A 126,942-nucleotide genomic window follows, 5' to 3' on the forward strand; every position below is an offset into this window, starting at 1 on the left:
GTACGCAAAATATTTTACTGATTTAAGTCAGTCATTTGTAGCTTTAGTCATTCTACATGAGAAGCAACAAATAATAAGACTTGAAAATTTTCAATTCAGCAAATGACAAATGAGAATTTGAATTCAAAAGTTTTGATGCTGTCTTAACTCAATTCATGTTTATAATACTTAACTTGTGATAATTTTTCCACAGGAGCTCCATTGTATATTAGGACTATTTATCATATTAAACTACTAGACATTAGACTAGTGTTCATATTAGAGTATTTGTCACAGGAACTCCATTAGAGTACTAAGTGATTAGAGTATGTGAATTTCTCGCAAAATACGTGGATTTGAATCCATTTCATGTCTTTAAAATAATAATTTCGTTAATTTCTATCTATACAAGTTGTATGCATATAATTTTACGCTTCGGTAATTTTGCGCAGTTTTACAACTAAGCTTTAAGTACTCCTACGTTTCTAGAATGATCTAAAATATGTATAGTTTTCTACATGAAGCTAGGAAACAATTAATCTGGATGATTCTATGCGAAATTAACTTACAGCAGCGTTAACTTACAGCTTCAACATCAACGCGCCTTAGGTGGCTCGTTTTATTTCATTATTTGTGGAGCTACAATTACGAACTACGATTATTAAACATCAATACGCTAGTATATAAGAGATGTTAACTCGATACAACCTTGGGGTACTTTTAGATAAACGAGGGTTGACGTCGTCTTAAAACTTTTGATTTCAATCTTTTAAATTTCCGTTTGGAATGTGACAAATTAAGAATTTCATCTCCATCATTAGTTGCTCCCAGTGTAAGATGACTGAAACTACAAATTACTAATTTAAAACATTAAGAAATTTTTATTACCGTAAATACTGGAACAGAAAAACAAATCGTATCAAAACCTTTACTGTATAACATCTTTTAATTATTCCATTCGTAATGAAAAGTTAATTTTTCTTTCAAAAGAGTTGAACTGTAATTGATCAGGCTTTTATTGAAGTATAATCGTATTTTTGATTTGTAATATTATGCATATTACACAAATTTGAATTGTAATACTGTGCAAGTAGAATATAATCATATTTAGTCAATGTTTCAACAATCGGATACCTGCAAGTGACGTAATGTGTGTATCTCTATTCTGATTGGTTGTTGAAACGTGGCATTTGTTTACGTTAGCAGCAGTTTTTTCTTTTCTATTTCGAGTAAGCCAAGCCCGTCAAGTATAAATTCTCTTAAGTGACTCATTCTAAATTCTTTCACAAAGATTCTTTCTCAAAGATTTTAACTCTTTCACTATATATTTACACAGAGACTTAACACAAAGACAGGCATGAAGCCATGTAGAACAAAAGGAAACTGATTATGCATCGAAGTTTACCTGGTACACAAAAGAGAAATATCACGGCTGCAATAAAATATACAAACAAATAATAAATCAAAGTTAAGTAAAATAAGTAAACGAGAAGAAATTATATTTCATTTAATTCGATGTGTGATACGGCTCTGTAGTAGCTAACTTATGTAGAGAAACTTAGCTCAACTTTAATACGAAATTTTGCTGATAAAGATTATCTGGCGCTGTCATCATAGGTCACATGTGTGAGTATGGGAGGTCTTCGTCCTTAAGTGCAAGTACCCTATATATATATATATATATATATATATATATATATATATATATATATATATATATATATATATATATATATATATATATATATATATATATATATATATATATATATATATATATATATATATATATATATATATATATATATATATAACGTCGTTGCCGAGTGGAAGGATTAAAACAGGTCATAGGTCGGGAAGGAGGGTACAAAATTTATTTATTAATTATTAGACAAGAGCAGTCATGAGAATGAGTAAAAGTGCACACGAAAAGTTGCGCTCCTTGGTTATATGTTAGGGAAAATCTTGCAAAGTAAAATCCGTAAAATGTCTTAATTTAGGGAAAGAGGGAAATCTTAGTAGTTGCAATTGGTTTATGAGATAGATCGAACGTTTCCCACACAAGCAGAGGCGTATCTATGGAAAGAAGCGCCTATGGCAAACCTCTTACTGGCGCCCTTACTAAAATATTAAAATTCTTTTTTTTTTTTTTTTTATCCAATACAAAATAAAAGCTTTGTTTGAAGTATTTAATTCTTTTGACAATATCACAAAAAGATTGAATTGAATTTTAAAAAAAAATTGATAAATAAATAAATATTAAATATAACAATAAAATTATCTCTTTTTAATTGTTATGCATTCACGTGTATTCGAAATCCTCATCGGTAAGAAATTAAAATACCTTTTTTATCATATTTATAGAAGATTCTATTGCGTTTTTTCAATTGTCAATAAAAATTCTAAGAAGTTGTTTAATTAAGCACAATTATATTTTGAAGTTTCACAAATATAATTTGGTAACAGAATTACGTACACACAACAAATGTAGCTCTGAGTTAAAGAAGAACTATAACATAACCGGATGATTACTCAACATTTTCAAAATTAAAACTGAAGGAAATTGATTTTTTTTTAAATAATCACGCTTTGCTAACATCAAAATAAAATCATCGCGATATAATAAATTCATTAAAGATTACAGTGCAAATAATTACGATTTGTTATGATAATTACGAATAAAATAGCAACAATAAAAAAAAAAAAAGATATATTTTGATTAGTTTATTTACTGTTCAATAAAATAAAAAAACCGATGCTCTTAATATAATTACGTTTTACAATCCTTATATAAAAACAGATAATAAGAAAAAATATACACACAATTACATACAAAACAAGACTTAATAACGACAATAATACATTTTTTATTGAGAAATAAATCAGGGGAAGCTGACGATTAGTTTTAAGAATATCTAGAAATAATTCTTTTGCTAACAGTAAAAAAAAGGCAAAAAGTTAAAAAAATAGACCAGAATACATTCTAGCATATTTAATTAAAAAAAAAATTATGAAAAATTCTCTTCGCATCACAATGGAACAAATTAAAAATAAAGCAAAATATTAAACAAATTTGAATTATGAATTTTTAGACGTTCAGTGCGCAAAAAAATAAATAAACGAACCATCCTGATAACTTTTGATCTATTGATCAGATCTTCACTTTCTTCTCATCTCAATGGTTCAAGGGGTGACTTAAAATGTGATAATTAATAGGTGCAGGTATGATATTTTAAGTTACGAAATCAGATACTAAAACGTACTTTCTCTGAAGTTTTCTGTTTATACATGCCATTTTTTCGACGGATTTGGATTTCTGAATCCCAAAATTTAGTGGGTAATCGCAATCTGAGAAGTACCTAGAGAGATTTTCAAGCAAAGTGAAAAAAAAATTCTGCGCAATTATAAGGGTCGTTTATAATTGTGTAAATTAAGTTGTTTTTAAGGAAAAAGAAAAAAATATAAATCATTGAAATATTCGAGAAGATGACTTTTTGCATCTTTATGGAAATACATTTCTAAATATATTCTTAAAATAAAGATAATTATTTAATGAATAAATATTATTGTGATTATCACTTTATTGATAACTTTTTCTTTCAAGTTACTAAACTGTTGTAATGATTGGGTTATAAACTACACATTATAACATTAATATTATTTTGCTACCATTTTACTTTGATTATAAGAAATAAATATAATATATAAATGGAGGACACTTAATAAAGCCATTTGAAAATAGTATACCAAATTTTTTCAAGCAATGTGATATGGGATGATATAAATGTAATGTAAGTAACATATATTGTAAAACACTTGAAAATTAAAAGAATAGTATTTATATAAAATTAAAAAAGTAGTATTTATTTTATCTATTTTTTATTTTAAAGAAAGGGAAGAAAATGGCAATCTGAAAAAAAGAAAAAATATAGGAGAAAGATTTGCGAAATTTTGTGGCCGAGAAATAAGGAAGAAGTTGATTCAATTTCAAAGTCAAAGACAGTTTGATAAATATTAACTGAATATAATTTAAAAATTCAGAACAAACATGTCTTTAAAAATTAGAAGAAAAAATTTCAATTTGTAAGTAGAAGGATTATTGCAATTCACATTTAAAGCATTAAAATATAATTAAAATTTTGAGTGAATATACTTCTGTAACTTAGAGTACAAAAAAAAAAAATGCCAACAATTGACGATATGCTTCACCATTCAAAGGAAAAAAAAGATCAAACTTTTACAAGTGGTTAAATTCAAAATTTATCTATTAATAAATAAAAAGAAAAGCATGTTACTTCATGAATGTTACTTACTTGTAAACAAAAAATTATTTACCTATCGCAATAAATTTTCAGGAAATTTAAAAAATTATGTCCCCAATAACATTTGAAATTTTAACATTTATCTTTTTTTTACTACATATTAATTTTAATAATAAAGCATTAACGAATATTTAATTAATACAATGTTTAATTATTACTACAAAAAATTCCTTGTGCATGTTAAATGTTTTTTCATATAAAACAGCAATAATAGAAACTAAAAAATATTATAAATTCTAATTTATAAAATTAAAAGGGGGGAGAGCCAAATGTCCCTCTCGATCTATATGTATATAGAGATGCCAACTTGCTCTGTTTAATGGGAAACTTTTTTCTAGTGGTAGCAAAATTTATGTTTTGTTTCTTGGTTTATGCAGATATACAATTATTTAATTATTAAATTTGATATAAAACTATTTTTTAAGCCACTACGTATGTATAATTCGAAATTTCGTGTTAAACACAATTTCATTCCAGTTATCTAGTTGTAAGCATTTTAAATTTAACCAAAATTATCCAAACGTTTGCAAGCTTTGGTCTTTAACTTTCTACCACTTAATAAAATATTTCTGAGAAATCTTAGCAGTTGGCATCCCTTCACATAGACATCATTTCTAAAAAATATAACGAACGCCTATAACGCTAATTAATAATTTATGCGTAATACATTTATTTAAATATTTAGGAAATGATTACTTACAATCAAGGAAAAAAATCTTACCAAATGAATTAAAACCTATCTGAAAAAGCTGTAACCTATCAAATTAGATTATAAAATTCCAAAATAGACTATAAATATTTATTTTCTTGAATTAAATTTTGAAATAACAACTAGAACGAGCAGAATTTTTCATAGGAGCGTGAACACCTAACAACTTACAATTACATCTGTCTTTATTTTTCAAAATAGAGGGGTGTACTACCAGACAGAGGCACCTCCCATTTTTAGTATTTCACACTTTTGTGGAGGTGATTCCCACCATGGATGATAAATATTTCCTGTTTTGGAAGGATTTACACTAATTTACAGCAGGGGTTCTTTTTGAAATCTATTCAACAGATCCCGAAAGCGTTTTTCAAAGAGATTTTAACCCCTGATGAAACTGAAGATTTACAAGCATGAGACACCCTATGGATTTAACATTTCTCTGTCCTCTGGTCATCACCAAAGATCTATCTCTGCCTGAAGGGGTTCCCCGATTAATTGCCTTTTTAGAACGACTAAAATCTTGTAATGTGATACGAAGAGGAGGAACAAATTCTTTTCTCTTTGCTTGTGGTAGTGAAAAAATAAAGAAAATAAAAATTTATTCAGGGATCATGGATTCTCTGCATTCTGGTCTTTCTCTTATCTTTTCTTGTTTAAGAATGGGGGACTTCTTCAAAAGAAAGAGTAAAGTTACAGTGGGATGCACTATGGGAGGTCTCACTTTCCTTTAGATAAGGAGAAAAAGTTTCTTTACATTTCTCACCCACTTTTGAGCATCCTAAAATTCGTTCGTTCGTCTTTCATTTTCTTTTAGTCTCTTATATTTTTACTCAATTTTTTCATATAGATAAATATTTTAAATTTAAGGATTCAGCTTCTTTATTGTAGTTTAATTTTAACGTATGGTATTTTCAAATATACATAAATAATATCAAATAATCTAAGTCGAAAGCATTTTTTTAAGTAAATTATTTTAAACTGAAATGAATATCAAAGTAAACTATTCTAAATAAAAATCAATAAATATTTTTAGGATTTGTATTCTTTTTTTATTATTGAAAAGTACATGATTTTAAATAAATACGTTATGCATTGCCGAGGAAGAAGAAATTTGATATATCGATATATTTACTACTCAAAAGCTATAACATCATACATAGCACAGGCTATATAAACTATATTAATATTAATTAGTTAATTATTATATTAATTAGTAAATTATTTTATTTTTATATATAACCATGATTGTGCGTTCTAAAATAATCACACTATCACTTATATACAAAACTCACTTTCGGTTGTTAATTTTCACAAACATGAAATTAAAGTGAAGCAGCATGTGACGGTTTAATTATAAATTAAGTTTATTATTAATTCAGAACTTTAAATTGTTTTACATTAAACACATTAAATGTATAGAATATTTTTGATTGATTATTATGAATAAAATAATAATGTAAAATAAACTAAACACTACGTTTTTCAAAGGAGTGGAAGCTAACCGATTTTGACACAAAAAGCGAAATAGTTGAATTAATAATAATAATAAATGCGGTAGATAATAAGAAATCTTTTATTAATTCATGGAGAACTGTCTCAGGTTTCTCAACATTCTAGGAGATAGAAAAAAAAGAGTTGTTTATTATTTTTATTAATTACTAATTTCGTTTATATACTGAATTAACCTTTTGTATTCTCCATAAAAATTGGTTAAAGTTCGATATTTTTTTTTTTTTTTTTTTACGTGAATATTAACTTGACACCCGCAGTGAAAATATTTTTATTAAAAATTTAAAAAGCATATTCGAAAACATTACGTAACACCCGGAAAGTTTGAAAATAAAATTAGGTTACATTTTATAGATTTGAAAGGCAATTTTTAAAATGAATTTTTAAAAATGAAATACCAGGAATTATTTTAATTTTCCTCTAAAATCGAAGAATACTTGATTAGTCTTAAAAAACATTCACAGAGTTAATTGAAAAATTTTGATTTCCACCAGATTCTCTGCAAAAAGTGTTAAATTTTGCAGTTATATACATTTATTTATTTTTGTAAACTTTAGTTTTCCTTAAGAAAAATATTTTATTTATTTATATTGATCTTCTTAATTATATTTAAGGAGCATCCAAAAATATAAGTACTTAGGGCCTCTGAGGTTCTTAATCCGGCCCTGGCGATAACTTAAATTCTTTCTATTACAGCTTTGACTTGTTGTGAAGCAATGATAAGCTACATTTTCGAAAATTTTAAAGGCATTTGAAATTATATATGTGGTTAAAAGACTTTTAGTAAAAGGATTTTGATGAAAATTAAATGGGAATTATTTAGGAAATTTTCTAAAATTAAAAATATTTTAATTGGAATGTATCAAAAAGTTAGCAACGAGAGTAATAATTATTAAAAATTAAGCATTATTCTTTAAATTATGATTTTATAATTAAAATTTTGTTTTTGCCGAAATCGTCGTAAATATAACAGCAGAAAGGACAAAGATATTTTTTTCAGTTACTTATTTTAGTATTTAACGTGAATGTATTCATGAACATTAACAAATTATATTTAACCTGAATTGTTTGACGCTTGTCACCTACTTTGTTTTACGATTAGCGGTTCCCTTTCATACTTCACTCTCCCAGTGACAAAAAGAGTCCCTCAAAAGACGATGTCTTCTTTTCGAGCCCGCATGAAATGGTTAAATGTTGTATACTTGATTTTAATTCGCCCTCTAACTAACTCTCTCTCTCTCTCTCTCTCTCTGTATATATATATATATATATATATATATATATATATATATATATATATATATATATATATATATATATATATATATATATATATATATATAAATTTAAAAAAACACTTAATAAAATTTTTAAGTAAAAAAATCGTTGATGTTGATCGATTTTGCGCCTTTTTGAAATAATGCGCCCATGGCATTCGCCATACTTGCCATACCCTAGATACGCCACTGCACACAAGAGCAAAGGGAAAAATGTCCTGCTCTTAATTAAATGCATACTTGAGCCAAAAATAGATTTAAGAACAGGATGTGGCTTTTAAAAGTGTGAGAAAGTATTTCTTTTAGAATAATTAATTAGGATGAAGTTTTATAAAAGAAACTAACATAAAAAGATTAATTGAAGCTTTTTATGTTACATATCCTGCCGGCTTGAAAGGGTAGCAGTCATGGTGAGTGATGTTAGGCCACGCAGATAGCAGTTGGAAGGCAAAACATATTTTATTAACTTCACATAGTATATTTAAGACATTTTCTAGCAAAGGCGGAGCTCAAAATCGCACTCAAAAACTGTGTGCTTAAGTTTTTATCTTAGGGAAAGTAGCAAAGGAATTTCCCTCTATTTTGTTATATTTGAGGGGAAAAGGGAAGTGATAAGGATTACTATTGGTTTATGAAAGAAATCTAGCTTTTCCCACACAGAGCAAAGGGAAAAATGTCCTACTCTTAATTAAATGCATACTTGAGCCAAAAATAGATTTAAGAACAGGATGTGGCTTTTAAAAGTGTGAGAAAGTATTTCGTTTAGAATAATTAATTAGGATGAAGTTTTATAAAAGAAACTAACATAAAAAGATTAATTGAAGCTTTTTATGTTATGTTACATATATATATATATATATATATATATATATATATATATATATATATATATATATATATATATATATATATATATATATATATATATAGATAGATTTTAACATTTTAGAAAATTATACAAAATCTTGTCTGAATTAAATAAGTCAGCTTTATTCACTTTACTTTTTGCATAATAAATTTGTTTAGCTTACAAAAATAGCAGTTGTTAGTTTAATTTTGGCTAGAAACACACGATCAAACTTTTAGAACTATAATGGCATGTTTAATAATTTTGAAATAATCGGAAAATACGACGTTTGATTTAAGCATGCTTACTTCCGTAAATCGAAACTAAGTAGAAGGATTGTATACAATTTAAGATTCATTATTTTTTTTTATTCCTAAATTTTGATACAAAGTGATGCGATGGTCCTTATTTCCATCTATTTTACCAATAGCTTTCTCAAAATTAATAGCATAGTATTATGGTCATTTATTTCCTTAATAACAACTCTCCAGCTGATATTTTTTGACTATCATTTACTCAAAATATAAAATACCTTCATTGACTAATTAACATGTTTTAATAAAATATAATATTTGCTTCTGTAAATGAAACCTACTCATGATACATATCAAGTGACTTAATGATGTCAGCTAATATGTTGTCAAATGACTAGTTTCGAATATAATTACACATTTCGTAAAATAACAGAAAATATCGTTTGCGCTCTGAGCTAAATTCGAAAACGGCAGCCATTTTGAATTTGCAGCGTGAATTTATTGATTCGCTTTTGATATTGTTTGTTAGTATTGTTGTATTGAACTTGTTCTTTATTCTATTCAAGTTTATTATTAGTGCAATTGTATTTATATCTAGATAAAATGCTAACATAGGCCTTTGGAGCCTGCAAACAAATTTTTAAAGTTAATCATATCATTATAAACAACTTAAAAATTATTAAAAAATACGATTTTCGAATTAAAACTGGTATTTCTTCCAAGTCGAAATTAAATATAACTAATAAGGTTTTTATTTCCGGAGATATGATAAAAAACTAGACAGTGCAAGAATATAACAAAAGATGACTGTAAATTATTTCCGAATTACAACTTTATGACTGATATTTTTTACTATCAGTTGCTCACAGTATTAAATAACTAAATTGACTAATTAAGATGTTTTGATAAAACGCAATGTTTGTTTTCGTTAGTGAAACCTACTTAAGATAGATATTAAATAAGCTAATGATGTCAGCTTTGTATGTAGTCAAATGACTAGTTTCGAATATAATTACACATTTCGTGAAATAGCAGAAAATATCGTCTGCGCTCCGAGCTAAACTCGAAAACGGCAGCCATTTTGCTTTTGTAGCGTGAATTTATTGTCTCGTTTTCGATAACAGCATGTTGTTAGTCCAATTATTTATAATACGACGTCTAGATGAAATGCTAACATTGACTCATGAGTTATTTTTTGAAGGGATTAATTATGTTTCTCACGCGAAAATCTGCGAGCAAATTTGTTCTGGGATGAAAAGTGCGTGACATTGTTCAATCGTTTTTATGCTAATTTTATCCACAACGGCGTTAGTATTTCTTCCTCTTATGACAGTGAGTAAAGGTCGTCAAGACAGATTCACCCGTGTCATGTTTGTTGATCTTGTACCTTGTTTTTTCCCCTTTATTTTCGATTCGAATTGATGTAATCGCATGTTAGCTATAATTTGCACGTTCTTCAGCAGTCTCTGTTTATAAAGCGACAAAACGGGGTGTGTTTGCACGGGCAGCTTTCATCAATGCTTTCGGCTGATGCCTATACAGGTTAGATCATGTAAACATGAAAAGAATCAGCCCACTTGTTGACTTTGGCGTCTGATAGAGTTTATCTTAGCCTCGCTCGAAAACTTTGGACAAACATCACTTTCTACTCACACGGTTTGACTTGCTCTTTTTTGAAAGTCTGGAACTTTAATCGCTTCCTGCAAAAAATGAGAAAAAAATATTTACCTTCTCAAATCATAGGGCTCTTTATGTTTAAAATAATCTGATTGTTGGTGTTGTTGACAGTTTCTTTAGAGGTTTATGCATTTTCAAAAGGAATGTTAAAAGTAGTTTTAGATTTATTTGCTGATTAGATTACAGGTAAACGAGGGAAAAAAGTGACAAATGCATGTTTTTGATATTTCAAAACTCAATAGCAAAGAAAAAATTGCATATTTCTTATTACTGCATATTTTATATATCTTTAATCACGATTTGCAAGCAATAAAAGAAATAATGATAAATAAAAAATGAGGAATGCCATTTTTAAAACGGTGTACTCTTTTCTTTTCTTCAAATTCTTATAATTTTTTCTTATTAAATAATTCCTATAATTTAATTATAAGAATTATTTGAATGAATGATTAAAAAAATACGTACTTCTTAATTATTGAAAAGAGAAATTGTTTTTCCTTTTTTAATTTATAAATAAATGTTTATTATAATTTTAAACTGATTTGTAGAGTTGGCCTTTTTTTCTATACTTCTGTTGTTAAATGAATCTTATAATTATGCTAAGAGTGGGTAACAAAAACGATTTTAAAATTCTTAAGTAAATAAAGTAAGTTTAAGAAGTTTTGATATCATTTCGAGTTACTTTAAACTGTGTGTTAGGGATATCATTTAGAGTTACGTTTGATATCATTTAAAGTTTCGAAAATGTAAATAATTTGCATATTAAATTTGATTCTATGTACTTCAAGCATTGTGACTATAATTTGAACACGAAAAATTTTCAGATATTGTTTGTTCATTTAATTTGATCTTAAATCAAATATAAATAAATAAACTCAAAACTTTTGTTCCTATCAAGTTTGAAAAAGAAAAAAAACTGCTTTTGATTTTAGAATTCATAATATAAAAGGAGCATGAAATTTCAATTCGTGTTCTTAAAAACTTAAATTTCACACGAACCAAGTATAATAAAAAAAGGAATTAAAATTTTTTTTTGCATTGATTTGAATATTATCAAAGTTAAAAAAACATCCATTTTATGTAAGAAAGTAACTGATACAGCCGAATTGATGCATATAAATTTATAATGCGAAGTAACAACCGACACAACTGATACTATTTTTGTATGTATCTGATATATCCGATTTTATAAAGGATAGTAAACGACGAAAGTGGCACCATTTTAGTAAGTATGAGATGCTATGATTTATTATTTCAATGTTTAATTTTATATTGAATGAATTTAATATTCGTGGAATAATTATTTTGTGCTCGTTTTAGTAATTGTTTTGCGTGAATCTTATTTTATCAAAATGAATTTCTATCGTTTTCTGTTATTTTCTATCGTTTTCTATTATTTTCTATTTTTTCCATCGTTTTCTGAAGTGATTGAATCTCGAAAAGTGAAAATTCTGACAGCGAAAGCTGGTTTCGTTATTTCAATATTTAATTTTATATTGAATATATTTAATGTTGTAGGAATAATTTTGTATGCGATATAGTATTTTTGTGTGAACCTCATTTCATCAAAATGAATTTGATCTAAACTGATATGAAGTGATTGAATCTCGAAAAGTGAAAATTCTGACAGCGAAAGCTGGTTTCGTTATTTCAATATTTAATTTTATATTGAATATATTTAATGTTGTAGGAATAATTTTGTATGCGATATAGTATTTTTGCGTGAACCTCATTTCATCAAAATGAATTTGATCTAAACTGAAATGAAGTGATTGAATCTCGAAAAGTGAAAATTCTGACAGCGAAAGCTGGTTTCGTTATTTCAATATTTAATTTTATATTGAATATATTTAATGTTGTAGGAATAATTTTGTATGCGATATAGTATTTTTACGTGAACCTCATTTCATCAAAATGAATTTGATCTAAACTGAAATGAAGTGATTGAATCTCGAAAAGTGAAAATTCTGACAGCGAAAGCTGGTTTCGTTATTTCAATATTTAATTTTATATTGAATATATTTAATGTTGTAGGAATAATTTTGTATGCGATATAGTATTTTTGCGTGAACCTCATTTCATCAAAATGAATTTGATCTAAACTGAAATGAAGTGATTGAATCTCGAAAAGTGAAAATTCTGACAGCGAAAGCTGGTTTCGTTATTTCAATATTTAATTTTATATTGAATATATTTAATGTTGTAGGAATAATTTTGTATGCGATATAGTATTTTTGCGTGAACCTCATTTCATCAAAATGAATTTGATCTAAACTGAAATGAAGTGATTGAATCTCGAAAAGTGAAAATTTTGACAGCGAAAGCTGGTTTCGTTATTTCAATATTTAATTTTATATTAAATATATTTAATGTTGTAGGAATAATTTTGTATGCGATATAGTATTTTTGCGTGAACCTCATTTCATCAAAATTAATTTGATCTAAATTGAAATGAAGTGATTGAATCTCGAAAAGTGAAAGATCTGACAGCGAAAGTGGGCGAATTGACTCAGAGGGTGAGCAACATGTAAGACAATGGTGCCCGCATCTTAAATGGGGTTGAAAAGGTGCGTCAAAAACACTCGTTAGCCCTTCCTACTTTGTATTCTTCGAAAAGAAAGAGAAAAGAATGCTTTTGACATTAATTTAATGATAAATTTCTGTCAATAAATAATATCTTTCACATAGATTGTTAAAATCTCTTAACTTATTATTATATGAAAAAAAAATTCTTACATGCCCAAGTCAAAATTTTTGATGGTTCTCCATTAATGGACCAACATAATCTTGATGGTAACCATCAATAATTCCATCATGAACCATTATATTTTTTTGATGGTAGCCAACATAAGTAGCTATCACCCCAATGTAGGAATTCGGACTGATTTATGATGCTCCAACATAAGAATTTCAACTTGTTGTGATGGTTTGTTCATGTTGAACCATCACGAATTTCCATCATAGTATCATAGAAATCAAACGTTGGAGCGATTATGAACAACCATCATTCCAATGTAGGAATTCAGACTGATTTATGTTGATCCAACATAAAAAGAATCAAATTGTCTTGTTGATACTTATATTCCTGGGAAACAACAAGAATTTCCATTAAACCATGATGGAAATGTATAGTAGGAGGAACCATCGTAAACCATAACGGATCATCATTGGTTGTTGGTCCATAAGAGCCAAACTTCTCTTGATGGTTAACTTTCATAAGTATTAAAATAGCATTTGATACTGGAAGCTTGTTGGCATATCAAAAACCATGAACACGTAATGAAAAATATTACATGATGGTGACCATCAAATGATGCTGAACCACCATGAATCGCACTGAAACCAGCATAGACCATCAAAAATTTTTGATGGGACCATCAAGAATATTGACTTGGGTAAGGCAAGCTACGCATGGAATAGATATAGGTAGATGTATGTATAGATAAATAGAAGCGTGCATAAATAGATAAACATTTGCATGCATAGATAGACATTTGTGTGAATGAACAGACACTTGCGTGCATAGATAGACAGACGCATGCATAGATACACACTCACATGCATAGATCGATACATTATACCTTGAATGAATTTTAACCTCATGGTCATGCAAAGTAACTTCATTCATCGTTTAAAAAGGTCATTCTGTAGACAGGACACTGATTTAATTTACGTAGTCTGATACAAAAACCTAGTTATCGGAATATATATGTTTACTGTGAGTGACCGAAATAGGTGGTTCTTGACCTCCACCGGTGAATGTTGACAATCACATAGTCGCTTTGGCAAATGTCCGTAATATATACTAGGTCCAGTTAAGTGCCACTGCCCGGTATAAATTTGCCCGATATGCCCTACGTAAATGTTTTTTAAGGTTCAGTGCCACTGCCCGGCTTACATTTGCCTGGGATGCCCTACATCAACGTTTCTTTAATGTCAAGTGCCACTGCCATTTAACCGGTACTCCGAACACTGATTCTTCTCCTTATCTATACTCAGCAGATATTTAATAATCGAATAAATATAATAATATCAATTAATATCAAATCGGATATAGGAAATATTTCGGATATTCACCAAAGCGTTTATGTGATTGTTGACATTCACCGGAGAAAGTCGACATTCTCTTGATACCGGCCATTCACGGTAACTATATATTTTTCTTTTTTTGTAATGTCTGATTTGAATTTTTAATTTTTACATCATGTGCTGGTGGTGCGTGGGGGGCAGTCTGTAAGATGTGGTTTCAATAGTTTAGTGAACTGGTGTTTAGAAAATTGGTTTTCAATAATGCGATTTTCATTTGTTGAGACCTAACATTGCTTTTGGAACTCATCAAAATAACTTTAGGCCCATTCATAAAACTTGTACATTCATGGATAATTTCTTACTATATATAAAAGTCTAATGATGGTGTCGAAGTTTTCCATTGTTGATGGTGCATTTTTATTAGCCGGAAAATCACGTGGTAGGATCCAGTTTTTCCTCATCCATTTCAATATTGTTTTGGTTGTCATCAGCATAAAATTAATAAAAGTCATAAAGATATTGTTCTTCTATAAATATTTTTGTATCCCTAATTTAAAGTTATTTTCCTGTACTGCTATTATTATGCTTTTAATTCAAGAGACTAAAACTAAGAGAATTGTCTTTATTATTATTATAATGTAATTCTGCTCTACTTTTTAAGATACAGTTATTTAGAGAGGTGGTCTAATCTAATTAATCGTTTTACAATTATTATTTTTGTGCATATAACATTGATATACTGTTATAAGTTACACTTAAACAGCTCTGTTAAATGATTTAGAACTTAGCGATCAGCTTCATACACAATGAGATGCAAGCAAAAATAGGATTTAATATATCCGCCAGTTTGGTAAGCGAAAATATTAAATTACTGTTGTGACCTCATCAAATTTGTTTGCACTATATAATGTTATAATAACATAAATGTTATTTTGAAAAATGATTACTTAGAAAAATTACTTCTGTTCATCAATAGATCTAAATATTTATAATACTAATAGTTTATATTAGTATATTTGGAAGAGGGAAGTGGAGACATAAGCGTAAGCAAACAGAATTCCTTTAAGTACATATATGTTACGTGAATAATTTTAACTTTCGTAGAAAAACTGTTTTCTGTCAAGAAACAACAGTTAATGCGAAGCAATCATCAGAGTTGGTGAGCTGTAGCGAACAGGGGCTTATCCCCCTAGCAATGATAAATATGTATAAAATTACTTTAGTTATGCTATTAACTTAATACAAAAACAGTAAAACTTTAAAATTGTAAGCTATAAAAATTGTATACTATTTTATGTTATATAATTTTTTACTAAATCGATTGACTTGTTTCTGTGATACGAAAGCCAGTCTTATTTATTAGGTTTTTAAATTTTAAAATTCTCTAATTGGGTATAATATGAAAAAAAACAACTACTTCCACTTCGAAAATTTTACTAGGAATAACATTTACCTTTTAGTGTAATTAATAAACTGAGTTTTAAATATGTTTACTAAATTCATAAACTTAGATAAAACAACAACAAAAATAAATTATTTCAAAAAGAACTATACTAATACAATTTCAACCTGCCGAGTAGCGACTTATAACAAGACACTTCATTTAATGTTTACTTGTTGCTAGAAATCAGGTTCGCAGAAAATGCTGTTTACTAGTTAAATTTAGTAGGAATAACACGACCTGTGATGTAGGCTATAGTATACCCAATTCTAAAATTCTATAATTCTTTGATTCAATTATGCAAGGGAATTCAACGCAAGAAAACCATATAGTGGAAGTTTCAACAACAACTGAATTGAGTCAGTTTCAAAACGATGCTTCGAATTCACGAATCAATATCCAACTCTAGTGCCAAGCATTTAAAGTGTATTAAGTGCTAAGAATATAATACTTAAAATGCAATTTTATACTTCCTATTTCATCAAAGGAAAGATAAAAAAAAAATACTAATAATAAAAATCCATCATTTTTCATTATTTTTTTAAATTTTCTTAAAGTTTTCCATATTTTCTATTAGAATTATCCAACCTATACAATTATGCAGCAGAATTCAACACAAGAAAACCATATAGTGGAAGTTCCGAATTTTTTTTATTTTTAGATCTATTGTTAGATTAATAATTCATTGAGTCAACTGAATCGCAACAGTTTCAAAGCGATGTTTCGAATTCACCAATCAGCATCCAACTCTAGTGCCAAGCATTCGAAGTATATTAAATACTAAGCTGAATAATGCTTAAAATAAAATTTCGTACTTCCTATTTCATGTAAAGAAAGATAAAAAAGAAATTAAAATAAAAATCCATCGTTTTCTATTATTTTCTATATCGTTTTCTATTATTTTCTATGTCGTTTTCTATTATTTTCTATATTTTCTACATCGTTTTATATTATTTTCTTTATTTTCTATATCGTTTTCTATATTTTCGATTAGAATTATCAACCCGTTTCAATTGTGCAGGAGAATTCAACACGAGAAAAATATATAGTGAAAATTTCTAATTTATTTCTTAGATCTATTGTTAGTTTAATAATTCATTGAATCAACTGAATCGAGTCAGTTTCAAAACGATGTTTCGAATTCACCAATCAACATCCAACTCTAGTGCCAAACATTCGAAGTATATTAAGTACTAAGCATATAATACTTAAAATACAATTTTAGAGTTCTTTTTCTTCTCAGGAACGATTCAAAAATTTTTTTTTTAAGAAATCCATCGTTTTCTCTTATTTTCTATATCATTTTCTATATCTTCTATTGGAATTATTCGCCCGATACAATTATGCAGGTGAATTTAACACGGGAAAAACACATAGTGAAAGTTTCTGATATATTTTTTTAGCTCTAATGTTAGTTTAATAATTCATTGAATCAACTGAATCGAATCAGTTTCAGAATGATGTTTCAAATTTACGAATCAGCATCCAACTCTAGTGCCAAGCATTCGAAGTATATTAAATACTAAGCTTAATAATGCTTAAAATAAAATTTCGTACTTCCTATTTCATGTAAAGAAAGATAAAAAAGAAATTAAAATAAAAATCCATCGTTTTCTATTATTTTCTATATCGTTTTCTATTATTTTCTATGTCGTTTTCTATTATTTTCTATATTTTCTACATCGTTTTATATTATTTTCTTTATTTTCTATATCGTTTTCTATATTTTCGATTAGAATTATCAACCCGTTTCAATTGTGCAGGAGAATTCAACACGAGAAAAATATATAGTGAAAATTTCTAATTTATTTCTTAGATCTATTGTTAGTTTAATAATTCATTGAATCAACTGAATCGAGTCAGTTTCAAAACGATGTTTCGAATTCACCAATCAACATCCAACTCTAGTGCCAAGCATTCGAAGTATATTAAGTACTAAGCATATAATACTTAAAATACAATTTTAGAGTTCTTTTTCTTCTCAGGAACGATTCAAAAAATTTTTTTTTAAGAAATCCATCGTTTTCTCTTATTTTCTACATCATTTTCTATATCTTCTATTGGAATTATTCGCCCGATACAATTATGCAGGTGAATTTAACACGGGAAAAACACATAGTGAAAGTTTCTGATATATTTTTTTAGCTCTAATGTTAGTTTAATAATTCATTGAATCAACTGAATCTAATCAGTTTCAGAATGATGTTTCAAATTTACGAATCAATATCCAACTCTAGTGTCAAGCATTCGAAGTATATTAAATGCTAAGCTTAATAATGCTTAAAATAAAATTTATATTCCTATTTCATGTAAGGAAAGATAAAAAAAAATTAAAATGAAAATCCATCGTTTTCTATTATTTTCTATATCGTTTTCTATTATTTTCTATATTTTCTGTGTCATTTTCTATTCTTTTCTATACTTTCTATATCGTTTTCTATTTTTTTCTATATTTTCTATATCGTTTTCTATTATTTTCCATATTTTCCTTATTTTCTACATAGTTTCTAATTTTTGTTTTAAGATCTTTAGTTAGAATAATAATTTATTGAATTAACCGAATCGAATCAGTTGCAAAACGATGTTTCGAATTCATCAATCAATACCAAGCATTCGAAGTATATTAAATACTAAGCATATAATACTCAAAATGCAATTTTATACTTCCTATTTCATCTAAGGAAAGATAAAAAAATATAAAAATGAAAATCCATCGCTTTCTATTACTTTTTATATCGTTTTCTATATTTTCTATTGGAATTATCAACCCGATAGAATTGTGCAGGAGAATTCAACGCGAGAAAAATATATAGTGGAAGTTTCAAATAAATTTTTTTAGATCTATTGTTAGTTTAATAATTCATTGAATCAGCTGAATCGAATCAGTTCCAAAACGATGTTTCGAATTCACTAGTCAATACCATGCATTCGAAGTATATTAAGTACTAAGCATATAATACTTAAAATACAATTTTATACTTCCTATTTCATGTGAAGAAAAAAAAAATTTAAAAAATCTATCGTTTTCTATTATTATAAGAAATACAATTTCATCAGTTTTGGAAAGTTCAGAGATTCCGCAATTATTATATACACTGCTCAATCTGAACTATCTATATTATATAAAACGCTAATACGTACGTATGTATGTATGTATGTATCAATAAAACCAATGATATTTCTTTTCTCGCGCTGGCAACAGCTTTCATTTTTAATTGATTGGATTCGGCGCGCAAGAGCACGTAGTGAGCAACCAGATAACAATAACCAGAGTGAGCATTATCAGGTTGTTCAATTCAGATTCATGCACTAAAAACATGACAATATTTAATTTAAACTCAATTAGCGAGCCATGGTTCACGGCGTGAACCACATAGGATTGCGTAGCAATTCTCGGGGGTTGGCGAGCGTTAGCGAGCAGGGGGCGGAGCCTCCTAGTATTTTATAATAAACTATAGAAAAAAAAACTAAGTTTTTTTTATCACTCCCATTATTAAGCACTTAAACTGTTTACGACATCTAATAGTTCACTTTTTCATTACTTGTACGTAAAGGCTAGAAGATAAAGAATTAAGAACGAAAATAAAGTTAACGAACTATTCAAAAAGTACAAAAATGCGGCAAATGATGAAATCATGTATGTTGAACCATTGTGGAAAAGAAACTTATTATGTTTGGCATTAATAACGAAAATAACATTTTATTCAGAGAATTTCTTTTGTTGTTAAATATTAGAAATGTTTCATCTTAAATGTTCTTATTTAAAAGAGTAACACTTTTTGAAATAAGCTTTTTATCACGTTTACTTCATTTGAGAAAGATTTGTTCATGAAGTTGTTGTTTAGATTTTTTTGCATTTACAAAAGTTTCAATAAAATCTGCTGCTTCGTCGACTAAACGTGAGGGTTGCTCTGTTTCTATAAAAAAGAACGAGAAAGAAAAGTTTGCGATAAATTCCAAGAAACTAAAAGTTCTCACACTACATATTTTTAATTTTTAGTATGCAGGTTTTTGCCCGAGTGTTCTTTAAGCTTTGAAGACTTTTGTTGTTGTTGTTGTTGTTATTGTAATAACCATTTCCTCCTATTTTAACAATATATCTAAACATTATATCTAAAGATATGAGAGATATACGTAAAATTAAGATCATATTTATTATATATTACTTCATTTCAGAAAACTTAGAAATATATTTTAAATTTTGATACAGAATCTTTTAAAAATAAAAAAAAGACTTTAATTTGCAATTCTAATTTTAGTCGTCATTATTTTTTTTAGAAGCTGATGGCATATAATGCTGGTATGAATGCTTTTTTTTCCTTCAAATATATTGAAACTAGTTATTCAAAGTTCTAGTTACTTAATCAGAGTTCTAGTTATTCAGAGTTCTATTACTTTCAAATATATCAAAAATTGTATGTATAGAAATTAATTGCAAAAATTAAATTTATACAGTGATTTATTATATTTATTATAGATATAACAAAAACAGTGAAACCTGTCAAGTTGACCACACTTGCATATTGATCACTCTAAGTTGACCTCTGTTATGAAAAATCGAATTTTTTATATATATATATATATATATATATATATATATATATATATATATATATATATATATATATATATATATATATATATATATATATATATATATATATATATATATATATATATATATATATATATATATATATATATATATATATATATATATATATATATATATATATATATATATATATATATATATATATATATATATATATATATATATATATATATATATATATATATATATATATATATATATATATATATATATATATATATATATATATATATATATATATATATATATATATATATATATATATATATATATATATGCCGGCCAGGTGGCCGAGTGGTTAGCGTGTCTGACTGCGGAGCCAATGGCCGCGGGTTCGAATCCCGCTCTGGGCATGGATGTTTCTCTCTCTGTGTTGTCTTCTGTTGTGTGAATGAGTTGTGTCTATGGCGAAGAACGAAAAGTTCAGTGCCTGCCATTATTAAAAAAAAAAAAATATTTATATATATATGTGTGTGTGTGTATATATATATCCTAGTATAATTTGAGCACTGTCCATTTTATATGTAGACCACGGGAATAAGTTGATATTTTTTGAAGGTATTATTGAATGCTATTATGTTGAGCGAAAAAAAACTTTCAAAACACATATTCTACGCCATTGTGCTACATATTGCATTTCACTAAATAAGTAAAAAAGTGTGTGATAGGTAAGGTACTTCGAAATAGATTCTAGTTATGCCTTATATACTAGTGAATACTAGTGAATTGATGTTTAATAATAGTAGTGGTTGATGCATCACAATGCTACTCTGCCAAAATTTTATCAGTGATAGCATTCGATTAAAGGATACCACTGTTTACCGTATTTACGAAAGACCCGGAGAGCTGTATTAAGTCAACAGGATTTTGATCGCTTGTGGTGAGGGCTGTATTAAGTTCTCCGAGTTTTGAGTGTTTGCCGTGAGAGCTGTGTTAAGTTAACTGTTGCGTGTGTGGTCTCTCATGTGCTGCAGGATCCGGTTGTGTTTAAATGAGATTGAGAAGCAACAGCGCAATGACTCAGTCACAAATAGCAAGCCAACTGTTCATGTGGATCATCCATCGAAATAAACGTCAATTCGAAGTTGGCGTTTCTGTCGAGGTTGGCGTTACTCCGAACACTCATGTTTCTCCTAATCTATCCTCAGCAGATATCGAATAAATATAATAATATCAACGAATGAATTAAAATCATATCGGATATAACAAATATTTCGGACATTCATCAAAGCGACTACGTGATTGTTGACATTCAACGGTGAAAGTCGACATTCTTCTGATTTCGGTCATTCACGGTAACATTTACATTTCTTTCACGTTTTATTCCGTTGCATTTTGTACTTTTTTTAACATCCTTTTCTCTTAATACGATTGAGAGATAAGTGAGAGTTCTTATATTGGGTGGGATTTGTACATTACGTCAATTTTACTTGTTAATTGCTGTCTATTTCTTTTTTAAAATTCTAATAAAATATTACATTTGTAAAATAGCAAGCAACAATGGCTTGTATTTTAACATAATTTTTTTTTCTATTCTTATCTAAGTGACCTCAATAATTTCTCACACCTACGAGTATCTTAAAATCAAATCTTCCATACATTTATAAAAACCAAAGGATTAAAAAATTTTTACAGTTTAAATGAAACTTTTTTTAAGCTTTTTCATTGTAGTGAAAAAGGCGAAGTAAAAAAAAAAAATCCAATCCTTTTTAGTTTGGGGGTCATTCATAAAGAAAACTCGTTCTACAAGACAGAGTTTACAAATTATTGTGATTAAGTGTACTTTTTTTTATAACCGTCACTGAATAGCCGACCCAATTTTTGGCTTTACGTCTACAAATGTTCAATGCCGTAGCCTTGTCATTTTGAACCCGATTCAGAAGACAAAGGAACTCCTGTATCAAGTATTGGGAAAAATTAGCCTTCGTGGAGGACTTTCTGATGGAACTAACCCGCATTTTCGTTACATGGAGAGGAAGACCACGAGAGCCTCCCACGGTTAGCCTGACTGCAAGGGGACTCTAACCCAAGATCCGTCCCCCACATAGATGAGGATATTTCACGTCAGCAATGTGGTCGGTGCAAGCCGGACGCGGAATTCGTATCAACCAGCCATCGCCGGGAACCCCGGTTCACCTCACTGGAAGGCGAGCGCTCTGTCCTCTGAGTCATTGCGGCTCTAAAGTGCAATTTAGACAGATTTTCTTTCTTTCTTTTTACCATTATTTTTAATATGAACGTTTGTTGTTCTTTAAAGTGCAATAGAGAGATTTTGCACTTTTACGTTAGCTTCCGCACGCTCCCGTATGCAAGATTTGAAGCAACTGCGCATGCTCGCGTTTATTTTAGATGCTACGTATCTTTACGTTACGTTGGCGAGATAGTTGATAAATGTTTTTTTCTGTTTAAGCCTACCTTCGAACTTAAAACATGGACATAGAATGCGAATTTGGATTAAATTTAGAAACAAATCGTGTAATATTACGACCATTGTTTGAAAAAAGAGATCGTCTACGTCCATAGTAAATGTTTGTTTTGATTTTTCAGTCTAAGTTAAAACGATATTCAACTACTTCAGTGCTTTTAACTTACTGAGTTTCGCGAAACCTCTAATTTTCACTTATGTAAGTTTGATATTTTTTCACGGGCGCATGTGCATTTCGCTAGAATTGACGCATGCGCACTTACTTAAAATCTTACAAGCTAACGTAAATTTGCTTAATATATTTCATTTGAAAGTTACAATAGGAATTGAACAATAAACGAAAGTGACTTACGGTGAAAATAAAACGCAATGATTTTAAACTATTAATCAGATTTTCACGTAGAATAATTTAAAAATACAATTTATGTTAAAAAAAAAAGAACAATTCATAACACTGAAACTATTTTGTCTTATTTCATCCAAGTTTTACACTTCATTATTTTAAATTATATATTTTAGAATGAAGTAAAATTTGCATATTTCAAAATGAGAGAAAATTAAATATTTTAAAAGGAAGTAAAAATTACATAATTAAGAAAGGAGGTAAAAACTTATAACCTCACAATTTAAAGTTTTTCAACCATTCTCAAACTGAATTAAGTTACCTTTGTTAAATTTCATATTTTTGATATCAATATATACTAAAAAGGTTACTGACGGTTTACATCAAAATCACCTGAGTTTCAGTAAGTTTCCGCAAGCGTGGAGGTAGCGGGTTCGAATCCCACCGTTACCCTGGATGTATCTTCGTGCTGTCCTTCTCTGTATTGAGCTATCTATCCTTCTATTTGACAAAGGTTTTTTAAGCCTAAATTGAGCACACAAGCCTGCAATTGTATGTAAACCAATAAATAAATAAGTTTCCACGCATGCGCACTAAACTGAAGTATTTTTGGGCCTCGAAATTCAATTTAGCGATTTCTATTAGTCGTGAAATTACGATTTTTTCTTCTGCTATGCGTCTGAAGATGCGTCTCCTTTTTCTTTGACGTTCAAATTAAAGTCTCTTTCTTGACTTCGTTAGATGAAATTCATTTATAAGAAATCCAAAAGATTTTTTAAAAAAATTAGTATGTTTTCATAATTCTTGTGGAAATGTATTCGTAAAATAAAGTAAAAATAAAAAATTTTGATCGCTTTATTACGATCACTGGTTACCCATTGGTCAAATGCTTTTTCTTTCTGGATGGACTCCGTTAAACATTTCAAATCATGGGTTGCAAAAACCGTCTCCAATTGATGTTTGTCGTCTGTTGGATTGGTTTTCAAATCCTGCCTATTGTACGTGTTTCGAGACGTCACAGAATACTTTTCCTTCTTCAACATTTATATTTATATTAAAATCACCGTCGAGTCAGTAATTATAAGTCAATATTGAAAAGAATATGAAAGTACTTTAAATTATTATTACGTAAATACCTTAAAAATGCCTGCTAGTGAAAATAAAAAGCTAGTAAGCAGAAGAGGAGACCCATAGTTTCCATCTAAAGGACAATTTTATTTTATAACAGTCATTGAACATCAGATCCAATTTTTGGGGTTTACGACTACTAAAATTCAACTCCGCAGACTTGTCATTTTGAACCCAATCCAGAAGACAAGGGAACTCCTGAATCAGGTATATGACGAAATTTTGCCTTCGTGGAGAACTTTTTGATGGAACTAACCGGCATTTGCCTTGCATGGAGAGGAAAACCACGAAAAGCTCCCATGCTTAGCCTGAAGGCAAGGGGACTTTAACCCATGATCCATCTACCACTGAGGATATTTTACATCAGTACTGTGGTCGGCGCAAACTGGATGCGGAATTCGTATCGTAGCTATAGCTCGGATTCAAAGACGGCTCACCTCATTGGAGGGCAAACACTCTATCCCTGAGCCATCGTGGCTTTCTAAGGGGCAATTGAAATATATCGTTAACACCCAAGGAGGGAATGGGATTTATGAAATAATTTTTTATGACAAGAGGGGAAGTTCAAAATAGCCGAAAAAATATACATGGTAATGTTAGAACGCTCGGGATAATAAGGAGGAGTAAAAGAAAGAGCGTTCTGTTTTTCGAAATAAATAAAAGGGTTGTAGTCTACTATTTTTGCGAATGTATTTTATATACAAACCCTTAACCTACTCACTATTTCTTAAGAAAGAGGGAGGGGGGAGGAGCTCGCAATACAAACAAAAAGCCGGCACAATTTTTTGATCAAACGCCAGAACATGGATTTATAAACATCATTGAATAAGAACAAATTTGTTTTCATTTCTTCCACCGCTGAGAGATTCAGATAACTGATTAGTTATGAGTTGTACGCCATCGAACTTATTTGGCGAGATCTCAGATCGCCATCTACGATTAGGTTCTGTTATTCTAACAGGTGATAATGAGCAAACGCGGTCTTGACCGGTTTTTTCTTTCTTTTTTAAATCCTCGCTATCTTCATTCGCATCTTTGTGGAGTTTTAAAAACAAGGGATTTTTTTTTTCTCCCTTCCCTTTGAGGTTAACATGATTTCTGAAAGAGTTTTTGTTTTGTTTATTTCATATATCTGAATGTAACTGAATAGAGTTTCATCAGATTTGGATGTTTTTTGTTATACTAAGTATTGTCTCGGGTTCTAAATTTCTCAAGACAATTGTTCCATTCGGATTATTTGATTTGGGAAATGAACACTTCGAGAGCTGTCAGATGGAAAAAGTTTCAATTCTGAATGTATTCGGGTGATCGCCTTTTCGATATTTTCGGTCGAAGTTCAATTATACGAACGAGTACTGCAGAACTCTTTTAATCTCGTTAATTTTTCGAACGCTCAAAATATGAATGTTGCCGCTAAGGTGCAGCGATAAGTTATTCCGCAGATTTTTTTGGTAAGCGCAGATTAACTAAAATGCAGGAATAAGTTATTCCGCAAATTATCTTGGTAATGTGCAGATTAACCAATCACTTAAGTCAAAGTGCTGATTTTTTATTTATTTCCATTTCTCAAACTACGTAGGAATTCTTTAAACTATAAAGATAGTCTGCACGCTCATAATATGCATGTTATCGCTAAGGTGCAGCAATAAGTTATTCCGTAAATTATCCTGGTAATATGTAGATTAACTAGAGTGATCGCTTTTAAGTACCGATTTTTTTTTTTACCTAGGAATTCTGCAAACTATATAGATGGTCTGCACATTACCTTGGAGGGCTTGTTAAAGTGAAAACAAGATCTTTGCTAAAACAGCAGCAACGTTTCTGTATGCTTAAATCCACATAATGTTATTTGTTTCTCACTATCTAAAATAATCGAGTGACTGTAATCAAAATATTAGATGATAGAATTAATCATTAATAAATTAAATAGCTTTAATACACAGAATCAGATGGTTTAAAATATTATTATAAATGGTTTAAAACATTGTTCTTTATAAAATAGTATATATTTCTGAACATGTATAATTCGGAAAACAACTGTAAAAGATCATCAGATTTACTTGTAATATTATATTTGTGTTGATTATTAATGCATTTTTAATGTTTTCTCGGTAAGTATTTTTTAATTTGGAATGATGAACTTCAACTAGAATTCGGCTATTTTGTATTTAAGTTACAAATATAAATTCAAGTCGAGACCTTACAATTGTAAAATTTTATAGTAAGGTATGTCAGGTATATATTATTTGAGAATAAAATTTTTAAATCAAGGAACATTTTATTTCAGGATTCTCCGGACTTGAGAAGCAGGTAAGTGTTATGATTTTATAATAAAAAATTTACTTATAAATTTTTTTTTTTTTCTAATTTGGTGATTGTTCTATCAGAATGGTTTTCTACATATGATATGGAGCGGTAAGATTAAAGGGAAGAAAAAAAATCAACTCAATATGAAAATGTTTCATTTCAATACGAGGAATTTTTAGGGTTAATTTTTTTTATCAAAAACATTCTTTATTTTACGTTTTTTGTTTATAGATAATGATTTTTTTATTGAAAATTCAAACTTTTCGATAAAAATTTTTGTGAAAAAACTTGTTTTTCAAAACTAAATTGCATACGATTATATGATTCTGTATACTTTAATGTTTGAAGTTATTTGATTCAAAAAACTATGGGATGTATATTTCAAATAGACTATTTATATTATCGATCATTAAATTTAGAAGAGCAATTTCTCGAAAATTAGGATTTCTCTTTAATGAGAAAATAGTTAGATAATATGTTTTTTGTTTATTTGCCAAAATTCTTTCGATGTGTTTAATGTTGTGTTCCAAAGTGATAATTTTGTTTTAAATAAAAGAAAGAAATTATGTAATTTCTGAGCTCAAATCAGCTGTATTTCATAAATAATTCTGGTGAGTTTGAAGTAAAAAATTTGTTTCAGTTGTATATAGACGTATTGCTGAAAAGGTGACATGATTGCTAGATTTAGAAAGAACTCGCTTTTTTGATTTAGCCTCTTTTTACTTGCTTATTACTGTTCTTGTTGTAACCGTGCACCATCTACTTCCGGTTGTGTTAGCATATTGTTCGATCATCGAGATTAAGTTCACTTTAGAAATTATCATTTAGGTTTAAATTTCGAAGGTAAGAAATGTTTTATAGCGATTCGTTTTTTTTTTTTTTTTTTTTTTTTTAAATGACGATTCTTGCGTTTTGAAAAGGCAGGTCTTCAAATGACGATTCTTTTTTTTAAATGACGATTCTTGCATCTTGAAAAGACAGGTCTTCAGATGAAGATTCTTTTTTTAAAAAGACGATTCTTGCGTCTTGAAAAGAGAGGTCTTCAGATGACGATTCTTGTTTTTTTTTTTTAAAGGATGATTCTTGCGTCTTGAAAGACAGGTCTTCAAATGACGAATCTTTTTTTTTAAAAGACGATTCTTGCGTCTTGAAAAGAGAGGTCTTCAAATGACGAATCTTTTTTTTTAAAAAAACGATTATTGCGTCTTGAAAAGAGAGGTCTTTAAATGACGATTCTTGTTTTTTTTTAAATGACGATTCTTGCGTCTTGAAAAGACAGATCTTCAAATGACGATTCCTTTTTAAACACGAATAATAAATCAGGAAATAAATACAGGCGTTTACAGGAAATACTACTCAAGAGAGTCTCAAAATACAATGATCTCATTGTGAGCAAAATAGCTTCAAAATACTCGAGCAAAAGTAACCCGGAAGTATAAGCTTTAAAGAGCTTTGCAGCGCTCCCTAGTGTAGAAAACACCATCCATTACAACTTAAACATTAAAAAAAAATTGAATTCATAATTGGATATTAAATTTTATTTCAGCTTATTCCCTATACATTTTTGACACAAATTCCTGATTTACAAATCTTGCAGTTTTTGCGCATCATATTAAAATATTACGTAAAGTTAAGCACCCAAAGCACCGATGGCGGAGCCCTTTTAATACAGAGAGAAAATGATACACGCATGGATCAATATGCAGGTACATGGTTAAATATGTATAATCTTTACAATTTATGATGTTTTAACACACACGAGCACTTAAAATGAATGTTTGAATCTATATTTGTATGTATCCCTTTAAAAAGACGGATAAAACTGTATTAATAGAAACCGTTTGCAAAATGTTAACTAGGGTGGAATTACTCTTTTAGAATCCTTTAATAGGAGCTATTTTCTAAATGATAGGGTGTTTGAGTTTGAACAGCTGAATGCTCCTCATTTATTCAAGAGGAATCCTCTTGTTCAAAGAAGAATTAATGAAGAATTATGACTCTTCGAAAAGAGTATAAATTCCACTCTCATCCATTTTAGTTGTTAATGAGAGAGAAACGGCTGTCACGATAACTTTTCCATTTTTATATTTTTATCATTTTCAATTGTGACCTTTTCACGCGAGATAATACTAGTTACCATAGGCATTGTTTGGTTAGGTCACTTTGATATGGGCTTTTATCGAAAGGAACAGTTACTTTTTGGAGATATTCCGTAAGTAACGTGTTCCGAGGGTGTTGTTACATAGTTATTAAACGTAATAGTTACTTTTCCGCGAGATAATACTAGTTACTATGGGCATTGTTTGGTTAGGTCACTTAAGATATAGGCTGTTATCAAAAGGAACAGTTACTTTTTGAGATGTTCCGTAAGTAACGTGTTCCGAGGGTGTTGTTACACAATTATTAAACGAAACAGTTACTTTTCTGAAAGTAAATGTTATACGTTTCTGCTGAAAAAGTATATTAGTTACTAGGTTTTGTTTGTGTGGTTATTTTAATTAGATATAACTGATATTGAAAGTAAGTTATTTTTTGGAGTTGTTCTGTAAGTAACGTTAATTAAAAGGCATTGTTTAGTTATGTCAGTTAGATAAACCTGTCTACATAATAGTAATTTAATTATAAATTTTTTTAAAAAAACTATTCCGAATATAACGAGTTTCTGCTGAAAAAGTATATTAGTAATTAGGTTTTTGTTTGTGCGGCTTTTTTAATTAGATATAACTGTTATTGAACATAAGTTATTTTTTGGAGCTTTTCCATAAGTAAGGTTGGTAACTAGGCATTGATTGGTTACGTTTGTTAGACGTAAGTATCTAATATTGAGCATAACAGTTATTTATTTATTATTATTTTGAGCTGTTTCATATGTAGTTAGTTTCAGCAGAAAAGCTAAGATATATTAGCAACTAGACATATTTTTAATGTCATGTCACTTAAATATATTTATAAACATAAACACGTATGTTATCTTTAAACTGTTCCGTAAGTAGGATGCTTTTGATGAGAAGTAAAGCATATTATCAACCAGGCATTGTTTGCTTATGCTAGTTTGTTGTTATCAAACGTTGCAAACATCTTTCGCTCTGCTCCGTTTGCAACTAATTTCTGTTAAAAAAAGAAAGACAAACAAAGTGACCGGAATGTTTCATTAGCTTTAATATCATGCAGTCCCTGGCCAAATTATTTGACGCACTATAACATTCCATGTAAAATCTTAATTACCAGGTGATACTATACAACTTTATTGTTTTTATGTGACTGAAACCGGTTTGCACTCGCTTACGTTCGTGTATCGTATTGGTTAAATTAGACGATATATAATATAAATTCGACGATCGGATAAAATAAACGATATATTATATAAATATAAGAATATTTATTATATCAGGTATTATATTAGTATATTATAATAATTAGATCAAATTATTAAACGCACTGTATTTTATTAATAATGACGTGTTTTGCACGAGTTCACATGCAATACTTTTATATTTAAACATACATGTAATGGATTTTTAATCAGGAGATTTTTCATATACTTAATATTTGTATTTATTTTCAACGTATTCCATTACAAATGTTAACCAGTTGATACACAAATGTAAACCAGTGCAAACCGGTTTCAGTCGCGTGAAAACAATAAAACTGTATAATATCACCTGATAATTAAGATTTTACATAGAATCTTAAAGTGCGTCTCGTAATTTGGCCAGGTACTGAATATTTTATCTTAGTTTAGAACCACTTTATAACTCAAAATGTACAATTCAATCAAAGATATTGTATACTTTGTCTTTGCCATCATCCTGCTATCTGAGAAAAGGTGCAAATAAATTCCTCCCCGCAATTCGAATTCATTCCGAATGTTGCCGGCAACCCCGTTTGATTGCACATGTTCTATCTCTTTTGCAATCGTACCTTTCGACGCTTCAGGGGTTTCTAATCGTTAGTGGATGATTTCTTGTCGTTTAAATATGGAGCCTGTCATTATAACGCGCCGGGTGTGCAAAGTATGCCATCTGAATCATTTTAGAATTGCTCTCCTTTCTCATTTTCTTTCCGATGCCGCATTTCATTAACATTCTCCTTTATTTATAAGATTTTGATTGGCGAAAAAATCTTCATCTGACACGCTTAATTCTCGACTATTATCTAACATCGATGGGGACAATTTAGGCGACAACAACTTTTAAATAGTTTTTTTTTTTTTTTTTTTAAGCATTCATTAAAATTCGCATCTCTTTTTTCTTTTTATTGGCTATTGTCACCTTATGTACATTTAACTTCTTCTGATTTAGTTTGGATATTTGAAAAGCTATTGTCTCCAACTATGCTTTAAAATTCCGTCGTTTTGGTTTGGATACATCAAAAGCTATTGCCACCTAATGCGCATTAAAATTCTTTCGATTTAGTTTGGATATTTGAAAAGCTATTGTCTCCAACTGTGCTTTAAAATTCCGTCGTTTTGGTTTGGATACATCAAAAGCTATTGCCATCTAATGCGCATTAAAATTCTTTTGATTTAGTTTGGATATTTGAAACGCTACTGTCTCCAACTGTGCTTTAAAATTCCGTCGTTTTGGTTTGGATAGATCAAAAGCTATTGTCATCTAATGCGCATTAAAATTCTTTTGATTTAGTTTGGATATTTGAAAAGCTATTGTCTCTAACGATGCTTTAAAATTCTCTTGTTTCGGGTCCTTCAAAATATATTGCCTCCGGTATTCATTAAAGCTCTTTTATTTTAGCATGGTAATATAAAAGCCAGTACAGCTGTCTACCACTAATGGTATTTTACGTCAACACTGAGGTCGTAAAGCGTCCGCTTTCCAATGATGTGAACCGAGACCGAATCCCGGCGATGACTGGTTGAAACCGAATCCGCATTCAGCTTGCACCGACCACAGTGCTGACGTGAAATATCCTCAGTGGTAGACGGATCACGGCTAGAATCATCTTGCCGTCAGGCTAACCGTGGAAAGTTCCGGTGGTCTTCCTCTTTATGTAACGCAAATGCTAGTTAGTTCCATCAGAAAGTTCTCTACGAACGCAAATTTCTCATACTACTTGATCCAGGAATTCCCTTGTCTTCTGGATTGGGTTCAAAATTACAAGGCTACGGAGTTGAACATTAGTAGTCGTAAGTCCAAAAATTGGGTCGGCTGTTCAACGGCGTTCATAAAATAAAATTAAATAAAATTAAAAAAAACATTGCGGTCGGTGCTAGCTGGGAGCAGAATTATTATCGACTGACCCCTGCTGGGATTCTGACCAGGTTCACCACATTGTGAGGCTTTTACCTCTTTCTAAAATATATATGAAGTACGGTGATTATGGATCATCTTGAATATTTTGAAAAATATTATCATTTTGCTTTTAGCCCAACGTAGATTTAGTTGAGTAATTTATTGAATGGAAGAAAAAGAAGTATTTTAAAGGAGAAAAAGAAAGAAAAATTATTTTATTTGCTGAAGCTGTAGTCAGGATTTAAATAATTTGAATAATTTTTTTTCTTAAAAAAATTGCAAGCCTGGTGACGAGAAACTTTCTAGTTTCACGGCGTGCTCTGCAGTTAATATTTCATTTCAGATTGAGGAAGGAAAATGGGAGCAACGTTTTATCCATGATCCCATAACAAATCACACCACTGGGGGTACTGATCCAGGAGTTTCCTTGTCTTCTGGGTTCAAAATTACAAGGCTATGGAGTTGAACATAAGTAGTCGTAGACCCAAAATCAGGTCGGCTATTCAACGACGGTTATAATAAAATAAAATAAAAATAACATATCCCTGAATTCGTATATCAAAGAGTTTTAAATCACATCTCTATAAAATTAAATAATAGAAATAAAGTGAAATCTAATAAATTCGGAATATTATTGGTAATACGTTATTCTTTCGTTTGGTGAATGTAATTTCTAATTAATGTTGAACTTAATAGTATGAAGCCGCAACAGAATATACAACAAATAATAAAAAATTAAAAAAATAATAGCGGCTAGATATGTAAGTGTAGTATAGTTACGCGAGGGTACTGTATGATTTCAGAGGGAGGTAAAAATCCTATTAGCACTGTACCTATAATTAGGAAAAATTTGCGCACTTGTCTTTGCGAAAAAACATGCATAAAAAAATTGAATTCGACTTTTTTCTCTTAGTCTGTAGTTTAAAACGTGTGTGATATAATCATAAACACAAATTGTGAACAATTATTTCGAAAACTATAAGAGATATAGTGTTTATGGTAGTGTAAATTGTGAAAAAATCTGATTTTGAGATAAAGGCTTTTAAAGACTTAAAATCTCTAGTCCATCCACTGTTATCACCTTGCAAAAAAACTGCTACAACTTATAGAGTCCAGACAAAAGTAAAGTACTTTTAGAAAGCCAAGAGTACAGGGATTCTAAATTTATAATAAACTCAATTTCCAAAATTTTGTCCAAAATCATATGTTTGCACTGGTCCTTTAAAAGTAGCTCTAAATCGATCGCAAGCCACAATTAATTAAAAAAATGTACCGAAAGCCAATTTGGCGAAATATGATACGTGTGCTCACATGCGAATCAAATATTATTATTACGCGAATAAAAAACCGTCTTTTTATTGAAATGTGCCGCCACGCAGAGAGAATATCTCGGTGGCATTATATAAAAAGATAAATTAATATTTTATGTCATCCCGCTCTGCTCATTAAAATGAATCACAGTTGGCGAGGACACTATACAGATTTGGCGATCAATAACTTCACGGAAACATAAGTTTGGAAGATTTAAAATGCGGTTAATATTCAATAATTAATAGCTTAGTGTGATATTCCTATAATTACGTCTTCTTTTTAGTATCGTTTTATTTTTTAATTCTGAAACTTGCGAAAGTAATAACTTTTTTCTCATTGTTTTAATGGACAAAAAATATAAAACCTCCTACATTTTAATATTTAGCTTTTTTTTTTATTACGTGTCATAACTAAATGACTATCAAAGTAAAATATTTTAGTATTAGAGGTAGAGCACTTTTATTTTTAGCCGCAAACTAAGAATTTTTTGTGGTTATTTCATTAATGCCGGAATGTAATATAAAATCTCATTACGTTTTTTACTTAGCAATGATTAAAAATGTGTTCTCATCTAAAATAATTACAAAGTATGTCATAGTATGTTTTAATTTCCATATCTACTTTGTAAATTTTACTTATAAACTAATAGGGTCCTGGGACAACAATTTTTCATAGTATATGGTTTGTTTTAAATTCCATAGGTACTTCGTAATTTTTCTGTTTTTCTACTTCTTTCCTTTTGTTTATTAAATTTATCTTTGACTGTATTTTACAAATAATTCACTAAGTTAAATATTTTATAATTACCAACAAGGTTGTATTGGATTGCAATTTTCCAATGTAATTTAATTACTTTAATTATTTCCAATTTTTTTGTTTTATTTATGAAATTTCTGCTTGATTATTAACAGTAAATCGATAGTAAAATTAAATATTTTGGTAATGGATTTTTAAGTATCTCATACTATGTCCTTCAAAAAGATTTCAATTCTTTCACTTTATATTTCTAACTGAACACGACAGGCATGTTGACAGGAAATTTTGCTACTCCATCACAATGACTCTCTATAAACCCCAGTCCCGAGCTTTATTTGACTCTTATGGCTGGGAAGTTTTGGACTACCCCTCAATACAGCCCAGACCTTGCGCTAAGTAATTATCATCTTTTCCGATGTTTTAAACATCATTTTGGCGGCAACCAGTACAACGATGACGAAAATGTGAAAACGGTCGTGATCTCTTGGTTATCGGAGCAGGCGGCAAGTTACTACGAAAAGGGTATTCTAAATCTAGTTGTAAGGTACGACAAGTTTTTAAGCAAACTTGGCAACCATTTTATTTTAATTTATAACCGTCGTTGAACAGTCGACCCAATTTTCGGGTTCACGACTACCAATATTCAACTCCGTAGCCTTGTAATTTTGAACTCATTCCGGAAGACAAGAGAACTTCTGGATCAAGTATTGAGACAAATTTGCCTTCGTGACTTATTGATGGAACTTACTCGCATTTGCGTTACATGGAGAGGAAGACCACGAGAACCTCCACGATTAGCCTGACGGCAAAGGGACTCTAACCCTTGATCCGTCTACCACTGAGGATATTTCACGTCAGCACTGTGGTCGTTGCAAGCAGGATGCGGATTCGTATCCCCCAGCCATTGCTGGGAATCGAACCCGGTTAACCTCATTGGAAGGCGAAAAGGCTTTTCCCTGAGCCATCGCAGCTCTGGAACTCGCTTGGTTTTTATTTCCAAACTGCCCTTACTTAAAAAACAGCCCTCGTATTTTTTTAAATGCGGAGCAGTTGGCATTTCTGTTACGCTATTGCTCGAAAACGACAATAATTGGTATTACAGTATTCGGCACCGTTTATGCTTAACATTTCTACAGCCATTTTAGAATGCATCAAAAATAAATCTGAATAATCACTTCGTAACTAAACGTTCACTTTTATAAAAATACAAAATTGTTCTAAATAAATATTTAACGCGTAACTAATTTTTAAACACAATTTAAATTATTACTTAAGAAAACTTAACAAAATGATTACTATAGTATTGACAATAGATAATAAAAAAATACCCGAGTTTATAGTGCCACATAAGAGAAATATATATATATATATATATAGATTGGCTATATTTTAATGTTTCTCAGTTTTTCTCTGTTTATAAAATTTCTAATTAAGTTATAATACGCGAATAATATTTAATATTACAAAAAACTAACATACACTGAAGCTAAAAAGGCAAAATAAAGAAAAAACAAACAAAATTTAGGAATCATATTAGAACCGAAATTATTATGCTTGAAGCGTGGAAAATTTCATTTTCATTTTGTTTGTTGACCTTTAATCTTAGCTCCACCTTAACTTTACTCTGTCAAATTTAGGCATTACATTGTTTTTACAGACGATCTTGATGTAAAAAAAATAAAAAAAAAGACGATAGGCACGGACGGATATACGTATTAATTACCCCCGCTGTCTAACAAAAGATGAAAAAACTGTTAATTAACGAATAATTTTTTTTTCCTGTTTTGATAATGAGTTAATTTATCAAACGATTACTTCACATTCCCTTTCTTTCATAGACTAGGGAGCAAAGATCCTTTTGTTTTAAAAGAGAGAAGAAAAGAAATCAGTCAATTTCACGCCTTAGTATTTAATTTTTTTTTATCCATTTATTTATTTTTTTAAGTTTTAAGTACGTAAACACGTTCATTTATGTAAAAAATTACTAAAAATAATTTTAATTCAGCATTTTATTTTATTTTATAACAGTCGTTGAACAGCCGACACAATCTTGTGTTTACGGCTACTAATGTTCAGCTCCGTAGCCTTGTTATTTTGAATCCAATCCAGAAAACAATCGAACTCCTGGATCAAGGTATTGGAAAAAATTCGCCTTCGTGGAGGACATTTGCGTTATACGGAAAGAAAAACCACGAAAACCTCCCACGGTTAGTCTGACGGAAAGGGGACTCTAACCCATGATCCGTCTACCACTGAGGATATTTTACGTTAGTACTGTGGTTAGTTTGAATCGGGTGAAGAATTTGTATCGACCGGCCATTGCTGAGATTCGAACCCGGTTCACTTCATTGATACCATTCACTCCATTCACTTCATTTTGATATATTTATTATGTATGATTGTTACATAATATTTAGAACAAAACGTACTAACAAACATGTCAAATAGTTACATTATGCATCATTGATACATTTATACATTATTTATTATATATACTTTATATGTTATACATACATTGACACAGTAACAAATAAGTTGAATTGATCCTCTATAGCAGTGTTTCCCAACGTGGGGCCCACGCCCCACTGGGGGGCAATTTGATTGTTAATGGGGGCAATTCGAAAATGGACTCGACACGAGTTTAACCCTTTTGCTCCGGACTATTCAAATGCAATGCTAGATTTCGGTGCCAAAATTGAAAGAAAAAATCAAATTCTTAAATAATTGCAGCCAATAAATATTATAAATTCTTTTGACGAGACCAGAATATCAACTGGGTTTTTGGCATCGTCAAGGTAACCTACCTGCAGCAGACTTCGCGCGGACTTTCAAACTTTAAGGAAAAATTTTGAAAAGAGGACAACAGTAAAGTCTCTATTTACTGCTCACTCTTCAACTCATAATCGTATTCTTGAGGCTAGTTATCAAATTTTTTTATTCATCGCTAAATCTGGAAAAATCATACTACAGAAGAGAATTTAATAAAACCATCAATATCAGCATCTCTTAAAACGATTCTTGAAAAAGATGCAAAAGCTATTGCACTCAGTAACAATACTGTTAGCAGAAGAATAGACGAAATGAGTGAAGATATTGAAAACAACAGGCTGAAAACAAGAAAATTCTCAGTGCAAATGGATGAATCAATTTTGATAGACAGTGTGGCAGTATTGATAACTTACGTAAGATATATTGATAAAGGGCATTTTGCTGAACAAATGTTGTTCTGTAAAAGATTAGAAAGCACCATGACCTCCAACGATATATATATAATAAGCTAAAAAAGTATATAGATGTCAATAATATACCAATAAATACTTAACATCTTGTGCTGCAGATGGTGCTCCTGAGAAAAATGGCCGCTTAAAATTGATGAAAGATGAGAATCCAGAAATGATTCTCGTGCATTGTGTTATTCATAGGAAAAACTTGGTAGCTAGAAGCATCTATCCTGCTCTAAATGAAGTACTACATTCAGTAATAAAGTGCATCAATGATATTAAAGCTAATGCTAAAAGTGAGCTTCTCTTCAAGCTATTTTGTGAAGAACAAAATGCAGACCATGTAAGACTTTTACTTCACACTGAAGTAAGATGGCTCTCTAAAGGGAACTGCTTTAAAAGATTTATGGAACTTCTTGATATTCTTAGTAATTTTTTAAGCAACAAACCTAAAATGAAGTATCTGTTAACAGTCGATGATAAAGCATTTGCGAGTTATTCACTCGATATCATTGAAAAACAAAATATATTAAATAAGCAACTTCAAGGAACAAATAAAACTCTTGTTGATGCAAAAGCGAAGATATTTGGTTTCATTACCCTTATTGAGTTATGTCAGATATATATTAACAACATTGGCACCAAAAATGTGAAGTAAATAATACCACTTTACTTGTTATTGTCGATCATCTGAAAATTCTATCGGCTGATTTAAAAGAAAGATTCTCTGATTTAAAACAAATTGATTTTCCAACATGGATAATGCAGCCAAACTTAGTGGATTTGTCTGATGTATCAAATATGCAGTATCAAGAGGAACTCGCAAAAATGCAAAATGATGAGTCAGTTAAAACTTTATTTAATATAAAAGGAGTGATGGCATGGCTTTGTGAGGAAATCAAATATCCAAATTCAGCCAAATGTGCAAGAAAACTATTGCTACCGTTTCCATCTTCATATTTAGCTGAATTTGGATTTAGTGCTGTAAATGATTTACTGCTAAAAAAAGAAATCGTCTGGATATAACACAACGGGGATACTTGAGGCGGAAGCTAACCAAATTGGAACCTAACATAAAATATCTGTGCAGCAAGGATCTCACTAAATTAAAATATTAAATTATTATAGAAAAATCTTTATTAAAACTATTTGAATTTTAGTTTTTCATTATGTGTTTTGAAAATTTATTTACTGTGTTTCGTTAACAATTTCCTAGTGATTTCTTTCTAAAACCTATCATTTAAGTTTCTTAAGTGAACAATTAAATTTCTTAATGTTAAAAATTATGTATATGTTTCATAGGAGGACATAAGAATTTTAGAATGGCTTAGGTGGGGCATGGCACAAAAAAGGTTGGGAAACACTGCTCTATAGGGTAAACTAACCAGTGAAGGAACACTTAAGCTTCGCTTGCCTTTTAAAAAATCATATTAATTTCAAATTTCGTAATTTTAGTTAAATGACAGTGTCAACATATTTGTTACTAATTGCAAATTATGTAAATCAATTGTAGAGAACTTACATAATATTATTTTAAAGTTTTGGAGGTTCAAATAACAAGTAGTAAGAAGACCAAGTGAAGGGATAGCTCTTACCAGTGAATGAACACCCAGTAAAGGAACACATAATTTTGGTTATTTTTTAATGCTCTTTATGAATTTATAAGCTATACAAACATTTAAAAGCAAGCCTATTCTTGAAATTATAACAAATAAATACTTGGAAAATGTCAACTTTTTTTTGTAATCATGAATTGAAAATTAAAGTGTCAACATATTAACACATACTGTTCATTCACTGGGAAATTTAAGCCCAGTAAAGGAACATGCCTGTTCCCTCACTGGTTAGAAGTTGTTTTTCGTTTTTTTTAACATACTTTTGATGCGGAACATCACTAAAGGTACAAGAAAATTGAAGTTTATCTTTTATTTTCATTAACTGAGAAAAAAAACCAGTGAACACTTGTACCTTCACTGGGTTTTCATCGTTAGGTGATCCAGTGAATAAACACCTCCTTATCTCAGTACTTCATTATGCTATGATGCTTAAAAAAAATAAAACGCAACTTCAATAACTATATTTTGAATTCTCTTTTTCATAGTGAGAAAAATAAAACTATTGCATGCAATTAATTCCACCTCAAACATATAAATACAAGCACTCACCTTATAATTTTTTCAAAGAAACAAGGTGTTGTAGAGATAATAACAAATTCAAAAATTTTTCCAAAGAAGTCTATTTGATCAGGGAATCTAAAACATTGCTAGATGACTTCCTATTGTTTGGCAGTAAGCTATTGTTACCAATCAATCTAAAGAAAAACTTTCAAATTCTTATCTTTAACCAATATATATATGAAATGTTCCTTCACTGATTGGTTTACCCTATATCACGTTATGTTGATTACATATAAGAAACTTGGTATTTCGTCAAATTGATACATTATGCACAATTGATACATTTATATATTATTTATTACATAAACTTTACATATTATACATTCATTGATACAGTAGCAAATAAATTGAACTGATCCTCTATATATCACGTTATGTTGATTACATATAAGAAACTTAGAATGTTAATTTGCGGGAGCCATTTGCAAACAAAACAAAGAAGCTATCTACAGTAAGAAATTTATGTAAACGATGACTCTAATATCTAAAAACCTATGTTAATTATGCATTTTTACTGAACTTTAATAGAAATAATAGAAACAAATATTATTTTTCTTATATAAATATCTTATTTCCTTACATATAAGCAGACTATACTGTGTAGAGGTCAGGGAACTGCCCTTGCATCGGAAAGGTTCAGGGTTCGAATCCCGAGCAAGGCATGGATTTTCTGTCATTCTCTTCACATCTGTCCTTACTGTGGGAGCAACGTTGGCCCACCTAATAGGGTGTCCCTGAAAGAGTGTCCAATAAATCTGCCTTGTAAAATGCCTGAATCGAGGAAAGGGTTAAAACAAATAGGCATTGGAAATTTAAAAAAAAATCTTATATATATTCTCTAAAAGAAAGGCAAGTGGTGGTGGGAGAAGTTTATTTATCTATTTATTTTTTTGAAAAATGGTCCTTTTTTATAATTTTTTCTTACTTATTTTTATTATTATTATTTCTTTAATGAAATTTTATTTTGATGAACTGTCAAATCAAATACTACATTTTCCAAAATTATTTTATTACTTTCCTGTCTTAAACAAAACAACAAAAAAAGCCATAAATTAAAAGTTTTCGGATCTTCTTCAGACAGTACAAATAAAATTTGAAATAATGTTTCCTTTTTAGCATGAAAGGAAACATTCTATCTCATCGAAGGTCGACATTTCAATTGTTTACCCACACTGAACGCAGGCGATAACAAAATGAAGACAAATATCGTTAGGAGAAAATTATCCAATAAATCGTTTTCATTTCTCAACATTTCAGTATCAAGTGAGTAAAGAAAAAAAGAAGGATTCAGTCGAAACTTTTGTTGTATCCGGTCTCGAGTGCGCTTTCATTATTCAATAATTTCCTGTTTTACCTGATAATAATCGTGAAATATCGTTTTCTTTTTTTTCTCTTTCTACCTGACTGAAATATTTGCCGTTTTAAAAAGTCGCTGTCTATTTAGAATTGCGATTACATCTAACAAACAACTCAACTTGTCAACGGCATTCATCTTTTGATTTTATTCTATTCTTTTTTAGATCTTCCAATGATCTTAAGATTTGCTGATTTTCAAGAATATATTTTTTCTTTTACAGCGAAGTATCAAACAAAGGTACCTTAGGTACTTGCACTTCTAGAAGAAGATAACGTATACTCACACATGTGACCAATGACGTACAACTAAGTTTTTCCACATAAATTTGCATATTAATTACCGTGAAGTTAATTAAATACATTGCCTTACAGCGTATCGAATTAGTTGAAATATAATTCTTTCTCGTCTGCGTCTTTTCTGAACTTAGATTTTATTATTTGTTTATTATATTTTATTGTGAACGTGATATATTTTCGTTTTGTGTACCTGGCAGCTTCGATACATAATTAGTTTGTTTATGTTCTAAATTACTTCTTTCCTGTCTTTAACTTAAGTAAGAAATAGATAGTGAAAAAATTGAAATATTAAGCAGCAAGTTTTTTTTTTCCATTTTGGTTTGCAGCAGTTATTTCTTTCATGTTCTTAAGTTATTTCGTTCATTATCATTAGAAATCTTGGAAGCAGAGAAATCATTGGAAATCGAACCAAAGTCCTAAATAAACCGAACCATTAAAGTCCTAATATATAAGTCCTAAAACGTGAAGATCCAATCATTAGGGTATAAAGTTACTCAGGGTGGTTTTTTTTTTTTTTTTTAGCACTGTACTTTATCTCTTGTTGGATATAAAAGAGCATTAATCACTTAAATCCCAAGTATTTGATAATTTCTTATCACTTCTTAAATTAAATATTCACTCTCATGCTGAGCGTAGAGTTTAAAGGTTAAAAGCAAATACGTAAAAAGTGCGTTAGAATAACAAACCATCTTTTGTAAAGCTGAATTAACATTGCTTAATAACTTCTCATGCTTAACTAAACCAATTTTTTATTCAAAACCATTTTGAACATAGGTGTGAATTATTCTCTCCAGTAAAGTATGTCTTCTAAAAGTAGTGAAGTAGTAACTATATTTCGAAAGTAATTTGTAGTCGCTGCATTTTTTTAAAAAAAAGGTAGTTGTAGCTAACTACAATTGTAATTAAGTAGCTGTAGTTGTAGTTAACAACAAAGAAAATGTAGTTTTTCAGACAACTGCTTGTAAGCCATAACGTACTACGGGCAAACTAGCGGGCTTTAATTATTGAATTTGTTTGCATTGTTATAATTTGTCTGCATTTTAATATTTTGAAGTACTTTATTTCAGCAATTGAAACTTTGTGACGTACTCTAGGTTTGCATGAACTTACTTTTCCATTCTTTTAAATTTTAAATTTGTAATGAAGGAGAAAAATAATTTGCAACGAAAATTTTCTTCTTCGGTATGGCGTCCTCTTAATTCTTCAACATTTTTTTTTCGTAACAGCATTAATAATTAATAAGTTGGTTATTCAGACTTCGGAATGACTTAGAAACAATGAAACGATTAATTGAATATTTATGCGGCTTTCAGGGGTAGCGTATGCACGCGAGTTGAATTATGGCGGCGCATTAATATCCCGACACAATCACTATTTATAAAAATTCTATTCTTTAGCCCTTTCAATTAGCATCTAGTACAAGTGTTTGTCGAAAGTGCAATATAAATGCATAAAAGTGATGCATGTGTTTTGAGTGCGTGGGAAGGTCTGTGGAGTTTCCCTTGGAACTGATATAAAAAAAACCACAAGAAGGAAGTACCTAAGATTCGAATCTCTGATTTTAGGGGATCATAAATCTACTGCAGATCAGTCATTAAAAAGAGCTTCCTTTTTCTCTTCATCATGTTACAAGGACAATTGATTAAGAAACCTCTTCACTTTAGTGAAAACAATCGTTACGTCTCTTAACTAATAACATTGGAATTAATTATTTTCACTTCAACATTAGTTTGAGCTTAATTATTTTCTCTCTAGCACTAATTATTTCACCCTTTTTCTTCTTCTCAAAGCTAGTGAGGTAAAGAATAATTGTATTATATTCATTTTAGAACTTTTCAATTTCTTCATCATGTTACAAAGACAATTGATTGAGAAACCTCTTCACTTTTAGTGAGAACAATCGCTATGTCTCTTAACTAATAAGATTGGAATTAATTATTTTCACCTAAACTTGAGTTCGAGCTTAATTATTTTCTCTCTAGCACTAATTATTTCGCCTTTTTTCTTCATCTCAAAGCTAGTGAGGTAAAGAATAATTGTATTATAGTATTCATTTTAGAACTTTTCAATTTCTTCATCATGTTGCAAAGACAATTGATTAAGAAACCTCTTCACTTTAGTGAAAACAATCGTTACGTCTCTTAAGTAATAACATTGGAATTAATTATTTTCACTTCAACATTAGTTTGAGCTTAATTACTTTCTCTCTAGTTCCAATTATTTCATCTTTTTTTTCTTCTCTAAACTAGTGAGGTAATGAATAATTGTATAATTTTCATTTTAGAACTTTTCAATTTCTTCATCATGTTACAAAGACAATTGATTAAGAAACCTCTTCACTTTTAGTGAAAACAATCGCTATGTCTCTAAACCAATGAGATTGGAATTAATTATTTTTACTTAATTTTAAGATCGATTATTTTCTCTCTAGCTCTAATTATTTCTTTTTTTCTTCTCTTAACTAGTGAGGTAAAGAACTAATTATTTTCTTTATGTTTTGAGATAGAGACTTATTTTCACTCTAGTACTAGTAATTTTCACTATTCTTTAAAAGAAAGGAAAAAATCTAAGTGAGTAAGTTTGAGACGAATTGTTTTCGCTAAACTTATTTTCACGAAATTTTGAGATAGGGAGTAATAATTTTCCCACTAGATCTATTTTTTTTTTCTTCAATTTTTTTGCTTAACTAGCAAGATTAAGATTAGTTACTTTTACTTTAGTACTTATTATTTTCCCTAAACTAATAAGATCGAGATTAATCATTTCAATCTTAGTGCTAAGTATTTCCCCTTTTTCTTCACATGATTAATTTTTTTCACATAACTAGAAGTTACTTTCACTTTTTTTTTTCTCCAAACGAATAAGAATTAGACTAATTATTTTCATTTCAGTGCAATTAATTTTCACTTTTCTTTCTTTAGTTTTAAGATTAGGACTAATTATTTTAGCTCTCTTTTTTAAACTAAGCTGTTAAGACTGATTCCAATTGTTTTTACAAAACTAATAAGATTGAGACTAATTATTTTCACTTTAGTTTGAATTGTATTCTCTTCATTATGAGCAAAATTTAATCAAATGTAATAAGAAAAAAAGAAAGATGTAAGATGATAACAAAATTCAACTTGCTTTAGCATTGCACAAAATAAGACACTACCAAAAAAATAGCCAACATTTTTGTGTTCTATTTCTTGTGACAAAACCAGATATTTTCTTTAATAAAATGGGCACTTCACAGTAGAAAAAAATGGACAATTTTATTTAAAAATATGATGCTATTCATTATAAAGTAGATACTTTCCATTGCATAGTGGACACCTTTCACTAATAAATTTTAGTTGTTTCCATCTAAATGGGTACTTTATCAATAAAATGAGTAATTCCACTTCATAATTAGTACTTTTCAATAAGATGAGTGCATAATTCCCCTGAAAAAAATCAGATTTTTCTCTACAAAATAGTGGATACTTACCACTAAAAATTTATAATTTTTCTTTTAAATGGGATGCATACTTTCCACTGAAATAAAAATACCTTCCAATGAAGAAAACACACACATCTAACTATTACAATTCTTTTATAGTGGAAAATTTTTAAATGTAAAATCCTTTTATAGTGGAAAATTAAATAAAGAAATGGACTAAAGAAATGGATTAAGCCATAAAGTGAATAAAACAAAAATAGCTATTTACCACTAAAAATTAATAATTTTTCTTTTAAATGGGATGCATACTTTCCACTGAAATAAAAATACCTTCCAATGAAGAAAACACACACATCTAACTATTACAATTCTTTTATAGTGGAAAATTTTTAAATGTAAAATCCTTTTATAGTGGAAAATTAAATAAAGAAATGGACTAAAGAAATGGATTAAGCCATAAAGTGAATAAAACAAAAATAGCTATTTACCACTAAAAATTAATAATTTTTCTTTTAAATGGGATGTAAATTTTCCACTGCAATAAAAATACCTTCCAATGAAGAAAACACAAGCATCTAACTATCACACTTCTTTCATAGTGGAAAAATTTTTGCGTGTAAAATCCTTTTATGGTGGAAAATTAAATAAAGAAATAGACTAAAGAAATGGATTAAGCCATAAAATGAGCACTTTCCACAGAAAAATTAATATTTTTAACAAGAAAATTAATTCTTTCAATTACAAAATGGATTTGTCCAATTATAACATGAAAAACATTCCGCCGAAAAATGGATGATTATCACTACAATTGTCATTACATGACAATGACATGACAATGTAATAACATGATCATAATAATTCTTATATTTAATTTCAGGGGATAGTTGCACGGACAATCCGGAACTAACATTACATAATCCGGCTGATACAACTTGCATTTAATTTAACGTTAGAGAGCAGTATAAACTTTATAATTCTTTGGGCAATTAAGCAAGTACCCAACGAGTTAATTAATTAATGCTTTCGTAAAATATTGAGTAATGCTTACGTAAAATATTAAAATCCCTTTATTTTCGAAATTTTCCTTTTTCTTAAAAAACTACAAATGGAAAATTTGTGAATTTGGAATAAAAGTTTAATTCTGGGAAATGAAAAAGTTCTAAAAAATTTCTTTCAAGGGTTTCAATGGAGAGAACAAAATTGACGAAAATGTGCTTACGTAACATTTGAACGGCCTCTTTGTTATAAACAAGTTGAACATTAGTAGTCGTAAACCCAAAATTGGGTCGACTGTTCAACGACGGATATAAAATAATATAAAAAGGATATAAAAACAAGGAAAACTGAGCCATGGCGGCTCAAGAGGTAGAGCGTTCACCTTCCAATGAGATGAACCGGGTTCGAATCCCAGCGATGGCTCTGTCGATTCGAATTCCGCACCCAACTCGCATCCGCAGTGCCGACGCAAAATATCCTCAGTTGTAGACAGATCATGGGTAAGAGTCACCTTGCCGTCAGGTAAACCGTTGGAGGATTTCCTCTCCATGTAATGCAAATGCGTGTTAGTTCCATCACAAAGTCCACCACGAATTCAAAACTTTCTCCCAATACTTGATCCAGGAGTTCCCTTGCTTTCTGGATTGAGTTCAAAATTACAATACTACGGAGTTGAACATTAATAGCCTTACCCAAAAATTATGTCAGCTGTTCAACAACGGTTACAAAATTATAAAATGCTAAAAAAAACAAAACAAGGAAAATTGTTTATTTGCATCAGAAGTTAATAATTTTATGATTTTTTTTATTCATTACATTTTCATATGTCTTTCTAAATAAATAAATGATTACAAAAAATACATAAAAAAATAAAAATTAAGAATTTGAATTAAAATTCAAAAGAGAAGAAGACAGCCCATTTTGCAAACGATCCACGTAAAACATCAATACATCATCATATCTCCCATCACACCTGCCCCTGTATTGCAAGGGGGAGGGATGAAACATAGAGAGGGGTACGCGTAATACAAATACACGGTTCCTTTTGATGTATCTGTTTGTTTTTTTTCGTCTTTTCAAATCTCAGACGATTATTAGGCTAGTGTAATTGCACTCTTTGATTATGTCGTAAGAGAACACGATATTTTTATTCGAAAGTGGGATGCTCATCACCGATTAATTTGCCCCCATTAGACATTCGGGCTGTTAATGTTATTGTCACATAACTGATTAATGTGTACAAATAATTAGAATTGATTGACAAGAGAATACATTAGAATTCTTTTATATTTGTCACACGAATTCCAACAGACTTTTATGTTTGGAATAAAATTCGTTAGAAGTGATATTAACTATGCAAATTCAAAAAACTGAAAGAGTAAAATCTTCTAAAAGCATAGAAGGTGTCAAACTTAAATGAACATCTAGCAAATTAAATTTAACTTAAATTTCATTTTATATTTTACCGTGAACTACTAAAAATTCCATATAGAACTCTGAATCTTCAGAAAATATTCGATCTAAAGAAGTCGTTGAATGCCAATGTTATTCAGTCGTAAATTTAATACCAGCATTTATTTAAATCCAATGATCAAAAGGAAGGGGAAAAAAAATTTGGAAAGCTTTTACTACCTAACCCACTTTTTTTTAAATTAAAAATAAAGGTGTCATTAATTTTTGAATTTTTTTTTTTTCATTCAGTTGGCAAACTAAAATAAAACTATTTCAAACCCACTTAAAAAATTTTAATTATATTTAAAAGATAAATACAAAAAGCAATCTAACCTCGACATGTTGTGATTCTTTTGTTGTTGCGACTTGTGACGTAATGAATTGTATTAAATAAATGAATAGCAAAATTCTCATTTTGTGTAACCCTATTGTTAATACGTGCATAAATTGCCATCTCAATAGACAGGGGGGGGGGAACGTAGTTTTAAGACTCAGACAAAATTTTTGTAAATTAAAATTATTATGTTTTCGCACAGAACATTTTTTGACAAATTTAAAACTCCTTTTTTTTTCTTTTGACAAGTTTTAAGCATCAGATGTAGAGTTTGTAGTAAACGCTTTCCTTTCCAATAACGGAAAAAGAACCACGCTAAATTTACCATTTAAATTTACCAAAAATTTCAAAATTTTTTGTGTTACAATCTTTTTTGCTACAAAGTATTTGAACGAGCTAAATCTCACGAGTACCATACCCGAATGATTATGTGTATATATACTTTTTCCGTAACAAATTATTTTTTTAAAAAAGTTATTGTTTATTCATATCTGCACTACCCAGCATTTTATACTTATTGCTTCATTTAATCATTCAATTTTGTTTTTGTTTGTTCAGTTTCCCCGATTGCTAATTAATACATTAAAATTACCATGTTAGCAGTTTCATGTAAATTCCATCTTAGTAATCTTTCGTTTACCAAGAGTATTATATATGTATACATTCGTTTTATTCGTATAAGAGGGTTTCTACCAAGAACCAAGAGTTATGTGCTATGTACACCACATATCACTACACAACATTGGGGTAAAGCAGTTGCCACCATTTTTTTTTTTTTTTTTTTTTTTTTTTTGTGCAAGGATACGTACAAAATCACTGCAAAATTTGTACGGTGTAAAACTGAACCACGTCCCGGTTCAAATTGAACCACGTGTAATCAATTGTATGACGTTTGGCAATGTAGTTTAAAAATGATCCAAAACCCCGCTAAAAGGAATACCATTGGCTCCAGCCAACTCTATTCAATGAAGCGGGTTATTCGATTAAAAGGGGAGTGCTTCATTCAATCTTAAATTATACAATTTCAAGAAATTATACTTTTTAATGGTATTTAATGCCTAGTGTAGTTTTTTTAATTAAATGAACTCTACTTCATGATCAATTAGCAATTGTAATTAAAACTATTTGTGTTAGCATCATGTTACTTAAAGTCCACTGGAGTAAGCAATGATTATTCTACTTAAGAGAAAGATACACTAAACACTGGTGTGCTAGATTTTTGAAACCTCTTCATATCAAAATTAATAGCGCACTAGGAGGGGACTGCAAGTCTTGATCACAAAACAAATCACTCTGTACTTTTTTTTCATTCTAAAATCAGGTGTGAAGTCAAAGAAGGGTAAAACCTCTTTCATTTACTTCAATGCCATCAATGTTAGATTTATTCTTACACTATACACCTAATACCAATGCAGAGTAACAAATGACCTTATGATACTTCTTCTTTATGCAATTAAGCGGGGACTAGAAACAACAATTATCCGTTTAAACGAGGAAATTGAACATTAGTTTCATATATAACATGGTGCTTAGCGTTTTTAAAAAGTGCTCAAAGGTGCTCTTTTCATTGGGTGTTTTTAAAAAGTGCTTAATTTCCCCTTTCCGAAAATAAGATCTTTTTTCTTTACCATTTCAATTTTCGCCACGCATTATGCAAAAGCGTGCTTTTCACATTGTTCTATTCCATGTTTTCACAATTCATTCAACCACAATCCATTTCGACGTATCCTTTGTCCATAGCGTATGAAAGCGCCAATCATTTTTCATGTTTGATGAAATGCTTGTGAGTCTGCATGTGCGTCTACTGAGCTGGGTTCAGTGAGATTATTGCACTCGCGTGTTCAACTGTGCCGCATTTTGCAAGATAGTCTCCGTTCCAGGCTTCATTTTCCACCCTCTGATATCGAACCGAAAAACCTCTCGATCTTCTTATGATGACTAATGTAATAAAAAAAAGTTCTTTGCCAGAAAATAGTTATTTTATCATGATCATGTAAAATCTTTGAAAATTATTTTTCATTTTGTTAATGTACATAGTGCTTGAAAAGTACTTAAAAGGTGCTTATTTTTTGCTGAAATTTTTGGCTACACACCTTGAATATGTTCCTTTAAATTTTATTCGCATAAGAGGGTTTTTCGATTATCCGATATGCAATTCAGTGGGGACGACTCCATATCAAGTACGGAAAATCTGAAAGCGATATCACTATATGCTTCGTTGATGTCCGTCTTCGGGTGAAAAAAAAATACATCCTGATAGTCCTGCCACATTAAAATCAATAATTTTTAAGCAACACAAATTCATGAAGCAGCGAACCCAAACAATAGACTAAAGCATAACCAAACACATGCTTGCAAAACGAACCCCTCTTAAAGAAATTGTAAAGTAAAAAAAAAAAAAAAAAAAAAAAACCAAAAGAACAAAACGAAAATCAGATTTTAGCCATCAAATTACTCTTCAAAAACAAAGACACGGCTTCAGCAAATGACTTGTTTGTTGGAGGTAGTTTTGCTGGAGGAGTGTAATTACGGCTCGTTTCCTGTGACGATTTGGGGGATAATATTTGCAGCAGAGGTGAGAAAAATATCAACCCCCATGGCTTGAGGGAGGCACAGACAAAAGCCTAAATTTCATTTCTCTCAGACTATTTGTTCGAAAGTTCCCAAGAGGTCCCCCCCTCCTCCCAGCCCTTCGTACCTGTTTGACCTCAGAGGTTTGATAGTTTAACACCTGGTCTTAGGGTGAGGAGTAATCGGGGCTTTGCCAAAGGGAGGAGCAAGAGGTATAAGTAAGTACACAGAGGAAATGAATTCTACGTGTAGATTAGTTCTGTTATCAGTTTTTTTCTTCTTTCTTCTCTGCTTCATTTGTTAGTTCCCATCTCCTAATCTGGTTTATTGGACAGTTATGATAGAAAATGGGCTGTTTGGAGTTTTGGAAAGGGGGAGGGGGAGTCATTGTGAATTTTCGCAACGTTTGAAGGATGGGATTCTAATAATCATATTATCAGACATAAAACAACATATGCCAATGAATTGGGTCTAATGAGATCATTTCCGTCAAATAGTACTGATAAATATGTATTTATTTCAGGTTATGAACCTTTTAGAAACAATCTAACCATTAAAAATTTCTCTTGTCAGGGTACCAGGGTTAGTTCTAATTTGAGCCCATTCGCAAAAGTTTGTTTTTTAACCCTGCATTAAACATATAAACAAATTCATTCGAAAAGTTTTAAAGTACACAAGATAGAATGAATTCTACGTGTAGATTAGTTCAGTTATCGCTTTTATTTTTCTTTGCATCATTTGTTAGTTTCCCATCTCCCAATCTGTTTTATCGGACAATTAAGATGGGAAACGGGCTGTGTGGAGTTGGGGGGGGGGGATCAAGAAGAATTTTCTCTATGTTTAAAGGATGGGATTCAATCCAATAATCATACTGAATTGTGTTATTATCAGACATGAAACAACATGTGCCAATAAGTTTTGTTTAATAAGATCATTTACAAAAATAGTTGTTAAATATGTATTTATTTCAGATGAGGGAACGTTTAGAAACAACTTAACCATTTCATAACCGTCGTTGAATAACCGACCCAATTTTTGGCTTTATGACTAATAATGTTCAACTCCGTAGGCTTGTAATTATCAATCCAATCCAGAGGACAAAGGAACTCCTGGACCATTGGGAGAAATTTGCCTTCGTGGAGGACGATGAGAACTATAATTTTTGTTCACTTTATGAATTGAACTTATCGGGAATCATTAATACACAAATTTGTTCCAAATTGGAGGATTTTATTTTATTTTATTTTACAACCGTCGTTGAACATCTCACCCAATTTAGAGTTTACGGCTACCAATAAACTCCATAGCCTTGTAATTTTGAACCCAACCCAGAAGACAACGGAACTCCTGGATCAAGCATTAGGAGAAATTCTCCTTCGCGGACTACTTTTTAAGGAAACTAACCAGCATTTGCTTTACATGGAGAGGAAAACTACGAAAACACCCACGGTTGGCCTGACGGCAAGTGAACTTTAACCCATGATCCATCTGCTTCTGAGGATATTTCACAGTTGTTTTACTAAGTAAATGGTAATGGATTGTTTCTGCTTGGATTGTAGAGAATCAAACGTGCTTAATGTTATTGTATTATTATGTTGTATTATTGCTTAACGTTATTGTATTATTATCGACTTGCCTAATGTTATTATATTAATAAGTTGCGTCTAATGGTATCATTTTCGAGAAATCTTATTATTTTTAATTAATGAACACTTACAGATGACCATTGCCTCGTATTAATGTCTTGGAACTCACTTTATGTTGACCCCTAACCTTCGTTATTTTTTCAAAAGTTTGACAAAGTGTTGAGATTTAGATTCCAAGAATCATGCAGTATTCAACTTACGTCGCAAAATTGTGTCTAATAGCATGATTTCCTTGAAATCTTACTGATTATTAATTTTAGTAAATGGAAATTTTAGAAATGACAGTTATTGTCGCTTATTAATGTCCTGGAATAACGACTATCATCAACATGTTTTATAAATATTCTAAACCTTACTTTATATTAGCGATCATTCGCTCAAATATTTGACTTACTATTATTTAGATTGAGAATCTAATAATTATATGGAATTGTATTACCAAACATAAATTAATTCATGCAGATCAGTCTAGTCTATTTGTCTTATAAAATCATATTTGAGAAAAATTAATGATAATCCATTGATAAATGAACGTTGATCATTAAAAAAATAAAATCTCAATAAATTTTGAGAAATTAGAATGACTATTGTTTTGTTGTACTCAGCCAAAGTTGCTTTTTAATTGTTATATCTGGAATATAATTACTTCAATTACCTTCAACTATATTTTTTCCTCTGTTTTTTCCAAAATAGTTTTTTTTTCATCATTATTCCTACTATACGTTTACACCCTCCCTATATATCTTGTTCAAATTTTCAATTGTCAATAAAATACTTTTTATTCATCCATTCAACTTTTGAACTTGCAGTTGATGACGCTTGATGTTAATACAGTGTTTTCAAATATTAATTCATTCATTAAATTTAATTAATTAATTTTAGTTTTATATGAAGAAAAAAATTTTAATTATTGAATAAAGAGTAACTAAAGTAAAAATTTTCTTTGTTGACCTGAATAGGAATTGACTTTATAATTATTATATTTTTTTTATATTACTTGTTCGTGCGGAATATTAACAATAACGTGAATGTTTCTAAACTCATGATCGAAGCCCTAAAAAATTACACCCTTAAATGTGGGTAAAATTTCAGCATTGCACTATTTATTAAATGATATACTTTAATCATAGTTACTAAAAATAAGAATGTCCGCTTGCAAAAATAGCAGTTATTCTTTATCTATAGAGTATAATTTTTTAAAACTTCTCGGCTGTAAGTTGAGCCACGAAATTTCAGTCGCTTTTCAATGATGATAACTAATGCACAGTCTAAAACTAATAATTTTTACACCTTTCGCTAAATTTGAACAAAACTGTGAGGCTTTCAACTCAAATCTGCATCATTATTTCGAAAGAAGTACTTTAATCACGTAATTACTATATTGCAGAATATCTTCGGACAAAAAGTGTAGATATTCAATTTTTGCGAAGCAGGACTTTCCGCTATAATTATTTTCTTTCAATGTATGTAATTTCAAAAGACAAGAAAAACACCTTAGTAACACCAGCTGTTACTGAGACAAAGTTACCAGCAAAATACACTAAAACAAAGTTTAAAAAAAAAAAATTATCGAAAAGCTTTCATCAGCGTATCTTTAAACACAAGAAGAAGACAAAAAAATTTTTTTTTAGATTGAAAAGGTAAAATCGGTCTCGCATCGCTAGCAACAATGGGTACTTTAAAGTCAGTAAGAAAACAAAAACAAAGTGTTACGAAAAAACATATATTTAAGATATCCAATGGGTTAAAAATTCAAATCACGGCGCATGCGTTGTAGCATAAAGAAAGCAATAAAATGTGTCAAAGTGAAAGCATGGAAAGTCCACAGGATGCGAGATCGGTTATAAGGGCTTTCTTCCCTCTGAAGATAATTAAATCAAAAGATAAGGGACGCCATCCGTCTACGCTAATAACAGGGTGTCCTGGTGACGCGTCATCTATGCGTTTGCTTTTAAAGTGACATCCCGTGTTCACAAACAAGCTGTAAATTGATTTTTTACCCCTCATTTCGCTTTTGTTAAAGTGCTGAGATGATGTCGATAGCACTTTTATATAGACTCTGTTTGTGCTCTTGTCCACTCCATGTCATGAGAATAAATAGTATGGTAATTGAAAGAAACACATTTACAAGACAATGATGTTTATGTCCAGTGGTAATGTGCCATTACCATTTATGTGCTCTGTAAGTTTGGATTTGCCATGAACTAATTGGAAAGAATGATATGCTTTTGTCCCCTCACTGTCGTCTAAACAAACAGTCTGGCGATTGAAAGAAAAATATTGGCTAGATTGCAAAATTTGAATACCGATAGATTTGTACATTATTGCTATATGTTTTGCGCGTTATGACTCTGGATCAACTATAATTTCAATAATTCAAAATGGGCCTGGTTGGTAGGGCACTGGGCCCATGCCCAAGGGGTCGCGGGTTCAATCCCCGCCGGCCGAAGACAGCTCGTGAAGTAAATGATGACTGATGCACGTTAAATATGTCGAGTCACAAAGTCCTCCATATTCCCATAACAAATCGTACCTCTGGGGGGTACTGATCCAGATGTAACGCAAATACGGTATTGTTCAACCAAAAAGTCCTCCACGAAGGTCAATTTCTCTTAATACTTGTTCCAAGAGTTTCCTTGTCTTCTGAATTGGGTTCAACATTACAAGGCTACGGAGTTGAACATCAGTAGCCGTAAACCCAAGAAATTGGGTCGACTGTTCAGCGACTGTTATAAAATAAAATAATTCAAAATGAGTGAGATAAGAAGATGGCTCGAGCATCTACTTTAAAAGTGAACTCCCATGTCACCAACTGTAAATTGATATTTTCTTTCGCTTTTGTTGAAAGAGTAAGAGAATGTCTCTTACACTGGGTATACCTTACACTGGGCCGTGGCACTCGGTTATATGTACATGAAATTTAACCAAGGGGATTCCAGATTAATTGCGAATTTAATTGCGGATCCCAGAGCGGATTCAATTGCGGATTTAATTGCAGATTAACTCTCTCTCTCTCTCTCTCTCTCTCTCTCTCTCTCTCTCTCTCTCTCTCTCTCTCTCTCTCTCTCTCTCTCTCTCTCTCTCTCTCTCTCTCTCTCTCTCTCTCTCTCTCTCTCTCTCTCTCTCTCTCTCTCTCTCTCTCTCTCTCTTCTCTTTCTTTCTCTTTCTCTTTCTCTTTCTCTTTCTCTTTCTCTTTCTCTTTCTCTTTCTCTTTCTCTTTCTCTTTCTCTTTCTCTTTCTCTTTCTCTTTCTCTTTCTCTTTCTCTTTCTCTCTCTCTCTCTCTTTCTCTCTCTCTTTCTCTCTCTCTTTCTCTCTCTCTTTCTCTCTCTCTTTCTTTCTCTCTCTCTTTCTCTCTCTCTTTCTCTCTCTCTTTCTCTCTCTCTTTCTCTCTCTCTATCTCTCTCTCTCTCTATCTCTATCTCTCACACACACACACACACACACACACAGCGAAGAAACGTTGAAAAGACGTTTAAATGAAAACGAATAATATGGAAAAGAAATTGATAAAAAATGTTGTATATAAGGAGGTTTCGCAAATAATTTTTAATTTTATCATTGTTTTTTCTTACTTTTAATTGTTTTTTACTTACTTTCAAAAATTCGTTCAGCCATAAATATTAATTAACAGTTCATATTTGTTTAAAATATTTCTTAAATAATGCATAAAAGTGCAAATCATTGGTACACAAAATGATGTGAAAAGAAATATCAATCAAAAATGTACATAGCCTAGGTTTTGTGAATATTCAGAGATCTATTGTAAATAATTTTGAATTTTATTGTTTTCACCTTTTTTTTTAAAAACAATTCAGACAAAAATGTTTATTGATCATTGATAACATAATTACATTTGTTTTTTATTAGTATTCAATATGACAGAAAAATTAAATTGCTTGATTTAATTTGTCGAATTTCAGTTACATATGTTTTTATTATATAATTTGCTTTTTGTCTGATTGAAACTAAAATATTTTGTCAGTTGACAGTATTGTAGTTAATTGGGCAATTACTTGCAATGGGTTTTGCTTTCGAAATATTATTTATTAATATTACATGTTTTAATTTGTTTGCCATATTTTGAAGTTTTTTTTCATTAGGTTTTAATTGTTTTCAGTTTAAAATTTAAATGACTGGGGGGGGGGGATATGAAGCGCCATATAGGGATCGTCCGGCATCCTATAAGATCAACAATGATTTGAGTTAGTAGGGGTAAATATATATATGGGTTTACCCTTGGCGAAATTTGCGACTCATGTTTGGCGCCATTCCTGATTGCGCGGAACACCGTGGTAACAGGAATGACTGCCAAAATATAATGATATTTCAATAAAACATTGGAAAATTTCAGCAAAACATCGGCCAAAACTTTATAAAATTGCAATGAACCCGATATGAGCGAAATTAATAAACCCACGAAAATGCATTTTGAATCGAAACAAAAATTAATGAAGTAAGCACAGAAAGAAAAGGAAAAAAACAACTCACTTCTTCTTTAAGCTTGAATATCCTCAGATTTAGGTGCACCGAATTCTTTAATAGTAGTTAGATGCTGTCTAAATTTATCATGAATAGAATCTGTGTACCTCCATCGCCACATAAATTCGGCGAAATACGAATCGAAAATGGCATCTGTGGTACCAGACTGGAGATGACATTTTTTTCTAAAGTTCCTTTTTATGACTGCCCACATACCTTCGATTTTATTGACCAGAAGAAAAAGTAATCTTACCAGCCGGTATCCAACTTAGAACTAACGAACCTCTGAAATCACATATACCGTTGAACATTTAAAAATAACGCTAAAATCTAAACCAATCAGAATCACGATTGGGTTTCAGCATCGCCCAGTTTGGTGATCAACCGCGATTACAACTAGAATCAAGGGGCACCCACAAATATAGTCAACCCGAGTTAGGTTCTGCCACGTGTGCTTCGAATACGGAGATTAATCTCCGGCTAATGCCCTATACTAATTTGTTAAATAATATTGCTTCCTCGGTTTATATAAGTTTATATTATTATTTGTATTAAAATTGCTTTATATAAGTTTATAATGCTGATAATAAGTTCCTCTGACATTTTACAATCCTATCATATTCTCTCTATGTGATGTTGGAGCAGAAAAATTGTCAGCTAATCTCCAGGAAAACGATTTTAATTCTGTTCGCGAAGTGAACAAAAATGTAATTGCGTAGCAGTTATAGAGGGTTGGCGAGCCGTAACGAGCAGGGGGCGGAGCCCTCTAGTATATATATATATATATATATATATATATATATATATATATATATATATATATATATATATATATATATATATATATATATATATATATATATATATATATATATATATATATATATATATATATATATATATATATATATATATATATATATATATATATATATATATATATAAATCTATGTAACAAGATAAGTTCATTCTTATTTTTTATTTTTTTTATTGAAATTATTGTCACTTTTATTTATTTTTGAAAAATTATTATTACTATTATTTATTTTTTAAACATTTAAAACATGCAAATGAAAATAAATTATGAGATGATAACTTAGGATTACGCAAAGGAGAAGTTTCTTTTCTAATAATTTGCTTGCATTTTAAAATTTTGAAGTATTTCTTTCAGCAATTCATACTTCATGACTTACTCTAGGTCTGCTTGAACTTACTTTTTCTTTCTTTTGAATTTTAAATTAATAACGAAGGAGAAGGAGAATTTGTGATGAAAATTTTCTTCCGTGTATGGCTTCCTCTTAAGCTTTTGCCTACCTACTCTTATGGAAATAAATATTCAAATAACTGAAAGAAACATATTTACAAAATTGTAAAATTTACATACCTATATTCCTCTGCGGCTGCTGTACATTACTGCTATAATTTGTGAGTATTATATCTCCAGATTAAGTATAATTTAACCATGCAAAATGATTGTTATAGGTGTAAATAGGACTGGATAAATAGGCTCAATGTTTTGCCTTTTGCTGCCGTTGCTTCTGCTATGCTCTTGTCTTTTTTGTACATGGCATACATCTCTTTTGCACTAGGCGTTATAATCCTAAAAATAAACTAGAATTTAATATGTTGTAGTTGGTTTACGTAGCACTAGAGCTTGACAATGGGCTATTGGCGACAATCTGGGAAACATCACTGAGGATGATCCGAAGACATGCCATAATTTTGATCCTCTGAAGAAAGGATGACTCTTCTGCTCAGGTAGCCCAATGACCTGCGCGTGAAGTCGATCACTTTGCGGTAGAACAGTTTACGAGGTACCGCACTCCCTCGATCCCTTTGCAGACTGATCAAAGTGGTCACGCACCGGCACACTGACCGCAGCCAGTGATGCTTGACTTTGGTGTTCTTCTGGGAACCGTGTCTTGACGATCAGTCCACTGCGGGACCTGCAATTTAATAAAGCAAAATGAGTGAGATAATGCAAAAAGGTTAATATGTTACAATTACAATGATCTCTGTTATGCTTTTGTCAATTTACTATGTGAATAATAAAATTTGCAAATATATATGCCTGTACTTCCTCAGCTACATGTCTATGGATTTATTCAAAAATATATAAGGCAATTAAATTTTGAGGGTTAGGTAATTTCAAATAGTTTATTTTTTCATTTGTTATTTATAAGATTTAAAAAAAAATCATATTCGTATTAAAACTGGTGAAAACCAGTTTGAAAGATACTTTAAAAAAAACCAGATATTACATTAAAAAAAAAAAAAACAGATATTTTTTCTGAACTTTAATATGAAAATATCTATGTAGGTGAAACAGAACTTGCAATAAAAAGTTCCTCCTTCGGTATAGCGTCTTTTTAACTCTAAACATACCATTACCGGTCAAATGACCGTTTAAGAACTTTTGCATCGAAAATGCGTTTATCATCTAATCGTTTTTGCACATTTGACTTCATGACTTTTTCTACCAATTATATACAGTTTATATTCTATTATTGCATTTTTTTTTTTGTATTTTTTTTGTTTTGAATAATACTTGTCGTATACCTATTTCTACCACAACCGGTCATTGAACTGGGAGAACAATTTATTGCATTATAAGGTTATCGCATCAGAAATTATCATGTAATGCGTGTTCAACGTATTGCATTAGATTAGTTGCACATTTCTGTAAAGACTGTTACGTAGTTAGTTTATTCAGAATAACTGTGAATTCGAATTTCAAGAAAGTACCTAAAATTTCAGATTGGCATTTTTGTGTAAGAAAAAGTAACAAAAACTAAATGTCTTGGTAAGTAGCTTATATTTTATTTTGATAGTTTTACTTCATTTCTAACTAACTGCTAGTTTTTACCCAGAAACAATCAAGATAGCACAAGTTCTTAGAAGAAATAATATTAATTATAAGAATTATATTTCCTATATATTCTTATAGTTATAAGAATTATAGAAATAATAATAATTTGAAGAAATATGCTTGAGGAAAATGTACATTGGAAACACCCTGTACATGCAAAAAATGCGTTGAGCACTGAATTAAAAATTCTTATTCTTTTTGTTTTTAATACATAAAAATTGGCAACATACAATTTTGTTTAGTTATAATAAAGTTATTTTTCAGTTTATTTCCTTCCTAACATCCATATTTCATACATTCAATCAAGAAACATAAAGTCCGATCATTTGACCGGCTATGGTAGAAATAGGTATACATTAAATGTTGGGATGTTAAGTGTTAAGATAACACATTATTGCATTAAAAACTGATTATTAGATGAAAAGTTTTTCAAGATTTTTCTCCTTTTCCGTTCAGCGCTTGTAAAGTCCTTATTGATTTTTTTTCTTCTGTTGTTGACCGATGAATGTTAACATTGAGTTAAAATAATAACAGCTATTAAAACCGACAAAATTACGATGCGGGCTTTTCATTTATATCTCTTCCAAACACCGCCAACGAACTTTGATTCAAAAAAAAATATTTCTTACATCCATGAATTTTTTTTACAGTTTTTACAACATAGGATGGGGGGTAAAAAAAGCCACAGAGTCGCATTAAATCTGCTTTTTCCAAAAAGGTAAAACGTTCTCTAATTGCGCAACTTTCTTTCTTTTAAAATCCATGACCATTAAACTCAGGGAAGGCTTTCATTATATTTTGTTTTAATGGAAGGCGACAACAGAAGTTGCTAATGGACTTGTTTATTATTACTTTCTTTTTTCTTCTCTGTTTTGGCAGCAGTCTGTTATGATACGATCTCGACAAAAGAGGTCCAGCTGCAAAAGCGTTTTCTTGTCATCGCGATTATAATTGTCGTCAAATCGTTAACACCTCTCTTTCATACTGGTTAACTAACGAATGAGTGATTTTCTTGTGCCCCGAGACTCGTGGTTGGACCCTCTCTTCTGCTGGGACAGATGCTTCCTCCAACATCGCTGTTTTGTTCCCACGTTTAATTATATGCGGATAATTTCATACATGCGTAGCTACGTGAGAAACAGATGATCGTCTCTCTGTGAAAAAGAGTCCCTGTGATTATTTGTCCTTTAGTTTAGGATTATACTAACTTTGAAAATCTGTAAATTAATTTCACTACTAAAAGCTACACGCTATACTGCATTAGTTAGGTGGAAAATGCCAAGCAAAAATAGCTTTATTTTATTTTACAATCGTTGAACAGCCGACCCAATTTTTGTGTTTACGACTACTAATGTTCAAAGGCCGGGATAGCCTGGTAGGTAGGGCACCGAGCCCATGTCCAGGAGGTCGTGGAATCGATCCCTGCTGGCCGATGACTCCCCGTGTTGTAAATGGTAATTGATGCACGTTAACTCTGTCGAGTCACAAAGTTCTCCATGTTCCATGTGCTCTTGTCCACCTAATGTCAAGTGAATAAATAGTATGGTAATTGAAAGAAACACATTTACGAGACAATGATATTTATGTCCAGTGGTAATGTGCCATTGTTATTTATGTGCTCTATAAGTTGGTATTTGTCTTGAGCTAATTGGAAAGAATGATATGCTTTTGTCCCCTCACTGTTGTCTAAATAAATAGTCTGATGATTGAAAGAAAAACATTGGCTAAATTGCAAAATTTGAATACCGATAGATCTGTACATTATTGCTATATGTTTTGCGCGTTGCAACTCTGGATCAACTATAATTTTAATAATTCAAAATGGGCCTGGTTGGTAGGGCACTGGGCCCATGTCCAAGAGATCGTGGAATCGATCCCTGATGGCAGAAGACTCCCCGTGTAGTAAATGGTGACTGATGCAGGTTAAATCTGTCGAGTCACAAAGTCCTCAATGCTCCCATAGCAAATCATACTCTGGGGGTATTGATCCAGGAGTTTCCTTGTCTTCTGGATTGGTTCAAAATTACAATGCTACGGAGTTGAACATTAGTGGTCGTAAACCCAGAAATTGGATCGGCTGATCAATGACGGTTATTAAATGAAAAAAATAAAATAAATACTGAACTACGATGACCGAAATCAAGAGAATGTCGTCTTTCACAGGTGAATGTCAACAATCACATAGTTGCTTTGGTGAATGTCGGAAATATTTGTTATATCCAATTTGATATTAATTTATTCGTTGATATTATATTTATTCGGTATTTTAATATTTGCTGACCATAAATAGATTAGGAGAAACATCAGTGTTCGGAGTACTAGTTAAATGCATACTGGGCAGTAGCGCTTGACCTTAAAAAAACATTGATGTATGGTATGCCAGGCCGAGTAGTGACACTTAACTATGGACCTAGTATATATTTCGGACATTTACTATGTGATTGTCAACATTCACCGGTGGAAGTCAACAACCACTGATTTCGGTCATTCACACAAACACATATATTTACAATAACATATGTTTACAATGACTTGTGTTTACAATAACATAGATTTACAATTACATACATTTACAATAAAATGTATATTTTATAACAGTCGTTGAACAGCCGACCGAATTTTCAGGTTGCGTCTACTAATGTTCATCTCCGTAGCCTTGTAATTTTGAACCCAATCCACAAAACAAGGGAACTCCTGAAAAGTATTAGGAGAAATTTGCCATCGTCCATCGTGGAGGACTTTTTGTTGGAACTAACCCGCATTTGCGTTACACGGAGAGGAAGACCACAAAATTTCCCGTGGTAAGCCTGATGGAGAGGAAACTCTGACCTATGATCCGTGTACCACTGAGGATATTTTACGTCAACACTGTGGTCGGTGCGAACCGGATGCGGAATTCGAATCGATCAGCTATTGCTGGGATTCGAGCCCATTTCACCTCATTGGAAGATAAACGCACAATTCCATGAGCCACCACGGCTCAGTAAACATAATTGAAAAATATTAAGCAAGAAAATAAAATAATTTAAATTAAACATCAAATAATTTTCTGGAAAACATATTCTACTCTCCATATTCTTTTTTATAAATCTAATCTTGATCTCTCTTACATAAATAGTCCAGCACTGGATTGATCGATCGTAGAGACACCAATGTAAAGCTTCACTGTCTGCGGTCAGTAAACGGGAGGATGACCCTTTTGATCAGCCCGCATAGAGACCGAGGATGTGGGGTATCTCTTTAAACTGTTCTACCGTAAACTGTTCGACTTCGTGCGCAGGTCGTCTGGATGCCAATGCAGGGGAGTCACCTCCTCTGCAGAAAATCAAGATTGCGATTGCTTATCATCCTCAATTTCCAAGACCGCCGCCAATAACTCATTGTGCAGATCTGGTGCGAGGTAAATTAAGAATCTACCTACCTTATATAAACAAACATACACCTAATATCCAATCAGAAACAATTGCATATTGAGGGCAAGAAATTTTTGTAACAATACTTATAATAGGATACCTGCAAGTGACGCAATGTGGGCATCTCGCTCCTGATTGGTAGCTGAAGCGTGGCTTTTGTTTACGTTAGCAACTGTTCTTTCCATCCTGTTTCGAGTAAGTCAAGCTCTTCAAGTACCAATTCTCTTAGGTGACGCATTTTTTATTCCTTCACGAAGATTTTTTCTTAAGATTTCAATTCTTTTACTATATATTTCTTATAGAAAGACAGGAATGAAGCTATGTAGAACATAAACAAACTAATTATGCATCGAAGTTGCCAGGTACACAAAACAAAATATATCACTATAACAATAAAATACATACATAATAAATCTAAGTTAAATAAAAGACGTAGAGTAGAAAGAATTAGATTTCACCAAATTCCATGTGTGATACGGAGTTGTATTTAAATAACGTCAAGTTAATTTACATTCTAACTCACGTGGAGAAACTTACCTCAACACCATTTTGCTTTTGAACGATCTATGACTGAAATGACTTTGCTATGACTGAAGTCATAGGTCACATGTGTGGGTATTGTCATCATATTCTTCTTGGAGTGCAAGTACCCAATTACTATGCAATTTATTTTTAAATGTCAGAAATAAATTTTAAAAATAAAGTGAAGGAAATGAAAAACACCTGTTTATTCCAAAGCATAGCCGACGACCGTCCTGTGTAGGGGGCAGGGAACTGTCCTTGCATCAGAAAGGTTCTGGGTTTGAATCCCGGGCAAGGCATCGATGTTCTTTTCCTCTCTGTACTATCTGTCCTTACTGTGGGAGCGACGTTGGCCCACCTAATACGGTGCCCCTGTAAGAGAGGTCAATAAAATTTGCCCTGTATGTGCCTGAATAGACGGATGTTAACACAGGTGGGCATTGGGGAAAAAAAATAAAAATTCCGAAGCATAACGATTTAAACTTTCCCTTCTGAATCACTTTCGTCGTTATCCCTCTTCCAGTGGGCTTTCGAACTTGTGATTTCTGACACGATATTCTTCCTACTCGAACCTTATTACTTCAAACTTGTTGTCTGGTAATAATTCTGACATATTACGAGAATATGACATGTGTTCAAGTCACAGTCATGACATAAAAGATTTAAAAATTGTATGTTTATGACGAATTTAAATTACTAGCCATCCGCTATTACGATGATTTAGGGAAATGCTCTTACTGCTGTTCAACTTTTATAACCGTCGTTTAACAATCGTCTCAAATTTTGGGTTTACAACTCCCAATGTTAAACTCCGAAGTCTTATATAAAAGAGAATTATAATTTTGAATCTAATCCACAAGACAAGGGAAATCCTGGATCAAGTATTTGGAGAAATTTAGCTTCGTGGAGGATTTTTTGATTGAACTTATCCACATTTGCGCAACATGAAGGGCAAAACCACGAAAACCTCTCATGTTTAGCCTGATGGCAAGGTGACACTAACATATGATCCGTCTGCCACTGAGGATATTTTAGCGTCAGCATTGTTGTCGGTGCAAGCCGGATGCGGAATTCGTATCAAACAGTCATCGCTGGGATTCTAACCCCATTCTCCTCATCTGAAGGCGAGCCCTCTATCCCCTGAGACATCATCAAAAACATAAAGGAAATAAGGTATCGCACTCAAGAGTGACTCAGCCCAAATTTGAAATCTCTTCTAATTCTGTTCATAAATTTTGAGCTACCCTTCTTCCGTTTTTTACTGAAATAAAGTGCAGTAACCTAATTTTATTATTAAAATCGAATAAAGATTGTAGATTTGCATAAAGCAAAAAAAAAAAAAAAAATTATTCATTTTATGAAATTTGAAAGGAATAATCCTGAAGAATCTTTCGAGTTTCTCTTCTGCCTTCGAAACTACTGACTTAACAAAGACAAGATTTTTTTTCAAATTTTTTATACCCCGAATTCAACTTTTTCAAAAGTAAAATTTTACACATCTAATTTTTTTGTCATTTTATTTATTGCTCTTTCTTAGAAAATAAAAGGGTTTTAATGTCGTATGCATACATTGCCCATACCGCTCCTCATCGCTTGTCAGCAAAAATAATCAAATCTCACACCCTCCCCCCACCTCAGGTGGTAACATAATATTTGAACTTCAATATATGAAGAAGAAAAAATTATCACAGTAATATAGTATAAAATAACGCTAAAATTAAATGCGTTCAGCATGAAATATATATATATATATATATATATTCAAATGAACTTACATGTGAGTTTATTTTTCTGTTTTTCCTTTATATTTCATTTTATGTTTTTACGTGTTATTTTTATTTATTGTGTTCTATTTTATTTGCTGTAATTTTTGTAAAAATTTTTTGACTGCTCCTCACACTATTGTATTGATATATTTTGCTTTGGCTATATTGATACAATATTAGAAAGCACTCTTTTTTGCGGATATAATTGCGTGGGGTGATGAAAAGATTATATCTTTTATTTTCCGGATTTTTTAAAAAAAAAATTTTTTTCTTCATATGTCTGTATTTTTCCTTTGTTTCATTTTCATTTTGAGCTTATTTTATGAATTCTATTTATATGCAGCTTACGCGCAATAAATGAAAATTATTGTTTTTCTTAATTTTCCTCGTGTTTTTTTTTTTGTATTTATTTATTTTGCTATATATATATATATATATATATATATATATATATAAACACAAATTAACATGAAAAACATGAATAAAATAAAAATAAAAAACTAAATGGTAGAGAAACAAGAATGGTATAAGCAAATAGTCGTTGTCAAGACACGGTATATATATATATATATTTTACAGTGTTTTCACTTCAGCGCGAGAACGCGAGAATCTCGCATATTTTTTCCCTTTCTCGCATTTAAAAATTATTACCGCGAGAAATTCGCGCATTCTATAAATCAATTTCAAAACTCGCGAATTTCTCGCATTTTGGAAAAAGCTTCGAATTACGCCATTTAGAATGAAATCCGTTTCACTTTTCTTCCTGGATCTTTAATTATTTTCAACATCTGCCCCATTATCTAGCTTCCCTATTTACCAGTATTGTTCAGAACCTTTTCGAACTACACACAACTTTACACAACCACGGAACCCTTTTCAGAACACATTTCTCTGCAACCTCTTGTTTACCGTAGGTAAGGTTTCTTCATGTAAGACGTTCAAATGTTTTATGCACTTATGTAAGATGGACAAATACCTTGTAAAGGCAAAATCTTCTATGATGATGCACCTAAAATATTCAATGCTTTAAGAAATAGAAGACGTTAAAAATGTATTATAATTAAAGAACTGATTTTTTTTCAAGAGTTTTTGTGTTTTTTTAGTTTTTAGAAATCTCACTTAACTTTTTGAAATCTCACCCTGTTTTTGAGAAAGGGTGAGAAATTCTCACCCATTTTTTTTTCTGTGATGAAAACACTGTATATATATATATATATATATATATATATATATATATATATATATATTTGGGATCCAGGAAAAATTCTGATTATATATATATAATCCATCTCTTTATTCTAATAGATGATATCATAATATTAGGCTTAGCTGTAGTAGAAATTTCACAGCTTTAAGCTTGCGGTATAAAATTTACATAGTACATAATCAAACGAATTGAAAGGAGGCGGTATATTAGAGTTGTAAGCTAGAAATACAAGCACGTAAATGGGGAAACGGTCTTTTTGAAATCACAGATTTGCGTGATTTCTTGTACACGACCGTGCGATAAGTTTCTCCCACAACCATCTGACTGGTAACAGATCGCCTAACCTACTGAATGAAAAATATTTGCGTGCCGCGTAACTCACCAATAACTTTGTTCAAAGGCGAAATTGTTAGCGATAAAAAAACAAACATAGATATCCCCGACCGATGTTTTTTAATGTTTAAATTGACATCGAAATATCGAAATGCGTGTTACCATAACGCAAACAATTTTGTTCCTACTTTTGATCGAATTTAGCGATAGTTTCATCAAATAACAAGTTGTTTATTTATTTATTTTTTGTACTCATTGATGATGAATGGGTTGGTTAACAAAAGTATAACTACAGTTTCTTTAAAATTACACGTTGCATTTACTGTTGAATAATATAATACGTAGTGCGCATTTGCTGCGAGTTTGAAGGCGAACTGATGTTTGAAAACAATAAGTTTCTGTTCTTTTTATTTATTTATTTGAGGTAAATTCTTGAATAAAACTAACCTGTAACACATTATAATTTTATTACTTTGCAAAGAAACTAGAATGATATTTATGTTTCGAAAAATAATTATACGTTTTAATTTGGTTAATATACCGTAAGAAATGCGCCAAAAAAGTATTCGTTCAAGTTCCAAAAGATATTAGTGATGCGATATCGTTTTAGAATTTGTCAAGAACTGAAAAATAGAACGCGAAAAAGGAAAACTAAAGCTTAACACTAAAATAAAAAATGGCGATTAAAAGGTAGAGACCATTAAAGAATCCCTCACATGCAGATGACCGAGACACCGAGATGTGTAATTAATTTACGAATTTATTTTTCGATTTTTTTTAAAAATCATAATGTAAAAAATCTGCAACAAATAACATTTGATTAGAATATATCTTAACTAAAGCATGTTTATTATTGCTGAGGTATACAGAATATATTATAAGGATAAAATAATATTGACGACTTTAGCATATTGGAATTCAAAGAAAACAGAAATAATAATTTCGAATCATAAAGCCAAAAACTTTTATTTTTATTTTTTTACACCGGCATTGCCATTCTACAAAGCTAAACTTAGTAAAAACAAAGACAATAATCATGAACACTAGAGCTGCTACATAACCACCGAATTCAATGTTGGGTAAATAAATCGCTTTTTATTCACGCCATTCTAATTAATTAATAAAGTGAATAAGAAATCGTTTGCTACAGCTATTATTCCATGTTGGAAGATTTTTGAAGAAAGAAAAAAAGAAAATGGCCTTATCTTTAGGGTTTCTGTCGTTGCTCTATGATAACTGCTTATTGAAGTGAATTGGCAATTATTATTCTTTATGAAAGTGGCGGCATTTAAGGCAAGAGGAGACCACCTATGAGAAACGTGTCGTTTCAAAATCTGAAAATAATAGTTGAATATTCCCCATCTTTATAACAAACATCAGTTCCAGTTTAAAGACAGGAATCTTTTTTGCATTAGATAACTATCATTTTCGAGATTTATAATCTTCTTTTGAGAGATTTAATCGTGACCACTAAAAATAAACTATATTAAGCCTTTTTTTTCTCTTTTTTTCAAACATTTACTTTATTTTTTCTTAAAGTGTTTCTCCTCTTGTGGTCGAAGTCAACCATCAGAAAAGGAAGAATAATTATTATACTTTTAATCATGTTTATTTAGTTTTCTCATATTAATTCTTCATTTAAAATGGTCCCGCAGTGGACTGATCTTAAAGACACGGTTCCCAGTAGAACACCGAAGTCAAGCATCACTGGCTATGATCAGTAAGCGGATGGGTGACCACTTTGATAAACATGCTTGGGGACCAAAGGTGCGTGGTATTTGTCCTCGTTAAACTGTTCTACCGTAAAGTGCTCAACTTCACGCAGGTCGTCAGGCTACCAAAGTAGGGGAGCCATCCCCTCTGCAGAAGAATTGGCCTTTGTGGAGGACTTTTAAATGGGACTAACATGCATTTGCGTTACGTGGAGTGGAAGATCACCAGAACCTCCCCCGGTTAGCCTGACGACAAGATGATTCCAATCCGTCTACCACTTAAGATATTTCACGTCAGCACTGTGGTCTGGGCAAGCCGGATGCGGAATTCGTATCAACCAGCCATCGCCGGGATCAAACTCCGGTTCTCCTCATTGGAAGGCAAACGCTTTATCCCCTGAGCCATCGCGGCTCAGCATGATACATTGTAAAATATTGTTAGCTGTTTTCTAAAAGCCAGATTATTTAATAAACTTGATGTACTGCCAAATAATGCGATTGTTTTTCAAAAGCCGGGTTATTGAATTAGCTTACGACGCATATCTATGTTACCGCTGAGGGTCGAGAGCCGTTACTATGCAAATTACCTGGCTAATTTGCTCACTAATTCGACTATTAAAGTGCGTAATCAATAAATTGCGTGATTCTGACAACTAATTTGTTAATTTATTGATTAGATTCTTTGTATATTGAAAAATAAATAAATGACGTAATGTTAATATTCTTAATTGTAATAACATTTTAAATCTTTTGATTCTCTGTTTTAAATATTTTAAGGTGACTGATGATGGATTCTATCAACTAATGTATTGATTGTTCGATTGTAGTTTCTCGATTCTTTTAGATATCGAAAAATAAATAACACTATGTTAATAACAATTACTTTAACGAGTGCTTAACAGATAATGAGCCGATTATCGATGTAGTTAACAGATAACCCTGATAATTTCAGAAATGAAACAGTTTTATGGTAAATTAAGAGTAGTTAATCAGATCATTAGCTAAATAATCTGCAAAGTAACTGATTTCTATACATTATCGGTAACATGCAGGAGACGCTCAAATAGTTCTTTCAATAGATTCCAACAAAGAAATAAAGAATATGTGATTTAGAACAACAACATATGGCTCGCAGTTATGGAACTGTCCATGTGGAAGAGGGGGAAATGACCGGAAATAAGTAGAAATAGAACATTATTTTTGTTCTTTCATTAATTTTTCCAAATTTCAACTGGGAATTTTTATACATGTATTGTCTTTGTGCAACTTAATAAATAAAATTTAATAAATCAATTTATTAATATTATATTGCTTTTATGAAAAATGTTCATTCTGATTTAAAAAAAATTTCATATCCCGGTCGGAGCCGTGGTGGATCAGGGGACAGAGCGCTTAGCCTTCCAACGAGGTGAACCAGGTTCGAATCCCAGCGATTGCTGTTCAACACGAATTCCGCATCCGGCTTGCACCGACCACAGTGCTGACGTGAAATATCCTCAATGGTAGACGCATTATGGGTTGTACCATTGACTTTGGTACTGTTCTGCACCCGAGATTTCATTTTTGTCCTCACAGCTGAATCATTATTAAACATTTAAAAAAAATTTTATTTATTTTTGAAAAACGAGGGAAATACAAATTCATTTATACGATACATTATAAATAACATTAGTCCAAATTTTAATGAAATCCATTGAGTGTTAATTTCGATAGATTCCTTCAATTCGACATTTATTTAACACCAGTTCTAACTTTGCACTAAAATCCATTGAGTGCCAATTCCCATAGATTCCTTTAATTCAAAATTTATATAAGGAAAATTAGGAAAATATTCCTAATTTTGTATTATTCCATTGAGTGCCGATTCCCATTGAAACCTTTAATTCAAAATTTATATAAGAAAAATATCATTTTCAATTTTGTATTATTCCATTGAGTGCCGATTCCCATAGAATCCTTCTTCCCATAGAATCCTTTTATAAATTTCTATGGGAGTGCCGATTCTCATAGAAATTTATATATGGAAAATATCATTCCTAATTTTATATTATTCCATTGAGTGCCGATTCCCATAGAATCCTTTAATTTAAAATTTATATATGGAGAGTATCATTCCTAATTTTGTATTATTCCACTGAGTGCCGATTCCCATCGAATCCTTTAGTTCAAAATTTATGTATATGGAAAATATCATTCTTAATTTTGTATTATTCCATTGAATGCCAATTCCGACAAAATCTTTTTATTTGAAATTTATATAGGAAAAATATCATTTCTGATTTTGCGTTATTCCATTGAGTGCCGATTCCCATAGAATCCCTTAGTTCAAAATTTATATAAGGAAAACATCACTCCTAATGTTGTTGTATTCTATTGAGTGCCGATTCCCATAGAATCCTTTTAATTCGACATTTGCTTAAAGAGGAAAGAAAATATGTTGTTGCGCGACGAGAATATTTACGGAACAAAAGAGGTATGTGTAAGCAGCTCTCGTTTTAATGAAAGGGTCGACAAGTAGAAGCATGTTGTAGCAGCTACAAAACGACGCCTTTTGTATGTTGACTTATGAAAAAAGAAGAATTAAGAGCATATAAAAGTGAAGTGAAATGAAGGCACTCACGACCGATGCCGCCGTATTATTACGGTATGTCAAGAGGTGAGAGCGCCCATTCTAGCGCCTTCAACTACTCATTATTTATTTACCCACCCCATCTTCCCTTTAATAAAGACCCGGCAAACACGATCAGCCACATTGTTCACTCAAGAAGGGTTTCTTTTTTTTTTTTTCCTCCAACTTTTTTGGTCGAGCTTTTATGTTATTGAGCAACCCCTCTTTTCAACCCCTCGCATTTTTTTGAAAATTTCCAGTAGCGATGACAAATAGAGGATGTATTATTGCCCCCCCCCTTTTTTTTCCTGCAACATTCCCCCCTCTTCCCTGTTTTTGCCAAAAAGGTGTCTAAGGTTTGTTATATGGCAGTCTGTTGAAGATTTGGCTTTTGATGGATGGCTCTTAAAAATAAATCAATTTTTGAATCTGGAAATTATGAAACTAATTTACTATTCTGGGGTTAGTTCCCACCCGATTCAATTGATCAACAATACAGTTGGACTTCTATTTAGCGAACTTCCATTTCTTCGTGAAATAACTTCCAAATACCGAAGTAAATTTTCAATTTAACGAACTTTTCTTTGAGATCCACTTTCCCTAGTTCCCTAAATATTTCAGAACATTTCAAACTTGTTAACGAACTTTATGGGGTAAATGATCTTGAATTGATTTTCGCAGCCACTTAACTTTCAGTGAAAGCAGTAAAATCCCTTTTCCTTTTTGTTTGCATTTTATACAGGAATCCGTGCCAAAAATTTATTTAAGAGAAAGCATAGCAGAAATTTCTAAAGCATGAAACTATGATGTTACAGTACGTACTATTCGTAACAGTTTTGCTAAAGTCTGCTCCTAGAATTGGTTAAGTGCGGAAGACGAGGATGATATTCCTTTAGAAGAACTTAAAAAATATGGGTACAGCTAAGAGAGAAGACAACGAAATTAGCAATGATGTACTGATTAATGATTTTCTTTTTACTGATTCTGAACCTGGCAACTGCAGAAACATTAACTGAATCGGATATTTTGGACAGTGTGAAGAATAAAAACAATACAGCAATAAATTGTGAGGAAGACGAAGACAGAAATGATGAAGAAACCACCAAACCTTCGTATGATAAAATATTAAAATCATTTGAAACAATTCGATAGTAGATAATAATTTACAAGATAAAGATGTATCAATTGCTATTTTAATTATGTCTCGTGTTTATGAATTTAAAACCTGTTCTGTATTGTTTAAGTAATTCAAATGGTAATTTTCTATTTAACAAATTTTTCATATAAGGAACTTTTTATCGGGATTTAGCGACTTCGCTAAATAGAGGTCCGACTGTAATGATTGCTTAGAATGTTTTCTATTCCATTCTTAGAATGTGTCTGAACGATAGATGAGTATATCTGACAACAGAATGCATGCTTTATTTCCCCGCTAAAAAGAACTTTTTACAAAGTGACATTTCGCTCATTTTCCAAGTTACAGTTATAAATGTGCACAAAATGTGTTACGTGCTTAACTTAAAAATATAAGTTACATTTGTATTCTAACCACTGAAAGCTAAATTTATAATCATTCTATCTCCCTGTGGAACATATCAACCATTGAAATTTCTAATTGGACGCTGAAAACCTGTACTGGAAGGCAATACAAGTTTCCGTCCTTTCTTGTCAACTACAAATAGAATTTATCTTCATTCTAAATTTCGGTTACTTTCTGACATAAACTAAGGTAGGGTAAACTAACCAGTGAAGGAACACTTAAGCTTCGCTTGCCTTTTAAAAAATCCTATTAGTTCCAAAATTCGTAATTTTAGTTAAATGACAGTGTACTAATTGCAAATCATGTAAAAAACTTTTAGAGAACTTACATAATATTGTTTTAAAGTTTTGGAGGTTCAAATAACTTTTTAATGTTCTTTATGAATTTATAAGCCATACAATTATTTAAAAGCAACCCTATTCTTGAAATTATAACATATAAATACTTGGAAAATGTTAACTTTTTTTTGTAATCATGAATTGAAAATTAAAGTGTCAACGTATTAAAACATACTTTTCATTCACTGGGAAATCTATGCCCAGTAAAGCAACATGCCTATTCCCTCACTGGTTAGAAGTTGTTTTTCGTATTTTTAACATACTTTTGATGCGGAACATCACTAAAGGTACAAGAAAATTAAAGTTTATCTTTTATTTTCATTAACTTAGAAAAAATCCCAGCAAAGGAGCACTTGTTCCTTCACTGGTTTTTCATAGTTTGGTGATCCAGTGAATAAACACCCCCTTATCTCAGTACTTTATTATGCTATGGTGCTTAAAAAAAAAAAAAAAAAAAAAAAAAAAAAAAAAAAAACATAACTTCAATAACTATATTTTGAAATTTCTTTTTCACAGTGAGAAAAATAAAACTGTTACATGCAATTAATTCCACTTCAAAATGTAAATACAAACACTCACCTTATGATTTTTTCAAGGAAACAAATTGTTGCAGAGATAATAACAAATTCAAAAATTTTTCCAGAGAAGTCTATTTGACCAGGTAATCCAAAACATTGCTAGATGACTTCCTATTGTTTGGCAGTAAGCTATTGTTACCAATCAATCTAAAGAAAAACTTTCAAATTATTATTTTTAATCAATATAATATGAAATGTTCCTTCACTGGGTAGTGTTCCTTCACTGGTTGGTTTACCCTATAAAGGGAAAGAAATATGAATCGAAAATTACTTAAAAGGAGAAAATAGTTTTATTTTTCCTATCATAAGAAGCAAAGCGTAAGGATCATCACTTTCGTAAAAACTTTTCTCTGTTCTTTCCAAAAAGGTGTTTAAGGTATGTAATATGGGCAGTCGTTGAAGATTTGGCTTCTGCTGAATGGCTCTTAAAAATAAATCAATTTTTGAATCTGGAAATTATTAAGCTAATTTACTATTTTGGGACTAGTTTCCATCCGATTCAATTGAATAATAACATTCTCTTAGAATGTTTTCTATTATATTCTTAGAACATATATAAGCGTATGATATCTTAAATAGATATAGAATATTAACGTATGATATCTTATGAACGTGAACGAATTTATATCTATTGACTTTTAACGAATTGAAATCTCTTAAATCTCCATGAAATGTTATCTCTTAATTGTTAGCGAATTGGAATTACACCGAATTGATAGTTCTTGAAGGTTAAGGAATTTCATTCATATCTTTTGCAGTTTTAAATATAAAGTTTTATCTATTGAATCTTTAGAATGTTGACGAATTGCTATCTCTAGAATTGCAGATCTCTAGAATATTAACAAATTTATTCCTCTAGAATGCTATTAATTTATTTATATGAAAATTTTCATTAACAAATCCAGAATGCATTGCTGCTTTAAAAAAAAAAATAATAATAAAAAATAAAATAAAAATTTAAAAAAACAGTTTCTAGATCTAAAAAGGTGTTTTTTACTAAGATTTGTTTTAAAGTAATTTTTGTGAAAATAATTATTCATCAATGTCATTTAAAAACAAATTGATTTTCAGTACAATAAAGCAGAGCTCCTTTGGAAAATATTTAACTAAATTATATTTCTGGGCTGGCGAATATTGGCCAAATCTTTTTTCTTTTTTTTTTCTTTGAAATGTTTTTAATTCTATTCTTAGAACGTATTTGTATGAGCTGCTGAATTGTTATCTCCTTAATGTTAAGAAATTGACCACTGTTCAATCTTAACGAATATATATTTCTTGAATGATAGCGATTTTACCTTTATTTAGTGTAAATATCTCTTAATATTTAACGGATTTATTTTTCTTGAATATCAACAACTTGCTATCTCATGATTGTTAACGAATTTATATCTCTTAAATGTTGACGAATTTATATTTCTTGAATGTTAACGAATTTATATCTCTTGATTGTTGACGAATTTATATTTATGTTGTTAACAAATTTATATTTCTTAAATATTCGCAATTTCCTATCTCTTGATTGTTAACGAATTTATATTTCTTGAATGTTGACGAATTTATAATTTTTGAATGTTAACGAATAGATATTTCTTGATTGTTAACGAATTTATAATCCGAGCATTGACGGATTGACCTCTCTTCGATGTGAACAAATTGATCACTCATACATGTTAACGAATTTATAATTCTTGAATGCTAACGAATAGATATTTCTTGATTGTTAACGAATTTATAATGCGAGCATTGACGGATTGACCTCTCTTCGATGTGAACAAATTGATCACTCATACATGTTAACGAATTTATAATTCTTGAATGTTAACGAATAGATATTTCTTGATTGTTAACGAATTTATAATCCGAGCATTGACGGATTGACCTCTCTTCGATGTGAACAAATTGATCACTCATACATGTTAACGACCTTATAATTCTTGAATGCTAACGAATAGATATTTCTTGAATATTAACTGATTGACATCTCTTGGATGTAAACAAATTCATCACTCTTGAATGTTGACGAATTGATATCTCTTGATTATCAATGCCTTGCTATATATTGATTGTTAACGAGTTTATATTTCTTGATTGATAACGAATTTACATTTCCTGAATGTTAATAAATTGATGTTTCTTGAATGTTAACGAATTGTACACTCTTGACTAATAGCAAATTGATCACTCTTGAATGTTAACGAATTGCCATCTCTTCACTGTTAGCAAATTTATCAAATTGCTTTCTATTAAATGTTTACGAATTGTTATCGCTTGAAAATTAACGAATTGATGCTTGTTGAATATAAGATGTTATTTATATCGTATGAACCAGAGAAGTTAAAAAATTAACTTTGGGAATTTTGAGTCAACATCATGACTGCTCATAAAAATAACAAAACAAAGTTAATGAATTTTTACAACCCCCAATCTTTTTGTTACGATTTTTTTCTTTCTTTTTAAAGTTGATACTCCTTTTGTTATATTCCTTCGAATACATCATCCCTTTTCTGCCTCGCGAAAAAAAAAATCATGAAACTTTTTTTTCTTTTTTTTAAGTGTTTTTAATTCTTCTAACCTGAATTAAAAACAATTCGTAATTTATTATTATTGATTTGTACTCGTAATATTTTTAAAAAAACAATTGTTAGTATAAGCTATTAGTTATTTAAATGAAAAATATCTCTACTACAATATTTCAGTATTTAATGAGAAATTTCAAAAAATTATGTAAAGAAATTCTTTGCGTATTTTGTTAAGAAATTATTAAAGTACTTCGCAATTAGATTTTTACGACTATTATTATATACCACTATTATTTATACTATTCTTTGTTACTTAAACTATTCTTATAATAGGATACGAATATACGAAAATATGAATACAGAGATTTCTAATATATATTTAATCGTTGGGGTAAAACATAAATGCAGAGAGTTTTGAAGTTGCAACATTGTATTTAAAAAAAAAAAAAAAAAAAAAAAAAAAAAAAAAAAAAAAAAAAAAAACAATAAATACACTTAAATATTTGCAGAAAATATTAATGCAAAAATTCCTAAAATTTCTAATACTTAAATATTGAAATTTTACCTTTATATTAGGATACGAGATTATGATTTGAAACATGACTGCAGATAGTTTCAATGCTATAACATTGGGAGCAAATTTTCCTACAGAAATTTGAAATTCTGTAACACACGCAGAAAACAGAAATAGAGAGATTTCCAATTATGCAACTCAAAGAGAAAGCATGAAATCAGATATTTCCAATAATGTAAGTAATAGTGGAGAAAATATAGAAGCCAGAGATTTCTAATACTGTAATAAAAAGGAGAAAAAAAATGAATGCAAAGATTTCTAATGATATAAGATTGGAAGAAAATATAGATGCTTAGATTTCCAATACTGCAACGCTAAGAGAAAATATGAATCCAGAGATATTTAATAATGTAACATTAGGAGAAAATGTGGAACTAGGGATTCGAAATTACAAGGAGAAAATATGGATATAGAGATTTTCAACACTGTAACAGAAAGAGGAAATATGAATGTAAAGATTTTCAATGTAATGGGCATAGAGATAAAATGAATATAGAAAATATGGATATAGAGATTTTCGATACTGTAACAGAAAGAGAAAGTATAAATGTAAAGAGTTCCAATGTAATGGATATAAAGATAAAATGAATATAGAAAATATGGATACAGAGATTTTCAATACTGTAACAGAAAGAGAAAATGTGAGTGTAAAGATTTCCGATGCAATGGATATAAAGATTAAATAAACATAGAAAACATGGATATAGAGATTTTCAATATTGTAACAGAAAGAGAAAACATGATTGTGAAGATTTCCAATGTAATGGAAATAAAGATTAAATGAATATTGAAAATATGAATATAGAGATTTTCGATACTGTAACAGAAAGAGAAAGTATAAATGTAAAGATTTCCAATGTAATGGATATAAAGATAAAATGAATATAGAAATTATGGATACAGAGATTTTCAATACTGTAAAAGAAAGAGAAAGTATAAATGTAAAGACTTCCAATGTAATGGATATAAAGATTAAATGAATATAGAAAATATGGATATAGAGATTTTCAATACTGTAGCAGAAAGAGAAAACATGATTGTAAAGATTTCCAATGTAATGTACATAGAGATTAAATGAATATACAAATTATGGATATAGAGATTTTCGATACTGTAACAGAAAACAAAAAATATGAATGTAAAGATTTCCAATGCAATGGATATAAAGATTAAATAAATATAGAAAATATGGATATCGAAATTTTCAATACTGTAAAAGAAAAAGAAAGTATAAATGTAAAGATTTCCAATATAATGGACATAGAGATAAAATGAATATAGAAAATATGAATATAGAGATTTTCAATACTGTAACAGAAAGAGAAAACTTGATTGTAAAGATTTCCAATGTAATGTACATAGAGATTAAATGAATATACAAACTATGGATATCGAGATTTTCAATACTGTAACAGAAAGAAAAAATATGAATGTCAAAATTTCCAATGTAACATTGTGAGAAAATATAGGTGCTGAGATAACACAAGAAACACAAAGAAAAAATATGAATGTGGATATTTCCAATACTGTAGAAGAAAATATGAAAGCAGAGATTTCTCATACTGTAATAGAAAGAGATGATACGATTGCAGAGATTTTCGATGCAGAAAAACGGTCTATCTATAGCGGCGAAAGTTCCACCACAGAGAGGGGAGCAAGTTCTATCAATGGGCCGCCTACGAATCATCTTCCTCCGCGTCAATCGTTCTCATCATTTCTCGTCTGCGCCAATCGGGAGGGTGTTTTCGGGAGAGGTTTCCCATCCTTCATGAATCACGCACCCTCATCTCTTTTTTCTTCTTTTTTCTTCTTCAATTTTCCTCGTTTTCTGTCTTTTAAACGTCTTCTCAAAAGTCAATTCTTTTTTTTTTGTCATCTCTCTTCAAAAATATAAATGCTACTCTCGCTTCTTTTATTAGTTATTCAATATGATTATTTTTTTCCTACAATTTTTAATTCTTTTTTCAAACATGTTACCCGCAGAAGTGAAGAAATCAGCACAGACTATAAAAATTTTATTTCTTAAATTACCTTACCTGATTTGCAGACTACCTGCCCATTACCAAATATTTATTTTTAATAGTTAATGTGCAGGATATTTGCAGAAACAACAGTAACGTTTCTGGACACTTAAATTAATCCATTTATTTGTAGATATCTAAGAAATAACATACTATTTGATAGAATCAGTCGCTTTAAAAATTATAATAAAAAGAATCAAATGGTAAAAATATTTTATTTTGTTTTATAATAGTCGTTGAACAACCGACCCAATTTTAGGCTTACGACTACTAATTAATAACTCTGTAGCCTTGTAATTTTGAACCAACCCAGAATACAAGGAACTCCTGGATCCTCAACCCTAGAGGTATGATTTGTTATGGGAACATGGAGGACTTTGAGACTCGACAGATTTAACGTGCATCAGTCACCATTTACTATACGGGGAGGGAGTCTTCGGCCGGCGGGGGTCGAGCCCACGACCCCTTGGACATGGGCCAGTGCCCTACCGACCAGGCTATCTCAGCCTGGTAAAAAAAATTATTGCAATTAAAGAAAATTTACTGGTGTCATTTTTTTTTCAATGCCTTAAAAATATAATTAATTTATGCAATGACGTACGCCTATGCAATATGATTGAATAGCCTTTTGGAAATCAACAAATAGCATAATTCTTTTTAAACAACAAAACAAATTTCAATAGTTTTATATTCTGAAAAACTTAATTACGGCACCTTCTATTCTGACGGCTTTAATGTGATACTATTAAATGATATTTAATTGATAATTGTAGACAGAGTTTATGCTCCATTCAGATCATATTTTTTGCTGATGAATTTGAATATTTTTCTCACCCTTTCATGTGTCTGAGTTTAAAGGAATTTTCCACATTCTATTGTACTAAAGCGTCGAATAGGGTTCCATTCTTTAAACATGAAAATATGCAAAATTGATCAAACCGATTTCTATTGTCATGTGTCTATTGTCTCTCCCATACTTTGAATACAGTCATTGACAATTTTGATTTGATTATTTGAATTAATGCAGAATATTATGAATCAACAAGCACTACGAATCCTGCAAAAGAAGCCATCAAAATATTATCTCGTTTATATTATTTTACTAATTATTAATTTCTTGATAAATTCTTATTCTACTTATTTTTATTAAAAATAAGGACATCTACTTACTACATAAAAATAGTGATTTAATACAAATTTGCTTAAAAATTATTGAAAGATGTGAAATAAACGTAACTAAATATAAGGTAATCATAATTTTCAGATTAATCTTAGGTGGTCTAGATGGCGAAAAACATTAAACTTATTTATATAGTGACAGAAATAAATAAATAATATTATTTACTTGCTCGTACGTACAAGTTAGTTGTAGGCTGACAAATAACAGGATTTATCTGCAGCAACAAGCTTCAGATATTCAAATTTGTTCGCAACTCTAATAAAGGCAGAATATTATTATAAAATTAAGCTAAATACAACATGTGTATAAAAAAATTTGAAATCATAAAGTGTTAAAGAGTTATGATCACGGAATTTGTATGTTTTATTCAATAATTTTAAACCAAGCAAGCAGAGTTTTCAAAAAAAAAATTTCTAATTATTCTTTTCATTTAAATTTTCTTTGCGCTGTGATAGCATTCGCTGCAGTATTGGGCTGATGGCTACCAGAATACAAGCATTCAAGTACAAGTTCAGTACACAACTATCAAGTACAAGTTTAATAAAGTAACCATGATTACAAAAAATTTTGATTGCAGTTAATTGTAAGACATTTACGCACAATACAAATTACATTCTTATTGTATTATTATTATTATTATTGTATTATTATTATAACTTGTTATTTTACAATAACAAGTTACAATTGTTATTGTTCTACAATAACAAGTTTCAATAAAAACTAACTTCACCATAGAATTTGATATTTTGTGATTTAAATATTAGCACTTTAAAGAACATTATTACAGGAAGCGAGAAAAAAAAATTAAAAATTAATTCAGTATTATTGAAAAAAACATTGAACCCGTACTGTTTGTTAGTTTTTTATCTTCGTTTCAGTGGTATTAAAAGTACTATATCCCAATTTTTTTGACAAGCAATACTGTTAAATTTTGTTTATAAAATATTAATATTTCTGTTTCTAAATCTGTTTCAGTATTAAACTTCACTTTATGTTATACTCTACTATATGAATGTTAATAGAATAGCATTAAATGTATAATTTATGTTTCACAAAGATTAAATTGTATTCACATCTTATACTGATTACTTGTAATGAAGTAATCATAATTATTTTACTATTAGAAACTATTTGACTATGGTTATTTTGAATCAAGTAATCATTATTTCTTGCAATCATAAATTATGATTATTTTAAGTAATCATGCCATCAATTATATTTATTTATAATTACGATTTCAATTATACTTGTATATGATTGAAATGGTTTGTAACTATTATTCTATCATGTGACTTTAAAAATCATTAGGAATCATAGTGATTTGGAATCAAATACGCATTATTGCTTGCACTCATAAATCAAGATTATTATTGGTAAGTATAATTATCAGATATCAATTATGACTATTACGATTAAATTTATGCTATAAACAGTGATTGCATCGCTATCATTATATATTCATCATTTAATCGAGCTACTTTAGAAATCATTATAAAATTTCTTTAATTACATTAGGTCCAATTCTGGTGTAATACTAAAAGTTGCTAAAGCTGTGAAATGATTTAAAATTGCATTACTGAAAATAAGTGATTAAAAGCAAGACGAACCCGAAAGTCCGCCACTAATAAATACCTTGTCAATTTAATCTTGTCAATCAACTTTAAATAATTAGCAATTTTTTCTTGATTAGGAAGTTGTACGAATTGCAAGGGAAACATACAACGTGCCTGGCTGATCAAGTACGTAAATTTTTTACATTGTGTTCGTTAATAACTCGAAAAAAACTCAGTTATTGTGTGTTAATGCTCAAGAAAAGAAATAATCTTCGAAGTTTCCTAATGGTGTTTTCGATTGTTACTTTTTCAAGTCTGCGACATCAAATGTTTCAGTTGAGTTAGCCGGCATCATTTATCAATGGATTAATGATGTTAGCGCGACGACGAGTGGTCCGCTTTGTCATTAGTGATCCACAAGGAGTTAAAGAGAGAGAATTGAGAAATTATGAAAAGAAATGAAGTCATGCGACAGTCTTGTTAGTCTATGCCCCTTGAGACTTGAGTACACAATCGCGTCATAATTGTGTGAGAGAATCAAAAAGTTTTACAACGTGAGTTGGTTTTTTAAAAAGATTCCATTCTTGTTACACAGTTATTTATGTACATATTTTGTTCGAGATAATGTTCTTGATATCAAGCAAACGATTTCTAAAATAGGAGTAATCTCGTAATGTCTTGATTGAAGGACAATAAGATATCAGTGTGGTGGGACGGGAATATTGAACTTGCACATCGAAACTGACAACGCGATTGATACTTTATAACAAATATTTCAACTTTCAGACTTGATTGATGAAGTTTAAAATAGAATTATGATAGCAACGAATAATATTTTAGATAACACTTTACTATCCAACAAACGATTTTTCAAATAAGTGTATTCTGATAGTGCTGTAAATAAAGAACAATAAGACACCACTTTAGTGGAACAAAAAAAATTGACTTTGCGCCGAATAGTAACAATAAAGAATACCTTGATATCAAGCAAACGATTTCGGAAATAAGTGTAATTTTGCATCGTTTTCATCAAAAGATAATAAAGCACGGAGAAATTGAATTTAACTGGCAACAGTGTTGAGCATGCTACGGCTGATAGTTGAATTCTCGAAATTGATTTATTAAGTGGTTCAAATAAATGAGGATGGTAAAAAAATATATTCTGATTGCGTGGGATAATATTGCAGTAATTTAATTCGATGCTAAATCTCTAATATCTAATTAATATCTAAGAATGGCTAAGTTTTTACTCATACATGTTTAGAAAATAGGGTTATATCAAGATATATCATGTAGGTTTATTTAAGAATCTATTGGCAAAATTGATAGGCGATAAATATAATTGATAATTGAAATTAAAAAAAAGGGCGGGAGCATTTAGTGTAAAGGTGTCATTCATTAACGAAATAATATCTATAGAAAATAAAGTTAGCTATACACTACCAGTATATTTAAGTTATTTATAGCAAAATACATTTAACCGATTTGATACAATTAATATTTAATCATTCCAAGCTTTTTGAGGAATCTATATAAATAAATAAAAGATAGGTACTTTATTTATGTCGCACTAGAGCTGCACAATGGGCTATTGACGACGGTCTGGGAAGCATCCATGAATATGAACCGCAGACATGGCATCGCAATTTTGATCCTCTGCAGAGAGGAGGGCACCCTTGCTCTGGTAGCCCGACGATAAGGAAACTCCTGGATCAAGTATTGGGATAAATATGCCTTCGTGGAGGACTTTTTCATGGAACAAACCCGCATTTGCGTTACATGGAGAGGAAAACCACGAAATCAGGTTAGCCTAACAGTAAGGGAGCTATAACCCTGAGGATATTTTACGTCAGTCCGGGTGCGGAATTACCGTCCATAAACCGGGTGCGGAATTCGAATCAACCAGTCATCGCTGGGATTCGAACCCAGCTCACCTAATTGGAAAGCGTCCGGCTTGCACGTAAAATATCCTCTGTGGTAGACGAATCATGGATTAGAGTCCCCTTGCCATCATGCTAACAATGTGAAGTTTTCTTCTTCAGGTAACGCAAGTGCGGGTCAGTTCCATCCACAACAAAACAATTCCTCCACGAATTCAAATGTGTCCTAATACTTGATCCAGGAGTTTCCTTGTCTTCTGGATTGGGTTCTAAATTACAAGTCTACGGAGTTAAACGTTAGTAGTAAACTCAAAAATTGGGTCGACTGTTCAACGACAGTTACAGAATAAAAAAATTAAAAACACTCTCCGAAAATCATGAACTAATAAAAAAATACTTATTCTAAGTAGCCATGTAGTAGTTTCTACAACGAGAAACCATCATTAAGATAGAAGTTATTGAATCTTAACTATATCCATATTTGATTAATGTGACCGCTTTTCAGCTGCTTAGCATTCCTCACTCGAAACTGCGCCCAAAATTCTACACATTTTCAACTTTATTAATCCTTCTTCACTTAAAAACGTAAACTTATTTGATTAGCATGGCGTAACCTTCAATGCACGCAGAAAAAAAGAAGCCTCTGTTTGAACTATGGTTGCTTTTCTTTGTGTCCTTAAAATGCTCTTACGTAAGTCAAGTGCAATCAAATATTTTAACTTCCAGTTTATTATTGAGATTAGTTCAATCTTGGAGAACTTTTCCTATCAACTTAATATTTAGCGAAGAGGGAGAGGCCAACATTCTTTATGCTTGACTGATTTTCTTCTATTTCGTTTTTTGAATAATTTTGAAAACAGAATAAGCATCGAAAAATACCAAATTTTAAAAGAATAATGTGCAAATAGTAAACATTTATATACACCACATACGGATTAATTAAATTATCTGCAGTGAAAATATTTTAATGGTAATATATACATATATTTTAATGATGTTTATTGTGTTTTCCAAGAGTTTTGTGTGGTATTTTGAGAGTAAATATAAAAAAAATAGTTCAATGTGCATGCAAAAGCACTGCCTTAACTTCTTGCGTGCCTGGCGCCCTTTTTGTAATAATGAAGAAATCGCTTTTGTGAAAAAAGAGATAGCGCATTTTTATATATTCTTATAGTTTTATTCATTTAGGAATTAGGCTTAAAATATGCCAAATAAGCTATTTCAAAACCAATAGATTTTAGTTAATTTGATGTAGAAATTGTTTGGGAAATAGGAATGTCTTACTTATCAGGATAAAGGATAACAATGGAATACGAAATGTTTGGGAAGTATGAATGTCTTGCTTATCAGGATAAGGAATAAAAATGAAATACAAACTGTTTGGGAAATACGAATGTCTTATTTATCAGGATAAATGATAACAATGAAATACTAATTGTTTGAGAAATAGGAAAGTGTTACTTATAAGGATAAATGAAAACAGAGAAAGAATTGTTTGTGAAGTACAAATGTCTTATTTTTCAGGATAACGGTGAAATACGAATTGCTCGTAAATAGGAATGTGTTACTTATTAGGAAAAATGATAACAATAAAATACGAATTGTTTGGGAAATACGAATGTCTTGCTTATCAGGCTAAATGATAACGATGAAATACGAATTGTTTGGATAATAGGAATCTCGTACTTACCATGATAAATTATAAAAAAGAGAGTTAAGTTGAGAGAGTTGAGTTGAGTTGAAGTATTTAAAATGAATGATAAATTATAACAATGAAAAAGGGACATCTATTTGAAAAAGGGATCTCTTCCATGAATAATATATTGGCATTTAAATGATGAAATAAACTTATTTCGTGTGTTGATAAGCTAACAATTAAACGATGAAACCTGCTGAAAATTAATAAATTTTTATTATTTGATTCTTTATTTTAAAAATTGCGTTTTTTTTCATTCCTATTTTATTTTTTCTAAATATCCTAAAGCTGAATTTATAAAACAGTCATTTAACTTTCCAAGATCATTTTTAAATTTGCTGGATTAGTCTGGTTTGGATCAAATTCTTAAATTTTCTTTTGAGTTTTTCTTCATCAAATATTTAAAAGTTTAGCATAGCATTTAGCACTTCTATTCTCAATGAAAGATTGAGAAAATAAGTAATGTAGGTTATATTTTCCAAATATTTTACAAATCTTTGTGACGTATTTATGTAATGGTGATAAAAATTCAGAAGTTAGCTGGCTTGAATGCCCTGAGTACATAGCAAAATCCAAATTCCGTAAGGTAGCCTTTATACTTTATTTTCTTCTCAAAGCCACAATGGAAAAAGTCAAATTTAACTAATGGGCTTTTATATTTATTCTTTTTCTCATGCATTAACGGCAAAAGCTAAATTTCATAATTTAAGCTTTGCATTTTTTCTTTCTCAAAGAAGCAATGGAAAAAACCACATTCCATAACTTAGCATTTATACTTTTTATTTTTCTTCTCAAGGCAATAATTCCATAATTTAGAGTTCATATTTAATTAGTTTTTCCCAAAGCAGTTATGGCAAAAGCCATGTTCTTCAAGCAAGAATTTATATTTCATTTTTCTTTCTCAATGTAACAATGGCGCAAAAGTCAAATTCCATAATTTGGCACTTACGCTTTATTTTTATTTTTGTGATATTCGATAAGCTAACCTTCATGTTTAATTCTTTTTTCTCAAAGCAATTAGGGCAAAAACTCAAATTCCATAATTTAGAATTTATATTTTGTCTTTCTTTCTCAAGGCAACAATGGCAAAAGTCAAATTCCATAATTTAGCACTTATACTCTTTTTCCCCTCAAATCAACAATGGTTTCAAGTTATATTGGAAGCGCTAACCTTCATGCTTAATTCTTTTTTCTCAAAACAATAAGGACAAAAGCCAAATTCCATAATTTAGAATTTATATTTCATTTTCCTTTCTCTAAAGCAATCATGACAAAATCCGAATTGCCTGAACAAGAATTAATATTTTCCTTTTTTTCTCAAAGCAACAATGACAAAAACCTAATTCCGTAATTTAGTCCTTATGCTTTAGTTTTTTACTCTCAAAGCAACATTGGCAAAAGTCGTACTTGACGAGTTAACCTTCATATTTTATATTTCTATCGCAAAGTAATAATGGCTAGTGGGGCAGTGAAGTCAGAACGAACCGGTACGACGCTTCGGTACGGTACTTTTCTAGTGCCGGAACGCCATTCCGGGACTTTAATTCGAGTATATTTTAGGATATTGGTCGAAAATGAAGTAAAAACAGTATGGATATTAGGGATACAAAATAAATAAGCGAGGAAAGAAGCACATACGCTATCAATTTCTAATAAATTATTACTCGAGATGACGGTGATGGAAAAAAAAATTTTTAGTTTAATTATGAATAACGTGTTTTTACTATTTCAACTCTTCCTTATTTCCTCCGGCAATCAAACAGATTTTAGTGTTTTCAGTCCCGGCCTCTCAATCGAGATTCACTTACGATTATATCGATTCGAGATTCACTTACGATTACGACTGGTGACTATATCCTATATGTTGGTATCGTAGTAAAAATATTAATTTGTGATCATAAATTATGTTCTCTTTCTTTTACTTCATTCTAAACATTCATTCTAAAAGTACACATTAAGAGTGCTCAGTGCGGAACATCGAGTATATTAAGTCATGGTATTGAATTTATAGAATTATATGAATTATATAATTCTATAAAATATAGAATTTATATAAAATATAGATTCTATTTAGCAATTATAGAATTATTATGAGATTGAATTTACAGTATAGCTATTTTAGAATTATTATGAGATTGAATTTATAGTATAGCCATCACAAAATTATTATAAGATTGAATTTATAGTATTAACAATATAGAATTATTATGAGATTTAATTTATAGTATAGCAATTATAGAATTATTATGAGATTGAATTTAAGGAAAGCCATTATAGAATTATTATGACAATGAATTTATAGTATAGCACTTATAGAATCATTGTGAGATTGAATTTATAATACAGCCATTATAGAATTATTATGAGATTGAATATATAGTATAGCCCTTATAGAATTATTATGAGAATCATCCAAAAGTAACCATTATACATTTTTTTCCTTCTCAAAGTAACAAAAATGATAAAATCCAAAAATGATAAGTTCAATGTCATACTTCTATTTCTTCTTAAAGATAAACGGTCTAGGCCAAATCTGACAAATTTCCTTCATACTTTGTTTATCAAGGCAGCAAAAAAATTAGTCAATCGATTTGTTTTGTCAGACATAATTTTCCAAACAAACGACAAAAACATATAATTTGAGGAAAGATTTTAAAAATTAGGAATTTATATCATAATCTTTCAGCGTGTTTTAAAGATTGCAGGAAAAAAAAAAAAAGAATCTCTCCTATTGTCTCTAGTTGCCCTAGAAACGCAAATAGAGCACTCCATAACAAAAACAATGCATTTTCCAATTCAATATACGGAGACTATCACTTATAAACATTTTAGAACCAGACAAAACCCAAAATTGAAATCGAAATTAAAGACTTCCCCCGTATTTAAATATTCAACGATTTATGTTTGCAATTCTATAAATGAACGGTTAAAGCATAACTGTGATGATCACAAAAACATATGTTCTAATAAGTTTTCTTTTTCCTATGTGTTTACACGCGACTCGTGTGTTTTTTGGTCGTTCAAAAGATTTTTTTCGTTCTTTTTATTTATTTTTTATGAACGCGATGCCGTGCCAGGTAGTATAATGTAGGCTTTCGTTACAGTGCGTTATTCGCTATGCAAATAATGGCTGATCGTCTATACACGTTAAATATTTATTTGATAATCTCCTCCCGAGTCGTTGCACGCGAGACAAAATGCGAGCCTATTCACACAATTGATGATTCTGATTAAGTTTTGAAAAGATATATCGATTGACAGAAAAAGCCATTTTCATCGAAATATAACACGGTCACGCTTTTTACCTAATGATGGCGAATTAATTTTAAAATCGTCTGTAAAGCAACATAAAGGAAATGTTTATACGCTTATTCGCACTTTCTATAATTAATTTTGATATCGTTTTCTTTTTTTGGGTGGCATCTACTCCTGGTACCCGATATTGATATTAAAATTCAACAATCGGGCTAATGTTTGCTTATGAAAATATCTAATGACAACCGAGTTTCATTCCATTGTTGAACATTTGCAAAAGTTGATTTTATCGCCGATATTAAAATCAAAATTGGAAACACATTAACACGTTATTATGTAAATGTGAGTGGTTATTGTGTGATGTTTACTCGAAAATGAAACACTTTCACATCATTTGATTGTATTTATTCTAAGGAAAGGAAAAAAGTGGCGTCATGTTGGCTTTATTTATTTGAAAATTCATTTTGTTCTAAATTCTACTTTTTTTTCCCCACTTTATTTTTTTCTCAGTTGTTTATGGGGAATTTAATGTGAAATGCTTTAAAACACATTAAATTATCTACAGAATTTTAGCATTAAAAAAAAATAGTACTTGAACTTAGATGGAAAAAAAATATTAAATTATCTACTTTACAGATTTTTAGTATTAAAAATTAGAGTACCTGAACTTAGAGGGGAAAAAAAACGCATTAATTTATCTACAGATTTTTAGTATTAAAAAATAGAAGACCTGAACTTAGAGAATATACAGTAAATAAAGTTTAAGAAGTTAAAGCTATAAATAATAATAATAATTAAAAAAGTTAAACTTAATTAAAAGATTTTTATTTTCGTACTGCCGATATTTTTTCAAATTTTTATTGTGACTAATTGTAGAATGTTTCAACCTGTAATTTTGCTTTAAAAACAAATAAAATAAAAACAATTTTTATATTTTAAATTAAAACAGTAAGTTCAACACAAAAGTTGAAATGCAAAGCTGAAACAATTATGAAAATTAAAATATTATATTCAGACGTAAAAAAATATTATGAAAAAAAAAATTATACATTTTTTTTATTAAAATTTAAGCAATTAAAAGTTTTCAGAACACCAGGTTCAAACAATAAAAATCTTTAAATATTCACATAAACTATTAAAAAAATATTTGAAACTTGATGATGATTTTCATTTATTCGAAATTTGTTTTGTGCATGTTCAACTTTATCTTTTTTTTTCTTTCAGTTATGAAAAAACGAACTTACTGTAAAATTGTTTAATAGTATTAATCATTGTTAAATCATAAAATCAGTCTGTAATGCTGTTTATGCAACTCATAGTATTTCATGAAAAACGCAACGTTTTGTATGAAATAACGCGTAAAAATGGAGAAGAAGTGAAATAACTGACAGAATCATATAAAAATGAATGAAATATAACATAAAAGGCTTACTATTTAGTGAAGCAAACGCATTAAATTTAGTTAACAAAAATTTATGAAAATAAATGAAACAAAACGCATAAATGTATAATAAATGAAATGAATGAAAAATAAATGAAAGATGCAGTGAAAACGCATAACGGGAGTGAAATAGTATATGGAAACATATATGAAATAATTCTTCTTTTTTTACGTACTAAGTAAATTTGCAACGTGTTTAATTTTGTTCAACAATTTTTATCAGTTTTTACTGCTATGAAACACAAATTAGAATTTTCTATAAAATTGTATTATTTCTCAAAAGAAATGCAGATTAGTGGTCTCTAATGAAATTTACAAGTTCATATTCAAAAGAGATTTGATAAGAACTGCGTAAGCGGATCCAGGGATTAGCGAGCAGTACCGAATCAGAGGCAGATGTTCTGGGGAAAAATGAGAATCTCGTACAATATCAAATGCCATTCGGTACGTGATTATCAACTACTTTTACAGGAAAAAAAAACTACTTTTTTAAAAGGAAAAAAAAAAAAAAACATCCATTTAGAAAAATATTTTGTTTCCAGAAGCATTTTAAATTCTAGCTTTATTTTGTCTGCATATCAAACTAAATTTCTGAGGAGGATTAAAAGCAACATAAAATTACTCTTTTTACATAAATATTTGAAATTGCAACTTTGTCATTTGAAGAAAACTAAAGTTTTCAATGTATTCGAAATTTTTTACAATAGCCTTTCCTGTGATAATGCATACGTTCATAATTTTGAAATGAATGTGTGTATGATGTACTTAACATCAGTATGAAAATGTATGAAACAAACATTTATGAATAAATTAGAAATGGATGTGTGGATGATTTCGATACTGTAATGCACAATGTAATAAAATACAATTTAGTACAATGTAATAAAACGTGAAAGAAATGTATATGTTACGAAGAATGACCGAAATCAAGAGAATGTCGACTTTCACCATTGAATGTCAACAATCACATAGTCGCTTTAGTGAATACCGGTACTATTTATTATATCTGATTTGATATTAATTTATTCATTGATATTACTGTATTTATTCCATATTTTAATGTCTACTGAGGATAGATTAGGAGAAACATCAGTATTTGGAGTTTCGGTAAAATGTGTACCGGGTAGTGGCACTTGACTTTAAAAAACACCAGTGTAGGGTATATCGGGCAGTGGCATTGAACCTTAAAAAGACATTGTTGTAGGGTATATCGGGCAGTGGCAGTTAACTAATATATTTCGGACACTTTCCAAAGGGACTATGTGATTGTCAACATCATTCACCGATGGAAGTCAACAACTACCAATTTCTGTCATCATCATCATATATATATATATATATATATATATATATATATATATATATATATATATATATATATATATATATATATATATATATATATATATATATATATATATATATATATATATATATATATATATATATATATATATATATATGTATATTTAATGGGGAAAAAATTTGCAAAAGTAGCGAATAGGTTTTTTTATGAGAATAACATACAGAATTCAAGACAATTTAAAATTTTATTTTCTTCCAGATTTTATCTAAAAACGAATTTGTTGATAATTATCTTGTAAATGACTATTAATGTGAAATCTTACCTTAGTAACTATCATTATTTATTGAGCTTCAAAGTAAATAAAAATTAAAAGATCACTAAGAAATAAAAGAATGTACGAAAGAAAAAATAAATGGAGAAAACAAGAATAAAAATAAGAAAAATAGAATGAACTCAAAACGAAAAAAGAGAGAGAAAAAAAATTATCATGAAAAAAACATTCAAAACACAACAACAACATTTAAAATACATTTCTGTTTTTAAGAAGCAATTGTATCCATAAAAATTATCTTTTCAATTCCTTTATTCATGATGAAATAATGTACATCATAAATTTATTCATCTTTAATTATGAAAATAATTTATAATTCACTTGTTTTAATAAGCGACTACATGCAAATATAATTCATGCCACGAGTTTTTTCAATAATAATTAATCGAATTACGTAGCTTAACAGCAGTTTTCAATACTGTGAGAAACTGTTTTAATTATAAAGACAATGATTGAAGCTGAATAGTTTGAATAAAATTCAATGATACGAATTTATGAATAAAAGCGCTTGAAGAATTTATGAATAAGACTTTTCTTAAGAGATTGATAGTCAAAAATTCAAAGAGATCAGAAATTAGTTTTTACTAAAGGTTCAGTTTAAATTTAAATTTTTTTCCTTATATGTAAAGTATGTTTTTTTCTCTTGTATTTATTAATCTTGTTATTAATTATTTTTAACTCTTGTTATTAATTAATATTATCTTTATGTGGAGTTCAATATTTTAGGGTAGACTTCTAATAAGTAAATTGAGATAACAAATAACTTGCTAAAAAGATAGATAATTGATCAGAATTATTGATTAAAAAATTTATTTTTTTCTAAACATCCATTTTAGGATTATGTTTTTCAAATCATCCTTCCTTCATGAGGTACTTAATTTTTTTATCATAGTGACTTCTAATTAAAAGTTTTGATACCAATGACTAGCTTAAGGTACAGATAATTTATATTTGAGGGATGATAGACCAAACTATAAATTCTTCTCTGAAATTTAAGATTTTCTTATATGTAGAGAGATTTTTTCGACCATTTAATGTTAACTTATTTGAACTTTAGTAACGTGAGTAACGTGAAGCTCAGTTACTTAAAGTAGACTTCGAATAAGTGGATTTTGATAACCAATGATAGATAATTTATCAAAATTTTTAGAATTATATATTAAGAATATCGTTTTAGAATTATGTAAGATAATAAAAATGAAAAATAGAATTTCTTTAAAATACCTTTTTAGAGTTATAAATGATAAAAGAATTAGAATTAAAATATTTTTTTGGAATTATAAAAGATAATAGCTATAAGAATTCAAATTTCATTAAAATATCTTTTTAGAATTTTATATTACATACCTATTTCTATCAGAATTATAAATTAAAAAATATCAAGTTCTATTTTAAGAATGCATTTTTTTTCTACATGTTGATAGATAAAGTGTCATTTTTCAAACTCTTGCTCTTAATTGATTTTCCTTCTAGTTTTGACTTCGAATTAGATTTTGGTTACCAATGGTTGACTTAAGAGATGGATAATTTATCTTCAAAGTATGATAGATCATATGATAAGTCTTTCTTTAAAATCTAAAATTATATTCTTTTAATTATGCATAGAGACGCAGAAAGATTATGTATGACTTTTTCTAACATTTGCGCTTAATTTAGTTTAACATTGTGTAGACTTTTTTTATTGTATTGACTTTTAAGCGAATTTTGGTGAGCAAGGGCTAACCTAAGAGATTAAAAAAAAATTATCTTTGAAGAATATCGATCCAAAATTTACCATTTTACTAAATATTAATTTTTATCTTTTTTTTTAACCTTATGTGTTGGTAAGTATGAGTTTTTTCTAATTAATTTAATGTTTATTTTTCAGTCAAATTTAATTTTTTAGTATATTAACTAGTGTATTAAAAAGTGACAATTTTACACTAAAAAAAAAAACTTTACATTTGAAGAATGAGAGATAAAAATAAAAGTGTTTTTTTTAATTAGTATTACTCTTAGATACTAAAAAACTACATAGATTAATTCCTGGAGATACATCTCTAGAAAATAACAGATAAAAGTAAGTGTTTTTACTAAATTTATTTTTAAAGATTACATTTTTCAGTAACTAAACAGCTGCATAGGTAAATTTTTGAAGAATCAAAGATAAAAAAGTGAGTATTTATTCAAAAGTTATGCTTAAAAATTACATTTTCAGTAGCTAAAAAATTTCATCGATAGATGCGATACATATTTTTAACTCCTCTAATCAACATAATTATTTGATTGATTTATAATTCAAATCGAAATCTTGGAATTAGATTCGAGAAATAAAAGTAAGTGTTTTTGCTAAATTTTCTTTTAAAGATTACATTTTTTAATAACTAAACAACTGCATAGGGACAAATCTCTGAAGAATCAGAAATAAAAATGAGAGTGTTTTTTCTAAACTTACGTTTAAAAAGTACCTTTTTAGTAGCTGAAAAATTTCATAGATAAATACGATACCATTTTTAACACCTCTGATGAACATAACTATTTGATTGATTTATAATTCGAATCGAATTAGACTCAAGTTTTTTAGGTCGTTTTCATACCTCATTCTTAATTAAGGTTTAATCCATTTTTTCTGAATTATTATACATATTTAAAATCACGGTTTCCTTTTTCAAAACACAGCGGATAAAAGAATATTAATGCATCATTAACAAATTAAAAAAGAGAATAGGTTTTTTACTCTTCCTTTATGGAAAGAATAGTTAGTGATAAAAGTTAAGGAAGAAATAGTTAGAGATGAAAATGTGAGCACTTTTTCCAAAGTTACGTTTAAATATTGCATTTTTAATAGCTAAAAAATTTCATAGATAAATACGATACATATTTTTAACTTCTCTGGTGAGCATAACTATTTGATTAATTTATAATTCGAATTGAAATCTTCGAATTAGATTCGAGTATTTTTAAGTCGTTTTCATGCCACGTTGTATTCGTCATTCTTAAAGTTTAATCCATTTTTTCTGAATTATTATACATATTTAAAATGACGGTTACCCATTTCAAAACACAACTGTTAAAAGAATATTGATGCATCTTTAGCACATAAAAGGAAGAATAGTTGGTGATAAAAGTTAAGGAAGAATAGTTAGAGATGAAAATGTGAATACTTTTTCTGAAATTACGTTTAAATATTGCATTTTTAGTAGCTAAAAAATTTCATAGATAAATACGATACATATTTTTAGCTTCTCTGTTGAACATAACTATTTGATTGATTTATAATTTGAATCGAATTAGACTCGAGCTTTTTTTTTAGGTCGTTTTCATGCCTCGTTGTATTCGTCATTCCATTTTTACTTCATTCGCCATTTTTACTCCATTATTCTGAATTATTAAACATATTTAAAATCACGGTTTCTTATTTCAAAACACAGAGGTTAAAAGAATATAAATGCATCATTAACACATAAAGGAAAGAATAGTTTTTGTAAAAAGCTCACCCGAAACTTGAATAGAAACTCCGAAAAGATGATGATGCACTGTTGGAGACACTGGAACAGGTGAAATCCCAATTCTTCAAAGTCTTCATCAGAATCATTATCACGACTAGGCAATAAACATCACCAACACACACACACCTGCCTCTACATAAGAGAGCGATTCTGTTTTTGCCATGTCTGAAAGATTATGTCGACAAAATGCAATGACTACTTGTAAGAGCAGCTTGTAATTGCCGCGGAGTTTTAATTGAATTTTCACGCTTTTTCTCGAATGGAGATGCCTTCATTTTCTGCCCCGTTGAGACCGGAAGCGCACAATTTTTTTTATCATTATATTCGTGGCATCACTCAATTATTAAAGAATTTATTCTTTTTTTCGAAATTAGGAAGCAGTTTGTTCCGTAAATCCGTGACTTTCAACATTTTCCAACAATAACTCATTTTTATGGTAATGTATGCGGTATTATAACTTGAATTAAAAAGATCTTATAGTATAAGATAAATCTAGAATTGAAAATTTAATTGTATTGTATGCAATTTTATTTTTACAACAGACAAGAAAAATTATTTTTACATGAGGGATTATATTTATTTTGCAAAATTAGATGAGATATTGTTTTTCTTTTCCTAATTTACATTAAAAAGTTCGTTTACTGTTAGAAAATTTTGGAATTAAAAATTTAATTCTATTCTCTCCCGGCTATTGCATAAAATTTTGTTTGTATTGCTTGTGTTTGGGAAAATTATTTCAAGTTACAATTCCTCAGATAAAATATTTATGAATTATAACTTTAAATTATTTATAACTTAACACTGTTAAATTGAAAATGATAGGTTTGCAGCCGAATAATACGAAATTTGAATGTGCGTGGCTGTAGTTCAATTCCAATGTTTGTCAACATTTTCTGTAAACAACGCCTTTTCATGATAGTGTATACTGTATTATTTTTAGTCTGGCATGAATTAAAAAGTTGTTATAGCTTTAGAAAATTCCGGAATCGAAAATATGATCACAGTTTCTCCTGTTGCTTGTATTAAACTTTTTCTATAATATTTAAGAGGACGCCATACCAAGGAAGAAACTTTTCATTGCAAATTCTTTTTTACCTTCATAACTAATTTAAAATTTAAAAGTATAGAAAATTGAGTTCAGACACACCTAGAGTAAGCCATGACGATAGAGATGTTTTTAGAGACGATAAATTAGGATTATGCAATGAAAAAATTCTTAACTAATAATTTGTTTGCATTTTGTTATTTTGAATTCTTTTTTCAGCAGCAGAAACTTAACGGCTTACTCTAGGTTTGCCTAAACTCGCTTTTTCCTTTTTTTTTCTTTTTTTTTTTTTTTTGAATTTTAAATTTGTAATGGACGTGAAAGAGAATTAGCGACGAAAAGTTTCTTAAACGACTTTCTAAATGTCTTTCAGTATTCTACAACAATAACACATTTTATTTATTTATTTATTTATTTTATTTTTGCATGCTAGTGTAACTAATCTAACATGAATTAAAATGATCTAAAGGCCATAAAAAATCCAGAGCAGGAAATATAATCATATTTTTATTTTATCACGTCACTAATATCTTGATTTAAACATTTAGTCAAAACCCTAAAAAAGTATAAATATTAGAATATGCAATATGTAACATAACATGCTTGTGAAGGTGTAAAATGTAAGAAATGAAATATTGTATTCCAAAACTTAGCTAGGAGAGAAGAAATGTAGGCAGAGAAAAATTATACAATATTATTATATACGTGATTGTGTTAGAATATTGATTTTTTGAAGTTAAAAGTATTTTAGTTAATTTTTAAAATTTTTAATGCATATAATCTTTATTGACTCAAGTATTTTTTTTTTTTTTCAGTTGAAAAACGAGGAAAAAAAAAGGATACCTAAACCTGCTAAAAATCCTTTACCTTATTGGAATAATAAATTGAAAATTTGAAAATTGGTGATTTATAAACGTAGGTGCAAATAGGATTCATAATAAAACGTGAGATGATTCCAAGTTACTGTAAATAATGAATATTTACAGTAGAAATCCTTATGTTCAAATAAATCTCAAAAACTCCACATAAGTTTCATTAAAGTGCAAAGTAATAAAAATCTTTTCAGACTGGTAAATATATAATACGAGATATTTAATATAAGATAAATATCTTTTATATTAATATTCTCGACAATATTTTACCAATTTAGACTAAATATAAAATTGATACTTTTACTGTTCAACAAAAAAAAAAAAAAAAAAAAAAAAAAAAAAAATGACGTAAAGCTTAAAAACTAAATTACCAGAATTTTTAAAAACATTTGTAATCATTTGGATTGGTTTTTAGCCTGATGAAATATATCACGCAGCGGCACATAAATTGTTCCATAAAACTTCGAATTTTGATACCCCGAGCTAGATTATCATCCGTCGTAAGCTTGTTAATTACTTTAGAAGGCAGCGGGCACGCCCATGCGGGCTATAAAATAATACACTGAATACAGAAAAGAATAAATATAGAATTACTAAACGGGAGCTTCCGGGAAAAAGTTTTCCATTTACGACTTCAACTATAGCGAAAAGGTTTCAATATTTTCCTTTGCACCAATGGTGTACGAGTCGTAATTTATAGCCCGGGTGTATTATTTTTACCCGAAAAGTGGACGTGGACACGAGTAAAAGTTTCTTTTCGAATTGAATTGCTTTTCGTTCTATTAATATTAAAAAAGAACGAACGAACGAATGTAAGCTCCACCTTCCAGCTTCCACACGCCCCGTTCATGATAGTCAGAAACATAATGAGATTTTGCAAGCTCCAATGCTGACCGACAAATTACAGGTTTCCCGAGTTTCCAGGCATAGTGGCTGTCAAAATTGCAGACTTTATGATTTCTATTCACTCTCCGAGAGCATCACGTGAGCTCGTACGCACCGACGACTTCGTACCGTCGACTTTTCATCGTTTCCAATCGCTGACTAATTGAAGAATTCGACACTAAAAAGAAGAAAAAAAACTCGTTAAGAAGAGTATTAATATATTGGTATGTGATAGATTGTGGCGACGATTAACATAATGCGAATAATTGGAGGCGAATTTTACTCCGAGAGAAATTGTTCCATTGTGGTAAAAAAACGAGATGAGTTTTAGGTTTTGAGTGATGGCGGCATTTATAGAATAAAAATGAAAATAATCGTGACTGTAATGCGGTTTGTGTGAAAGGGGTATTTTTTTTCGTAGTATCGCCAATCATTACTGTAAAAATTAGATCTTCGCCGCATCATTTGGGATTATTTTTTTTCCTGATAAATTACATCGCTGATTCATTCTAATGGATAGTTACGCATAATCTTCGAATGGATATAAGGGATGTTAGAAGTAATATTTAAAATGATATAATTTTTTTTTATTTCTGCACAGGGGTCGTACCAATATTAGGTGAGCATGGTATTGTTAATTTTTGACTTCTCCTCCCCTTTTTCAGCAAAATTAAGCAAAACGATACTCCCGCTTATGACTACTTAAGTCGCAACACCCCCTCTTGTCTTGTGCTTTCACTTTTACAGCAGCAATCTGATTTTAGAATTGAATTCAAATAAACGATTTAACTTTGTTTAAAACAAAATGTATTTTTTAATACATTTTATGAAATCTTGACTAAACTATTCTTTTGGGATCTTTTGTGTTTTCCTTCTGTGGTTAGAACTTTTGACCTCTGAAAATCATAAAAGATTTTTTTTCGTACATTTTCTTTCCCTCAAAATTTTCAAAGAGCAATTTTTTTCCAATTTTTTTCAAAATTTTGTGATGTGATTTTAATGACTTACGTAACTATTGGCCTTACCCCTTCTTGCCCCCCAACAGTCAAAATAAGCCTAAGCAAATCAAAAACTAACTTACCACTGTGTGCTTACGTAATACTTACGTTCTTACGCATGCATGTGCTTACGTAATACATCTAACAATCCATGTATTTAAAAAAAAATTCAAAATGAAAGTCAAAGAAAACGTTTTTCTTTTCCTTTCTTCCTTTTTCTTCTTTTCTTTCCTTTTTTTTTATTTTTTTTTAAAGAAATCGAAAATGTTGAGACTTTTTTCTATTTCTGCATTTTGGGGTTTTTTCAATAACTGACTAATTGAGAAATTGGCCTTTCCCAAACTGTGTTAACTTAGTTAAAAACTATGTTACAATTAATTTAGTACGTTAGCTTAGTTGCACATCATATTGAATTTAACACAGGGAGGAAAAGTTTCTACTACAGTTTGAAAAACGCCACGAAAGAGATAGTTGTTATCTAGTTTAAATAATAGTACATTAATATATTATTTATATAGATATATTAGATATATTAGATATATTAATTACATAGATATATTAATTATTATTATATTTATTAGATATATTAATTAGCTTGGATATTAATTTCCAAACTAATTAATATATCATTTTTAAGTAAGTGAGAACTAAAACTCAGCTAATGGAAGGAATTTTAACGAATTTCTTGAATTAAACTAATTGCAGTTCTCAAAAACAATTTAAGCGAAAGAGTACAGCAACATCCAATTTTATAATTATGTAATGAACTTATAAGATATCATAATCAAATCTTGTTAAAAGTGCTGCTAAAGTAACAGGTCACATACTAGATCTATACGCTACTACGAATCGAACACAGAATTCGCGATTACAAATACCTCAATGATTTTTATAATCAAATACTGTTAAGTATGAATACTCAAAACTGCTCTTAAATAACATGATATATTGATTTAAAATTCTGTTTAAAATTAAAATAAAAAAATATGAAAATAGTTACTTTTCCTTTTAAAAAACAAAAGATGTGGAAAAAAAACTGTTAAAGTTTTGGTATTACATTAAATTTGATAAGTTTCAATTCAAAATCAGATTATAATTATTTTTTTAAAAAAAAAACAGCTTTTTTTTAAAATTATTTATTTATTTATTTGTTTTCTTTTTTAATGTTATTCAGTTGTATTTTTTATTTTAAAAATTTGCATTCTAAAAACAGAAAATTAAGATGGCTTCGTTAAAATAGATAATTTATCAACTTCAGTTACGCATTTCAGTTTTTTATTTTTTACTTTTTTGTTCTTATTATACTGAGTGAATTTTTTGACACATCACTCGCTAGGTGAAAACAATGGTGATTTTTGTAACACTATCTTTATTTTTATAATTAAAAAATTTATAATTTTTATAATTTGTAATTCATAATTAAGAAAAACCTGATTGATCCTTCCTTAAACTAGATCGATTAGTGACTCGTAGTAGTGAATCTTTTTTCAATTCCTACTATTAGTTCTCATTCTCCCTATAACTAGTTTAAATTTTGAATCGTTCATAAAATACTTTTTATTCATCCAATCAAGTTCAAATCCGTTTTTTAAAAACTTGTAGTGGATGACACTTGATGTTAATACAGTTTTTTCAAATATTAATTCATTCATTAAATTTAATTAATTAATTTTAGTTTTATATGTTAGAAATTTTTTTAATTATTTAATAAAAAGTATCTAAAATAAAAAATTTCTTTGTTGACCCATCGACCTGGAATCAACTTTAAATTCTTTTTTATATTACTTGTTTATTAGTATATATATCATACTTTAGTCCCAAACAAACATTTAAGTTTGAGATTAAGAAAATAGGGAGACTTCGTACTTATACGTTATCTTCCCTACGTTCCCTGATATTGAAGCAACTGCGCATGCTCACTTTTATTTTATATGCTACATATCTTTACGTTATATTGGCGTGATTTATGCTACAAAGACAAAGCTATAAGCTTTCTGTTTATAGTTGTTAAATGTTGTTTTCTGCTTAAGCCTACCTTCAAACTAAAAACATGGACATGGAATGCGTGGACATGGACATTCAATAGAACAGAACATGGACATAAAACATGGACATGGACATTCAATAGAAAAATAATTTTATTGATTTTTGTTTTACATTATGTTTGTCGAATTACACTAGTTCCATAAGAAACTAGCTATATTTTCATTCTTTCAAAATTATAAATTATATTTATTTGGTACTTACGTATTAACGCAACCAGGCCGAAATTCGCATAACGCCAAATTTGGCGACCTTACTTACGGCAACCCTACTTGTTATACGTGGTTTTTCGTAAAGAAACAAAATAATAATAAATAATTTTGTTTTAATAATAATTTGATAATTTTAATAATCATTAATTAATAATAATTTTGTTTTAATAATAATAATTTGTTTTAATAATAATAATTTTGTTTTAAATAATTTTAAAACAAAATAATATAAAAAACTGTATTAAAAATTATCTGTAATTAATAAATGTACATTTTCTTTCTATTCATACTTTCTTACTCAAACTTACAAATCGCGCCAACCTGGTTGCGATAATACGTAAGTACCATTTATTTTAACTAAACAATTTAGTAAAAAGAAGTTAAATTATCAACTATAGTTCAAAAATAATTTTTTAAATATTAATTTTAATAATAAGCTGCATACTTTATCGCTGAATTAGTCAAAATCTATAATCTACCAAATATTCTTCTCACAGAACTGCAGCTTTACTTAGAGTAAAGCAGCTTGAATCGTATGCAACAGCTTTAAAGAAATAGTCTACATTCAATGTAATCGTAAATATCTGTTTTGATTATGTGGACAAAGTTAAAATGAGAGAAGTGCGCATGCTCAATTAGAATAGTTTGAGATAAAAAAAATCAATCAAAAAATATCGCTAGTAAAATATTACTTTTTCATAAAGACTAAAAAAAAGTGTAGAAAAATTTATGTGTGTCTTGGGGTGGTTCGAATTATTTTTGCGTAATAGTTTGTTTCAATAATTTAAATTTTTTGAAGGAAAACTATTTCAAAATATTAAAACATCTGTTATTTTTATCAACAGAATAAGTCGTTTCTGATTTTTTTTCTTCTTTTTAATCATTTAAAGTAATTTTAAAAAAATTTCAAAATAAAACAATCCATATCCCAAATTTCTTTCGAAAATGTAAATATTTCTGCACCTATACATATTTTAAACAGAATAAAATTTAAATTTTTCTTTGTCATAATTTTCGTTAAATCTCAATTTTTACTCATCAAAGCACAAAATTTTTTTCGAAGTTTACTGAATTTAGGAATTAAAATGATTACAATTTTTGTAAGTTAAGTTTTATATAAATGGTAATTTTTTTAAAATAAAGTATAATGTCAAAAAAAATTTGTTTTGTCTGTTCCCAAGATCTAATTTTTGTTATTCAGACATATTTCGGAACTGTAGGAAAGACATATATCTCCTTTACTTTTTCAATATGCATACAATTTATAGGAACTTTGGCACTTGTTCAAACCATCAAAAAACATATTTTTAAACATTGACTTGCTACCGTAAACGACGCAGGAAAAAATAAAATATTTATTAATTCTATGTATGTAAAAGGAAACGCTTATGACTATATAATACGTAAAGCTGGTAATAACATGAATAATTTTGTTTTGATAAGTTTCAAGTTCTATTTTTTATCTTATTTTCCAGCTATAAATAAAATTTGTTTTAAAACCTATATTGAATAACTGACAAAGTATTTCATCTGCAATTTAGCTGTATTCTTTTTATTTTATCTTATTTTTTTAAAAAAATTTTATAAATAGTTTGAAAAAAAACAGAGTAAGGTATTCAAAGTTGAACTAAGTTAGTAAAAATTATATTACACTTCGTAAAATAGAATGCATGTTGCGATTTTCAACACAATTCTAAAGCAATCAATACACTAATCATACTTTAAAGCAATAAAATTGTATTCTGTTTCTTTAATCTTTATTCTTTTTTAATTTTCATAAATAGTAGGGGAAAAAACAAAGACTAATATATTCAAATTTGAACTAAGTTATTAAAAAATATGTTGCAATTCGTAAAATAGAATGCATGTTGCGATTTTTAACGCAGCTCTAAAGCAATAAATACATAATAATGCTTTAAAGCAATAGCTCTAAGGTAGTAAAATTGTATTATTTTTCTTTAATCATTACTTTTTTTAAATTTTTATGAATAGTGGGGAAAAACAAAGAATAAGATATTCAAAGTCAAACTGATTTTTTTGACTTTGTTACGATTTTTAACACAGCTCTAAAGCAATAAATATACTAATAATGCTCTGAAGCAATAGCTTCAAAGCAATAAAATTGTATTCTTTTTCTTTAATCATTATTATTTTTTCTTAAAATTTTTATAAATAGTGGGGAAAAACAAAGACTAAGATATTCAAAGTCGAACTGAGTTAGTAAAAAATATGTTGCAATTCGTAACATAGAATGCATATTACGACTAAAGCAATAAATACACACATAAATAATACAGCATTTTACGTGTTTTATTGTTTTGTATAAAACGATTAAGCCGAAAAGACTATTTTTTTCCACAATAATTCGGAAGGAACGGATGCTAACATAATTACCCTACTAACCCAGCATTTTATTTCATAATTTAACAACTTCTCTCCGAATTCAAACTTTTCTCTTAAGTGATTCTCTTTTAAAAGTGAATAAAAGGGGATTTTTGTTGCCTCTTTTTATTGACAGGTTGTGAGAAGATTTCGACTTTTGATTACAGAATCGTTAAGCTTGCCCTTATTTTGATGCCCTTTGTCTACAATATCAAAAGAACAGAAAAATAATTCTATTAAAGTCGCTACCGTTTGCTTTATTTTTTCTCTCAACGTTGCTGTAGAATTGTGGGATTGTATTTTTTTAAAGTTCATTCTAAAATTGCGTTTACGTGATTTATCTAGACTGGATAAAGAATTCTTTAATTTAGAATAAAAAGAATGTCAAAGCCCGCAAATTGTATCTAGTTTGGTATAAGAAAAAATTATTTATTCTTAAACTAATTTCTTTCTTTTGCTTAAACACCAATGCACTGCATGTTATGGACTGTAATCTAAGATAATATTCTAAAATAAAAAGTAGATTACAGTACAATATCTCAATATCTCGATATCTCAAAGTTGAAGGGACGCTAAAAAAATTTCGAGGTAGCGAGTTTTCGAGATAGCGAGTTCAGAACTAAATATATATCTACAAAAAAGTAGAAAATATATTCTAAAACATTACTCTAAAAAGTAGAGTCATGAACCATAAGAATAACTACTATTAAATATGTATATAATTATGATAGTTGACTATAAATCTAAATATAACAATGATAATTTTATTTTTATAAGTAAGACAAGAACAATTAACTATCAAATAGAAAATAATTGGTTTACAATAAACTTACATTGTGATTTTTCTAAGAAAAAATTCAATTTCTATTTCGAAAAAGATTCGACATAACAAGATATTGAGAAGAAACACTTCGACATAGGAATTCAAATTAACATTAGGTGAATATAGAATGCCAAGAGGAATTTTTATTTATTTATTTATTTATTTATTTATTTAATTTTTATTTTATTTTTTTTTTACATAACAAGGTTTTTGAGATATCGAGAATATACTGTATATTAAAAATTAACAGTTTTAAAATAGATCAATTAAAAAATGCATGACAACAAAAACGGATGGGACGTCATAGTAGCAGAAATGGTTTTTCAGCTTTATAGTTAACATAAATAACACAGTTCACAGTATTTAAAAAATAATTTAGGATTTTATTAACTTTTTAAAGTAAGATAATTTGATTGTAGCTGAACGTACTTGAAATTTTACGTGTCTTCATTTCAATTTTTTTTTCTTTTTCTTTTCTTGATGAAATTAGAGTGTATCAGCTCTTCCCTCCTCTCTCTCACGAGATCACTGGGCAACTAGGAGTAAAGTAGCCAGTTTCTTTTTAAAATATAGTTTAATAAGCTCCTGAACAATAGGGACACAATTGCCTCCTCACTCCTATGAGATAACTTTCTCTTTATGTCTCCTAGAACATACATTCCAATTGTCACCTTCCATATGACAATGTTTTTTTTCTTCTTGTTTTTATCTCTCCTATGGCATAGTTTTTCACTTTAACTGGCCCCTTGGAGACAAATTTCTTCTCTATCAGTTTCTCTCATTTATGAGACAATAATTCCTTTTACTATTTCTGTTATCTCAAAAGGCGTTAACGTGTACGTTACCTAGCAAATCTGCAGATCAATTAGGGTTATCCATTACAGCATAGAATCAACCGCATCATATCAGTGGATTGATGTAAGTCCAGATTATTTAAGACAATTATTCCAATTATTAAATAAGACATTACAATTATTAAATGGAGACATTACAATTATTAACAATTATTACAATAATTATAATTATTAAATACGAGACAATAATCCCTTTTACTATTTCTGTTATCTCAAAAGGCGTTAACGTGTACATTACCTAGCTAATCTGCAGATCAATTAGGGTTATCCATTACAGCATAGAATCAACCGCATCATATCAGTGGATTGATGTAAGTCCAGATTATTTAAGACAATTATTCCAATTATTAAATAAGACATTACAATTATTAAATGGAGACATTACAATTATTAACAATTATTACAATAATTATAATTATTAAATACGAGACAATAATTCCTTTTACTATTTCTGGAAAGGTGTTAACGTGTACGTTACCTAGCAAATCTGCAGATCAATTAGGATTATCCATTACAGTGTAAAATCGACCGTATCATGCCAGAGGATTGACGTAACACTTAAGTTCAGATTATTCAAGAAAATTATTCCATTTATTAAATAGGACATTGCAATTACAATTATTAAATAGAGACATTGCAATTATTAGCAATTAGGATTACTACAATTATTCTTTTTCCTATTTCTGTTACCACTAAAGCTCGAAAGTCGTTAACGTGTACGTTACCTAGCTAATCTGCAGATTAATTAGGATTATCCATTACAGTGCTGAATCAACCGCATCTTGTCAGCTCATTGACGTATTGTTTAAGTTCATAAATTTGTTTCTCTCATTCTGTCAACTAATTTCTTGATTGTATTTATTGGTTTGATTAGCCTATGACACATATTATATGTCACCACTAAAGCTCGGAAGTCACTCGGTTAATATGCAAATTAAATTGTCAATTTGCAGATTGATGCAGTCCTGATCTGCAGATGATCAAACTTTAATGGTATTAGACAATTAAAGGGCGTAATCAATGAAGAGCATCATTCCATCTACTAAATCCTTAGTTTGATAATCTTATTCTTTAAATATTAAAATATAAATCAATGATATTATGTTAATTTCCTTAATTGTGATAACATTTTAAGCAGTTGGATTCTTTGTTGTTATAGTTTTTAGAGCAATTGATGATTGGTTTTACTAACTAATGTAATTATTGTTTGATTAGAGTCATTTGATTCTTTAGATAGCGAAAAATAAATAAATTAAATTTTGTTAATATTAACGTACAGAAACCTTTAATATTTAACGTATAAACCTGCTATTGTTTCAACAGTGATCGTATTTTAACTTTTACGAGTACTTAGTAGGTAACCTGTTCGATTATTTAGTTTGTTTGCAGATGACCACGATAATTTATGCAATAAAACGATTTTTGCACTTTAATGGATCACTCCAGTTGTTGAGAATTATCGTCTGCTTAATTTTTGACTTTGATCTAGTTCATAAAATTAAATTGCTATGCTAACAGTTATTATTATTTTTTACTTTTTATTGTTAGCTTGTTTGTTCTTTATTATGGAGAAGAAATAAAATGTCTTTGAGCTAATATTTATTTGTTTTTAGCATTAATATATTTAATTTTGCGTCCTTTTTTTTTAAATCTTTGAGTGTTTCGAGTTTTATTGATGAGTAGTATTCTATATTTTCGTAAATAGAACTTCAAAATAAATCATTTTGCGTGTTGTAAGTTGTTTTATGGAATAATCAAGAACACTGACAACATTAACTCATTCTGATTCCAACTGCAAAACGGAATACCAGTGTATTGGAAATCAAACTAAATTCAACTAAATTCAGAGGCTGTCAAACTTGCATTCCTAAGTAGACCCAGATATGCTCAGTCTGTGACAAATCTGATGACAGAAGAAACCAAATCAAAATTCTTCATTGTCTCATCAAGCATTTTGATGGTTTATGTTGGTTCCAGAGTGATTCCAGATGGTCCAATATCATTTGATGGTCACCATAATCCATCATGTTTCATTATGAATTTGTGGTTTGGTTTTTTTTAATGTTGGCCCATCATAAATCAGTCCGAATTCGTAAATTGGAATGAAGGTAGTTCACGATCGTTCTAACATTTGATTTCTAAGAACTATGATGGAAATTTCTGATGGTTCATCATGAACAAACCATCAAAGCAGGTTGCTGTTATTATGATGGTCCATCATAAATCAGTCCGAATTCCCACATTGGGGTAATGGTTACTGATGTTGGTTACCATCAAAAATATAATGGTTCATGATGGAATTAGTGATGGTTGCCATCAAGATTATGGTGGTCCACCTATGGAAAACCATAAAAAATGTTGACTTAAGCCAGGAAATGAGAGTAATGTGGCAGAGGCATTTCTGAGGCACCCTTGCTAAGTGTGTCTGAGCGTTATCTTGTTGAGAAATGGCTAATGGGAACCTGCCATGGGTGGCAACTGATCTGGCTGAAGGATGTCACTTGAAGAAGGTCACTTGGTTGTCATGGTACCGTGGATCAATATTAGGGGTCATCATGGGTCATATGTTATGATACCCCATACCATCACACCATGAGTAGCAGAGATGTGCTGTTGTACAGTGTAGACAGGACTGAAGCATTCACCATGGAGCATTTACATTCATGCACGATGGTTATCTTTGCCTAAATTAAAATTCATCACTGAAAACGGCCCTGTTCGATTCGATTGCAGTCCAATATCGTCGAGAGCCAAAGCACTCCAAACGGAGGCACACTGGGTGAGAGGGTGTTAATTCGCGTTAGAGGTGCCCGAAGAGGGTACCAAAGAATATAAGAGAACAAGTCCAGTTCTACGAATACGTAACTAACGAGGGGAACTGCTCGGTGCGGTACGCTATAGCAGAAAAACAACCCACAGGGTGAGCAATATACTTAGATTTAGCAGAGCGTCATTTGAACTAAGATGCAGCGCGTGCGCATTGGAAGCAAAGATACAGGAGATACGTCACCTGTGAATCGGTTGTGGGAAAACTTGCATGATTGGATTCGCTGCCTCCTGCCATTTTATTCTTTCTTTCTATGTCAAAATATGTTAGCAGATTTAATTAACTGGGATGATATAAATGTATTCTGAAAGTATTGTCTTAATTAATAGTACAATACTCTGTTTATCAATATAGAGCAATAAACCAACCATAAATAAAAAGAGAAAAGTTTTCTTCTTCAACCCAAACCCAGTATCGGTTAGGAGGAGAGGAGGGTGTAAACCCGTTTCAAGAAACTCTGCTTTTGGCTCCTAAATGTTGTTTCTTTCTTTGACTCACTGGCGGTTTAGCAAATGGGCAAAATTGGAAGACTGTTTCTCCGAAATTCACTATTTCCTATCTAATAACATGAAAAAACCGATTTTGCTACGTGATGAAGACTGCAGGTTAAAATACGGCTTTTTACGTGCAAACTGTCAGTAGTTAAACACAGGGACTGCACCTACCCTTGTGGGACTTGTTTACATTATTTCCATGGAAGCTAGACTTCTTCCCCTTTGTAAATTCCTTGTTGGAATCTCCATTCATTTGTATTTTTGTCTGCAATAAATGATCATTTTGCTTTGATTTTTTAATCACTTATTTATATCAACGTTGTACGCACGTTTGTTTCCTTCTGATAACTCTTTCTAGGTGTTCTATTTTTTATGCTAAAGAGTGTAATTATGTCTCCTGGGAGATACTTTTCTCCTCCATTGCTTCTCTCATTCGAAATGCCAAAAATCATTTTTAAAAAAATTTAAACTTACTCCAGTTTACAATCACATCCTCCAGAGCCGTGGTAGCTTAGAGGATAGAGTGTTGGCCTTCAAAAGCAGTGAACCGGGTTCGAATCCCAGCGATGGCTTGGTGGTACGAATACCTCCCCCGGCTCACACCGACCACAGTGCTGATGTAAAACTATCCTCAGTGGTAGATGAATCATGGGTTTGAGTCCTCTTGTCATCAGGCTGACCGTGGGGTGTTTTCGTGACATTTTCCTCTCCACGTAACGCAAATGCGGGTTAGTTCCATCAAATAGTCCTCCACGAAAGCTAATTTCTCCCAATACTTGATCCAGGATCCCTTGTCTTCTGGATTGGGTTCAAATTTACAAGTCTACGGAGTTGAACATTGGTAACCGTAAACTCTAAATTGGGTCGGCTGTTCAACGACGGTTATAAAACAAAATAAAATCACATCCTCCCTTTTACAACAAATTTGTGTATATTAATGATTCCCGATAAGTTCAATTTATAAAATGAGCTAAAATTATAGTTCTCATCATCATAAAGACACGAATCACTTTTTATTCTCTGATCCACAAACTCACTCAGCGAAGTAAAAAGACTTTGTAATTTATGACATAATAAGCGGCATCGCATTTTCACGCGCTTTAACTCTCGCGTCACGTGATTTATGGACAGAAGCGAGTGATGAACGATGCGTGAAAGATGCATTGAATGTCCTCTCAACATTTTAAAAAGAATAAAGTAATCGAGGGGACATTTTTTAATCCCCCCCCCTCTCTCTTATTATACATTGTTACCACATGCATCGACATGATTTTTTTCCGTCTTTCCTTTATGAATAAAACATGCGCTGAATTATTCAGTTCATCGCGACATAAGGTAGTTGTTTCAAAAATTATCGAAAGTAAAAAATGAAAACAAAGGAAAAACTAAACAAAGTACTCTTCTTCGATGAATTTAATGATGATTTAAATAGATCTTTAGGGACTGCTTTGTTTTTTTTTATTTTAAGTAACCATTGATTGATATCGATTGAACTTTCGATTTTCATGAATTCAATACAATATGCAGCAATTATTGAATAACGCAGAAATTCATCATTAACATTAAATTGTGAAGATAGTAATAAAAATTATTAATTTTTTTTTTATTTGTGTTTTGAAATAATTCAAAAACACATGAAAAACCCAAATCGTAGAATCAAAATTTGCAACAGAAATAAATAAAAAAACCAATTTAGAAAATCAAAATTTATAGTGCAAATAAAAAAAAACTCAAATCGAAAATTCAAAATTTATGTAATGAATTTTAGTAATTTCTACAGCTAAATAGCTCTTTTGATTAAAAAATTGCTTCCAATTTTTTTTAAAATTGCAATTACTCTCCTGGTAAAACTAATAGTTCGATTTTTTCTAAGTTTTTCTTTTGGTCAAACAATTAATTCGATATTTTCTAAATTGCTGCTACTCATCTGATTAATCAGTTGATTCCAATTTTGTTCCAATTTTTTTTTAATTGCAGCTACTTTTGCCGTAATTTTTATTGTTGAATATTTTCTAAATTGTGATAACTTCCTGATTAAATAATTGGATCTACACTGAACCACTCCTAGTAAAATTGTATACTATTATAAAATAGTATACTATTTTGATATTTTCTAAATTGTATCTACTTACGATTAAAATATTGGGCGCCGTTTTAATAATATAATTGCAGTTACTGGTTATTTATTATTTCTAAATAACGATTTTATTTCTAATATGCGATTTAATTATAAACATTTGTTCGAAAAAAATTGCAATTGCTCTTTTGTTTAAACTATTAGGTCAACTATTTTTTTCGAAAAATTTGCCTCTGTCCACCCTGATTCTACTATTGGTTTCTTATATCTAATAACCAATCAATGCTGGAATGTTTCAGCATGCCGGAATAGCCTGGTTGGTAGGACCCATGTCAAGAGGTCGTGAGTTCGATCCCCTCCGGCTGAAGACACACCGTGCAGTAAATAGTGACTGGTGCACGTTAAATCTGCCGGGTCACAAAGCTCTCCATGTTCCCATAACAAATCAATATCTCTGAGGTTACTGAATTGGAGATTAATCGTTCTCTAATTCAGGTCAAAATTACGCTCTGTGGATGAATAATAGGATGTATGAATGGGTCCCCTCTATAAACGGGATGCGACTTGTGTGTGGCTGAAGTCATATCCTTGCCCATAGATGGCGCCACTGGACAACAGGAAACCCACCCTCTACCTTAACGTCATTTAGTTTCACCAAGCAGGTTTGTTGCTTGGCAAGTGGCATTAGAAACGTCAATAAATGTTTCAGCATTTTTTCTGAGCAAAATTTTGAAGCTTTGAAATATTTTCTTAATATTAATTATACTGTTTTACCTTTGATGACTTTACGTTTTACATTTATAGAGATATTTTATAGTTAATAAATAATACAATTCATTTTAACTATTCTCGTAGTTTTGATCATACTTTTTTCCCTCAGTATCAAACAAAATGTTATTTGCGTGTTTTGCTGTTTAGTTCAGTGCTTTTCAGTGTATTTCGATGTTTTTCAGCCGGTTGAATTTGATAGAGAAACAATTATTTTAAAAAATGTAAATAAATTCAATAGATTTAAAATTAAAGTGAGAAACTTTTTGTATATCATATCATTGTTACGAAATTAGGCTTTATCGAATAAATGGTTTAGTTTTACAATAGTTCAATTTAATAATGATTCATTATTTAAATTAAATTCTGGTCATTGCAAAAACTTTATTTATCAAAATATTACTCATAATTGTAACTATATTAAACACAAAATTTTATAAACCATTACAGGCACAAACAAAACCTATAGATTTAAAATGTTTTAGCTTTCATGATACAAATTAATATCAGCAATTTTATTTTCGAAAAAAAATTTCTTTTATTATACATAAATTTAACAGATTTGATTTCCAGACAGAAAGCTTAAAACTGATTCAAATCTGAATTTTATGAAACAATTATGAAGTTTTCAATCGAAATTTTTATATGAAAAGATATTTATTGATGACTGTAACACGTAAAGCTATTAATACTTAATAAACTTGCGTGTTTACTAGTGTGTTTTTTCCTTTAAAGAATTACTTTTGCAATTTTCAACAGATGAAATTTTGTGATAAAATAATTTTCCGACAATTGCATTTATTGTAAATAGGTAATGTAAATTATGTTTTAAAATGGAGCAACAATTTTAATGATACTTTATTTCGATAATAGGATTATTCCTTTTTGTAAAACTAATAAACTTTATTAAGAAAAAAATGTATGAGCAAATAAATGAGGTTCGAATTTCAAAAGCAGTTGGCGTGTACGAAACTTCTTAGTGCAGTTTGGATTTATTTTATTAAAATTAATTTTCGATTGTATTTGGCAATAAAATTATTGTTGCTGAGAACGTGAACACATTTTCAAGAGTTATATGATTTATAATAGTTTTTATTAGTACCAAATTGGATTTTTTATTATTTAACAATACCAGAATTATAATTACATCATCAAAATATCTAATTACAAGTATTTCTTTACTCTTAACCGAAGATATTTTTTTTTTAGGTTTGACTGTTTTGAATTGTTTTTAACACTATTGAACAGAACATTAGAATTAAATTTATCCTTAATACGTTTACTTTCTGATCAAAACATTTTCAAAAAATTCAAATATATTTTCAAAATTTGCAGCAATTATTATTATTACCGAGTTGTTGTTGGAACATTTTTAATGGAATCGTACCAAAATCGTTCATCGTTAAAATGTTCGACTACATGTATTTCTTTTTCTGATGCTTGATTATTTTTATTTATTTTTAAAGAGAATTAATTAGAAGAAAACCTGCGATTCAAAATTATTTCTATTAAAATTCATGTAATTAAAATAATTTCTGGAAAACCGAATATATTTTATATGAGAGTTGATTAAGAGCAAAAAATTCAAATCTTTTGCTAAATGTTTTATAACTAATAACAGTGTTAATTAATTTTAAAATATTGAAGCAGTTTACTTTCAAGTAGTAACAGAATTAGTTCTGTTTTTACATTATTTGTTCCAAATATTTGTGAGTTTTTTGTCTATGTTTTGGCATTATTTCTTTTAATTATCTACTATTGATGTTATGCTTGCAATCTAATGCTGTTCCATGTTTTGAATTAATTAAAAATTAAACAAGAATTAAATTTAAAAACTAGATTTGCTTTTAATGTATCTACTTTTTAGTAAAAACACTATTCAAATCTTATGGTAAAATTTGTGCAAAATGTAAAAAATTTAAATAAGTTAAATTTGTTTTTAGAACTTTTTATTGAGTATTAGTCACGTAATTACAATATTTAATTAGAATCGATGCATTTTTTGCTATCGTTATTTTGCAATACTTTTCTGAAAATGAATGCCATGTTAAATACCGTGAGCAAATTGAAAAAGTAATAATAGAATCATCAAAAAAAATTTCTAAAAAATATTAAAGTTGTAATCATCTGAAAAATTTTAAAGTTGTAATCTTCATGGTTTAGGTAGGGGTACATAACATAATTATTTTTCAATAATACAGTGAAACGTCCAGGAGAGACCACCTCTATAAATAGAGGTGGTCTTTCCTGGAGACCGCTTCCGACCACTTTTGAGAGGCAAGAAATTGTTTCCATAGACTTCGTGTTGAAAAAAACCTTTAGGAGAGATCATTAAAACCTTTCCCAGCGACCGGGCAAACATCTGCACCAAATGCGGAAAAGGTCAAATAAGGAAACGCGTAAGAAACATCAAAGGAAAAAATTTAATCAATAATAAAACTACTTAACCATTACTAGCACACCACCATTACTAATAACCAACACACTAAATTAACCATTAATAAAACTTATTCAACATATTTGTGTGAGGCTCTTATTTAGAGATCTCTTTTTGGCGATACAACCTCATGTTGCAGTCAGAGCGCACTAAAGATGATGATTTACTTTTAGATTTGAAAGTTAAATTAAAAGAAATTATTTTAGAAAAAACAAGCATCTCAAACATACAAACCTGTTCTCCTCTTTTAAAGCTAACTAATATTTATGATATAAAATTAAATGCAAACTTAAACAAAAAAAAACATAGTTTTTTATTTATTTAAAATAGCTTTATCATTCATAATTGGTAAATTAGTTTTTACACATACTTATATCAGTTGGGATCATTTTTATAGACGCTAAATTTTATTCCTTGATCCGTCTTTTCACGACGCCAACAGAAGTGACATTTCGGCACCAAGAAAATGGCACGGACTAAAATTAAAATCGTTTGCTAAAATTCATGTGCCAACGATTACTATTTTGAAGTCAATGGAAGAGCAAACCAACCTCCATTGACGACCCTTTTACTGTGGAACAGAGAGTGGTCTCTCCAGAGATGTTTCACTGTATGAAGTTCAGAATTTAGACGCAAAAATGTTCTGAATGAGGAGAAAAAAACTGTATTTAATTTATTTATTTGACTTCATAAAATGGGGTGTTAAGGAACAATCGCATTTCGGATAGACAAGCTTAAATTTCCATCATCGTCTTGGAGCCCAAGATTTCGGATCATTCCTTCCAGTTGATCGTCTATCTCTTGCAGTCGCCTCAATCTAAATAAATCAATCATTCGCCTCTTTCCATATTTTATCAATTTTTTGCTGTGTTTAGGCTGTGGTCATCTTGGATTTCTATTTTAACAAAATCTATCCTTAGAATAGATTTTGATTAGAATCTAGAGAGAATAGATTAGAATCTATCCAAAATCTACCCATCCAAACCACCGGATTCCTTTTATTTTTTGGATCCTTAATTTAATTTTTGGTTTCGTCATCGTTATTATTTTTAAATATTACTCATTTGCTGTATCTTTGGTATCAATTACACAAATCAATTATACTTCGTGAACAATTTTAAAACTTGTTTATCAAAAGGTAACCGAAAAGGAATAATATGTAGAATTTTTAATTGTTAATTTTTACTTTCATTTAGGGCTCAGTACTATCATTGTTCTGTTGATCAGGGACCACTAAAATTCGACTCGGAGCAACAATCAATGTTAAAAAATGGTGTTGGTTATTTGATTATGAATTTCGAGTTGTGGTCTGAATTATTGTCAGGAAATAACATACTTTATAAGAATTATGAATGTTATACGTTCTTTTTAATGTAGTTTTCCCTTTCAATTCTTCTTCTTATTATTTTTTTTAACCAAAATCTAACTGAAACAAGTAAATGGACCGGTGGAAGTTTTTATGAAGGTGTAATACCTTTTAGTCCGTGAACTAGTGACTAAATTTTCGTAATTTCCATTTTTCTTATTATTTTAATTTAAATAATTTTTGAAAATAGTTTATGTATAAAATGTATATTATAGTATAAAATTTATATTTTTAAGTATAAAATGTATTTTAAAGTATAAAATGTATATTTTTTATCACCCAAAATAACGAATTAAATAATTTATTGAGAAAAAGTCTTTTACAATTGCTCATTAACTTTAGTGAAAAGTCGTATCTACCGTTTCGAACAGAAACATATATTTTTATATTTTATTTTATAACCGTCGTTGAACAGCCGAACCAATATTTTTGGTTTACAACTACTAAAGCTCAACTCCGTAGTCTTGTCATTTTGAACCCGATCCAGAAGACAAGAGAACTCCTGGATCAAGTATCGGGTGAAATGTACCTTCGCGGAATCCTTTTTGATGGAAATAACCCGCATTTACGTTACATGGAGAGGAAAACCACAAAAACCTACCAAGGTTAGTCTGATGGCAAGGGGACTATAACCCATGATCCGTTTTACCATTGAGGATATTTTACGTCAGCACTGTGGTCTGTACAAGCCGGATACGGAATTCGTATCGACCAGTCATCGCTGGAACTCACACCCGGTTCACCTCATTGGAAGGAGAACGTTCTATCCCCTGAGCCATTATGGCTCAAAAACATATATTTAACAAATTTTTTTTTCAAATTCAGAGCAAGAGCATGGACTAGCCAATTATTATGTAAATTAAATATTCCAATACAAAACCCAGCTGTTTTAAAATTTTGGAACTGCAAAGCCGCGCCAAATGAATGGTTGGGACTTTACGAACAAAACTATTTAATCCCGCATTATTTCTAGTCACGTTTTCCAATCAATTTTAATTTGCTTACGCTTTCTATGCAAACAGATTGAAATATTTGTGTATGAGGAGCCACCACTATCATTTCACACCATAATTAGCAGCTAGAGGAAAAACAAACCATTCAAAACCTGTGGCTGTTTACCTACAACTCTTATTCAATTTTTTTTTATTTCAAGAAAACAATAATGAAATGTATAAAATAGCTTTGTTTTTGAATGCCGCAGTTTAATGTCATCCTCAATTGTACTTTTTTTTACATCACGCCTTTTCAACCTCGGCAGCTGGAAGTAATCAACACGGAAAAAATGCTCCGTGATACGCGAGCCCCCCTTTGTCAACCCCCCCCCCAATCTTAATTCGTCCCCCTCGCTAACTGTCATTGATTACCAATATTAGATATTACCAGCCCAGTAAAGCGGCAACATTAGATATTAGAGGCCCCGTTTCTTTGCCGGCCATTAAACGGGTAATAATAGGCGGCCGGCCTGTTTCTAAAATCATCTATTACATTTTTAGAGCTATGATTCTGTCGCTTGTTTTTTCTTTATTGTGTTTATTTATTATTGTTTTTCCTCATACCAGTGATGACCATAGGGGGTGATTCTCCTAATATAAAATAATAAATGGAATAAAAATTCCATTAAATGTGGAAGATTTCGGAATTCTCTTCCCTCCTCCGTTCTTCGAAGCTTGGGAGAATGTTATTTTGCTATTGTTCGATTGGAGAAATTCAGAGCTAGCCGGAACTTGAATGAAATTATCGCGGTTAAAGATGAAATAAAAGAGAAAACACGATTCGTACAGAGCTTGGAATAAATTTTAATTGAAATTTGCCGAATAATGTCGCTCTACGTGAATTACAGTGTGTAGAGATTCTTTATTTTATTGTTTTCTTCCTAAATAATATTTAGATTTAAAATGTATCACTTGCTCATTATTTTATCGTTTGCTCCCAAAATAATATTTAGATTTAAAATGTATCAGTTGCTCATTATTTTATCGTTTGCGCCGAAAATGATATTTAATTCAGTTTGCATTTCTTTGTAAATATTTAGATCTTTTTTTATTATATTTTTTTAAATACGTAATAATTAAATGTAACGTATTTGTTGCTCAGGGAATAACACCGAATAAAATTTTTTAAATATCGTAAATTTATTTATTTACACAAAAGTTTTTAATTATTACTTTTCGTTATAATGGAGTGGATCATAGGGGGAATTTTTTTAAAGTAATAAATGCAATAAAAATTCTATTTACAAGAAAATTGTTTTCTTTTAACAAATCGATTTGTCAATCATCATAATGATTGTATCAGTTTATCACTTATCCCTTGTTGTAAGGATACAGAATCTTGCCCATGGGAAGATTGTCTTACTCATCGCAGAATTTCTTGCTCGCCATGAAAATTTTCTAAAGAAGTTAATCTGTAAGTTAACTGTTTAAAATTTAAAGGAAAAAATATTTGAATGTAAAATTTGTACTATTGTTGCAGTTTTTATTTTATTTTATTTTATTTATTTATTTACATAAAATTTGTTTCAAAATGTAGAAAGTTCTTAAAAAAATTAAATGAATTCAATGAAAAATTTTTAAATTTGCCAAAATGTATAAATATATATGTTATAGTGAATGACCAAAATCAAGAGAATGTCGCCTTTCACAGGTGAATGTCAACAAGCACATAGTCGCTTTATTGAATGGCCGAAATATTTGTTATATCCGATTTGATACTAATTTATTCGTTGATATTAATTTATTCGATATTTTGATATCTGCTGAAGATAGATTACGAGAAACATTAGTGTTCGGAATACCGATGAATTGCGTACTGGGTTAGTGGCACTTGACCTTTAAAAAACATTGATGTAGGGCATACCGGGTAAATGTACACCAGGCAGTGGTACTTAACTAGACTTAGTATATATTTCGGATATTTACCAAAGCGACTATGTGATTGTCAACATTCACCGGTGAAAGTCAACAACCACCAATTTCGGTCATTTATAGTAACATATATACAAGACTACTCTATTCATAAAAATTAATAACTTTTGCCACCAATATATATTAAGATGTAACTCTCTCTATAGAAAAAAAATTGTAATTGACGTAGTCGGAGGCTTTCAACTTTATGTTAAATTTTAATAATTCTTAATTCTTAAAAATTTTAAATTACGAGTGCGTGTAGGAAAATGTACAAAGAATACGGAGGAATTTTAAAAAAATTTATAAATAAATAAATAATTGGTTTGGAAACTATTAACTATTAAACTTGTAATGAAAAATACAATGCGGGCTGCTCTCTTTGACACAATTACCTTCTCATTTTATCCTTACGACAATTCCACTGTTGACTACGGTTATATTAAAGTATATTTTATAACCGCCATTGAACTGCAGACCTAATTTTTGGGTTTATGATTGTTAATGTTCAGCACCGTAGTCTTGTAATTTTAAATTCAATCCAGAAGACAAGGGTACTCCTGTATCAAGTATTGGGAGAAATTTTTTTTTCCTTGTGGCTGACTTTTTGATGGAACTAATCCGCATTTGCGTTACATGTAGAGAAAAATCGCGAAAATCTCCAACGGTTATCCTGATGACGAGGGAACTCTAACCCATGATCTGTCTACCACTGAGGATATTTTACTTCAGCACTATGGTCGGTGCAAGGCGGTTGCGGAATTCGTATCGACCAACCATCACTGGGATTTGAACCCAGTTCACCTCATTGGAAATCGAACGCTCTATCCCCTGAGCCATCACGGCTTATATTAAAGTATAGCAAATATTGATTAAGTTTGGTAAAAATAAATGCGCATTTATTGATACAAAAATTGGTACATTTTTTCCCGTTTATAATAATTGCACTTTGCCTAAAGCGTATAAAATGTTATTGATTTTAAAAATCCTTAAGCCCTTACCAAGTCTTAACATGACACATGTATTGAAGACTATTAAATGTGAGAAGAAAAAAAAATTTGAAAAAAATATGTAACTTCAAAAGCAATTTTTTTTATTGTAACATGGATCTATTGTTTAAAAAAAAACTGATTATAACCCAAATTTAGAGATGCGTAGCTTAACAAACAACATTTACGACGAAGTTTATGATTTCTTTGAAATAAACTAAAAAGAATGTATTGCATAGAAAGTAAACTATATCATATAATTACTTTATGAACCCTTAACAATGAATCTTGGTTAATAAAATATTTACTTTATGAACCTCTGACAATGAAACACTCGACAGCATCGCTACAAACGGATAAAATATAAAATTTGTCCTTTGTGCATCTAGCAATCGTCTGAATAGCAAAAGTATGTGTGTAAAAACACATCTGAAAAAAACATTTTTCAGAGAAAAATATATTGCCAAAAATTTGGAAATAGTGATTGTCTTTTTCTAATGACTTTAAACTAGCAAAAATCTGAAAAAAATCGGTGAAATATAATTTATAATTGGGAAAAACAAGCAACTTTTAAAGTTATAATTACTTTTAAAAATAAAATGTAAAAATTTGGCGAATTTACATTTAAAATTAAACTATGAAAAACCTGCAACTTTATTTAAATCGATAAAATCTACTAAATATATTAAATTTATCGAAAATTACGAGTTTGTGTCTAAATTCGTAGAATATTTTACGTTTCCGTAGATTGTTTTTGACTGTAGAAACCTGTAGTGTTCTTTAACGCTGTTTTCCGAAACTCGGCAGCCAAGAAGAAAAAAAGAGAAAAAGCCTAAGTGCCTTACACTTGAAGCAATGCGATGGTTTTAAACTATATATACAATCGCGCCGTGAAGTATTATCTGGGCTTTAGAACAATTAAATAACTTAAATATTTTGAAAAATATTAAACTTTTTTTAAAATCGTCAATTTGGCGACATTTTTCCACCTAGATAAAAATTATCAAATCACTGCCTTATTCTCTGTTTTTACAAGTTTTTATGAGTCCAGGAAATGCAGCATAAAAGAAAGTTTTTAAATATTAAAAAATTAGATCACAAACGCTTTTCCTTTTTACAAAACTTTTTCCACGTTGACGTTTTGCGCCATTTCCAAAATAAGCGTTAGATAACTCAGTCTTTCGATATTCTAAACTTGACCTAACAGTTGCGAACTCACAGCAGTTATAAAAATAGCATATTATTTGCAAAAAAGCATATTATTTGCAATATTACAATGGAGACTTCGAAAAACAGCCTTAAATATCTGGAATATTATAACTGAATGTAAAAAACTGCAATATATTTTAAATCTCGAGAGAATTATAAATGTGTGTAATAATTTGCAGTATATTTAAATCTGAATATTGAAACTGTAGCATATTTTGAATCTATAGAGAAAAAAAATATTCGTTTAAATTTCAATGTATTAAATTTATTGAATTAAGATTATTATAAATGGATTTGTAAAACTGTAAAATGTTTTAAATTTATTAATACTTGCAGGCTTTTTGAGAAAATCTGCAAAGTATTTTAACTTTTTTGAATAATACAAAAGGAAGTACAAATTTTTAGTAAGTTTCAAATGTTTAGAGGGTGATAAATTTGGTAAAAAAAAATATGTAAACTATTTTATTTAATTTGAAAACATGAATTTGGTTGCATTTTTATACATTCAGTATACAGAATTTAAAATGTCATAAATATGTGTAGAAATATTTTAAATTTGGTTCAAAAATGTATTAAAACAATTTATTTGTTGAAAGTTTATAAAACAAACTTGTTGAACAATTTATTTATTTGTTTGTAGGGCAATTCATTTTTGAGAAATGGAGAAATTTGTACTTACTTAAAAATTTGCATTCAATTAGGGCAAAGTAGACGTTATGTAAGTAATTACTATATATTTTTTTTAAATATATTATAACCATTTAAGTATTTATAACTTTTTTACCAATTTTGGTCATTTTTCCTATTTTGAAAATACCTTATTTTTCTGAGTTGTAAAATCATTTAAATCTAAGACATTGATAAAGCATGCATACAAAACTGAATTTCCAAATTCTTTTTTTTTCTTTTTTTTTAAGTCTAGATGGTTGAAATATTATTTATTAGAAAAATCTTGCTTAGACTATTGCAAAAATTTGTGATATATCGTCTAGTAGTATGGATAGTTGAAAATATTTCTATTAAAAAACCTTACAGAGACTATCGTAAATATGAATTGATATTGCATTTAGTAAAATAGATAGCTGAAAAACTACTTCAATTACATAAATTCTGCTGAGACTATCCCAACTAAGAGCGATGTATCGTCTAGGTAGGTAGTTAAAATTATTTCTATTATACTGAAACGGTACAAAGACTATCATAAATATAAAACGATATAACGTATAAAAACCTTATTAGGATTTTCAAAAATATAAACGATATATCAGTGAATAATAATACAGATAGTTGACGAAATTTTTAATGCAGAAAACTTGCTGTGATTATCAGAAAAATGAATCGTTTAGAAACATTCTTAAAAATATCGTTTAATAGCGTGGATGGTTGAAACTATTTTCAATATACCTTGCTGAATATATCTCAAATATCAATGATATATCGTTTAGAAATATTGACATCAGAAACAATATCTATCAAAAAACACTTCCTTAGACTATCGCAGACATCAACGATGTATCGCTTACTAACAAAGATAGTTGAATCGATTTCTATTACAGAAACCTTGCTGAATCTATCGCAAATATCAATGATATATCGTTTAGAAATATTAACATTAGAAACAATATATTTAAAAGCACTTCCTTAGACTATCGCAGACATGAACGATGTATAGTTTAGTAACAATGATTGTTGAATCGATTTCTATTACAGAAAACTTGCTGAATCTGTCACAAATATCAATAATATATAGTTCAGAAATATTGACATTAGAAACAATATCTATTAAAAAACACTTCCTTAGACTATCGCAGACATCAACGATAGTAGGATCAATTTCTATTACAGAAACCTTGCTGAAGCTGTCGCAAATATCAATGATATATCGTTTAGAAATATTAACATAAGAAACAATATCTTTAAAAATACTTCCTTAGACTATCGCAGACATGAACGATGTATAATTTAGTAACAAAGATAGTTGAATCGATTTCTATTACAGAAACCTCGCTGAATCTATCGCAAATATCAATGATATATCGCTTAGAAATATTGACATCAGAAACAATATCTATTAAAAAACACTTCCTTAAACTATCACAGACATGAACGATGTATCGTTTACTGACAAAGATAGTTGAATCAATTTCTATTACAGAAACCTTGCTGAATCTGTCGCAAATATGAATGATGTGTCATTTATTAATGAAGATAAAAATAGAGTGTGTTTTAAAGTTCACGTATTACCTACGTAAAATAAACAGTAACCAATTTTTTAAATGTAAAGCTAACGTAATATATTATAACTCTGTAATTTCTTTCACTTTTATGTTTTTATACTCTTCATTACCTTGGTCCACAAACGTGGAATTTCGCTTCTTAGCTTCTAAAAACACGTAAACATATAACATAAACGTATGTCAAAAACATATAGCATCTAACATCTAAGAACATTTGAATTATTTGGATAGAATACCTAATAAACAGATGTGGTTTTCGAAAAATGACGCTAAATTCATAGACTCGAAAACGTAAACATTTTTAAAAAATGTATGATTTAGTTATTCTGAAAATAATTATTTTTTTGTTGACTTAGTTGTCGTGTGATCTGCATGAAGCTTTTAAGCTTATATTTACTTGATATTTAATGATAATTCTGTTGGAATATACAAGTCCACGTATGCGTACCGTAAGGTGAAATTTATGACTGTATAGTAATCAAATGAAATCTCATACTATTATGAGTATTTAATTTTATATCTATTTGGATAATATTTTTATGTGTATTTAAATTAATTGTTTTATATTAAGGTGCATACATACATTTAATAACTTTGAATTTTTGAGTTTTTCTCCATAATTTTGAAATTTTAACATCAAGAAGAAAAAAAATTTATAATTAATATTATATTCTTTTCAATAATTATTTACTTTGCTTGGTTTGCATTATTGAAACAGTTTTGAAACTGAGATTCAATTCAATATTGCATTGTACTTAAGTATTATTTTAAAATTTATTATTTTTTTAATAATTTAGTTTATTCATTATTGTACTTAAGTAGATTATAATATAACAATATGTATGTTTTTTCGACTTCAGAATAAAGAAACCCCAAGAATTAAATTTTTTTTTTTATAATAAATATTAGATTCTTTTCAATAATTATTTATTTTGCGTTATTTGGAAACTGAGATTTAATGCAATATTGCATTGTACTTGATCAAACTTCGTATTTTTTAAAATTCATTATTTTTTTAATGATTAAATTTTTTCATTATTGTACTTAAATATATCATAAGATAACAATATGTATGTTTGTTCCTACTTCAGAAAAGAACATAAATATTTCAATTTTCCATTCGAAATATTTTTATTCTTTTGCTTAGTTCAAACCCAAGGTCCCTGAATGTGTACCTAAAATTATTAGCCCCCCTGGGAGAGTAAAATTCATGTTTGTTTTTTAAATCTTCTTATGATTTATGGCAGTAAAATAGAAATTCGGAACTGTGAAGTATTTTTTGCTATATACCTTTACACTTCAATAGTGAAGAGGTTAAACACAGCCAGTGGACGGAAAAACTACATTATTTTTAGGAGAAACTACATTACTTTTCAGAGAAACTACATTACTTTTCGGAGAAACTACATTATTTATAACTATAACTACTTTATTACAAATGTAGCTAACTACAGCTACAATTACTTATTGTAAATGTAGTGACTACAAACTACTTTGAAAATGCAGTAGCTACTTTACTACTTTAAGGAGACTAACTTTACTGGAGAATTTAATTTACGCTTACATTCAAAATGGTTTCGAATAAAAAATTAACTTACATTAAAAATAGGGAATTATAAAAAAAAATATGTAAATGTAGTAGCTACTTTCACTACTTTAAGGAAACTAACTTTACTGGAGAATTTAATTTACGCTTACATTCAAAATGGTTTCGAATAAAAAATTAACTTACATTAAAAATAAGGAATTATAAAAAAAATATTTAAATGTAGTAGCTACTTTCACTACTTTAAGGAAACTAACTTTACTGGAGAATTTAATTTACGCTTACATTCAAAATGATTTCGAATAAAAAATTAACTTACATTAAAAATAAGGAATTATAAAAAAAATATGTAAATGTAGTAGCTACTTTCACTACTTTAAGGAGACTAACTTTACTGGAGAATTTAATTTACGCTTGCATTCAAAATAGTTTCGAATAAAAAATTGGCTTACATTAAAAATAAGGAATTATTAAAAAATATTTATTCATGGTCACATGAGCCAGTTTGTATTCTTAAAATATTTTTTTCTCAATTTCTTTATTAAAGGAACCGGGATAGCTTGTTTAGTAGGGCACTGGGCGCATGTCCAAGCTGTCGTGGGTTCGATACCAACCAGCCGAAAACTCCCCGTGTAGAGTTGCGTGTTCTGTATTACTTAGTTAAATTTATACCAGGTTTATTAATGCCTTAAAAACATGCTACTTTAAAACTAAATAATTTAAGATCAACTGTAAATAAAATTAACTAAATTAACTTAGAAAGTCGTTGTCAGGAATCTCTACAATTACTTTGTATCGCACTACTCACTACGCTACTTTTTTCAAAAAGTAGCACACTACGCTACAAACTACAATAAAAAAGTAGCGACTACAGTAGTTTCATTACTTTTAGTGCGCTCTTTCCAATGGCCATAAATAATTTTAATAATATTTTTATGACATTAAGATAATAAGAACATTTGCCTCAACACGTTTAAACGTGATATTGTAATATTTTTGTTTCTCCAATACCAGGAAATATAACTTCCAATATGTTTTGTTAAACTTTTTCGCCGCATTTAAATGGTTTTCTTATGTTAATTTTAAGCATTTTTTGAAATCAGCTGTCAACAGTTTCTGAATAATTTTTTTGAAATCAGATAAACATATATTGTTGATGATTGTTGTTGCGAATCTTCTTATATTCTGTTCTGTTTTGTTTCGTGTTAGATCAGATTATCATGCTTCATTAATCACTCGAAAACAAATACATTGTAAAAATTAGTCCTTCGTAATCAGGTGCTGTGTAATTTATATGAAGGATTTCGAAAACTAGAAGTTTTAGTTTTTATTGAACAAAATTATCCGGTGGTTAGAAGCGTGTTAAATAATGAGGGAAAAAATTCGAAGTAAAAGTAGTGATTCATTTTTTTTTAAGATTATATGTATATACATATATATTACATGATTATTAAATTGCACTATTATTTAAAATTTAATAATAGTTTTTAAAAAAGGACAATAATTAATAAAAATGTATGTTAAGATTCTTATATATGGAAAAGAAATTACGTATTACAAAAATTAAATTTAAACATATTTATGTTTGGATTTTAATTATTAGGTAAGGGTTAGATTATACTGATTTCGGATTAGAAAGAAAGAAAATGTATTTTTAAACACCAATTAATGTGCAATTAACATATAAGAAGGATATAATTTTTATATATATTAATCATATACATCTATAATATATAACGGAGCGAACTTATGTATAATAAATAATTTTACGCATTTATTTTTGGAATCCAATTATTAGATGGAGTTAGATTGTGCTGACGTTGGATTAGAATGAAAATTAATTTATTTTCAAACACTAATTAATATAATTATTGCAAACATTCATTATCGTTTATTGAAAAAAAAACACAGAATTTAGGCACAATTAGAAAACTGCTAAAGAATACTAGAAACTCTAAAGAGAGGCTATGGCCGTTATTTTTTCGCAAATATTTAAATTTTTTAATTTTTTCCCCTCTTAAGTAATTTATTAAATTATGTTTCTAGATAAATGTCTTAAAACTTAATAAAAGGGATGGATGTGCCTCAGGAAATTCTAAGTTCCAAATTCTGTCAACTCTAAATTCTAGGTCTAAGTCTAATTCACGTCTTCTGTCTGGGTATTTTTAGTAAAGTTAATATATTTAAATTTTAAATTTCATTTTTTTTAATACTAATGCAAGCACATTGCTTACTTTTTTTCAGATAAATCTTTTTATACTTAACAATGTGTTCATCATTGACGTGTAGGCAATTCTAGTATGTTGTGCGACAAGAAATCATGAGCAAAGTTTACGAAAACCACAACTTTAATAACTCTAATACACAACTGATATTAACTTTCAGTTTAACGTTCGTTTAGCTTTCAGTTAGAGCTCAAAACAGGAAATTTAAATGGCTACGGCACATTGTATTTATATGTATTTTTTACTTGCAAAATTGCTCTACACTTCAAAATTGTTAAGATATATTTAAGGGCCAGTATCAAAATTTCTTGCTTTATATATATTCCTTTCCTGCAAAATCTGTACTAACTATAATTAGCAAAGAAAAGAAAAAACTCTGTGCATTTTTCAAATGAACAAAAAATTTATTTTCAGTTCTGTCAGATAACTGACATTTTTGAAAGATAGTAATATTTGTCATAGCTGAATTTTGCCTCATGTTTTTCATAACAGCTGTAATTAAATAACTTCGTTTTCGAAGAAACATTCATATTTAAATAACGTCGTTTCCATAAAAACAAATACTTTTAAAATTATACTGCTGCTCAAAAATTCAAAAATTTTAACTTCCAGAATTTTTACATTGAAAAATCTTTGAAAAAATCCTTAAAAAGAGCATTGTCTAAATATCCTAATATTTTTTAAATTAAAAAGTTTTCAACGAAATTGTTGGATGTGAAAAAATACAATTCAATTTGATAGTAGTTTGCATAATGACTTAGAATATAGAGTTTTTCTAAGCTAAGAAATTCAAATACAAAGACCATCCCGATTTCATTCATTTTTGTTCCATAAAATGTTTCTTTTTTTCGTTTTGTTTTAATTTAATTTATTATTATTACTGTTATTTAAGTTTTATTACGTTATGTCCAATATAATTGACACTGATCTCACAATAAAAAACTAAAAGAAATGCATCGGTAAATAAGTTAAGTTAGTTTTAGTTATTAAGTAGTAGCTATAACTAAATTTATATCTTAATGAAAAAAATCCCTTTCAAAAATACACAATTAATTTAAGTAAAAAATACCGTTGCATAAGGTGCCACAACTCAAAAAAAAAAAAAATCATTTCAATTGCTTTAAATCAATTATTATGCTTTTTTAGAAAGAGAATGTGAATTTTTGTCAAGCAATTCTCTTTTGATTTGAAAAATATTCTGAATTTTTAATTGAACAATTAACCACTCTAGAAAACAAATTATTTAAAAAAATTTAAATTTTCATTGCTAATTTCTGATAAAATAAATAAATAAAATACGCTTTAAGCTTACTTATAAATTGTAGACTTAGGTTAGTATGTTTTTATAAAGCTTCGTTTTTTAATCAGATAGTTAACTTAAGTCAATACAGAAAGTTATTAAAGACTTAGTCTAGCAATTCCATTTCTATTTTTCATATATAATTTTTTAATTGTTGTGAATAAACTATAACCTAAAAATTTATTTGAGTA

The 126,942-nt window shown here is 29.6% G+C and overlaps 1 long non-coding RNA gene across 3 annotated transcripts; it reads right to left on the reverse strand.

Annotated features, from left to right (window-relative positions):
* Window positions 1-8,712: 8,712 nt before the first annotated feature.
* LOC139425973 (uncharacterized) lies at window positions 8,713-94,792 on the reverse strand. Of its 3 annotated transcripts, XR_011637179.2 has the most exons (3): window positions 94,248-94,724; window positions 63,135-63,305; window positions 57,235-58,075 (listed from the first exon to the last, which is right to left on the reverse strand). It is a non-coding gene; the product is annotated as an uncharacterized LOC139425973 (long non-coding RNA). The 3 variants fall into 3 exon arrangements; XR_015435663.1 differs by lacking the exons at window positions 57,235-58,075; window positions 63,135-63,305 and adding an exon at window positions 8,713-10,597 and having other exon boundaries at window positions 94,248-94,792; XR_015435662.1 differs by lacking the exon at window positions 63,135-63,305 and having other exon boundaries at window positions 94,248-94,778.
* Between the last annotated feature and the right edge of the window lie 32,150 nt (window positions 94,793-126,942).

Source organism: Parasteatoda tepidariorum, chromosome 7 (genome assembly GCF_982258835.1).
Source record: "Parasteatoda tepidariorum strain Cologne lab strain chromosome 7, Ptep-v5.0, whole genome shotgun sequence".
Taxonomy (NCBI): Eukaryota; Metazoa; Arthropoda; class Arachnida; order Araneae; family Theridiidae; genus Parasteatoda; species Parasteatoda tepidariorum.